Source organism: Calidris pugnax, unplaced genomic scaffold (genome assembly GCF_001431845.1).
Source record: "Calidris pugnax isolate Ruff unplaced genomic scaffold, ASM143184v1 scaffold24, whole genome shotgun sequence".
NCBI lineage: Eukaryota > Metazoa > Chordata > Aves > Charadriiformes > Scolopacidae > Calidris > Calidris pugnax.
Genome location: NW_015090922.1, coordinates 1062055 through 1165034, shown reverse-complemented (window position 1 = coordinate 1165034; position 102980 = coordinate 1062055). Strand labels below are relative to the sequence as shown.

The 102980-nt window shown below is 46.6% G+C and overlaps 2 protein-coding genes across 2 annotated transcripts; one reads left to right on the top strand and one right to left on the bottom strand.

Annotated features, from left to right (window-relative positions):
• Nucleotides 1–25387: 25387 nt before the first annotated feature.
• EHD3 (EH domain containing 3) lies at nucleotides 25388–55664 on the bottom strand. Its single transcript, XM_014950964.1, has 6 exons — nucleotides 55438–55664; nucleotides 48759–48935; nucleotides 43798–43895; nucleotides 30238–30650; nucleotides 28936–29100; nucleotides 25388–27461 (listed from the first exon to the last, which is right to left on the bottom strand). The coding sequence occupies exons 1-6, from the start codon at nucleotides 55662–55664 to the stop codon at nucleotides 26934–26936; spliced, it is 1608 nt and encodes a 535-aa protein (XP_014806450.1). The 3' UTR covers nucleotides 25388–26933.
• An 8077-nt stretch (nucleotides 55665–63741) lies between these two features.
• CAPN14 (calpain 14) lies at nucleotides 63742–88540 on the top strand. Its single transcript, XM_014950461.1, has 21 exons — nucleotides 63742–63972; nucleotides 66375–66444; nucleotides 67405–67523; nucleotides 68133–68269; nucleotides 69362–69536; nucleotides 70241–70306; nucleotides 71730–71815; nucleotides 73081–73155; nucleotides 74853–75016; nucleotides 75707–75870; nucleotides 76598–76609; nucleotides 78548–78756; nucleotides 79274–79310; nucleotides 80190–80252; nucleotides 81875–81932; nucleotides 83458–83522; nucleotides 83940–84008; nucleotides 84119–84197; nucleotides 85345–85461; nucleotides 86145–86200; nucleotides 87639–88540. The coding sequence occupies exons 1-21, from the start codon at nucleotides 63742–63744 to the stop codon at nucleotides 87663–87665; spliced, it is 2079 nt and encodes a 692-aa protein (XP_014805947.1). The 3' UTR covers nucleotides 87666–88540.
• Nucleotides 88541–102980: the final 14440 nt, after the last annotated feature.

Below are 102980 nucleotides of genomic sequence, written 5' to 3'. Positions count from 1 at the left end.
AAGTGCTGGAGCGTGTCCAGAGGAGAGCCACCAAGCTGGTGAGGGGTCTAGAGAACAAGTCAGACGAGGAGAAGCTGAGGGAACTAGGCATGTTTCGTTTGGAGAAGAGGAGGCTGAGGGGAGACCTCATTGCCCTCTACAACTACCTGAAAGGAGGGTGTAGAGAGGTGGGTGTTGACCTCTTCTCCCAAGGGAACAATGACAGGACCAGAAGAAATGGTCTGAAGTTGCGCCAAGGGGAGGTTTAGATTAGATATCAGGAAGAATTACTTTACTGAGAGGATGGTCAGGCACTGGAACAGCCTGCCCAGGGAGGTGGTGGAGTCACTATCCCTGGAGGGATTTAAGAAACGTGTAGACATAGCACTTCAGGGCATGCTCTAGTGCCCGGGATTGTTGGTTTGCCTCTGTCTGTGGTTGGGGTTTTTTTGGTTTGTTTTTTTTTTTTTGGTTGGACTCGATCTCAAAGGTCCCTTCCAACCATGAAGATTCTGTGTGATTCTGTGAAAACCTGCCTTTTACTCAATGTCTGGGCCGAACAAGTGAGTACAGGGGCCGTGGGTCCTGCCTCCGTGGCGCTGGTGGCTCTTTTAAGGTAGAGGCTGGGGCAGAGGAGGTGACGGGATGGGGCACATCCAGTGCCTTGTGGTGGGTCCGTGAGTAAGCAGGGGCTGGAAGCCCTGAACTGCTGTCTGTGCCCTTTTTTTGCCAAGGGCTGTTTAAAATTTGTGACTGCTTCTGTGAGACCCCAGGCAGAGCAGAGGCCCCATGGTACCAAAAAGGGGGGTGGACACGCTGCTCCTTCTCTTCTCCAAAGAGCCACAGCCTGACTGAGGAGTGTGACAACTGTGAGGAGCAAGGCAAAGGGAACCGCAGTGACGTGGGGACTGTGACCTGTTCCTGTCCAGCTCCATGGTTATCAGGTCTACAAAGACTTCAAAAGCAGGGTGTAATTATTTACAAATTGCTTTTTTGTGGTGAGAGTTGCCGCCTGGTGCCAGCAGCGTCCCTCCGGCAGCCAGGCCATGGGCAGGGACATGGTCTGGCTGAAAGAACCTGCAGCCACAAGGGGCTACGGTGGCCAAAGGAGAAGGGATGGTTGCCTTGAAGGGGGTTCAAGGTGCCTATGCAGGGGGGGGAGCAAGCAGCCATGCTGGGCACATAGATAGGGCTGTGTGGCATGGTAGCCTGCCATTGAAACAACCCTGTGCGGTGGAAACCCACCTCCCAGGAGGTCTTGACGGAGCCCATTCTTGTTGATGTGCTGCAGGTGGATTTGCTCTTGCTTGGACAACCATGGTTTTCCCACCAGAGGGTGCTCTGCACCCGAGGAACCTCTGCTGGCCCCAGGGCCAGGAGATGGAGTTGGGCTGGAGGCAAGCCTTTCCCACTGCGGTTTGAAGAACCGACTTTCACGGCCGTCGTGGCCAGTTTTGTAACTTTTAAAGTCTGGTGTGTCTCCTCCGAGCCTTGGGAAAGTTGCTGGGACTCTGGGAAAGGCTGCGAAATGCTTCCCATCTCTCTGCAGGAGGGATGTGTTTTGTCTGGGTGGTGGAATCCCCAGGCTGGGAGGTCCAGGTCTTGCAGCCAAGCCACCACTGCACGTGTCCCTGATCCCCCAAAATCCAGGAGAAGCAGGGTGCAGCCTGAGGTCAGGGTGCGCAAGAGGCAAGGGTGAGCGGCCACCCTTGGCTTCCCAATCCAGCAGAAGACACGGATTTTTCCTTGGAGCTGCAGTGTCGTGCTTCCTCCTCCCAGCACCACGGGTCCTAGGGCAGGAGGGTGCCTGAGTTAAAGCATAAATATTACCCCAAAATAAGTGTTTCTTATGCACTTCTCTGCAGCCCCCGAAGCTGCTCTTAGGCATCTGTGGCCTGGGCAGGAGAGCCCTGCAGGGGCTGCTGCAGGAGCCCATCAGGCCACCAATGGACCTGGCCTGAGGACGAGGAGGTTCCCTTTATTAAGGGTCTGCAGTAAGGTTAAGAAATAGAAGGGCAGGAGGAACTTTGCAAGTTCCCTTAGATACGCAGGTGGAGGCAGCACGTGCCTTCCTGCCTTAAAACACGACATTTCAGTGGGGACTGTCCCAACCGCAGCGCTGGTGGGAAAAAGTGCAGCTGAAACTGGTGGGGAGAAATGGCCTTTATTTTTATTTTACAGTCACACGGCGAAAGCAAAGAGGTGTTCTCTGTCTGAGGGGCAGAAAAAAAACCCACCCAAACCTTCGCACTGCATTGCAAGGAAACAACACTTGCAAAACTTTATCAGGAGGACACTGATAAACAGGACAAAACTGCTCCTGAGCTGCTTGGGGCTGGTTTTGGGGAGCTGCTGCTTCTTTGTCACAGCTGTTTCTGGGGGCAAGTGATGTTTTTCTCCAGGTTTTCTTTTTTTCTTTCTTTCTTTCTTTTCGTTTTTTTTTTTTTTTTTTCTGGGTTTTTTTGTGTGGGGTTTTTTTTTTTTTTTTGTGGTGGTGAAAAGTTTTCTCAAGTGTCTGTGGACACCCTTTAAGTTTAAAGTGACTGCCAGGCTTTCCCTGCTCGTCTTCCACGGATGCTTAGAAGCCGTGAGCAAGGCTGAGGCTGCAGTTCTTGGCAAGAAAGGCTTCCTGCTGGGTGCTAGAGGGAGGCAGCGCGCTTTTCGGGAGGAGAGGCTGAGCCAGGTGTTGGAAGCGCCCTCACATCCCACTGCTTAATCATAGAATGGTTAGGGTTGGAAGGGACCTCAAAGATCTTCGAGTTCCAACCCCCCTGCCCTGGGCAGAATGCAATTGCACAAGAGTATTAATTAGAGAATTCATTTGGAGCTTCACTTAATTTAGGAAAACTCTTAAGGCCACATGAGAAAAGTGGCTTTTTTTCCTTAAGCCAGCAGTAGGATTGCCTGAATACAGATTTCCAGATTTAGCCCCACTGATGGCTGGAGCTGGTTTGCCTCAGCCTCCCTTTATTTTTCCCCTCGTAGGACGCAAACCCTTTGGAGATATTCTTACATGTTAATAAACATCCTCGTCCTCAGCCTTCCCGCGTTCCTCCCACACTTCCAAATTTTGCAAAGTATTGTCTTGTGTGACCGTGACCCGCGGGCACTGGTGTGTGTCCCCCCCTCCCCTTGTTCCTCCTGGCGCCCGCCTGCGCTTGTGGGAATGTGAACTTTGAGAAGTGATGGCAAACGTTGGGTGAGGGATGTTTGTAGGCTGCCACGAAAGGATGGGAAACCTCCTCCTCCTCCTCCTGTTTCTTGTTTGGAAGCTGGGATGGGATGTCTACGTTCCTCATGCGAGGTTGGGCCCATCACTCAGCAGAAAGGTGGGAGCAGCTGGAGGAGGAAGGAGGTGCCTCGCTCCTGGAGCATCGTTTAACATGGGAAGAGCCTCTTGCCTTCAGGAAGGATGGTCCTGAGAGCAGGGCTGGGGGGCTGCTGCCTGGGGACACGTTGGGCACTGAATAGAGGGGGGGATTCCTTGAAATTGAACCAAAAAGTTGAGGGTGGGAATGGGTATTTGTGGATAAAACCCGTGGTGTTCCAAGTGGAGCGGGTGGCCTCTTCTCCGTCACATCTCCCCATTCCTTGAGCTCCTCTCTGTGTGCTCACGGAGAAGCTCAGCTGCCCAGCTTGTTTCAACCGGGATATGGACTTACCCCATCGCCCACCTCCAGATGATCTTAGTGGCAGGGGCTACTTGGGACAGGGTTTAGCACTTAATGCATGAACTGGAGCACATCTGTGAACATCAGCTCCTTTAGTCTCGTGGTCATTTTAAGACACTTGGATGAAAGTGTCCATTTTTGGCCGCTTCCTGGTGGGGAGGATCTGGGATTTTCTTCTGTCTAGCTCTGGCCAGATGTGGGCAGCTGTGGGGTGAGGGCAGCTGAGCAGTGAGGTGGTGATGGACACCCTGGACCCATCTCCACCTCCTCCAGCGTTGCTGCTGAGCTGCTAGTGCCAGCAGTGGGATAGAAAGGTGGGACATTTGTCCTTCTGCATTGGACAAAGAGGACCAGGCTGGTGGGGAGAGGCCAGAGGCTGCAGGGACTGGTCCTGTGCAGCACCATCCTGGGACTGACCAGTGCTGGACCAGAAATAGTTACGAAAGGAAAGGAAAGCAAGTTCACATTGCACCCAAGGAGAGGAGCAGGTAGGACAATGTTTGGAGTGGTTGTACAACTCCGGCGCTTCCTGTTTTCCCGCGGGCAGGAGCTGTGATTGTCACTTCTTATTCAGCTCCTCATCCTGGGAGGAAGACGGTATCGGGCTGTCCGGGGGCAGCAGGATGTTTATGTGGTAGGCTGAGTCAAGGTGCTGCTTTTAATACTCCCCGGAGCAGAGTCATTGGGGGAAATGTACCTTTTAGATTTTTATTCTTATTTTTAAAGAAGGCTCATCAGCATCCAGGGTGCTTTGCGATCGCCACGCGGGCTGTGTGGCCCGCTGCCAGCCCTGAGCATCATCTTTTCTTCTTTTTTTCTAAGGCTATTACACAAGGATTTTACAAGGTGCCATGAACTATTGGTAATTTAGGGAGGACTCGTGTAATTAGTGATGCTATATTGAGAGGCTTTGCTTAATTACTATGCAAGCTGTTAAACTTCACATTCATTCAGCTGGGCCCACACCAGCACGAACACCCAACCGTGGTGGAGAGAGCCTGAGGCAGATGTGCAACCTCCACTGTGTTCTCACCCAGAGGACCCCTCTCTCCCTCCTTTATTGTGGACAAGGCCATTTTCCTGTCAGAGGGAGACCAGGGGACTCAATGAACCTGAACTTCTTAAAAACTAAGTGGATTACAGCCACCATCTCTCTGCAGTAGCAGATGAGAATTTCATGGAGGGTGGAAAAAAATAGCGTAAGTTTGGATCCATGCATGCTGGAGAAGAGTGCTCATGGGACTAGTGGTCATGACCTCCGTCCCACCACCTGCCATGGGACCAGGAGCCAGCCATCCCATCTTCTTAAAAACTAAGTGGATTACAGCCACCATCTCTCTGCAGTAGCAGATGAGAATTTCATGGAGGGTGGAAAAAAATAGCGTAAGTTTGGATCCATGCATGCTGGAGAAGAACGCTCATGGGACTAGTGGCCATGACCTCCATCCCACCACCTCCCGTGGGACCAGGAGCCACCCATCCCATCACCTCCATCCCACCACCTGCCATGGGACCAGGAGCCATCCATCCCATCACCTCCATCCCACCACATGCCACAGGATGAGAAGCCATCACTTCCATCCCAGTAGCTCTTCACAGAGTTTCATGGTGCTGCCCAAACCTTTGACTGCTGAGCTTTTCTCTAACCAGATCCCAGTCTTGCTTTGCATCCCAAGCACCTCCCAGCTCCTCCTGGCTGCCTTCTCTCTTCCTCTGACTTTTAAGATGCAGTAGCATCACGGGGGCCTGGGAGAAACCTAAAGCATCACAGACAAACCAAGCAGCCTTATGAGTGTGTGGTAATTTGGAAGATTGAGTCCTTCACCTTTTCTTTCTCATTTATTTTTAATATGAAGCAAGTCTTGTCCTGGCTGTTATGTTCCTTAACAGCATGTGCTTTAGGGTGTGAGTGTTGGCCACCCTTTACATTTTATGGCCCTGACTGCAAGCAAATGCTTGTTCATTCCATCCAGACACTTCTCATCTTTGAGCCACTGCTCCTTTTGGGACCGAAATAAAAGGGGGATCCACAAGGCACCCTTGGGAGCCACTTCTCCACCCCACCAACATGGGGGCAAAGCCTGTGCTTGACTCTCCAGCTTCATGGAGATTTTCCACCCCCTTTTTTTTCTTTTCTTGATTGGCCACAGTGGCCCTGCTGGGGGCTGCACCGAGGAGATTTGGGTCTGAAATATCTCAGGACCTCCTGGAGAAGAGGTGGTGGTAGTGAAAAATGATGGGATGGTAAAAAGGAAACCTTGGATGTAAAACATCACTTGCTGGAGCCAGACTTTCATCTCTCTCCTGTGGTCCCTGAAGAGCAGGGGGGTGCCATCTCGGGTGGGCAGATGGGCAAAGCAAGACAGGATGTCACAGGATTTGGACTCATGTCTCCCATGGGTCCTCTTTTCCTGAGCCTTGGCTCCCTCCCTACAAAACAGGGACCCCTTCCCCGGGCTTCACACCCTGCACCTGCCCCGTTTTTGGGGGGGAGATACTTTTGTTTTATATTTACAGCAGCATTTTTCCCTTTTTGCTTGGTGTTTCTGCGCCTCTAGGCCAGGCAAGGACGGTGTCTGTTGCTGGACACGGCGGGGATGGTTTCCCAGGCAGATTTTCACCCAGGGACTGGCTTTTGGTGATGCTCCCCGAAAGCTGAGCTTGTTTGAAGGCACACCTAGACATCTGCCCGTCGCTCCTGGCCTCTCCCGAGGGAGTGCTACCAAGTTACGCTCCTGGCTATCACATTTTCTCGGTCGCTGGCTGTTTCTATTATTCATGTAGCCACTCTCCAACTATTCAGAGATCTCTGACTTCTTTTCTGAGGAGCTTTCAGAGGAGGCAGCAGCGCAGCACGCTGGGGGCCACCTCCACACCTGGCTTTGAGGGATGTTATTGCTGATGAGCGAGGCTTTTCGGGAACTCTGGAGTCTCTGGTCCCAACTGTTTTACTGTACCAGAAGTGGCAGGGGAAAAAAGGGTTTGAGGTCTGTTTGTTTTACTTTTTTTGTCCAGACAATAAGCCAGCAAATACTCCCAGCTTGTTTATATTTGGATAAGGCTGCTCCACGTCCTGTAAAAGGAAAATGACACATCTACTTCTCCTGGGGAGAGATGGTGTGGGACAAATGGACCTGGCTGCAAGCAGGCACGGCTACCAGAAACCTCTTGATGCCACTCGTGTGATGCCACGGGGTGGCCTGAAGGCTTTGGTGCAGCCAGGGAGGGCTCGGCAGTGGCACAAATGCCTGATTTGTCCCCCTTTGGTGGCATTAAGGCCAAGAGCAGATGCACAGAAAAGGCAGAGCTTGGCCCTCAATGCCAGCCCTACGCTAAAAGGCAGAGCTTGGCCCTCAATGCCAGCCCCATGCTGCTGCCTCCTCCTCCTCTCCCACCAGCTCCTGTGGGAAGTGGGCCTGTGGACACCGGGAGGTGGCTTCCTCAATCTTCCCATCCAACAAGTTGTCTTTTGGAGTCTCTGGGGTGTGAACCACAAGCTGAAATTCTGCTTTCCTGCATTTTTCCCCAAAGCATGGCCCCTTCTGGCATGACACCATGCAAGGAAAGGGCAGGAGGCATCACCTCGGTGATACCTTCCCAGGTCTCGTGGGTGTGGGAGCCTCTCACCTCCGTCCAGCTGCGGAGGGACGCTCTGCCCTCCTCTCCTGACATGCTCCTGCAAACCAAACAAGTTCCTGAGATGTTTTTTGTGGTAGCTGGGTATGTGGGCATCATGGTTAGGCACAAACAAGGCAGTTATAAAAGCAATCCCAAAACTCACCTCCGTCCAGCTGCGGAGGGACGCTCTGCCCTCCTCTCCTGACATGCTCCTGCAAACCAAACAAGTTCCTGAGATGTTTTTTGTGGTAGCTGGGTATGTGGGCATCATGGTTAGGCACAAACAAGGCAGTTATAAAAGCAATCCCAAAACATTTTTCTTTTTTTAATTTTTTTTTTTTTAAATTATTCTCAGAGAGTGCTAGATGCTTGCCCGACAGCGAAAGGTCAGGCAGAGAGGAAAAACTCATGACCCTGAGGCCCTACAGCACCACCAGCACTGGGAAATGTCAAGGGAGAGGAATTTTCTTGGCCAGGGGGATCAAGTGCCTGTTTTACCACCGTGGAGCCTCGGCAGCTCCTGGGGCAGCTTCACCCCAGGGCAGGAGCTTTGAGAAAGGAGCTTGCAGCTCCACTGCAGTCTGTACCTCCAACATCCTCCTTCTTGATCTCAAAATTGTTCACATTTTTTTTGTTGTTTTTTTTAAATTTCCTCATGGTTATTTTTATCCAAAAGTGAAGAAAAGAGAAACTTTGCTTCCTATTGTGCGTTGTTTTTTTTTTTTTCCCTGAGTTTTTGGAAGGAGGAAGAGGGGAAATGACTTTCCTCTCTCTTTCAAGGCTGGCAAACACAGACAGAAGCCGCCTCCTCCTTCCATTATTTTACTTGTATTAGTAAATTTCGCCTGACTGTATGTAAACTGGGCATTTCTGTGGATATTTTCATTCTGTGAAAAAGCCCACTCCCCCACCTCTCCTCTCTGAGGAGCCTACACAGGAGATGCAGAGTGAGGGAACTGCTCTCCATGAGCTCAGGGCTTTGATGGACCCATCTGGAGCTAAGAGTCTTGCAGTTCTGTCACTCCTGTTTATCCACATCTTCATCTCAGTTGACAAGAAGGCTTGACTCATTGCAAAACCTTCCATTGCCCCCCTACCTACCACACTCCCAGCCACCTCCACCGTGCCGTGAAGGACATGGGCTTTGGTGACCAGCCTTGCTGCTGGGGCAGTGGCACACAACCTCCTCCTTGGTGCTACCCCTTCCATTTTGGGGTGCAGTGATTGCAGCATGGCAACATAAAGTGTTAAATTACATTGATTTAAATATGATTTCCCCCCCCTCCCTTCAAATGGTTGTTCTCAAACAGTTGTGACAATATTACCCAGTGGGATCGCGTTTGTCCCCCAGCAGGTGCTGAGGTGCATTTGATTTAAATCTTTCCAAACAGGCTGGAGACAAGGGAAGCTGCTTCTTGTCACCTGCAGCACCACGTTTCTGCAGAAACAAACTCCCGAATGTTATGAACGAAAGGGTCTGGAAACACTGAAAAATCAGCTGAGAAGAAAAAATGATGCAAATGAGCAAATTTCTGTCCTTTCACCAGTGGCGGATCCTGGAGCTGAGGCAGTTTGGGTCTGAAAAAGCCCAAAGGATTTCAGCTGTGCTTCCCAGTGCAGGCCAGAAAATGTGGCAGCTGTTGAAAGTCATGCTCTGGTGATCCACCTGCCCTGTGGGCTGAATTCAAAAGCAGGCAATGAAACTCTTAACTCACAGGGCACAAAAGGCATGAAATGGAGGACTAGAAACCTCTGTGCCTGAAGGAAAAGTCCAGGAAGGGTCCCTCACCCCCACAGCTGCCTGTTTCTACGAGCTTTTGACTTTCCACAGAATGTGGTGCATGGGAACAAATCACATTTTGGAGCTCTTTGGAAGCAGTGATTTCAGATGCACCAGCTTGTGACCCCCAACTGGTGGCTGCACCCTGGTTGAGCACCCTCGGCTGATTCTCCTGCTGAAGGTGAAGGAGGCAAAGAAGATGGGTGATGGAGAGGGTGGGTCCCTGGGGAAAGACACCCACAAGCAGGCATCCATTGCTCGCTTCGGCCTCTGAGAGAGGACAAACCAGCAGGGAAGGGGTGGGTGGGAAGATGCTGTAGACCCCCATGCCAAAAGCAATGCTTTCCACAGCTCCTGAGTGGTGGGAACTGGCATCGATGTGAGAGTGCTGCCCTAACCCTTGGGGTTTAGCTGGAGCAGAGTATTGAAATACCCCTGAGACCTGGTTCTTGGGTCCTCCTGAGGCTTTTTTAGACCCTTGGCTGGTGGTTTGGTGTTGCTCCAGCACATTCCCGCTCTCTCACTCCTTCCCTTTGCGGAAGACCGTGCTGGTGTCCCAGGAGAGTTGCTGGTGCCAGCTGCCTCTATAAATACTCCTGCTATAAATTCCGAGAGCTTGGTGCCTGGCAGGCACAGCCCTGCCTCCCATCACCACGTTGTAGGGTGCTGGGCTGGAAACTCACAGGCTGTGAGCACTGCCACCAGAGAAACAGCCATTAACATCTTGTTAATGAAGAAGAATGTAATAAGAAGGCTTACATTTCAATTTTAAATCGATTAATAGAAGTGATGCAGTGGTGGCTCTCTGGTACTGCAGCATGGCCGTTCCCTTGGTCTTTTTTAAGTCTCTAAGACCAGGTCTTATTTGACAGGATGTTTTTTTCGCTGTCCTTGCCCAGATTGACTTTCTGAGCCTTCCCATGTGGGGAGAACGAGTTCCCGGGAATGGCCCCTGCAATATTGAAGGACATCTCAGGGATGGGCCACCACAGGAGCTGCTTTCAGCCCTGGAGGCCACATCATCTGCATCCACACCTCCGGCGCGAGAATTGAGGTGTATTCTTAAAAGGGAAAAAAAGAAAAAAAGAAAAAAAAAAAGAGGCCCTTTTTCTCTTCTCAGGGAAAACTCTCACTCCCTTTTAGCAGTTTGCCAGGGAGGAACAGGTTGCTGCTGGGGGTTGAGGAAAGCTTTTGCTTGAGACCTGGGAGAGGCGTGAATCCCTCTTCACATTCCTCTTGGCACATCTCCTTTTAGCACCTGGAGGATTTCTTCCCTGGTGGCAGGGAAAAGCAGGCCAGAAGAGTAGGAGCTTGTGGGCAGCAGAGCCCTTTACAGCATTTTCCTTTCATAAAATGATGCCAGTGACCTCGGTGGCTTTGGAATAAGGTCCTGGGGTGTGAGTATCCACCTGGGGCACTCATAGCTAAGAAGAGCGATGCTTTTGCGTTACAGAGGACTGAAAATCCTTGGCATTCAGGCTCAAAACAGCCTGTCCTGACATTGTGTGTCCTGGAAAGCATGGGCAGAGGTGGGGAGAAACACCAGCCCCTGAAGGCAGACCCATACATCCTGCTCCTCCCCACAGCTCTGGGAGCTGTGTCGGGGAGCGTGGGCTCCGTGCCATCAGGGAGTGGGAAGGGTGGGAGGAATGACTGTTCTCCCATTCTTATATTTATTTATCCCCCGGCCGATGACCAGGCTCAAAAGGCAGGATAAGCCTGAAAAACTTGCAAACATCTACCTGGGAAGGATGCAAACCCAAACCCCCCTACTAAAAATATTCGGGCAAACAAAGATTTTCCAAAACAGAGTTCCGGAAAGGCTAAATTTGGTGGCGATTCATCGAAGGGGTGGGGGGCACAACGGCTTTATTTTTATTTTTTTTCCCCCTAAGACAAAGAGGAACAATGTAAATCCCAAACACCATCCCTCCTGCCCCCTCGGTGGGGCTGCCCTGCCTTGAAGCGCCCATCGATAACCCCGTGGGCACCAGCTTCCCAAGAAGGCAGACCTGCTGGAGAAAAAAAACAGGAATCCCTTATCGGGCAGCAGGAAATTCTATTTTTACGTGAAGTTCAGATTAAAAATAAAAGGGGAAGGTACGCACTGCGGGTGCGGGCTAAAATTAAACCTCCAGCTTCTCCCCCGGTGGCTGGCTCCTGCTGCTCGCCTGGTTAAGAAACCGATGGTGAACGCCAAGAAGGAGCCCACTGTCACCGGCTGCTCGGGGTGGGATTTGCTCTGCTGCGGTGCTTTTTCTCCTCCCGGTGAGATTTATGAATGTGGCTGAAATAAACCACCTTGGACCACTGCTGTGGACCACCAAGGCTTGTGTCCTGGGCAAGTGGGAAGCGGCTCTTCTGCGTCATCTTCATGTGGTTCCTTGACATACTTCTGGGCCAGAAGCTTCAGCTTCTGGCTTCCCCAGGAGCTGCTCTGATGTCCACCCTAAGCCTTTCTCTGACCACAATTTCTGCACCAGCTTCCCCAGCTCTGTGGGCAGGGTGGCACTGGGGCAAGTCCCATGCTTCTGGCTTCCCCAGGAGCTGCTCTGATGTCCACCCTAAGCCTTTCTCTGACCACAATTTCTGCACCAGCTTCCCTGCCTTATGCGGTCAGGGTGGCACTGGGGCAAGTCCCACGGGGACAGTCGGTCGTGACGATGGCCCTGGTGGCACCTTGTCAGCAGTTCTCTCAGGGCACCTGGTTTCAGGCGTATCTGTATTGAACCTTGGACCAGGAGGCTTTTTGGCTTGGCTTGCAAAAAGCAGTTAAAACATATCCAGAAAAGTCACACGGTAAAATGAATGCATGAGGTGCACATGCAAAAAGCAGTTAAAACATATCCAGAAAAATCACGTGGTAAAACGAATGCATGAGGTGCACGTCTCCTGACTGACCACACTGATGTTTCTTTATGTGGGTGTATGTATATATATATAGATATGTATAGATATAATTATCTCCTGCCTGGGAAAAGTCCCTTTCACATGTCCATGAAAAGCAGGAGGGCTTCTGAGCTCAGGTGGCTCAGGCTCTTTGCACCATGACAGGTGTTTCCAGCTGGGTGAGAGATTCCCAGACCCCATGGAGGGCTATAACCCTCCGTTTGAGAGTGAAATTTCTTTCACCTGAGCTGGTCTCCGCCTACTTAATGCAATTATAGGTGGGTTTAAAAGGGCTGAGGAGAGAAGGGCTGTTTGCGTTGTTGCTGAGAATCAGGCTGTGTGAAGGAAAGAACAGTCTTTGGAGAGCAGGTAGGAAAGGGGGGTTATGGAGGGATGAATGATTGAGGCTCTTTGCACCATGACAGGTGTTTCCAGCTGGGTGAGAGATTCCCAGACCCCATGGAGGGCTATAACCCTCCCTTTGAGAGTGAAATTTCTTTCACCTGAGCTGGTCTCCTCCTACTTAATGCAATTATAGGTGGGTTTGAAAGGGCTGGGGAGAGAAGGGCTGTTTGGGTTGTTGCTGAGAACCAGGCTGCATGAAGGGAAGAACAGCCTTTGGAGAACAGGTAGGAAAGGGGGGTTATGGAGGGAGGATGAATGATTGATGAGAAAGCATTTGGTGCTGCTTTTGGGTGCTCTTTGTGTGAAGGGAGCTGCCAGGGTTGTTGGTTCAGCCACACTGTCGTTTTTGGAAGGTGGCTTTTTGTTTTTTGGGAGGTGGTGTGGTTGCAGCATCCATTCCTGCTCCTGGCCTGGTCAGCTGTGTGTGTTGAAACTTAAAGTTGTAGTGTCATTTGGGTGGGGAGAGCCACTATCAGCCTTGCAAGCGGGTGGGAGCAAGAAATTAAATGGTGTTGGGCAGCCCTGTGTGTGTGTGTGGCTGCACGTGGCTCACATGGACATCTGAAAGCCCGCAAAAATGCAAGTCTGGGATCTCTGCTGTGTTGTGCAAGTGCTTCTCACTTCCCTCCTTTACTGTAAGATGAAGTGGTGAAATTTGTCTTAAAGGAAAAGTGATGTGAAATGGTGAATTGGAAAAAAAACCAAAAAAAACCCCAAACGTTCAGAGCGCTGCTGTTCTTCTGCGGGGTGTCGTCTATTTTGAACTTCACCTTGTAAAACTATCTTCTTTATGAATAAAAAGTTTTGCTTTGCAAAACATCACTTGGCTGTTTTGCTCCCCTTGAAATCACTGTCATGACTGTGGCTCCAGCTGGAGGGGGGACTCTGCCCCTGCCTTCATCCTTCCTGGGGACAGGGACTGCATGCCAAGGGACAAATGCAGCACTTAAAGTTATTTTTACTTCAATTTCTGGAGTGGACTAAATTTCTAGCTGGCTATTTCTCTTTTAGTGAGAGGTGATTTGGAGGGCTAAATGTTAAAAAATCCTGTTTGGGAATCTGGTGCTCCTGGGGGATACTGTAGGTCTGTATTTGATGTTGAATCAAGTGTGTGCAATGTTTTATCTCTTATCTCTGAAGAATAGAGCCTTGTGGGGCCAGTGAAAATGCCATGTGAATACCTTTGGGCTGGGACCTGGGGGGGAGAATGGCAAATCCTTCAGCAAAACCCCCTTGGGCAGATTAGCACTTACAGGGAAAGGACAACTGAGAGGTACTCCTTTTTCTGATATAGCCTGTTTGGCCCAGGTATGGGACCTATGGTCTGGCCCCAGTAATCACAGAACTATATGCAGTTGGAAGGGACCCCTGGAGACCATCTAGTCCAACCCCCTGCCAGAGCAGGTCCACCCAGAGCAGGCTGTACAGGAACGTGTCCAGGTGGGTTTTGAACTCCACCACCTCTCTGGGCAGCCTGTTCCAGTGCTCTGCCACCCTCAAAGTAAAGAAGTTCCTCCTCATGTTTAGAAGGAACTTCCTATGTAAAGTTTGTGCCTGTTACCTCTTATCCTGTCATTGGGCATCACTGAAAAAAGACTGGCCCATTGGGAACAGTGGCTCCAGGAGGTACACTGAGGTGATGGTAAGGAGAGGGCTTCCCATGGAGGCCATCAGGATCCCTGGGTTGCTGTGAACACAGGGCGATCTACACAGGAGTGCTCATTGGTGATTTGGGGGTTTCTGATGAAAATCTGCCTCTGAGATCCCCCATGTGAACATAGGGCAGGTTGGCAGGAAGCAGAAATAGCTGCCCATCTGGTGGCTCTCCTCAAGCATGCCCAGATGTAACTGAGGTCACGCCACCCCCAGTAAGATTTCAGCTCTTTTTGGTGATTTAAACTTTTTTTTTGCCTGTGCTAGAAACCGCTATTGTTGCCAGAGGCAGTGCAAAATGCAAAGCTAGAGAGGAGAAAGGGCAAGCCAGGAGCCAAGGTGTGTGCTGAAGCTGATCCATCATCCCTAAAGGGTGGTAGACTCAACATGCTCCTCTCAGCTGATGCGCTCGGCTTTCTTGGACCTGGTCCCCACTTTGCATTCAGCAAAACAGAACATGTTTTGCAACACAACATGTTTGGGGGGAGGAAAAAATAAGATATCTGTCAATCCTTCCGTTCTGAGATGTTTGAGAGAGTCAATTTTTATCGGGGCGAAAGGAGGTCACGCCACCCCCAGTAAGATTTCAGCTCTTTTTGGTGATTTAAACTTTTTTTTTGCCTGTGCTAGAAACCGCTATTGTTGCCAGAGGCAGTGCAAAATGCAAAGCTAGAGAGGAGAAAGGGCAAGCCAGGAGCCAAGGTGTGTGCTGAAGCTGATCCATCATCCCTAAAGGGTGGTAGACTCAACATGCTCCTCTCAGCTGATGCGCTCGGCTTTCTTGGACCTGGTCCCCACTTTGCATTCAGCAAAACAGAACATGTTTTGCAACACAACATGTTTGGGGGGAGGAAAAAATAAGATATCTGTCAATCCTTCCGTTCTGAGATGTTTGAGAGAGTCAATTTTTATCGGGGCGAAAGGAAAAAAAAAAAAGAAAGCACAAAAACCCAACCCAAAACTCAAAACAGGAAACTCTTATCAGCTTGCCAGGAAGCTCTATTGCTTTGTGGAAGTGTTACCCTACGGTCATAGCTACTTTCAGTAGCTGTTTGTGAGTAATTTATGGCTTTGAGATGGGCGTCAATCTTCCATGAGCGCAGGGGAGAGGCCCTAAAGCTGGAAGGGGTAGTGGTAGGAGTGGAGGGTGGAGGGGAAATACCAAGGAACAGGATTTGTATTATCTTACTACATATATTTACAACGATAAGATTTTCATTGTCTTCTATGGTAAATTATGATCCTGTTTTTGTTCTGGATTGGGATCAGGAAACAACAAACCTATGTCTTCAAAAAAAAATGCACAAGCTCAGTCTTCAGTGACTGTTATTTGGCAGAATTAATTGAGGGACTTGAGGTGATTTGTAATTTCTTGGCAGGGGAATCTCTAAATTATTGCCTTAGAAAATTCTGTGTGATTGCATTCCAAATGTGCACAGGTGTCTCTGTAAAACTATATATAAAGTTGTGTATATATAAATGTAATATTAATAGCTTATATATAAAAAAAGCTATTAAAACTTGTCACGGTGGGCTGGCTGGCTCTTTTTCATGCCCCAGTTTTGGTGCGCCCATCTCCTACGTAGAGGGCTTGCTCGTGTCCAGAAGTAATTTCTTTAAAAGTAGTGTTCCGGTGCGCCCATCTCCTACGTAGAGGGCTTGCTCGTGTCCAGAAGTAATTTCTTTAAAAGTAATGTTCTTCCCAAGTGTCTTTGGATTTTTATTTAAAAAAAAAAAAAAGGTGGTATGCAATATAGTAAAACATAAACTCAGTGTGTGTGTGCTTTATCAACAGAGATGAGGAGCTTGCAACCCAAATCTGCCAGGTAGTTGTGTCAAGCAGCGCTGGCTCCTTGCCCAGTATTTCCTTTTGTTTTGCCTTTTTTTTTTTTTTTTTTTTGTTTGGTGGTTTGTTTTTTTGTGTGTGTGTCCCCTGGTGTACCTGTTGGAGTGCTCTGTGGGTTGCTGTCACCCCTGTGGTGGCCTGACGTTACAGCAGTCCCCACCACAGAGCTATCTGGTGTCCTGCGAGCGGTACGGGGCAGGCGCGATGCGAAGGAGGAAGCACAACGCTGCTGCCAGGTTATCGTGTTTGTCCCCTTGGCTGCTGACTAAAGGACTTGTTTATCTTTTAATTTGTGCTGGCAAATCTCTTTTGCTTAAAAATAAGAATTGAACTTTAGTCCGGAAAGCTGAACTCCTGGACCATGAAGGAAAAAGAGAATTTCTGAGTGCGTAACCCATGACCAGCTCCCTTAAAGGAATTTTTGGCAGCAGGGCCGTATGTGGAGGATTGGGGATGATGTCCTAGGTTAAGCTCGCTGAGAGCCACCAGCTGTGCAGAGCACATCTCCATGGCCTCCTGGACTCTGGCCTGGCACTTAGAAATACACCTTGGCATGACCAGGCTTTGGGAGTGTGGAGAGTGATGCTTTTTCTGGGCACGGTGCTTTTCTCAGCATGGCTTGGGGTCCCTCTTGGCTGGAGGAGATTCTGTGAAACCCACGCCAGAAAGGTTAAAGATCTCTGTCCTTCCATCTCATAACAGATAATCAGTGCACTTTGAAACCCATCTCCTTATTGGCTTCTGGTCTGATAGCCCTCTCTGAAATGGATCTTTAAATACAAAAATCAAATTTTTTCTTTAACCCCCGGTTTTTAAATTAAGGTCTTAAACCCAGAGTACCCTGTGCAAAGAGGTGAGTATGCTGATGTTCAGCACTTCTGGGAAACGGGGTCACTTCATGATTTCTGGAAGTCTTTGGCCCAGCATCATTGATACAGAGAGGTACAACGTAATAACTGCCCTCATTGTGAACCCTTTTTTATCTTTTAATAGGTACTTACCTTTCCAGTAGGGCATTTGGAGACATTTGGTCTGAAGCCTGGTAAACAGTGGCCTTTTTTTCTCCTTGGACTACATTCAGTGTTTGCACTTGCACTTTGTTCGGAAGCAAATAACTATTTGCTGGGGCTGTGAAAATCACTCTTCCTCTCCATGTACCTTATCTCATCTTCCTGGGCAGAAGTCAAGAGCCTCTCTCTTCTCCCCCCCCACCTCCCTGCTTCCCTCTTGGATATACAATGGAATACAAGTGATCCAAGGGGTGTAATATGCCAGGTACTTTGCACACTCATCTCTGGGGAGCTGATAACAGCCTGACTCTTGGAAACAGCCTCTTGGCCTGCTCTCTCCTGCTGGAGTCAGCAGTTTCTCATGGGGCTGGGAGGTGCTTGTCTCCCTGGCCTCTCTGGTGAAGGACATTTGAGGCAGGCAATGAGGCCACATCTGATTCTTTGAGGTGCCTCGACAATAATTAATGCTACAAGCTTATTGGCAGGCCCTGTGGTTTAATTGCAAACCTCCCTCCGGGGTGGTGGGGTCCTTGAAAGGCATTAGGTACAACGTAATAACTGCCCTCATTGTGAACCCTTTTTTATCTTTTAATAGGTACTTACCTTTCCAGTAGGGCATTTGGAGACATTTGGTCTGAAGCCTGGTAAACAGTGGCCTTTTTTTCTCCTTGGACTACATTCAGTGTTTGCACTTGCACTTTGTTCGGAAGCAAATAACTATTTGCTGGGGCTGTGAAAATCACTCTTCCTCTCCATGTACCTTATCTCGTCTTCCTGGGCAGAAGTCAAGAGCCTCTCTCTTCTCCCCCCCCACCTCCCTGCTTCCCTCTTGGATATACAATGGAATACAAGTGATCCAAGGGGTGTAATATGCCAGGTACTTTGCACACTCATCTCTGGGGAGCTGATAACAGCCTGACTCTTGGAAACAGCCTCTTGGCCTGCTCTCTCCTGCTGGAGTCAGCAGTTTCTCATGGGGCTGGGAGGTGCTTGTCTCCCAGGCCTCTCTGGTGAAGGACGTTTGAGGCAGGCGATGAGGCCACATCTGATGCTTTGAGGTGCCTCAACAATAATAAATGCTACAAGCTTATTGGCAGGCCCTGTGGTTTAATTGCAAACCTCCCTCCGGGGTGGTGGGATCCTTGAAAGGCATTTTCTTGGCTAGGGAGGGGGAAAAATAGGCTGTGAAGGGATCTGATCAGCCCTGGAGCTGGTGGGACACCAGGTTTGAGCATCCTCTTTCCCTGGGGGTCTCCAAGTGGCTGAGGTGAGCCTGCCCAGCCTGATGTTGTCCTGACTTTGGCAGCCTTTCCAGGTAAATCACAGCTCCAACACGTCTGTGTTGAAGCTGGACAAGTGAACCCCCTCTGGGGAATGGGGACGGGCTGCAGCCGGCGTGTGTCTCTTGGGCTGTGACAGTGGCCCGTGGCTCTCAGCGGGACCACGCCAGCTTTTGTTCCTAACTGTCCTCCCGAAAGGAAGCAGTGAAAGGCTGCCAGGCTGCCTTTATTTCTGTGAAATGAAGTGACATGAGTGAGGTGACCCGTCGGAAGCAGGTCGTTAGGAATACTTGTGACCCTGCGTGATCCCTACAGGGCTGGGATAGAGGCAGCTGGAAAGGCCAGCGTGTCCTCGTCTGTCACATTAGCAATTCATCATCTCTCACTCTGCAGAGCTCATTTCTCTTCCATTTATCTCTCTTCTGTGTTCCCTGCTGGGTGGAGAGTAGCTCTTCTGAGATGGCTGGACAGACACTCTGTGGAGGCATGACCTCTTTTCAACATGCTCTACTTGCACCAGCCTGCCCTGGTTACATGGATATGGCACCTTGGCCAACTTCCAGCAGCTTCCCTCCCATCCTCTGGTCCCACCTCTGAGACCATGGGGCTCCCGTTGTGCCTTTGGCAGCTTCTCCCTGAGGCCTGGGCTGGGAAGCCACCTCTGCTGTGTTTCTTTGGGACCTGGCAGGGACTTGCTTCCTCTATGTTGCTACAGGACAAGGGCCATCACTCTTCCTTACCTCAGAAGGTCTTTGGGGTGTCAGGATGAGCACTTTTCTTTCCCCCTCCCACTGCACAGGTTGGATGAAGATCGGTATTTCCCCAAAGCTCTAGTGGGAGGGGAGGAAGGACAGAGAGTAGCCTTGAGAAGAGGAATTGCTGTGAAAAACCACAAACAAAGCCCATAACTGCTCATTCAGGCTCTCATGAGAGGTCTGAAACTTTGACCTTGGGTCTGTACTGAAATGCTGCCAGGGCTGAGGTGATGTGGTGCTTCTGGGGTTTGACTGAGCTGTGTAGAGGACGGAGGGGGAGGGAAGAGCTGTTTAAGCCTAGACTTTGCCACTTCATAAGCAGCACCTGGTCTCTCCTTTGCACTGCTCTGCCCGAGTGCTATGCCTGAGGCCTGGCGGATCATCCTCCACAGCAATTTCTCCTCATAGGCATGGGGAATAGAGCTTGCAAGGCTGGGAGAGTACAGCAGGCAAAGGGCTGGAGCAACGGAATCAGCAGAGCTGAGAGGAAAGTACTGCAGCCAAACCTCAATGCCTTGTCAGTCACCACTCCTGCAAAGTCTTCACTGGGAAAAACCAAAGCCACCAAAAAACCCCACTGCTGTGAAGGTCACATGGTTGCACAGGCAACTTTGAGACCGTCAGAGGTCCATGGACTATGGTTTGGGTCTGGGTGTTTATGAGGCATTCAACCACTTCTGTTGCATTGCTATGCTTGATGTCTACAGCTGTCAAGGCAAAGTTGTGTAGGTCTGTCAGGAACTAATTTCTGGTTGTAGCATCTCCTGCCTGCCTTGGGCTGAAGCAGGTCTGAACCAGAGCTTAAAAACTAGATCCCAGTGTATCAGCAGTAGTTGACCCATTGTGTTTTTGGGGATTAAGGCTTGCTGTGAGACCTGGGGTTGGCATTCATGACTTGCATAACTCTCCTTCTGTAATTATCTCCAGCCGCTCCTGTGCACGTGAGACACTTCTGGGCAGTAAAACTTCTTTCTCAATTGCTCTCCCGGTTGCTGGATTATCTATTGCCCCTGAGCAGCCTACAAAGCTCCAAACTAGTGTCAAATAGCAATGGATTATCTATTGCCCCTGAGCAGCCTACAGAGCTCCACTAGATCATCTCCTTTTGCCTTTCAAGGCTGCTCGATTTCAGAGGGAAGAGTTAGGCCTTGCATAGATCTGAAGAAAGAAGGGATTTAGGTGTGCTCTTTTAATATATGTTGGTGGCTGCTGGTGGGACCCTTAGCAAGCATCCCATCATTTCTTTCTATGATTTACTGTGGTTTCTCAGCAGAGAGGATGATCGTTGGTCTGCTTCTACCCTTTGACAGGGTCAGTTGTTGAATGTGATGCTATTAATTAGAGAGCTGATTTTCCTTGTGGCAAATGGTGTGAGTTCCCTAGTTTGCCAAAGGTTGGCTCCATGCTAGAACTGCATTGATGGGTGCTATTATGGATCCTTAAGCTATTCGTGACCTTTCTGTGTATATAATTAAAATTCCTGGCTGGCATACAAAGGAACTCTTTATGGATTGATTGGGTCCTTCCATCCTAACCAGGAAGCTATTTTACTTTTAAGAATTTAACGTACCTGTTGTCTGGGACTGCAATTCGGTACAAACTGGAGACACCTGCGCTGTGTGACATGTAAATTTCAAAGATGGCTGGATGCAGATAATTCTCCATTATCCTTTTTGTGACTCACAGAATGGTTTGGGTTGGAAGGGACCTGAAAGATTATCCTCCAGTCCCAACCCACTGCCGTGGGCAGGGACACCTCCCACCAGACCAGGTTGCTCAAAGCCCCATCCAGCCTGGCCTTGAACCCCTCCAGGGATGGGGCAGCCACAGCTTCTCTGGGCAACCTGTTCCAGTGTCTCACCACCCTCACAGGGAAGAATTTCTTCCTGATATCTAATCTAAATCTCCCCTCTCTGTTAAAAACTGTTCCCCCTCGTCCTGTGATCAAGAGTCCCTCCCCATCTCTCCTGTAGCCCCCTTTAGGGACTGGAAGGGGCTCTAAGGTCTCCCTGGAGCCTTCTCTTCTCCAGGCTGAACAACCCCAACTCTCTCAGCCTGTCAAATGGCTTATACATAGTAAGCAGGCAGGCAGTGAGCTCATATTTTGATTCCTTTCCACTGTCTTTAAAGAGAAGAAAGGCAAAAAAAGCTGCTGTAATTCTGCCTAGAAAGCTGTTGGTTGGAGGAAGCAGGAGAACTGGCCAGGGAGCCTTTCCCTGGGGTTGCACTTCCTTCTGGCACATTATAAGGAGCTTCTGTGCTTCTCGTCTTGCTGATAACTGCGCAGGGGGGTAGACTGAGTGATGGGTAAAAGCTATTTAGAGAGAGTTTTTAGTTGGCATTTGCCTGCAGTGGTCTCATGAGGTGTAAGGAGAGGAATTCCACACGTAAACCCTCTGTTTGTCTACGCAACGGCTCAGGCAAGGGGGACAATATGATCCAAGGTCTATAAATATCTCCCACATTCACGTCTTCAGAAGACATTAATGGATCCCTCGCTGAGGGTTGTTTACACGACGTGTAACTAGCTGGAGAAGAGCCCATTTTAAACCCGGGCAACTCGTGCAGTGTTTGATGTGCTCCTGACCAGCAAAGAGCTCAGTGGAACGGGCCTGCTGTGGAGGATGTGCTCACCAGGGATTTCTCTCCCTTCGGGCAGAGAGGAATTGTTTCAAAGTGTGTTTCATCCTGCTTTAAATGCTGGCTTTGTTGCTCCATCTGCACTGCCCGAAGGAGCTGGAAAGCTACACAGTGATGGACTTGCCTGTGCTAGCCTTGAACTTCTCAGCACATCGAGTTTTCAAACTAAGCCTTGTTTTCCCCAACCCTTGCAGAGACTGGGAAGAGGGGGGAAAGGCTCGTAAGCAGAAGGAAGGAAAGGGAAAGACCAGAGAATAATAGATGCTGTGTTGTGAAAACTCCACAGAAATAACTTGGGTGCTGTAGGCAAGCTGCTCCTCTGGAATAACTCAATGATCTTCTCCATGAGTGTTTCCAAACACCCATCTGTCAATCTTTGAAGGACCCCTGAGCCTAGGAAGGGGTTAAATAGTCTATCATGTCCTCTGGTTTGCCCAAGCCTAACTGTAGAGTCACCTAATTCCTCTTCCCACAGCTTGTCCCAATAATAAGAGAAACATTGAAATAAACAATAGCAGAGGAGGAAGCTGTCAATGCAAGAGATATAGCATGTTCTGAGGTGAGCTCTGGAGAAGCTTGTCCCTGGTTCCTGCTGGGCGTGTAGGAACACTCTGTGTAAGGTCAAATCACCCGAAACTCCGTGTTCCACAACCAAAGTTTGCCGTCATACGGACAAAGCATTAAGGCATCATAAGGAGAGTGAGTTAAAGGAAGAGTTTCCATACTTAAATCTGAATTTCCTTGTTGTGTGCAGTCTATGTTGGAACCTAAGATGATGGAAAAAGTGATTCTAACCTTTTCTGTTTAATTAAAAATCCCTCTGAACTCCAGCATGCTGGATAAATTCCAGCTCCCAGTAATAATTGCCTTTTGCTAAACTACACACCCCATGTGAAATCTTATTTGGGGAACTTGGTGTAATTACTATCCTTCCCTTCAAGTAAATGGTTATATAGTGCTGTCGATCCAATCTGTCTGTCACGTTCCACAGTAGAGAGAACTTAATTTTCAAGAAGCCCATATATTAGCCCATACAGCACGTAGGTACAGATTTTTCTTCTCTAAATCCTTCCCAGAGAGGAACAGAAAGAGAGAAGACCGAATGCAGTTCCTACTCAGAGAAAGAGCCTTTTTGTTCTGACCTCGTGGAAACTCTTCTGTCTGAGGATGGGTAGAGAAAGGGTATGAAGGAGTGAGTGATACTGGTATGTTCATGTGATATGATCCCCCACCCACAGACGTGAGTAAATGAATAGGTTCCTCTGTGTAACTTCCTGGGGAAACCTCATTCAGTAATTGAGAAGTGTTTTTTGGAAAAAGGAAGCTCTGTTGGACGCAGATAATCACCTTTGGAAGCCTGGCTCTGAATAAGCACAGGCTGGAGAGCTGCTTCCACAGCCTGAGGTCCTGGTGGGCTGGGGCGGTCACATCCTTGTCACAGACATGGGACATAGAATCATAGAATGGTTCGGGTTGGAAGGGACCTTAAAGATCATCCAGTTCCTACCCCCTGCCCTGGGCAGGGACACCTCCCACCAGACCAGGTTGCTCAAAGCCCCATCCAGCCTGGCCTTGGACACCTCCAGGGATGGGGCAGCCACAGCTTCTCTGGGCAACCTGTTCCAGTGTCTCACCACACTCAGAGGAAAGAGTTTCTTCTTGAGATCTCATCTAAATCTCACCTCTTTCAGTTTAAAACTGTTCCTCCTTGTCCCATGGCTCCATTCCCTGATCACGAGTCCCTCCCCATCTTTCCTGTAGCCCCTTTAGGGACTGGAAGGGGCTCTAAAGTCCCCCCGGAGCCTTCTCTTCTCCAGGCTGAACACCCCCAGCTCTCTCAGCCTGCCCTCACAGCAGAGGAGCTCCAGCCCTCTGACCATTTTTTTTTGTTTGTTTACTTTATTAAATTTCCTGAAGAGCTTAGCAAGAGTGAAATGTGGTGGATAAAACTTACCTGAATGAGCAGGACTATTTGTCAACTTTTTTTCTGGAAACACAGGCCCTGTAAGAGGGTTGCCTTGTCTCCTGAACCATGGCGCAGTCATGTTAAGTAACTGTGTGTTGGTCACCGAAAGGCTTGCGTTGGGTTTTCCCCTCTGACGTGGCTGGGGAAGTTGCTCTCTGATGGTGCAAGTGGTGTCTGAGCAAGTGTTGGAAGGAAAAACCCCAAAGGGCTGTTTTGACCTGTGCTGGCAGAGCTTTCTGTGCCTCCCTCCCTCCCTCCCTGGTGAATCCTGAACCATCCTGGAGAGGCCAGTGTGGGGGTGCAAAGGGCAGGAAGCTCTGCACCATGTAGTGGTGGCATGTTCTTGCTGTGGTGTCTGTGGGGGTGACTGCTGCCACCAGCAACACAGAAAAGCTCTGTTTCCTGTTGAACACCAAGCCTTTTTTCTTTTTTTGAGATGGGTAAAGCACAACCACAGTTGATGCGATGAAAACTCGGCTATGATACACGTTCTACCAACAGGAGAGGGGTTTGGTTTGTCACCTCGTGTGCCCAAACAATGATGCACAAAAAAGGCATTGTTAGGCATTGTTCCCTGAAAGCTGTTTGATATCTGTTACAATGAATTTTTGGGCTTGCTGGTGTATACTTAGGAAAGGCTAATAGAGCCCAAACAATGATGCACAAAAAAGGCATTGTAAGGCATTGTTCCCTGAAAGCTGTTTGGTATCTGTTACAATGAATTTTTGGGCTACCCAAGCACCTTGTTGGTGTATACTGGGGAAAGGCTAATAGAATCAGAGAATGGTTTGGGTTAGAAGGGACCTTAAAGATCATCCAGTTCCAACCACAGCTTCTCTGGGAAACCTCTCCCAGTGCCTCACCACCCTCACAGGAAAGAATTTCTTCCTAAGATCTCATCTAAATCTCCCCTCTCTCAGTTTAAAACTGTTACCCCTCATCCTATGGCTCCCCTCCCTGATCCAGCCCGTCCCCATCTCTCCTGTAGCCCCTTGAGGGACTGGAAATAACAGACTCACCTTCTCCCATCCCCTTTGAGAGAACCAGTGATCTGCTTTTTAAGGAAGTGTTAAATTTCAGCACGACACCACTGGCACAACCAATGTGCTGTACAAGTGGCCATCAGAAAATCACACCCGCATAGAGGTAGGGCTGATTCGGGGTGCTCTGCTCAGCCTCAACCCGGAGTGAGATGGATGCAAATGTCACAGAAAGACCCAGAGAGCATTAGCAGATGTTCACGCTGTAGTGGCGGTTAAACTGGGGGTTACCGGGTAGATGAACTGGAATGACATAGATTCTGGTGAATTCTCTCTAAATTTGCATTTGCTGCTGCTTGCTCTCCACCATGCTTCCTCTCCTCTCTCTCTCACCCTGCACAAACGCTAAATGGAAACTCTGCCAACCCTTGCAGCTCACCCCCTCCTCATGAGTGACTCCCCAGTGCCATCCCGACTGCTCTCACTGCCCTGTTCTGGGGATAAATCACTGTATCGAACACATAAATAAAGGGCAATGAAGACAAGAAGTAAAATCAGAGCCAGCAAGATCTAAGGCTGAGGGGTTTTTTGTCTTCTTTCCAGATCTCCATAAATCTGTAGGGTTCTCATCTGTGACTGGCAGGAGGAAACTCTCAATATATTCCTTTTTCCTAATGAAGCATTTATTTGATTGTTACCTCTCCCCTACGTTGAACGGGGTGAATGGTGGGTACAATTTCACTTGCTTCAGCAAGTGGTGAGGTTGTGATTAAGGCTGCCAGAAGAGAAAGGAGAGATTGCAGATGTTAACCAGTCCTTCAGCCGCGCTCACATTTGGGAATAATTCCCTCATTCTGTTGCTTTTTTTTCCCTCTTCAGCTGCGTTTCATTTTCCTACGTAAAGAAATAGACAAATCTGGCCTTTCTTTTTTAATAATGTTTTAGGACCAGGGTACAAAAAAGGTTAATGCATTAATTTTTAAGACAAGTGATAAATGTACTGCAATAAGCACATCCTACATACACAGAATATATTTCTCTATATAATATGAACACAGAGATATAAAATAAGTTATACTTGTCTTGGTTTTTCATCACAGTAGGAGCTCAGCTTATATAAAGTGACAACAGGAATTGGAACAACACGCTGCTCCGAAGCAACAACAAAACCCAGAAGAGTGTGTGTGTGTGTTTGGGAAACGAAATAGGAAATAGAGGGGATTTCTGCCAAAATGGGGTTTAAAAACAAAAATTTCATAGGGTGTGAAAGGAGGGGAGGGGGAAGGTCTCTTGGCTCAGGGTAGAGGTTCTGGAGGGGATGAAGTGTTACCGTGTGGTGAGGAGGAAGGTGGGTGAAGGCTGTCAGCATCTTGGCTGTATTTGTTGGGGCATGGGGAGCAGAGCAAGCTCTGCCCACTACCCCGCTGTGTCTTCTGCTCTGGTGATGGAACTGATGGACCATCTACCCAACAGTAAGGGCTTCTTATCTTTATAGTAAGAAAGGAGCTTTTGCTGTGCAGGATGAGAGTACATGTTACCGCTTCATGGGGATGATGAACACCACCGTTGTTCAAAGAGAAAACACTATTCACTGGCTGTGAAATGTTTGGTGAGGCTGGGAGTGGTGTTCCTCCCTCCCAACCCACCTCATGTCTGCCTCTAGTGCCCCCTCCTTCCCTTTCCCTTGGTGGGGTGGTTCTCTTGGCCGTGCCTGCAAGAACAAATGTCCCTCAGGGATTGAACGGGAGGTAGAGGTGACTGGGAATTCTCAGTGGCTGTCCCACAGCGAACAATGAGGAACTCCAGCTGCCCAGTTCAGAGCTGTTCAGATTTCATTTTTATTTTTTTTTTCTTTAAGGACAGGGAAATGCTTGTAAAACTTGCATCTAACAGTGAACCAAGGTTCCTAAAATTCTTAACTTCGGGGCTTAGTATCTAGTTATTTTAGTGGGCTTATATTAATCAAGAAGTGCTCTTCAATTTGGCTAATAGCTTGGAAACCTTGTGGATTCCTTTTCACTATCAACATCTCAGTTCTCCTGAAGTTTGTGAGACCCATTTAACAGCAGAAGGTGCAGCCAAAGCTCAGGAGTGATGCTGGCAGTCAGCAGATCTCTATTAGTGCCTAGTCCACTCTCAAAAAGAAAAAAAATACGCAGCCCACTTCAGTTTTTCTTCTACTCTGCTTATCAGATTATCCTAGTCTCAACATCCTTTCTTTACCTTCATCTTTACAGACTACACATTAGAAAGCAGGGATATTACACTGGAAGAGTTAATTACATGTTATCATGAAGAAGGATTGGACTTTTTTGTTCTGCTTTAGATTTGTTTTCTTCATACAGCAAAATAGGTATAGATCCAAAGGTGATCTCACATCTAAAGGTATAACTTAAGTAAACATGTTTTTCTAGATCTTTTTGTCCCCCCTTCCCTTTCCCTGTCCCTTGCAAGCTTCCTTTCACTCTGTTATTTTCCTTTTGGATGGAGGGAGGAGATGGGAAGGGAGCTCATTTGGCAGCTCGTGACCCTCCAACTTGACTTTTATGAGATGATTCGCCAAGGCAAACTCCTCATCATCCAGCATGCCATCTTTGTCAATGTCAGCCAGTTTCCATATCTTGCCCAGCACCGTGTTGGGCAGCTTAGACCTTACCATCTCCTTCTTTGCATTGGCACCAGTTATTTTACCATCGACAGGCGACAGCGTGTAGAAGATCTCATCATACATGGGCTTGTCTCTGGCCACCACCCACTCGGCGTCGTCGATCCCTTCACCAGCGCCTTCGCCGTAGCCATGGCCAAATGGACCATGCAGGGTGCCCTCGAAGGCTCCTCCCTTCACCATCTGGGTTGGCCGCTGTGACTCTTCCTGGCGTACGAGCACCATGAGCTGAGCGATGTCGTTGGCCAGCATGTCTTCCACCGTCTCCAGCAGCTTGCTTTTCAGAGGCTGGAACTTGCTAAAATCCTGGGCTTGCAACTGATCCTTAAAGTGGGACAACACAGCAAGAGGTGAGCGACATGGCTGTGCACAGTGCACTAGCAGTGTAGACTGGGGTATCTGTCTGCTCAAAACAACGCTATTCAGCTCAAAAAAAAAAAACCCCTATTGTAGAGGAGTCTGAGCTCAGCATTCCCTCCTCTGATAGCCCTGCTCCCCAGCATGCAATGGGGTCTACTTGGTTGGCCTTGCTCTTACTTAAATCCTCTTTGAACCCTACAGAAAATGACCTTCTCAACTTACAAATGGGGGCTGATGCGGTACAGAGAGGGGAAGTGGTTTACTCAAATGGCCACGTGCAAATAAGACTTCTCCTTTCCAAGCCACATAGAAGCAATCTCCTTGAAGACCAAATCATTCAAGGCAAACTGGTTGCGCAGCTCTTGCTACATCCTCCAGCCAGTGCTCTGCATTCCCTCCCCCTCTGCAGGCTGGGAAGGAGGTGCCACTCTGGCAAAAGACTATTTTCACATGTCTTTACAGCATGGCTCAGTTCCTGTAATTTTCACAGCTAAGCAAAGGTGCTCTGAGCCAGGCCTGCAGATAACTCTCTTCTAAAAACTGCAAAATGACCTACAGCTTTATCCTTCACCCTCTGCTCGTTAAAACCACACTATTTGCTTCTACTGGGCTGGTACAGTTCTTTTTAAAAACTTAAACACGTGCATTAACAAGCAGGGAATGGGATCTTCTATTGGATACAGTCCATAGATCTCATTCCCAAGAACTCATGGAAAATATACTTTTTAAAAAGTAAAAAAAAAAAAAAAGAGCAGATGCTGTGTTTTCCATAGGGAGCTAGTAATGACTTCAACATCTAGCAACTCAGAACAGGTTTCTGCTTGGACCGAAGCCACGCACCAGTGTAGCTGTGTCCAGCATTGTTTGAATATACAATACAAGGCTCTGATCCAAGGTCCTCTAAAGTCTTTGACTTACACGAACACCAGGTCAGGTCTTAGCTCTGCAGAACAGAAAACCTGCTTCTCTGCTTAAAATAGAAATGGGACTTTAAGCTTTCACAGCCACAGAGTGAAGTAGAAGGCAAAAAAACCCCATAATACAGCTCTTAAGGAGCAGGGCATATGTAGGCTTTTCAGGATATAGCTTTCCTTGTATTATAAATTAGCAGGATTCTTATGCCTGAAAAATCTGCAAATGCAACCTAGAATTCAAAATAAAGAAAACCAGAAGAAAAAAAAAATTGCTGTGAAGTGCTACTTGGGTAAAGATTTGAGAAATGAGGGCAGCTGTAGCTTCACATGAGCTCTGTGTGCAAAAAGTGCTCATGCCCAAATATAGCCTACGCATATTTCAAGGCCCATTTCAACATCGCAACAGGCCCTTCCCACAAGCAACAACAACCAGTGTCTGAGTGGCTTCTGTTGTATTCCTGGTGGCCGCTCTCGTGCTCTTTCCTTGGATGCTTGGTTCTCTGGCTAAAGATGTCACTGCTTACCTGCATCTTTTTTAGATTAGGGAAGTCTCCTGGTGAGATCTGATGCTCCCGCTCAATCCGGGCATAAATCTCTCCCAAGTTGTTAACGAGCTCTTTCTTTTTATTGTCTTTCCCAAACATTGAGGGCATTTCCTTCTTGAGGGAACTGATGATGTAGGCATGGACCTGAAGGGCATTAAATGATACGTAATGAAGAAGATAAAGTGTTAAAGAGCACATCAGAATATGCTTCCCAGCAGAGAGTATCTGTACCTAGGAAGGGAACTGATGATGTAGGCATGGACCTGAAAGGCATTAAATGATATGTAATGAAGAAGATAAGTGTTAAAGAATATCAGAATGTTCTTCCCAGCAGAGAGTATCTGTACCTAGGTCTCAATCCCATCTTGTCCCACCCTGAAGAGCAAGCACAGCGCCTTAGCTTCCCTGTACCTGCTGGTTATTGCTCCAGTGCCACATGCTGCTCAGCTGTGTGCTCTGGCTGTGCTGAGACAAGGTGAACACAGTTCTGGGCATTTTATGTGCTTCCTGGAGGGAGTGGTGTAGTTTTTGTCTGTTGTGGGCTTTTTGGGGTTTTATTTCCACTGGGCATAGCCTTCCAGGGAAATAGTCTCTTTCCAGTCAAAACCAAACACTCAGGTTTGGGAGCTCTCTAGACTTTGTTTGATGCTTTAGTATGTATACTAGTCCTTAACTTGTGCGATGCTCTGATTTTTATTTTTTTTTTTTGAATGGTAGACCAAGTTTTTTTCCTTAGAAATTAAGACCCTTGCACAGAAAGCTTTTTAGTGATCTTTTGCTCTCTTTTCTCAACTGATACGGGATTATTTCCTATATTCTGAGGGGCTTCCTTCAGCTCACTTTAAATATTCAGAGATACGGCAGGCTTATTTGCCATTCTTGCAAGTCACCAAGTCCTCTGCATTTAAGCCAGGTATGTTTCTTGGCTAAGAAAGTTTAAGACCTAGAGCTTACCAGTTCCCTTGGTGTGTGATTCTAACTTACTGAATTGGTCCCAATTCTCGAGTTGCTACCACAGAGAGATTGCTTTCCAGATCCCTTTAAGTGCTACCTGCTTTGATCTGTGGCTGCCTTCCTCACCCTGGCCTGCTCTGATTGATGCACCAAGCAAAGGAGGTGCTTTCTTTCTTGACTAATATGTTGGGCCTGAGTGAAATGGGATGGAAAAAGAGTAGGATCCACCAGCTCTGCAAGCTGAACTGGCCAAACCCACTTTCCCATAGCTTGCATACTGCAGACAGTCCAAATTGAATGCTTGGGTTCTTCTATGCCAACACCTACCTTGGCTAGCCGTGCTCGCTTGATGAGATCATTCAGCTTCCTCAGGGCTGCGTTGCGGGGCAGGCTCTGGATATCCCTGAACAGGTCCTGCTCCTCTGCCTCAAACAACTTGCGGTTGTCGGGGATGAGCAAGGGATGGGACCAGAAGGAGCCAATGTAGACCCTGATGACCTCAGGAGTGTTGACGATCTTCCCCAGGGACCACATGAGGGCACCGTACACCCGCATCAGCTGTTGAGTCTCTATCTGGTCAGCCTTGTTGAGAACAACTCTCATCTTGTCCTCGTGGTTCTTCAGGGCCTTGATGACCTCAGAGAATTCATCAGAGATGTCCAGCTTGTGCGCATCAAAGAGGAGAATGATGCGGTCGACTCGCTCTGCAAACCACTCCAGCACAGCAGCAAAGTCATAACCTGCAAGGGGTGGAGGAGAAGCAGAGATGCACATGTATGGGAGTAGAGAAACCTACTTGCTGTATCTATCTAGGGTAAGCTTGCAAAGAGGAAGCTTCCCCAGTAGATCAGGTAGCCTGATAAAGGAAACATGAAACATCATTCCTTGTCTAAAAGAAGGTGGAGATGAGGCACCGTCCTTCACACTGAAGTGCCCAAGATGCCCACAGTTAAGGATAGCTCTCATGTTCTCCATATTAAGAGATCACTCAAAGAAGTACCGAACTTGGGCTAGACTTCATTCAAATACATATCATGGGGAAATGCTATATTCAAACAGCTACTGTCTTGCATGTGGCAAAAGGAGAGGCCTAGTTGCTGAGTTACTAGCCATCATCATAGCCCTCAAAGGCTCTAGAAAGCTGGATAATTGTGGTACTTGCAACTAGACTGGTTTGAGATGCGTATCTCTACTGCTTAATAACTCTCAGATCCTGTCTAGTTGTGTGAGACTAACTTTGTCCCACCCAATTCATGCTGCCATACCTGCTGCATGCGCACAAAGGAAATGATTTGTGTTTAAGTACTTGATGCTTAGAAGACAGCATTGCTGTGAACACCAGAGGTGACCTAAGCTACAAGCAGTGGGTTCAAATGTCACATGCCTCAGAACTAAGGATAATGGATGCACAGTGTTAGACTAGGGTCCATCCCTAGGCAATAGAGGGCATGATGTGTGTGAAGATGTTTCAAAAACAGCAGCAATGACAGCAACAAGATGACCTTTCCTAGCTCTGTGGTGTTTTTTCACCTTCCTTAAACCCTCACTGAGAGACTGGTGCTCTCCCTCTGCTCTGTCAGGCTCCGCTGTGTTGTGCAACGTTTGGGGTTATCAGTGGTGCCAGAGTGCTGCACGCTGTCAGGAGAAATCAGGGCTGAGCATGTGCTATTTGCATTCAGATCCTTTAACATGCTATTTAAATCTTGGCTTTCATGAATAAATGTATGATAATTAGTTCAGTGATTTCCTCCTCCCACTCTGCCTTTTCTTTCTGTCCTCTCTAAAACCTAGAGGGCAACCAGTGCATCCTAGTCTTTAGATCGGAGCTACAGAAGGCAGGACTGCTGAGCCCTGATGCTGATTTTTGCCACTGGCCTTTTCTTCCTTGTGACTAAGCAAATTGGGCTGAAATCCTGGCTCTTGACTCAGGAGCAGAGCCTGTGTGAACTTTCCCTTCAGCTGGAGAAACTGGTATTAACCGTTTGCCACGGAGAACTTTTATACAACTGTGAAGTATTATTACTGGGCAGTGTTTTGCTTTGGTTAATTATAGTTTGCTCCTTACAAGAAAAGACTGGGGGCGAAGTTCTGTTAGATGTGGAGGGTTTGCCTTGCTCTCTTCCATGGGATCTACAGAAATGGTAGACGGGGAGGACAGATGTCCCACCAGTGGCTTTCCGCTCACTCAAGGCACCAGTGCTGCCTTCCAGCAGCAAAAAAGTGATGCTGAGCCCTGGCTCTTTGCTCAGCTATGTTTGATGCTGAGAACTTCAGAGAATTCAGAAGTGGTATTATTTCTGTCAGAGACCTGCTGAGCATTCAATATATTGCATTGATATGTGTGTATATTGCCCAGTCTGTGTGTCTGACCTCAGTAACAACCATGAGTCAGACCCTCTTACAATTGAAATAACCTTGGTCCTGTCTCCTTTCAGATGTTAACAATTTTTGTGTGCACCCCTGCACCTAAAGTTCAGTTCTGCCTGGGCTGTACTGGAAATCATCTAGCAGAGCAGGATAGTTTATTCTTCATAAGCCGAGCTACACAGCTTGCTTTTTCACCAGGGAAGCAATGAGTCAGGATGACTTTGTTTGGAGATGCTTGTGCATTTAATCTTGTCAAATATCATTGACTAGGATGCCTTCTTGTCAAGCTGGCACGTGTTTGAATTGTATCATGACTATTTCTTCCAGCATTTTTCTTGTGGGCATCAAGGGGGGAAACAGTCACAGTCTCTGGGGCACCTTGTAATGCTACAGTGATGTCCCGTCCTAGAACATGGTCACAGCCACTGTTAGGCTCTCTGTTGTGTTAACATGGGTTGGGATGAGGTGGGGAAAGTGTCTGCACCTGACACTGCTCACCTTTTAGTGATTCAGTATAAGTGGGGACTAATTAACTGATTTTTATTTTTTTTTTTTTTAAAAAAAGGTATTGTAATTCTGGTATTAGCTGAGGATTTGTGAGACTGACTGTGAGACTTAGCCCTTTGATCTGCCTGGGTTTGTCCAAAAGTATCTTCAGTTCTTTAAACTACACTGCTGCCTTTAGGAATTTACCTCTTTCTTGCTGAATTTTAGTCACTAGGAACTTCTTGTCTTTTTAAAGCTGGTATTTTCCAGAGACTGAAAAATCACTAGATCATGGCCCTCTATAGGGCAGAGTTTTATGGCTGTGTCCCTATTTGTCAACTGATAGAGTGGTCTGTGTGTTTGAGGACAGCATCGTGTGTCGAGCCTGGATCCACAGCAGCACTTAGAGGGTATCTGCTGTGCGACCCTCTTTCCTATTCACAACCAAAAATGTTGCCCTACCCAACAAGAAAAGGGAATTAATACCTGCACAGACCTTTTGTACGTTCCCAACTGCTACAATAACATACAGTGTGTTTTGAATGTCCCTATGGACTTCATTAAATGTCTAGATTGATCAGCAGACCTTCTTTCCCAGCTTCTTTCCTTGTTCTGAGATATTCTCCTGGCAGCTGTCCTGCACATCTCCATTAAAGAGAAAACAAAGCCCTTGGGAAGGAGCTTTTGGTGATGTTTCAGAGCAGTCACAACAGCATGGATTCATGGTGGGACAAAAGCCCAATCTGTGTGTTCCTCCTGTATGTCCCACTTGGAATGTGTGAGACCTCTCTTCTTGGTGCCCAGCTAAGCAAGAAACTGCTCTTTGTCTGCAGCTCTTAACAAGGGCCAATCACATATGCATCCTCCTGTGTGGAGGTGTTTGGACCGAAAACCAAGGTGTATATGTATGTATCTTAAGTGACAGAATACTTTAGAGGAGGAAAGAAAGGCAAATCATCCTGAGTGTTGTATTGTTGCTTAATGCATAGCGTGACATGTGGAAAGGGCAGGGGGGACAGACACTTTCTACTTGGAGTCACTAAGTGTTGACTGTGTTTTCTCACCCAGACAGGTGCCTAATGAATTGCCACACAGGTGATTCATAGGGTTAACTTTCTAGTTTTGCTTTTAGCATATGAAAAAACTAGATAGCTACTAAAGCATTTGGATAGCAGGGTGACTGGGTAAAACTCTAAGGACAAGCTATTTGGAAAGATTAAAAACAAGCTCTTAAATTTGTATTTTAATGTATAGTTCAGGACTTTCATTTTCAGATGACTTTCCAACAGCATAGAGAACTTCAGACATACTGCCTGATTCCAGCCAGAGCTGGAGGTGCTCAACACCTGAAAACATACAAAACTCATTCTGTAACTAAATCTAAGCACACTCTCTCACTCTTTCTCTCTCTCTCTCTCTATATATATATATGTATCTATAATCTAAGCACTTCAATTCTCCTCCTGCCCCTTCTTTATTTCACAGATGCACAGAGCCTCACTCTACTTTCTTCTGGCATTTTATTACAGTGTGAGCTTAGACCAAGAACTGATCTTGATCTGCAGTCAAATTAGGAGTGTCCCCTTGCTCATTCCACCGCAAATGCGTTATGTCTCTGAGTGTTGTAGAGCGTTGCTAAGGCCTCTCTCAAAAGCAGCCAGTTTACTATCTCTGATTTGGCAGCGTTTCAGCAATGGGAGAAGCTATCCACATAAAGCACAGTTCTACTGCGAAGTTGCAGGACATTTGGGAAGCCATCTGCTTGCCCAAGCTGCATTATTGCAGGGATATTCAGACAGAAATGTAAAGGGGAGAATTTTCTGTTCAGTAATTCCTGGCTGTTTGTGGTTGCGCTTGCATTTCTGTTGAAAAATATGATGTGTATTTAAACATTCTCTAATATCACTGATGCAGCTTCTTCCACAACCTCCAGATTAGGCGAACATGAACAGAAAATGAATCCCAGCCACACGGTACTAGGAGGATAAGATGAACACGATGATAATTTTCTTCTATCAGATGTCTTTTCATGGGACAGATTTCCTTCTGACACCGTGAAAAGGACTCGACAGATTTAATACAAAGCTGACAAGTCAGCAGGGCTGTCAGTGGATTCAGCCTACAGAGGAAAAAAATCATCTTCTTGCAGACACCCTGCCACCTCGACTCCCATCAGGCAGACTGGTTTAATGACTACTTGCCTGTGCCCTACTGGAATACCTGGCAGCACGCGTTTCGCTAAGATCAGGCAGGATTATGCAATTACATTTCTGTCAAGTCACACCAGGCACGATACGCTCTTTATGCTGACTGTGGGAGGATGAATGATACCCGACCCAGCATAAAATCTGCCTGGCTGTAATGTTTCTAAGCCAATTCAAACCAGCAATGAGTCTGCATGTATTAGTTCAGTGTTTCTCACTGTGTAGCTACACTGGTAGTTGTTTTTTGGTTTGGCTGGGGTTTCTTTGGCTGATGGTAAGCTTGCTACTGGACTTCCTGTCTTGTGGAACTGTGGCTACAGCCCCTGTGGTGGTGGGCTTCAGGTGGGACAGAAGATGCATAGTAAAATCAAGAAATACTGGGGAAAAAAAACCCAAGATGCTGCTTTGCACCAGGCATCTTACAGCTTGCTTTAAGCGACGCTGCTACATCAGTAAAATCAAGAAATACTGGGGAAAAAAAATCCAAGATGCTGCTTTGCACCAGGTATCTTACAGCTTGCTTAAAGCTACGCTGCTACTTCTAGGAATTCACCTCTTTCTTGCTGAATTTTAGTCACTAGGAGCTCCCTTCTTGTCTTTTTAAACCTGGTATTATCCAGAGACTGAAAAATCACTAGATGATGGCTCTGTAAGGGCAGCATTTTATGGCTGTGTCCCTGAGCTGGTATTATCCAGAGACTGAAAAATCACTAGATGATGGCTCTGTAAGGGCAGAATTTTATGGCTGTGTCCCTATTTGTCAACTGATAGACCGGCTCAGTATGTCTGAGGACAGCACCAGAAGAAGATGGGATAGTTGGCATAGCAAACACTGACTACCTAGAGAGGGAACAGCTCTTAGAGATGAAATGAGAGCCCGTTCCAGAGAGCTAATGACTTAATCTAAATTTTTAAATTGAGTAAGAGGGTTTGGAGGCTTAGTCTCACTAGTCACAGTGATGTCCTGCCTTCAAAGCCCTTCAAAGTCCAGAGAAGAAGACTATATTACGGCAAAACAAGCAGGAAGGAGAGAATGTGCCAGCAGGGGCAGGTGTCACCTGAGTGTGACAGATGGCTGTAAGCAAAGGAGGAGGAAGGTGACAAGCTGGTCAGGGGAGGAAGGGAGGAGAAGTGACATATCCCTTTGAGGACACACAAATGAGTAGGAAGCAGGGTGGGTGGCTGTTGTAAGAGCCAGGGAGAGATGGCACAGCAAAAAGGGTGCTGGGGAAGCGTATAGGAGATGAAACGGTTCAGACTGGGTGAAAGAACAGTCATTTAGGCAAGTTTCTCTCAAGGGGAAGAGCTGGTAGTGCCAGCAAGGAGGGGACAGATGAAAAGCGAGGGATGAGTATTGGATGGACCGCACTGCTGCTCATCCTAAACCATCTTTGCAAAAATCCACCATACTCCTCCCTGGAAGTGGCTGCCTTCCAAGGGGATATAAAGAGATCCTTGCAATGTATATCTGTGGGTGTGCTGGGAAGTAGACCTTCAGGATGAAAAGACTTCTATGAATGTTACATGTCATAATTTTTACAGCAGGTCTCAGCTTGACAATTGCTTCTGTCTTTGCCTATACCTAAAGAAATACTCTGTCCTCGAGCAGGTAATTCACAGCACTAAGAGCTGCATCTTCCAGCCAGCCCTCTGCACTTCTTCCCCCTTGGTACCATAGAACTAACAGAAACATTACACGTTTTGGAGACGTAAAGGTTTCCAAAGCAAATGCAAAAGGACTCAGTAAAGCACAGTAAATCTGTCTATGTTTTCAGCTAGGAAAGATGGGCCGGTGTCAGCTTTCTAATGCTAACATTTACATTAACCAGTCCCTGGAGTGGCAGACTGTGGTGCTTTTGCTTTCAAGTTGTTTATTACAAGGGTTTAAGGGTTGGAAAAAGACAGGGCTTTTGCTTTATGTCAGTGGGAGCTGAGTGAAACCTCACTAGACAGGTTTAATTCGGGTGGAGTAAAACTGAGGAGAGCATTGTCCAGAGCAAAGTTTCCTTAGGACAGCCTTTTTAGCGTCTACGTGCATGCAGCAGAATTTGTCCCCTCTGCCCTTTACACATTTATTATCTTTGGGGTTTTGTGACAGATGGACTGAGCGTCTCCTGGTACTTGGGCCAATCCTTAAAACAGTTCCCAGCCAGATTTTGAGACCTCAGAAGACATCTGAATATAGGTCAAGCTTTCCAGAGAGGTCAATGCAGTGCTGATGCATAGCTTGAATTCCAAGGAAGTTTTTTTTTGTTTTGTTTTGTTTTTACTATGGTGTCTAAACACAAACTGAGTTTTCCCAATACAAATAGTTTAAATCTGGGAAGGAATCATGTTTGAAAACGTGGCCTGAAATGGCCATCAGTAACTGACACTTGTTCTTGGTGACCAGGAAACACAGTCTTTCTCCATTGTTACTCAGGATGATGAAAGAATATGTGATGAGTATAAATAATGCAAACTGATGCGCATGTCTATTTTTCCTTGATGAAATAGATACTTACGATATTTCTTAAGTACACACTGGACAATAAAATGGACAAATTGAACAGTTGATCTAAAAATCAGACTTGTTAGATCAACTGTTCAAAATCAGACAAAAAAAAGGACAGCCCTTTCTATCTGTGCAACTATTTAATCTTGGTCCTTTTGTGTTAATTTTTTTTCTCTTCTAGTTCTGGAAATGCGAACCATAACAGTATTTCCAACCCAAATAATGAGGACAGCACCTCTCCCCTCTATTCTCCTCATCCTGAACAAAATCATGGTTTGGTCTTCCCCAAACCCAAATATAATCTTGAGTTTTTGTTTGCATCCTGCTTTCAGGCCAGAAGAGTTAGGCTTGCGGCTTCACAAATTTCTATGAATAACAAAGGCCAGAACTGTGCAAATTTCATGCTCATTTTTTGCGTTGCTCTTAGAGGAAGTGCAGAACTGTGTGACTGCAGGAACCGAGCCTTTCAGTAGAACAGTATGTGTTTGTGAGACTGTGATAAAATCAGGCAAGTTGGCAGAGTGGCTGCTGCACTGCAGTAATGGAGGTGAACTGGAAAGTCAAAACTAACCAGTGCACTTTCACCCTCTTAGGCGGAGTGAAATACAGAATATAAGCAAACATCACCAGTGGGGAGTAGTATAGCAAATATTTGAAATGCTTTCCTTTTAGAGGCTTTCAGGGTGGATGCTTTCAGTTGTGTATTGCGCTGTTGCTAGCACACGTGACAAAACTCTTTGGGGAAAAAAAAAATAATATTTTCTTGTTGCCGTTGTCCCCTAAACGATGTTGCATGAAGTGGAAGAACATTAGTTCCCTTGGTTTCTGCCCTTCCCTTCCAAGCATGGATATCTGAAACACTGTCTGAGAACTCCACACTGCCTAAGACTGTTCTCCATTCACATTTTAATTCTTGCTGTCAGGCTGGTGAGGGACTAAATATATGGAATATACGAAATATACTAAATATGGGAATCCTGCCCTCCTTCCCAGGAGACAGCAAGGCTAGTAGGTGGTTTCCCTGGCTATGGGAAGCCTGGGCTGCACTGCAGCCAGCAGAATGGACCTGGAAGGCTGGAAAAAGGCTGGAATAGTGTGTATTGGAAAGAAAGGCGATGGGAATGATGCTGCCAGTCCTTACCCTCCTGGCTAGGACCTCGTGCTCACTGCTAACTGTAGGAAAGGGAGGGGTGGGGACATACATAGTGTGAAGATGAATTAAGCGTTCAGGATATATTCAGGAAGTACTAGCCTGAAACAGGGATCAAAAACAACTTGGCCAGGGCATGGCTGAACTTGGCAGGCTCAGATCTGCTTAGCTCAGGGCAGACTGATAGTTAGCAGAGTGTGGAAGGCTCAGCCCCCCCAGGGAAGGCACTGCTACTGAAGAGCATGAGTTGCTGTTACCAGGTGCCTCAAATAGCATGGCAGACTGCTCATGAAGATGAATTATGAGGAAGTCCTAACTCCTGCCCTGGCTCTACTCTGCTGCATGACCTGACCTGTGGGTCCTCTCCTTCGTCCTCATTTATTTCAGTACAGTCGTGCCTTTCTCATCTTCCCTCCCAGCAGGATGCCTGAGCTCATTATGTGACACCAGAATAGTGTTTTGCAAACGGATAGTATCCATATTATTATTGAATTGTCAAAGCAGTCAAAACTTTTGCTGCTCTGGTACAAATACCTCCCCTGTGGGCATCTCTGCAGCCTGCTGTTGTCTCATGCTCAGTTTGAAACAGGAGAAAGCTTAAAGAGTGAGGGACAAGGCAGTGCAATGACTAGTTGTTCATGTGTGGACAAAGACTCAAGCCCCAGTATGTGAAAAAGACCAGAAGAGAAATGGCTGATCTCTAGGGAAGAAGGATAATACAGAAACAGTGAAGGGCAGGATGCTTTGGGTCATGACATCTTGTGAGCACTTCCCACCAGGCCTGTAAATGAAACCTGTATATCCTACAGGGTCTAGCGACCACACCAATGACACCATGGATGCCCACCACAAAGAAGCAGATGAGTCACAGGAGCTCAGTAAGGCAAATCTCTGCAGGAAGGTGGAAAGCTGCCTGGCTGAAAAGGACCTGGGGGTGTTAGTCAACAGCTGGCTGAATATGAGCCAGCAGTGTGCCCAGGTGGCCAAGGTGGCCAGCAGCATCGTGGCCTGTATCAGGAACAGTGTGGCGAGTAGGACTAGCGAAATGATGGTCCCCCCATACTCGGCACTGGTGAGGCCTCACCTTGAGCGTTGCGTCCAGTTTCGGGCCCCTCATGACAAGAAAGACATTGAGGTGCTGGAGCGTGTCCAGAGAAGGGCAACAAAGGTGGTGAGGGCTCTGGAGCACAAGTCTTATGAGGAGAGGCTTAGGGAGCTGAGGTTGTTCAGCCTGGAGAAAGGGTGGTTCAGGGGAGACCTTATCGCTCTCTACAACTACCTGGAAGGAAGCTGTCAAGAGGTGGGGATCGGTCTCTTCTCCCAAGTAACAGGCAATAAGACAAGAGGAAACAGCCTCAAGTTGCACCAGGGGAGGTTTAGGATGGATATTAGGAAAAATGTTTATACTGAAAGGGTTATTAAGCATTGGAATGGGCCGCCCAAGGGAAGCGGTTGAGTCACCATTCCTGGAGGTATTTGAAAGACAGGTAGACGTGATGGTTTTTGTTAGTGTTAGGTTGATCATTGGACTCAATCTGAAAGGTCCTTTCCAACCTGGACAATTCTATAATTCCTACCACAGCCTGAGAGCAGCAGCAGCAGCAGCTATGTCAGAGCTGGTGATCTCGATCTCATTGGATGCCAAGGGGATGTGGACTTCAGCTATGACAGACTGCATCACCCTCAACCGCTTGACAGGCCTAAACCTGCAGGTCTGCTCCTGGGGAACTCCGTGGGCTGCTTTGTTGGGGGGGAAGGTGGCTTTTATCATTGTGCAGCAGTGTCCTGGAGGAGAACCAGCACAGAGCTCTGTTTCAGCAAGTTCGCTGATGATACCAAACTGGGAGGGCTGGCTGACACTACAGAGGGCTGTGCTGCCAACCAGCGTGACCTGGACAGGCTGGAGAACTAGGCAGAGAGGAACCTAATGAGGTTCAACAAGGCCAAGTGTAGGGTCCTGCGCCTGGGGAGGAAGAATACCAGGCACCAATATAGGTTAGGGGTGGATCTGCTGGAAAGCAGTTCTAAGGAGAAGGATCTGGGGGTCCTAGTGGATAGTAAACTATCCATGAGCCAGCAATGTGCCCTTGTTGCCAAGAGGCCAATGGGATCCTGGGCTGCATAGGGAAGAGTGTGGCCAGTAGGTTGAGGGAGATCATTCTCCCCCTCTATTCTGCACTGGTGATGCCACAACTGGAATACTGTGTCCAGTTCTGGGCTCCCCAGTTCAAGAGAGACAGGGAATGATTGGAGAGAGTCCAGCCTAGGGCAACCAAGATGATTCAGGAATTGGAGCATCTCCCTTATGAAGAAAGGCTGAGAGAGCTGGGACTCTTTAGCCTGGAGAAGAGAAGGCTGAAGGAAGACCTTATTAATGCTTCCAAGTACCTAAAGGGTGGGTTAAAAGAGGATGGAGCTGGACTCTTTTCAGTCATTCCCAGTGGCAGGACAAGGGGCAACGGGCACAAGCTGGAACATGGGAAGTTCCATTCAAATATAAGGAAAAACTTCTTTCTGGTGAGGGTGACAGAGCCCGGGAACAGGCTGCCCAGGGAGTTTCCAGAGTTCCCTTCTCTGGAGATTTTCAGGACCTGCCTGGATGCAGTCCTGAGTGATGTGCTCTAGACAGTCCTGCTTTAGCAGGGGAGTTGGACTAGATGATCTCTAGAGGTCCCTTCCGACTCTGACAATTCTGTGATTCTGAGGATTATACAGCATTCCTTGGAGAAAAGCTTGCCAGCCATTTGCAAAGCCCTGCTGCTGGCACTAACACTGGTGCTTTTGCACACTCCCTGTCCATTGGGGAAGGAATTGTGTTATCTGTCGTGTTAGTCTTTCCCACAGCAATGAGGCCGTGAATTTAATTCAGAGTTGAGTTCTGACAGATGAAAAGTTTCAGAACCTGATCTTGGCCCCTGAATTATTCCTTTAAACAGAGTTTCCTCACTCCTACTCCTTGAAACACAGATGCAATCACAGGAAAAGCTATTGCCTTAAAATTCAGGGGTATAAGGTGGCCCTGATGGATTGCTAAGCTCTGATACCATGGTATTCTGCTAAGCTGGCACTGTATAGATTAGCTAATGCTCTTGACGTCTAATGGGAAAGGGAGAGACTTGTGATGTTCCCAGTGAGAGGAATTTTCTATTTTTAGAAATGCTGCTGGTTCTCATGGGATGGGCAGGCTGGGAAAGCCTGCTACATCTTTTGCATCTTTACTTTTTCCCCTCATATTTATGACAGAAAGCTGTTTTACTGCTTACACTCCCTTCCCTGACCTTGCATCGCAAATAAACCCAGTCTGAGGGTCTTAAGATCTACTACTAGCAAACAACAGGAGTAAGAAGAGCTCCCTCGTTCCCCAGCACTTAAGAAACTCCTAAGTGTCTCTTGGGAAACCTCTGTAAGACTCCCTCAGGTCTTGTTTCATTCCCAACTGGACTCTGAGCAGGCTGGGAAGGTGTAGAAGGGCAGGAGTATTTGTTGCATCAGCAGTTTTTAGCACGGTCTTGTTTTCTGCCTAGAAAGCATATTATTGCTCTATCTGCCTCCAAAACCAACTTGTAAGGTTGGTGGCAAAGCTGCCACCCTCACTGCTTTTTCCTATGCTTTTTCCATGGAAGCCAGGAAGCGAGCACTCCCTTTCAAACACCAGCTTCCCTGAGATCAAAGCCAAAGCCTGGCAGAAGCTCTTCCTAAACATACGCACCTCAGCACTCTTTTGAGCTGCCTGGGCTGGATCCCCTGCAGACAGAAATTTCTGGAGTTGTGCCAGCCTCAATGAAGCTATGTTCATTTAAACCAGATGAGGATCTTGTCCCTGTAGCTATTGAAAGGCCATCTGATGTGAGCAGTGTCAGCCTATCCTGGATAGAAACGGTTACGTAGAGAGATCCCACCTATCCTGTACTTTTTAACTTGGGATGAAGTCAGTTGACAGCCAAGTTGTGACTGTCCCCTTGTCTGGCTGGAGATGTAGCAGAGCAAGTTCCTGGGATGTCAGGATGAGCAGGAAGTGGCTGTGCTCCATCTAGAGTCCTCACCTCCTGGCAAAAGGGTGGAGTGACCACGCACTGTAGTCACAGGGCCAATGCACAAGCACTTAATTGCACTAAGAGCAGAAAAGTTGTCCAGGAAGAACTTGCCCCACACAGGGCTCCAGTCCTACCAATAGGTCCAGCATGCAAAAGCTTACAGAACTGGGACTCCCCATTCCCCCAGATGTTCCCAGCTGTTTGGAGAGGCATTACTGGCTCGGGTTGAAGTGCACCACTGACTTTCCCAACAGCACACAGCTGTGCGTTGGCATGTTCTGGCACTGCTGGCATCTACTGGAGTAGCTGCAGGAATGGGACACCACGGCCCACTGGGAGGCTGGGAGAGAAATTTTGCGAAAGAAGCAGCAAGAAGTGCCAGTACATTTTGCAGGAGGGTATTTTTAGTACTGGTAATAACTGGAAAATGGGAACAATCTTGCAATATATGTCAGGATTTGAACTAGTGAGGAGATTGGGAAAGAAGGCTATGGAAACTTTTGGGGGGATTTGAAATGGGTCCATTTTGACTTGTATACAATTTTATTTTTTTTCCCCTTTAAGAACAAAAATATTTCCTCCTAGGGAAGTCTTCTTCACAACGATAGTTCCACAAGAGAACTGGTTGCTTCCAGTGGCATTTTTTGACTGAAAAATGTTTACACCATGTGATACACGTTTTTGTTAATGTCCACTTTTAAACAATTTCTGCTGAAGGGAGGAATGCTTGTACAGCATGTTTTTCAACCAGATTTAGGAAGCCTGGACAGTGCAAGAAACCTGCTAGGTCAACTGGAAAGAAACCAGGTTGATTACCATGGGAGCCTTGCCTGTGGCTCATCAATAAGTCACTGAAAGCAAGTGTTTTCTGCAAAGCAAGTAGGTATTAATTGACTCTTTCCGATGGAAATCTGTTCCACTGGGAAATACTGGACTGTGACACAGGTACTGCTAACTTTGTCAGCAACCTTCCCTGAAAAGCATTTAAATTCTCTATTCCATATTGCAAATCAAGTCCAAATGGACATTGGTAAAGTCATGCTGTATCTCTGAGAGGCTCCCACTAGCATTTCTGTATACACCTTGTATAGCTTAAGGTGAAACTCATATAAAGCCCTTTTGGTTTTCACTACTGTCATTTGGAAGACTTACCTCTGCTAATTCTCTGCTTTTCTCCAGAAAGGATTCCTGGTGTGTCAATGACGCTGATGCTCTCTAACACGGGATTAGGTAGCTGGGCACAAACAAACCTGTGTGAAAATAAACATGTTTAAAATAAAAGCAAAAGGTGTTTATGATGCATTGAAATTCAGAGGCGGTATGGGACAAGCCAAGCTCTGATCTCACTTATAAGTTGTTAGTTGAAGTTTGGAGCTACTTTTGATTTAAAAAAATAAGACAGAAGCAGAACTGAGTTCTTTCTCTGACTATTTTGCTGCTTCTGGAGCATGGATCTCAGTCATAACCTATGACAGGCTCTTTTTATGTGGCCCCCAAACTGTGAATTACTAATGAAAATGTGGAAATCTGAGTTTTTCACTGGATGTTTAGATTTTAGCAAGAAGTCGTATTTGTTTTTCTTCACTTAAATGTTCCCTTGCAGAATCCTCAACTCAAGTGAAGTAATCTGTTAAAAAACCCATAGGATTTTTGTTCTCTTTTAAATCTGGTCTTAGACAGAAAGTGTGCTATTCTTGCATCATAGGCAGCATGAGATCTCAAGAGGCTGCTTAGTCCATCCTCCTGCCTCAAGGCAGGATTGATCAGATGTTTGTCTAGAGCATTCTTCAAATCCATAACAATGCAGACTCATCAGCATTTGCTGGGAGTCTACTCCATTACTTAATTATCCTTACAGCAAAACCTCTTTTTCTTAACATCTAATCTAAATCTCCAATGCTACAATGCCTGTCAGTCTTGTCTCAAACATAGATGTGGAAAATGATTTATTTTTCCCTTCTGGTTGCTATGTATGCTGTTGTCATCCTGTCTCCCCCCAGTTTTTCCTCTAAAGAAAACAGTGTGAGGTTTTTTTCCCCCCTTATCTCTTTCAGTTCTCTCCAGCTGCCTTTCCAGCTCAAGACCCTTGCAGCTTTCCTTTGGGTCCTTTCAAGCTGCTCCACATATTTCTTCAGGCATGATGCCCCAAGCTGACGTGGTACTCCAGCTGTGACCTCGCCATTGGTGAACGGAGTGGATGGAATGCTCCTTATCTCTCACATATGACAGGTCGTGTTTACATATCTCAGTAAGATGTTTGCTTTTTTAACAGCTCTTTTTTATGACACTGTTGACTTACATTCAGTTTCCAATTCACTCCCCCTTCCTCTGCAGCTCCAATTCTGTGTAATTGTTCTTTAGCTGGTTGCTCCCCATCTTGCATCTATGCAAATCACTGCCTAAGAAGAGTAACTTGTGTGTGTTCTTAGTGGGTTGTAGCTCATCTATTTCAGTTGCTGGTAACAGCAAAGGACAGTAAAACCCCAGGCACTTACGTGGCTCTCAGCAGCATTTCATGGATAGCCTTTTTGTGATGGCATTTCAGGCAGCTATAAATATGTGTGTGTGTACATATGCATATTAATAGGGTGGTGTGACATCCAGGCATTAAAAAAAACCACGTTACTGTGGGAGGAAGCAGAACCACATAAAGGGTGGGGGTTGCTGCAAGGGCCACCACATGCAGTCAAGGCAGATAGAGTTCTGCAGGGCTCTGAGTGGCTGGTTCTGCTGAAGTCCCTGCAGCTACGCAACAACTTCACCCCAATTCTTCTATTTGTGTGACTCCAAGAAGGCGCTGACAAGAGTGAATCCTCACAGGTTAGATGAGTGCCTTCTCTCCTAAGCTGTCAGCTATTTCAGACCATTGTATTACAGCCTCTCTCTGACAGCCACAGTTTGGCAGGTGGCAACAGGGAGCATTTCTGAATGTGTTAACACCTCATGTTGAAGAGGGGGGGGCTGGCTTGATTCTCCTGTTGAGTTCCAGGCACAGCAGCAGAGAACAAAAGGCTCAGGAGGTCATGTTATTCCCCTGTCCTGCCAGTCCAGGTTTCCTCTCCATTGTTACAGCTTGAAACGTTCCTTGTGGTACAATACTAAATGGCTCAGGCAAGGGGATTTTCCACCAGTTTCTCTGGGGAACTGTCTCCACAGGAGACTTCAGATATAAGGTCAGAGGCCAGCATGAGTTGGTGAGGTTGTTAAGGCTGCTGCCTTCCTGCTGTCCCAGCAAAACCTAAGGTAACATGACCTAATTCTCTCCAGGGCCATACGAAGGGAAGAGCATGGTGCCAGACTAGACTTTCACTGCCTTTACAGGTAGAGCATGGGGCTGAAGGAGGAACCTCTTATCCATGATGTCTCCTGCTATTGACAACACAAAAGCAGGACTGACTCCACCTTACTTTCCCAAGACATATTTTGGGGGTGGGAAGAATCTTGCAATCAAGCCAATGAGATATGAAAGTAATGGCTGAGATTCCTGATTTTGCTCCAGGCCCTTGGTGCCAAACAAGTCCTCCTGATAATGAGGTGCAACCTGTAATCTCTCTGCTGGGATCCCTCCAGAGCTGGGGTACTGCCAGCAGAGTTGGAGGGAAGAAAACAAGCCCTTCTCTCAGGTTCTCCGGAACCACCTGGGGCAAGAAGAGGAGGACAAAAGACAGGGTGAGAGCATGGTACTGCAGAGCTGCCATCCCTTCAGCCCTGGGCAGCTTGTCAGCCTTATCTCTGCCCTTAGCCAGGAAGGTATGGGCAAGCACTCCGTCTCCTGGGAATGAAGGGAGGGAGGAGACAGGCTCTGAGCAGCACAATTAGCTGCTGTCTCTCAGCCAAATCCTGACTGTACCACTCTTCCCCTGCTTCCTGGAAGGCAGCAGATCAGTCTCTGCCGGGAAGGGAGTACCAGCTGAGGCTGGATGTTCACTCCTCCACTTAGCTTCCCCAGAGCAGCAGGCTCTGCACCCCACAGGACACAGTTTGGTGGGCTGCCACCTCTCAGCCAAGACCACCATGGTCTGTGTGAATGCTACTGCCTGGGGCTGCTCTGCTCCTTTCTAGTGGTGCCTATAGCCAGTTGTTATCTTTAACCACCCAGGATAAAGCAGACTTGCCCATGGTCATTCTCTTATCTCAGCTTAGAGGGGTTGCTCCTGGAGATTACCTCCCTTCTTTAAATTTCCTGCTTACAGCCTCCTAGCTGAGGCTGGTGCCTTAGTAAACACAAAATAGCAGCAAGGTATGTGCAAGGCAGAGATGGCTCTGCACTGTCTCCTGCCAAAAGCCAGGCCCACAACAGGGGTAAGCATGGGTAGCTCGATCCAGTCCAGTGGGTGCACCGACTTACATCTGCTAAATTTCTGGCCCTCTGAGTCAATTCTTGCATGTGTTTAAATTTCTAATTAGTTGGGTATTACCATCTGCGTTTTCAGCACTGTGATGCTCAAAATGCTGAGTTAGTCCCCTTTAGCGTGTCGTCTTCTGCCAATCTAGAAATCATTTACATACACCCCACCCTTTCTTTAGCTGTCAGCAGAAAAAGGGTTAATTGGCTGTTGTGGCTACTCCTTCCACTGCTAGTAGAGCTGCACTGCTGCTGCTGAATCACTGCTGTGCCTCTCTGTCCTGCTGTCCTTACAGGCACATACTTGACTCCTTCCTCAGAGGAGAAGGAAGAGTAGCAGGAGAGTAAGAAGAAGACAGCGTGATACAGTGAACTAGGCTAATGGATGCGGAGATCCCTTGCTGTATTAGGAGCAAACTGCATTCAGGACACATCTATCAGTCCAGTTCAGGAGTGTTTGCTTTTTTGCCCTCTGTGCCTGGCCTCCTTACTCCTGACATTCCTTCTTCTCTGCAGTGAATTGTCTGCCCGCTGTGGCTGTTCTTGGCTATCAGCAGAGCTGCTCTGGGTGATGCTCTCTTCATTTACTATCTCTGCACTCCAGGCACGAGGCCTGTTATTTTCTTAGGGCAAACCACCTTCCTCCTCTGGTGTAGGGAGTTGGCACTCGCCTGACCTAACTGTTGGCCAAGTGCAGATATTCTGGGCCCTATAAAATATTGAAGTCTCAAAGTCTCTCTGGTGCAGGATGACATTGATGTATTTGAAGGACGAGCCCGTGTAGTGATCAGATATTGCTTCCTGAAGCACTGTGAGGTTCACCACGTAGTAGTGACCCACAGCGAGGTCCCTCTTCTCTCATCAAGCTTCTCTGTAGGTCCCTTCCCTGTTTCACTGCAGCCTACACCAGCACTCCCGTGGTCAGTGCTGGTAGAAGATGCTGCGCTCTCTGGATAGACACTCTCTAAGCTCGGAAGTTGAAGAGGGAGCCAAAGCCCAGCTTTCCTGGTTGTTTGGCCGAGCAGCTGCCATGTTTCCAACGTCTCCCACCCTGTGTTAGCAGGGAAGGCACCGATGATGGGCGTAGTCGGACAGTTTGTTCCCATCTGCCTGCTGTAACGCAGTTTGTGCTCATCTAGGATATGGGTGTGTGCTGCAGGCTTCCTGCAAGGCCTAGATCCAAAATTCAGTAGGGCTGGCCTGGGTCTAGGAGATGGAAAGGTTACGTTCCTTATGTCACAGAGCCACTGTCCAAACCCTGTACTACAGTTGTTTTTTTTTTTATATAGGGAAGACATTAGAGCTGTCACCAATTTGCATCTGAGATTGTATGTGGAAGGCAACAGAATGGAAGAAGAAAGCAAAGGTGTGCACACTGTGCCAGTTCTACTTCTTTACTACTTCAGTGGCTACGTCTGGTTGGACTATTTAATTTCAGGGAACTGAACTGATGGCAGAACGGGAGCAGCTAGGGATATAAAAGCAAGGCAGAGCAAAGTGTAATAAACAGATTTACCTCTAGAGTCCTACAGGATGAGTTTGACAGGCTGTGATTTGGTTTTGGTTTGTTTGTTCAAGTAAAATGAAGGTTTGTCCCACGTTTGACTGATGTGCACCTGATATGACTGGAATGGCTTTGCATCACCCACGTGGATGGGGGGAAAAAAAGGAAGAATAGTGTAATGCCTCATCACTTTAAATTGCTAGCTATACTGCTCATTAGGTTCTAGCTTTACTCTCCAGAGCAACTAAGTTCTTGAGTACTGACCTGTTCAAAAAGGCATTGCCAAAGGCGTTGAGTTTCCTGAATGGTTTTTTGGGATCCACCACCAATGCGTTTCCAGGAACGATTCCTTCCACATCTCCTTGCATAACTGCTATAAAGGAGTCAGTTGTAGGCTCTGGTCCAATCCTCATCCCTGGGAAATCCTGCTCCAGCAGGTACCTGTAGGCAAAAAACAGGGTGTGGGCATGAGGCATGAGCTGTCTAAGTCCGAAATGAGTTGTACTGAAGATTGCAGTGTAATTACGAAGCTCAAGAGTATGGATCCTTCTGAAACTATTTTTAGCACTGTCACTGAATCGCTTTGATAAATGTCGTGGTAGCTTTTCTACTCAGGATCCCCACATTTAAAGCCTTCTTATTGCAGGTGGATTAAGAATTTGAGAAGATTACAGCTGCTGGGAAGAGATTTTCATCATGTTTGATCATTTTGTGTATTTTAATCCTCAAGACGTTTGGAGCAGACTTAGCACAGCAAAGTAAAAACAGCAGTTCACTGCAATTACAGAGTTAATCCCGAAACCTTACTGGCCTTTGGTGCCAATATCAATTACTTCACTGCTGCTCATTTCAGCAGACTCATCCAACTAATGTGCTTAGCCCCCAGTCCAAATCAGTCGCTCAAATGCCAGCTTCTCCTGTACTTGACTGTTGAAGCCTCAAGTCTCCCTTCTTGTGTGCTTCTGCAATGCAGCTACGGGTCTGCATTACAAACTGCTCAGGCATATTGAGCACTAAGCATGTGGGTGGCAGAGTACATCCCAGTATTTGTTATCAAGCTAAATAGCACAGTAAGCACAACATCCCTTATTATTTCCTAAGCCTCTGGCAGCCTTTCTGAAGGTACCATGTGGCAAATTTCAGAGAAAGACAGTCACCCACCAGGCTGAATTAGGACCCTGGCAGCACATCCTGACTTAACCCTGCCAAATTCAGGGTAGGTCAATGGTGTGCATGGGACAGTTCCTCATGGCAGAGCCGAATGCCATCACTAAAGTCCGGTCTGTGTTTGTGTGTGCAGCAAATATCCCATTTGCTGATCCTGTGCTGAAAACTAAGACCATTATGTCCATGTGGTTTGCAAATGGGAGCTAGACCTGGTTTAGCGCTCAGTATGGGATGGTGTTGAACCTCCTGACCTGGTGATAAGCTCTGAATCGTCACATAAGGAACATAACTGCCAGGTTATACAAGTTAGTATAATACTGTGTTGCTTGTTGCTAGTAGCAGGTGCTTCCTCTTCCATTGCTTTGACCTAATCTTTAGTAGGTAGAAAGTAGAAAGATAAATATAGGATTGCTGTGATGTTAAAAGTAGATTCAGGGGATGGGGAAAAAGGAAAAGGGAGAAGGGCTGAAGATTGTTCATGATTGAGACCAGCATGTTTAACAACTAGCACTGGTTCACTCAGGTGAGTTTTATCAGAGAGGTAAGTTCCTATATGAGGGACTATAGGACCATTGATGAAGGCTTGTAATAACTTTTTGGGGGTTCCTGCTTTCACCATCATTTTAATAGAGGTAATCACCATCCAGTGTTTTAGGTACAACAAAAAAATATGTGCTTGTTTGGCAGGGCTATTTACTGGCACCACGTCAGCAAATGCATCTTCAGTTGCCAATGGATAAGGCCAAATTAACTGAACCTAAAGGTTAAAAAAGGAAGAACCCAGCCAGGATATACTGCAAATCACTGCTACTTAATCTGGCTTTGTATACATTAATGAAAATAGCTACAGCAAGAACTCCAGAAACAATACCCAGAATTCCCTTAAGAGCTGACCATCTCCCTTATTGGTATTTTATCATTGATTTTCTTGTATCTTTCACCCAAAGAGATTTCCAAGTCCTGTGTTCACCAGACTGTCACCAGAAGTGACTTCTCTTCATGGGAGCAACACTGAGGTTAAGCAGCAGCTGTTTAGCTGTTCCCAAAAAATTTAAACAATCCAGACAGGGCACAGCCCTCTGACCTCATATACTAGGGTGGGCATATCCTACCTATCTAAAGCCTATGCAGGGGTTCCTCAACCATTTGCTAGGTTAGAAGCCACTTGGTTAGACTTGGGAAACCAGGCTTGGAACTCCTCAATGGCAATGCAAAAATGTTAGCCCCTGATGGACATGGCTGCAGTAGCTACTCACTGCTACTGGCTTTCCCTCTGCTCCCACTTTGTATTTTGCTTTTGGTCTGACATAGCATTTTTTAAGAGTGATATGCAGATGAGCATTCACTGAATCCATGGAAGGAGATCTTTGAGTTCACCCTTTGCAAATACTGGAGAGAAAAGAAACAGGTAGGGACAACAATTGTCAAATACAAGTTAAGTGCTTTTGAGAAAAACTTCTTGCTGCCAATGCCAGGTTGCAGCCTTGCAGTAACAATAACCTGCTTGTTTTTTATGGGTTTGAAATGCACATGTAATACAATAGCTTTTGAGCAACAGGCGAAAAAAGCACCTGGGGGGTTTGTTTGTCATTTATAGATAAAGCTCCCAAGAAAGCCTAAGCAAGAGTCCTGTATATAATAGCAACACTCCTCCTCAAGCCAGGCTGCTCAAAAGAATTTTATCACAGCTCCATTCAGCTAATCTTTCAAAGCGTTTCTATGTTTATTTCTTGTATAAGACTTGAAAACAAAACAAAAAAATAATCCCCACAAAAGCACTCTCACACAGAAGGAGCTACAAGAGAATGTTCATTGACTTAATGTGCAACAAGTGATAGGAAATCAGATGAAAACTTGCAGTGCCTAGTATCGTAGCATCTATTTTAAGTAAGTCTTCTCTGTGAGACTCGGGCCCATTGTGCAGCAGGGTGTCTGCAGCACAAGAATCCCATTGTAGGCAGGACAAATACAAGGGGATTTATTGACGGTGTCCGATGGGGGAAAGGCACTTCTGCGAGGCAGGGACACAGGCTGCCTTTGCTAACAGCAGCGAGCGAGAGAACACATGCAATTGTCACATTTGTGGGGATTTCTGGGAGGGAAGAGCAAACAATGACTGTGGAAAACACTGACTGACAGTGAGCAATTTCCCCTGCCAGTGCAGCTATACCTTATTGTGAGCTGCTGAACACCTCCAAGGGTCTGGGGGAGTGACCTCCAGCCAGTTGGGGGGACAGTGCCAGCCAAGAGGTGAACGGTTGGTTTGTTGTTTTGGTTTTTTTTATGGCCAATCTGCTTTTAGGAGAAGTGTCTGGAGTTGGTATGTGGCTGGGAGCATCAAGCTGCTTGCCTCATTTCAGGCCTGTTGCTGCTTCTGGTGAGGGAGGAGGGTGGGAAAGCTGCATTAATGCCAGCTTGGCTCGGGGTAGTCTTTCCCAGGCAGGTCTGGAGAAGCATTAGAGGCTAGGCAAGGAGATCCCAGGCTCTCCGGGCAGGAATGCTGCAGGATGTGGGGGCAGGGGCCGTTTGCTGGTGATGAGTCATGCAGCAGCCCTGCAGGATGCTGCTGTGTGTGGCAGCAGAGGTGATGCAGAGCAGGAAAGGGAAGAAGGGCAGAGCGGGGAGGAAATGTGACAACTGCCTGGTGCAGGCAGCGATGAAAAGGTTCAGGGCCACACGGGGAGGTCACACCAGAGCTCTGCGTGAAGCCTGTGACAAACAGTCTGGAGAGGCCAGGACGTGTAAATGATTAGCTGTAGAAGGAAGGGGTGGCTACACCAGAAAAGCAAGCCATGTTGACAGTTAGTAGGGTTCTGGCAGGCTTGTTTATTTTATTAGCAGGATGGCTGGACAGAAGCCAGGATTATTTTTAGAAAAGACCACAGAATCTAAGTTAATTAGAAGAGTAATGTTCTGTCCTGCACTCCCACCCTCTTACAGGAAACATAAAAAGCAATAACATTGCAGAGGCAGACTCCAGTGGCATCCTGCTGTGGCTGCCAACTATTCCCAGGTAGGGGTGTTGCCTTGCCCTTGCCACCACAGCCTTTCAGACCCGAGCCCTGTGGAAACATCCTCAGCCAAATGTATGCCAAGGAGAGAAACAGGAGTGAGTGAGAGGAGAGAATACAGCAGGAAGCAGGAATGGAAAAGCTGCAGTTAGCAATGCTGTATCTTTCACATAAAAAAATATGGCTCAGTTCTCTGCATCCCTGAAAGCAGGGGAGAGCACAGCCTGGTTCCACTGAAAACAAGCCAGTGCTTTGGTCTCACTACACTGGCTTTGACCCACAGGACTTGCCTCCCTCCTCCCCGCCTCAGCCTCTAGGAATGTTTCTCACTGCTGACCTTCACTGCCTTCTTTCTGCCACCAGCTCCTGACAATAAAGCAGCCTCCCTGCAAGATGCTGCAAGATTCTGCAGTTCGGGCGCTTCAGAGCCTTGCGTTTCTTCCTTGCTTCACCTCAGATTCCAAAAGAACAAGGAGAGATGTTTGGGAGATGAACTCACCTCAGGTAGGTGACTAAGGTCCTTTGTCCTTTTTTTTTTAAATGGTATACTGGGATCCAGGTGAACTGGGACTGAGTTCATTCCACATGAATGATTAGTGACACTACGTCATCTCCCTAAATTACATGCCCATACAAGCAGGATACAGATCAAGAGTGTAGTGGATATAGAGGGATAACACTAATTATACCCCATCCCGACAAGATTATGGAAGAGAGGTCCAGAGGGTGTTTCTTGCTTCACTCTAATACTAAGACATAATGGTTGTTTCCCCTCCCACTTCCTCCCCCAGTCCCCTTTAACTCCTCCCTGCTCTCAGTTTTAGCTCCCACTCGCTTTCCCACAATAACTCTGGATGCTAATCTGGTGTTTATCCCAGCTCTCTAATGACCAGTGCCTGCAAACTCACACTGGAAGCCTACCACGAGCAACACTGGGTTTTCTGCCACCTAATGCCTTTGTTGGGTTGGGATCATACTGGAATACCAGACCTTCACACTCCCTCCTACTATAAGGGGCCCTGAGTTCTCCAACAGCTACCAATTTTCACCTTCTTATCCACTATTTTACCCAGAGAAAACTCTGCCTTCCTGAAAGGCCTTCTCAGGTCTGTTTTGCACACCTGTGAAGCAGAAGCTCCTGGTCGCTTCTGCTTGACCATAATCCCTAGGTAGCAAAATGAGTCTTCTCCTTTTGTCTGGAACATGCTTTAGACACCCAAACTTCTTGCAGAAGGAACTCGGGCATAGAGAAAGAGGACTTTACAGAGAGAGGCAAAGGCAGGAAGGCTCTGCTAACAGCAGCATGCAGGTGAGACTGTAGGGAAAAGCTGATGCTGGCAATCTAGAGAGAAACATTAGGAAGAGATGTTCTAGTTACACAGCCAGCAACCTCAGGAAAAGGATATTCTGCAACCTCCTTGTGTTCAGGGGAAGTTCTGCTCCGAGGTGTCAGTAACCCAGAGGACAGAAAAAGCCTTTCAAATAGGTTTGGTACCAAGTCACAGAACAAAGATCTGGGGTGGAACTAGGCAACTATGTTATCCAAGCTAGCCTCTCTGGTTTTCAGAGGAGCAAATTCCTTTCCAACCACGTGCTAAATGCTTCTCAGGGTCATTCATGCCCCTTCACCATCTACTTGACCGGCTCACATGAGAAAAGCCTTCTCACTCAAACTTTGCCAGGTGCATAACAAGGTAGCAGAAATGCATTCTGTTCTTGGCTCCTGGCCGGGGCTTAAAGTAGCAGGAATATTAAAGCACACGAAAAAACACCCTGCATTTCTCAAGGTCACTCCTGAAGAAGTACAGTCAATTTGATTTACCTCTCTCTACTCCCCACAGCTCCCTCCTCCACCAAGAAATACTGGTAGAACAAAGGGCTGGCTGCTTGTGGCTTGTGTCCAGATTTACACTGGGGTAATTCCACAGATTTCAACACAGCCACACCAGAAAAAGGCTGGAATCTAACGCTAAGCTCATGAATCACATAGGAAATGCAGAGAGCGGAGCTTCAGCGCTGATCCCAAGAGAAAGGCTGCTGCAAGTTGAACTAGCAGTGTGACTAAACAGAGATCCCTGCAACCAAGTCCAGCTGGAAAAGTTTAACCCTTGCTTTGACAGTTTTACATCAAGCCTGCTAATGGCAGCTGCCCTTTCCTTACAGTTTGGAGCTAAGTTGCTGCTCCCAGGACACAGTTAACTCGGGGCTTACTTTAGGGCTTACTGGGCACAGTGGACAGAAAGACAGATACAAAGGTGAGACACAGCTCATTACAAACCCAAGCACCCACCTGAAGGTTCCCTAGACCACAGGTTGCCCCACCACTCAAAAGCAACACCAAGTTGGTAAGAATGGCTGTTGGAGGGGCTTCCCTGACCTGGGCAGTCACGGGGAAACCCTGTGCAAGGCTTCCATCAGCCTTTGCACTTTGAACGGCCAAGGGTGCCCCGAGTGACTCAACCTCTCCATGCCAATGCCCTGCCTGCACTCCTCAGCCCTGCCCTGGGCTACTTTTTGCCACGTCGGTGTTCCATGGGACATCTCCCTCGCCCTCTCCTTGCACAGGAACACCCTCACAGTTTGAGCGGAGGTGGCTTTTCAATTGAAAGCAGCTTCTGTGCACCAGGGGCATAGAAGAGGGAAGAGAAAAGGGATGGAGGTGTAGTACAAGTAGCAGAAACATCCCCTCTGCCCCACCACAGCCCACGGGCGTCGAGGGTGAGGGCACACCCGAGAAGAAGGGAGGGAGGGAGCTGGGTTTTTACCTGATGAAGGTGGTCTTGCCAGTGGAGTACTGGCCCACGAGGAGCACCATGGGCTTGTTGTCGAAGTCGGCATCCTCCAGCGCCGGCGAGTGGAACTCGTGGAACTTGTAGTGCTCTTCCAGGGGCAGCAGCTTGGTTTTGTAGAGCTTCTTCAGGCCGTCGCTCACCGTCTGAAACACCTCGGGGTCTTTCCTCCGGCGGTCGTCGGTGCCCAGCCAGCTGAACATCTTGGGGCCGCCTGAAGCCAGCTCCGCAGCGACCACCGAGGCTGGGCTTGGGGCGAGCGGGCGTTAGGGGAGGAGAGGCTGGCTGGCGAGCTGGCTGCCGGGGCGGGCTACCCCCGCATACCCCCTCAGGCCGGGCCCCGGGGGACGGCCTGGCAAGGCCTCGCTCCCCACCAGCGCCCACCCGGCGAGGGCCGCCTTGTTCCGCGGCCCGCGACCGGCGGTTTCAGTCAGAAAAACGGTCCCCGCGGCGGGTTGGAAAAAAACCGTTTCTCCTCGCAGCCTCGGCGCCGGTGGACGCCGCCTCCCTTCACGCCGCCGGCTCCCGGCGTGGGCATGCCGCGGAGGCTGGGCGGGAGGGGCGGGCGGCGGCGGCAGCGCCCTGTGAGGGCGGCAGGCGGCGTTTAAGGGCGGCCCTCCAGGAAATGGGCCGGCGGCGGAAGTCGGCGGCTCCTGGCAGGCGCCGCCCATTCTCCCCGGCGGGTGAAGCCGGACCGGGCGCCGCCATGTTGAGGCTGGGCGCGGCGCGGCGGAGGCTGGGACGCAGCGCCCCCTGGAGGCCGCGGCCGGGATTGGCAGCCCGGCCGCCATTTTATTCCCCTTCTCACCTCACTTTAAAACAAACCCCGTGCGGGTGTGAAGTTGGCGGGGAGTCGGCTGTTTCTGAGCGCTGCCACCCCAAGGTATGTCCCCAGCCCTTCCCCCAAGCCAATAAGCGGCTGCACCTCTGCCGCTCCTCACTTCTCGGGACCCCGCAGAGATGAGGTTGGCTCCAGAGAGTTCCCCAATTTAAGCAGGCGAGACAGGTAAATTAGCTGCCATCTCTGCGCCTTTATTCCTCCAGCAATTAGGGCTGACAGGAGCAGAGGCTGCGGCGCTCAGGCCAAAGTTTACATGGGTTTTCAAGTGACGGCCTGTGGCTAAACGTGTCCCCAGGGCCAGCCATCGGCCCTAACACCCCACTGCCGGGCTTGCCTCATCCCTGCTGAGCAGCTGGGACAGAGCAGGGAATTCTTCCTAAAATCCCTCTAAAAGGCTTTTTCATTTGAGTCGATCCGGCGGGTCCGAGAGATGTGGCAAGAGGGGGTTTTGGAAGCCGTCCCGCTGTGTAGCAGGCTCCTGCCCTGTCCCAGCCATTTGCAGACAGGAGCCCTGGGCCTTGTGTAAACGGGGGCGGTGGTGCCTTAAAAGTGGTTATTTTTCACAGGGGAGACAGGACACCTGGAGACAACATGTTCAGACAACGATCGAGGTCCCTTTCTGTGCCGTTTTCCTGGCTGGTCCCGTTGTGTGATCCCGTCATGCTTCTACGCTCTGACCCGCGAGGTGTGAGCCACGACTCCAGGGACCAGTTTTCTTTTTCTGGAAGAAAATAGCAAGCTGACTGTATTTTCTGAAGGTCAGGCTTCTCTGCTTTGCTGCCAATGCCTAAAGCTAGTCTGAAAGTCGAATTAATGTTTTGAAACCTCCTCAAGACTAATTTCCCCCGTTTCTTTAGTTTTATAAATAGAGGCTCTTGGCTTTAAGAATTTGATGACTCCTTTCCAGTGGAAACTCCTGAAAATGCAAGGCCCTGTAGAAATCAACATGTTTTGGCAAGAATTCCTCATTTTGTAGGAAAAGAATCGCTTTCATCTTCTAGATAGTTCTGCCATTTAAGGGCTGCGCTCCTCCGATGCTGTTCTGGTATTTCTACGGCTATATATGGAGTCTCTTTGGTGCTTACTTGTGATATCCTCAGAGCTGAGTAAAGGTCAGGCCAGGAAGCCTTTGATTGTAAATCTCCCCAGGCCACCTTGATGCCCTTCCTGAAAGCAATGAATGGGGGAGGAAAGCCAGGTTTCTGTTGTGTGAGCTGCTGGAGCTGCTGGCTACAGGTAGGGCAGAGGCAGCTTCTCCCACGTTTACAAGAAGAGGATAGATATTAATCATTAAGCTGCGCTGATCATAAATATGCATACCTGATGGCCAAATAGCCAAAAAACTGTTTCCTTGTCTTGTCTGAACAGAGTCCCCTTCCTTTGGACTCATTATCGCCCAGGCAGATCACAACCCTGCTTGACAGTTTCTATAGACTTTCTTTAGGTGACTCACAAACATTGCACAATTTTATTTATTTTTCAGTCTGTTTTCTTAGCCATTTTTCTCTGGAAGACTGACTTCCTCAAGGCCTTTCTTTACCTTGAAATACGGAGCTTGTTGAAAACAAAGGGAAGTAAAATTAGGAAAGGAAGTTTAGAATATAATTAGGCTTTTCTTTTTCCCAGAGTCCAAGCTGAAAATTTTACCCTGTGTTCATTGTTTATTCCTTTTCATTTCACGAACAGAGATATTTTAATGGGTCGTTTAATGGTCTCATGGTGCGATCTTTAGGCAATTTTTTAAAAGTATAATTTACTTTTTTTAAACTTTGAAAGCAGAAAAAGAGCAAAACCAATTAAATATTTTTTCTGAACAATGATTTTTCATTTAAAATGTCACTGATGGAAGAAGTGCCTTTTTTCTTGAAATTTCTGAGCCGTTCAAATTGCAAAAACGTTCTCTTAAGTGCCCTGCACAGAAACTACTGTACTGCAGCGTTCTAGAGATACTTGTATTTGATACTGATGGGGCTCTGCTATTGCCCTCTACTACAAAATTTATTTTTTTATCTCAAGCTGTGATGAATTAAGCTTTTAGCTCTGTAGCCTCTCAGTTGTGTGCCTACTGTTGGTAACGTGGCAGGCAGTCACTAAGCTGAACCCTTGCCTTGACTGGGAGAAAGAGACTTTTCTGGAGAAAATTCACTTGCACTTTGCTGGAAGCGAATGGGGCTGTACTAAGTCACGTAGTATTTGTGTTCGAAATGAAACCTAACTTTTGGGGGCGAAACGCGATGTTGTATAACTGCAACCAGTTTCATGTGAAATCAAGTCACGGTGACGTGTGTGTTTGCATATCTCCTGCCTTAGGTTGCCCAGGTTTGCTCCCTACAAGGGATCATACGAGGATGGGGACATTAGCAAGTCACCAAGCTTGCAAAGAGGTGGTGACTCAGTCGTTACCGTAACACTTTGACACTTTGAAGAAGCTTGTGGGAGCAGCGTAGTTCACTAAAACTCCCTTCCTGCCAGTGCAGTTACTGTCACTGTTCATTACCAAGTAAGGAACCCAAACAGACAGTGTCAAAAGTTCAGGTAGTGACGGGCTCAACAGGGAATAGCAGGGTTTGTGGGGAAGGGATAAGGGGAGAGGAAGGCACAGCAGGACCCCAGAATTAAAGTAAATACACTTATTTGATAAGTAAGGGAAGGATGTTGTTCTCTGGTGGCTTGGTATGTGCACGCTGTCCGTTTCCTTACCCCCTCAGTGCTGTTCTTACCTGCTCATTGCCTAGGATGGAACAAGGTGCTAGCACCCAGAAGTACCATCAGAAATGAAGAATGTAGGGTTGGATAATGCGCATACAGTGAGTGGGAAGGATGCTTGCTTCCAGAGGGTCTACTCCTTAAAATTTTATGGCAAAGAAAGCATGTTGTATTGCATATAGGGGAATTCACCTACATAGTATCTATAGTAGTGCTGGAAAGACAAATCCTCTGAGCCCTTAAGCATTTGTGCAGTGCAGAAGCTTGGAGGTTTCTCCTATAACTCCTGGATGGGTTTGACTGTCTCTGTCACAGTATGTATACTTCCCTCAAACGTTCTTTTTAGCAGTTGTTCTGATTTAGTGATTGACAAAGTGGAGAGACCTGTCTGTTCTGGGAAAATGTGGGATCTTTGAGAGTACTTCCTTTCTGAACGTTTTCTTACCTGAAAGCAAAAATGCTGTTAAAATGTATTAAGAGGCAATTGAACACATCTTCCTTATATCACCTTATATCACCTTATATACCTTATATCACCTCCAGTGACATATGGAGAGACGTGGAGTTTTGTGCTTTGAATAATCAAATGGCTAACTAAACAAGGAAGCTGCCGTCCACTGAAGTGATGGGTGAGTCAAACAGTTGTCTGCATGACGGGCTGACCTGTTCTTTCATGTCTTCTGTGGAATATGTTGTATTGGCCTCTTCAGAAATTTTCTGGCATTACTCAATATGCTTTTTTTTCCCCGCCTCCTGCTTCTATCACGGTGCTTGATAGGTGAGATCTGGCTCTCAGGGTTACGTAGGCAAGACTTATATATACACGCGTGCATATGAATACATAAATAGGTAGAGATAACATATGTACTGTTTATAAGCAGTAGGGCATCACTGCCTGTGGAACAATTATCCTTCGCTGTGAGGACACACCTGAAGAAGGTAGGACCTCAAACGCTATGTGCTCTGTAGCAGGATTTGGTGCTGGCATTCAGCAGTCTGTGGATTTGTGTAGGGGTTTGAAAGGTGTCTAACTGTCACCACTTCTTGGAGGCACGGTGCTGAGATGAAGCTGTACTCTAGGGTAGAATGGGTGTATTAGTTACACGAGGCTGCTGGCCATGCTGCACACAGCAGCTGCTGCTGTACTTTTCTCTGGAAGCAGTGAAGGGAAAGGCAAAGAGTTTGTATCAGCAAACATGCGAAGAAAGGGTGTGATGTAAAGCAACTAGATGAGCAACTGGTGTCAGCTGCCCTATGTGTTACAGCTCCAGAGCATCTGCCTGCCAAATGGTTGGGAACACAGGCTGGCATTTTAGCTAACCCAGATTTTGTGCACCCTTCTTCTCTTAGTTTTGCGGTTTCGGGGCAGTTTAGTTGATATTTCATCCCAAAGTTACTTTGCAGAGATTGAAAGTTTCACCTGATCTCAGTGGGAGTTGTGGGCAGTCAGAATCTCTAATTATTAGCATGATTATGAATAGGATGTTGTAACCTTAAGTGCTAAAGGACAGATCTTGAATAAGTGGGATTTTCGTATTGTCACTGATTTCAGTGTAGCTTGAACAATTTACATAGCAAAGAATATGTATTTTAAATTCTCAATCGGAGTCTTTAAAAGTGAATCTTTGCTCAGAGAGGTATTGTTTGACATTTTGAAAGCCATCCAGGCATTTTTGCTACAAACCCTTTGTTAACATCAGTGGGAGGCTCTGGGGCAGGTTCAGTGCTTGGCCTTGAAAAGCACCAAAAGGCGTTCCTCAACTTTTGTGCCAATAATCTAAGCAGAGGAAATTCAGGGCAAGGTCCTTCACCTGTCTGTACATTTATTCATTTTGTGAGAAAACACAGTTCAGTGCTTCTTCCCAGGATATTTCTATTTGCTAAAAAGCCCACAGGAAGAGTGTGAGTCAGCTTTTATTTTATTTCTGAAATACACCATTATGTTTAATCAAAGACTTGAGGTTGTACCTGCAAGTGCTGTTTTCACACTGTGTATTTAGAGACTAATAAAGATTAACAAAGCTTAATACAGCCACATTTCCATTTTGACTAATGACTGCTAATTTCTGTAGCTAATGTTCTGCTGTATTACAAGAATGGCTGTAGAAGATGGCCCTGCATCATTTGTTCTGCTCACCCTAAAATTTATTATTTTGTATGCAAACATTTGCTCTGTTCCACAGAGTCAGGAGCGGCTCCTCAGCCCAAATGCAGATTGTCTTCACGAAATCAAAGCTGGGTTGAGCTCTGTCAGCTCCAGGTTATGAAGGATTTTCTGTGGATTCTTTAGATTCTGATTTTAAAACTTAGGAACGAGGCCACTTCATGGCACCTGAGATGCTGAGAAAGATCTGGGGAGATCGTAGGATGCTAATGTACTGGAAGGACTTAGATCAGATGGCAAACATACTAGCTAGGGGAATGTGCAAAGAATAGAAAATCAAATCCATCCAACCTACTGGTTCATGGCTTCCATTTGAAGCTTTTAACCTCTGCCTGGTACACTTGGCTGCTTTCCCTTAGAAATTACTAATTGCTGGAAGAGAGGTGCACACATTCTGCTCCACCCATGCTGGAGGACACGGTGGGACACTCTGATTCAATTTGGTTCAGTAACGCTGCTGAGTGTAATACAAGTGATTTCCAGGTATACTTTGGCTAATTGTATACAGCTCTGTCTCGTGCCTGTTCATACACATGACTGCAGCCAGACAGCAGGCAGGAGGTTATGAGGTGGAACACCTTGTAGCTGTTCTAGGCGGTGACTGTTCGTGACACATAAAATGCTTCGTTGCATCTTTTGTTCAAAAATTTCCAGGTAATTTGGAAAAGAGTTCAAAACAATACACCTACAGGCAGGTTCAGCTGGGAGGTTTTCAAAACATTTAAAGTAGCTGCTTCATTGGCTCTCAACACACGCTGTTACAGCTGGGGCTGCTGGCTCAGTTTCTTGAAAAAAAAAAAAAAAGGCTATGTATTCAGGTGATTTAAACCTCCATTTTTTAAAGCATTGGGTTTTTTGTACTGTCGCTGGGTTTCAAGGCCTATCTATAAAGTTTAGTTATTTTTCAAATAAATGCCAGATGGAGGTGAGAACTGGTGAAGGGTTGCAATGATTTTATCAGGCATTGTGGATGCTCTGCACACCCAAAAATCAAGTCTCAAGTATTTGCTCTTCAGTGTAACTCAAAGTATGTCAGTTGCTCACCACTTCTTTTCCTGGAGAGCAGCAAAATGAGAAATTCCTCTTCATACATGTTTTGTCTGTCTATATAAAGTGCAGCCAGTCTCCAGCCTGTTTTCTTCTTCTTGTTTTTCTCTTAAGTCTATCTTTCTGTCTGTTGCTCATGTTGTTGTAGCCCTGAAGGTCAATGGCTGTAAAAAGGCAAGGTTTGCAGGGAGAGACAGTATTTTTCATCTGGAGAAAAAGTCGGCAAGTTCTTAGGCACTTAAATCTTTTTTTTTTTCAAGAACTGAAATGTCTATTGTACAATAGAAAATTGAATTTTTGTTTCCAGGGTTGTATTTTGAAGATTTTTCTCTTGGTTGCCCTTGAGGATCAAGCCTTGTGGATCAGTTGTAGAGTGGTCTTACAACAAATGAGGGCTCTGTGTGGGAGGACGGTGCACTCTGCGTTTGTTTGGTTTCTTCATCTTCACCGGGAGTAGCAATCAACTTATTCCTAACTCAGACCAGTTTCCCAGGGTGCCTGGGGCAGTGATTTTGACTCTCAGAGACCCTCCTCTGCAGGGAAGCCTTCCAAATACTGTATGATTATGGCATGTGAACCATCTATTAAACTTTGTAGCCTGATCCGTTTTTTCAGTCCATGCTGTAACGAGAAGGCTATGATTATGATCATCTTGTTATCACTGATGGGCGTGATTCGCCTGCTGAGATTTTAATCATCATTTCTCCCAGGAGCCCACCACTTGCAGCAAAAGGTGATGGCTGCTAATGTTTAGCATAGCTGCTATTATTAAAAAAAGGGCTATGAAATCACTCTGCTATTTTCAGTGGGAGGATGAGAAACATCTGTCTTGAGTGTTACAAGTAAAAAAAAATAATATCTCGGCATGCAATTTCATGTGTGAATCTGTGGTAATCAGCAAGATGGAATGTGATCTCTTGGGGGAGATTGTATTTGCCTTATTCTCCAAAATGAGGCAAAAAGGGCAAAATAACCATTGGGGGCTTTTGAGTAATGTCTTTGTAACACCTAATGTATTCCATTTTTCTATTAGCCTTTGGTTTATTTTGCTAGGTTTTTTTTGGGGGGGGGGAAATAACCACATGCCAGAATGTGATTGAATAAAGACTGTCATTCATGTTGCAGCATGTAATGAAAATATCCTGGAGAGCCTAAAATAGTTCAGAGGGAGGCTGAGAATAGCCATGTCTATGGCTTCAAAGCCTGAGTAAAAGTCAATGGGGTCACTCATTTTGCTTTCACACAGATCCACAGTGAGTGTAAAGCCTGGAAAATGCAGGAATAGGTGCTAGATCCCCCATTTCTCCTGGGAATGCCACCCCTAATCCCCTTAGCTAAAGAGAAAATTTTAAAAATAATTATTAAATTGACTTTTTACGCTTGTTTTAATGATCAGGAATTCTTCTAGAGAAGACACACCTCATCCCAAGAAAGAAGGAGTTTCCAGCAGGGCTGTGCAGGGTGAGATCCCTGCTGGCTCCTCAGTGGAAAAAATTATCCAGGCTTTATTGTGGACATCGCCATGCCTTTTCTGCCGTGCTGGAAAAAAAAGAAGTCCCCTGTGCCTTTAGGCAGGAGTATCTTTCAAAAACACACCCCACCCATCCAGCAGAACTACCAGGCCTTGCTGGAGACGTGCTTGAGGAACAAAAGCTTGTTCACAGATGACAGCTTCCCTGCTCACATCAGCTCTATTGGAACGGGAGCACTGCTGAAGAAACTGCCTCGAAATTTACAGTGGAAGAGACCACATGTAAGTGACTTTCAGTGAATACTCTAATTTAAGAGGAGGATTACAGCTGATAGTCAGCAAATAGTGTTAGCATTGAGCAGACTGCTCTTAGGCTTTAATTTAGATGTGACTTAATGCCTCCATAGATTACACTTGCTGTATGAGCTGTCTTTTTGGAAGCTGGGGTTACATGGAGTGACATAATTGCCTTTGAAGCATTTGTTGCCCACAATCATAACCAGACTCGCTCAGTTTATACCCAATAATGCTTGGAGCAGGCAGGGAGAGCAGGTGAAGGGAGTGAGGGGAGCTGATATCCTTGGAGCTCACAACACGGATGATCCCACCTTCATACCATGATAACAGTTCTCATGGTGATGATCCCTCTCCCTAGAATTCAAGATTGTGACCTTTTAGTAGATTTCTGAGTTTCTAGACAGTTTGTAAGCTTTGACCCCTTTCCCATGGCCCACATACCGTTGTGATGCTGGAGGCTGCTACTTTCACTGTCAGTGGCAGGTGCCTTATCATCTTGCTGGGCTGTTTTTTTCCTGCTTAACTGTTAAGTCTATTCTTTATTGTACTCAGAAGCAGTCTCTTCCCAGCTCTCAAGGTTGAGCTGCTGCCACGATCAGTAATTGACCATCAATCAGCGAGTTGTTTTTAATTCTGGGACCTGTTTTTTCTGCTTGTGTCTGTATTTCCAAGGCCTTTGCTGGTGCTTAAACTGAACATCACAACAAGAGACACCTGGTTCTGAGCACTGGTCCCAGGGCAGGTTCTCATAACAAATGGATAACAAGTCTAGGAGGCCAGGACAGGCAACTGGCCCAGTTAGATAAGGCCTGTTAGCTCTGGCCTGTTACTGGCAATGCCAGTTCTGTCCTTACTGAGCCACTGAGCAACATATTGACAATCAGGTCTTCCTGAAAGCAATGTATAGAATTATCTGACAATTTCAGTAGCACTGATCGCTTACGTTACCACGTCTGTTAGGGAATTCTGCCAAATAATAGCAGATAACATCTCCTAACAAAGTTTTTTTTTTCTAGCTGTCATATTTTGTCAGATTTAACCGAATTCTTAGAATGGCTGAGTTTATGGAAAACTCATGAAAATCACTGGGAAAATAAAGGCACCTTTGCAAATTGTGCAGTAGAGCTTGGGAATAGCAGCCCTGGTTCTCAGAGTTTTACATGCAATTTGGTCTTGCAGGTGGTTTGCATTAAGTCAGGATCTGCAGATGGAGGAAGACCCCAGTCCTCAGGAGCTTGAGCTGGGTTGTGCTGGGCACTGCTGTATCAGCATTTGGGAGGGAAGGGTCAACATGAGTTGTGGCCTCTACAAAGCCCTTCAGGTGTCCCTCCATCCCAGAGATCTTGGAATGGACTTGAAACCTATGTCTCTCAGTCCACCCTAGTGCTGCTCTAGAACTGCCTGGTGAAGAAGGCTGCCATTAGCCCAGCAAAGGCTCTCTGAGGATGGATGCTGTGCATCCTGCAGTCCCTGTGCTGCAGAGGAAACTCTGATATTCTGCCATTCAGCCTGCAGGCTTGTGGCGTGCTGCATCTATGACTGATGGCCTGCAAACTGAACACCCAAATTCACCAAGGATAGAAGTTGGTGTCTAATTGCTGTAACTGCCTTCTGAGGGTTTGCTGTTTCTCTGCTATTGCCTGAAGGGGAAGCCAACAGTGCGAAAATTAGCTGGAGCAATTTGTGGGTCATTAGAGTGAAACGTAAGTTTGACACTTAGGTTATTAATTTGACCCTAGAGGCACTTGAGAGAGGAAAAAATAACATTGTAATTTCTCTCTGAGCAATTATTCACAGACCTAGTCCTGTCACAGCAACAGGAGCTTGGTGTAGCAGCCATCACTTAGTCTGTAGCTTGATTGTCAATCAAATCATGGAGGCATCAGCCAGGTTACCTGGAAGTTTGACCAGTCCTGCTGTGCTATTGTAGCCTCTTTTGGCTGAAACTTGTCAGTAATTGCAGATGAGCAGGTCTGACAGGTCTGAAGGGTTGTCTTCTCAGCGAGATGTTTGTGGAGACCCATGGTGATGCATCTGAGCACCAGTGGCTTTTGTAGGAGACCAAATTCAGTGTAGAGCAAGCACAAATTTGTGCCCAGACTTGTGTCAGGTTACCCAGAGCACGTGATAATAACAGTTATACCTGAACCAGAACAATGTCTGCTGAGACAAAGGGACCCTAAGTTTTTTGAAAGGCTTTGATCAGGCAGAAGTAGTGTTTTCTGTCACACATCCATGAGGTTTTTGACATCCCAGACTAGGAACTTGCTGGATTTCCCATCTTACGAGATTGCAGCTCTGCATTCAGTCCTTGACTTCAAGCTAAACCAGCTCATGTCACTGACTTGACTGTATCACCTTTTTCTTTTTGGTTGTGTGCTTTGCAGGCTTTGCACAGAAGTCCAGTATTTTATGCTGCAAACAGAAGGCAACTTGATCTCTGCCAAGGATTGGTGGGTAAGGAACCTCCTTTATATAAATATCTAAGTATTCTTATGCAAGATAACATTTTGTGTGGAATTTGACTGCATAAAACTTGGCATAGAAGTAGAAGGTGTGCATATCCTTATCTCTTGACTTGGTGTGGTATGGATGAAGCAATCATTAAGATGGGATAGACGCAGTAAAAAAAGCAGGCAAGCTTTAACGTGGGTTTTGAGGGGTTTGAGGTGTCTCCACAAGCTGAAATTGCCACTTTTTGTGTTGTTTCTGTGCATGCTAATACCACCATAGGAAGTAATCCTGTGCTCTTACTGGTCTGTAACGTTGCTGCTTGACAATTGAACAGGGACCACAGAAGCACAAGAATCTGAGACTTTTGCTATCTTTTTACCTAAGGCTTAGTGTGTGTTCTCTTCCCAGCTTTGCAGTTGGAAAAATAATTGTTATGCCCGTGTTACCTAAAGTAAAAGGATATATTGTCATCTGCAAAACAAGCAGGGGCAGGACTACATTAATTTTTAAATGCTTTAAGCCCTTAATCACAAAGACTGATAAGTACAGTCTTGAGTGTGAGATGCATTGGAAATTTTGTTTCTCTTCTGAAAAGTTAATGTTTTTGAAGTAAAAGGGAAAAGTGTTTTTTTTTTAAGTGTGCCTTTACAGAGAACAGAGAAACTCCCACACAACGTCAGTAAAAAAACAGAATGTTTCCATTGAGAGCTATTTCTTGCTAAATTTCTTATTTAACCAAAGAGTATCCAAATGAAAAGATCATGAGCGAATAATTATAAACCAATCATGGCTTGGTTAAGTAAAGCACATGTCTGGATCGTCTTATTTTCTGTGTATAATTTGTTATAATTGTAAAGACATCAGCACAACAGCTCTTCTGCTAGGATTTTGGTGGAGTTCCTGAACTTGGCTAACAACTTTCGCTTTTCTGCCAACTGCATGTGTCCGTTTGTCTTGGCGCAGAGAACTGCTGGTTCCTGGCGGCCCTGGAAGCCCTGACGTTCCACCAGGACATCTTGGCTGCAGTTGTGCCACAGAACCAGAGCTTTGAGAAGAAATATGCTGGCATTTTCCACTTCCGGGTACATCTGCTCCCCCCGAGCACAGGAGGTCTTCAGAAACCCTTGTCATGTTTTGTGTCACACCCTTAGATATTTTGTATGTCCTTTGGCCAGGACCAAGTGGCCAGAGGGTGTCCTAGCCTGGAGAGCAACCCATCAACCCTCCCACAAAGCAGTGCAGGCAGTGGATCAATTTCAAGCCAATCTGAGGATATACCTCCTCTTGCCCCTTCTCTCTATCTGTACTACCCATATTTTAATCTAGACAAAAGTCTTCTTCCATGGTGGCAACAGTCAGCAGGACCTGGGCACATCTGCTTCAACCTTCTACCCCTTTGCCCAGCTCTTGATGGGACTCTGCTACCCTGAATTTAGGAACTTCTTCCCCAGAAGCCCAGCTGTGCCTAATTTCCCTGCTTAATAACCTTTTACACCTGATACACGCTTTGTTTTCCCCTCTGGCAGGGTGAGGCTGAAGGAATTGGGTCTGTGGGTGAGTCAGTCCATTCCACTGACCTCCCCCCAGGGCAGCTCCTCCTGTGCCCACAGCTAAGCTATCTTGTCTTTCCTGTTATTTCAAGGGGAGGTCCCTTCTAAGCAAAACTTCAGCTCATTCCTTTCCTCTGACAGTTCTGGCAGTTCGGTGAATGGGTTGATGTGGTGGTTGATGATCGCCTGCCGGTGAACGAGGCGGGGGAGCTGGTCTTTGTTTCCTCGGTCTATAAGAACGTGTTCTGGGGAGCCCTTCTGGAGAAGGCATATGCTAAGTAAGTGACTCATTCCAAGTTATGCAAATAGTCTCTCTAAAATATGTTGGTTGGTGCCTACACAGTTTGTTCTTGTTTATAAATGCATCTCTCAGACCTTGCCACACTGGGAGTGTAGTAAATGCTTCTCATCTTTCTATTATTAGACAGTAAAAGCTGCCACTGCAGTAGCTGTTATCAATCCAGGCCCTTGAGTTTAAATCTAAGAGTTAAGGAGTAGGCCTGAAAACGGGTGTTTTCTCTGAATGTTATCACTGCTTGGAGTGTATTGTCTAGGGTGATGCCTTCCCTGTAAATACTGCAGAGGAATGGAAGGCCACAGATAGGGATTTTCAAAGGTGAATGATTTCTGTTACCTCCTTTGATGTATTATCAGTTTGAGAAACCTCCAAGGAGTTTCAAAGCATTGTACTTTGGTTTTGCTAGAAGTTCCTGCTCTTGGGTTCCCCAAAGCGAGGCATTTAACAAGTCACATGGCATGGTGAGAATAGGGGCTTTATCCAGGATGTTTTGTCTAGAGGTTTTATCAGGACTAAGAAGAAAACAACGAGGCAGAAGTGGTGGAGTTTGTTAATATTGAGCTGAAATAATCTCTGCAGAGCATGGAAAAATTCTAGTTAACATTGAGAGAAAGATCACAGCAGAGGAGAGAAAGTTCAGTTATTTTCATTTGGTGTCAGCGTTAGAACAAAAAGATCAGAGAAAGTTGCACTGCAAAAGAAAATCAGATTGGAGACTAAGCTCTCAAGACAGTTTGCCTCTGAAGGCACTATATCTTAGATACAGCACAGTGTCTGGGGATAAATTTAGGCAACGTTTGCTAAGGCAGAGTTCTCAAAGTAGTGAAGGGTATGTTCTCACTACTGTGCTGGCGGAGATGTCTGAGTGAAGAGTCCCTTTCAGACTATGACCAATCTTGGAGGCAATTTGCTAGATTCCCCTCTTCCTAAATGCCAAAGATTCCCCTAAAATTAAACATCAGTTACAGCTTTCCTTTTGCAAACCTTTATTGTATGTTTCTATTGGCATGCTGTTCTCAATCTGTCCTCTGTGACTATAACCCCAAGAATATATCGATGTATTTTTTGCTAGACTCTATGGCTCCTATGAAGATCTGCAGATTGGACAAGTTTCAGAAGCCTTGGTGGATTTTACAGGTGGTGTTAATATAAGGATCAAGCTTGCAGCAGCTCCTCCAGATCTGTGGGACATCCTGACCAGAGCAACCTACAGCAGATCTCTCATGGGCTGTCAGACACATTTAGGGGTGAGACTTGGAGTGACATCAAATGGCTTCCACAGCTAAAAGCCTTTCCAGACCTGTTTCCCTCTGCTCAGCTAGTCATTGTGACTCAAAAAGTATTGAAGCTGCCACACATGACTTTCTGTAGAGATTATGTTCTTCATGTTAAACTTTTCATGTGGATTGATTCTGTGCTGCTCTCAGTTCTCTGTTGAGACGTTTAGGAGCTGGTTTATCTATGCAAAAACCTCTATTAAATAAGGAGCTACTGCATTTTCCCATTTTTACTAAATAAGTTTTCCATTTTTACAGATGGTGCAGCGAGTCACAGAGACTCATGGAAGTTTATAACTAAGATAGAGAGGTGTGTAGTTTAGAACAGGAATTCAAGTCTTGGCTTCCAAGCCTTATGCTAAGACTTCAGCTGTTGGGAATACCTACTATTCTGAAAATCAAAACCTAACCTCCTGGACTTTTTAAAAGTGAAATGATCTCTAGCCAAAGATCCCCAGTTTAGGAAGGGACCTTTCCAATCAACCTTCCAATTGCAAGTGTACTGCAAAACGTGGCTGTTAGGAGCTTAGACTTTGGTTTTTTGGCCAGTTCAAACCATTCCATCTTTGAGAGTCATTGCTTATACAGGTCTCTGGTATTGGTATGAGTCTACTGTGTAAGTATGGAGAGAATAAAAGGTTTATTTTCCTTCTGTTTCTCTTCCTTGTATACAGGCAACAAAGGTGCTGAAGAATGGGCTTGTTGCTGGCCATGCCTACACAGTAACTGGTATTAGAAAGGTAAGATTAGCCCTAATGTCCTGGGTCCGGGTTTGTTTGGGTGTCAGCAATTTTTATTGCAGATATAGGTTCAACCCTTAATGTTACATGAAACATAGTTAATGTTAATGAAACATAGTGGTTGAACCACTATGTTTCTCCTCCCCCAATACTCTTTTCTTAGTCTAAGGCTAAAAGGGACTGTGTGCTTTGTAAAGATTCACTTTCAAGCATGTCCATTTTAGTATTGTGACCTCGATGTAAAGGACAATGGTTATAAATCAGCATAGCTCTAAGGTGGGAATGATTCATAGGGCTCTGCTGAGAGTATCGCCTGCAAACACATCTTAGCTGTTAAGGAGGAAAGGACTGGCCTTTGGGCATGCTGGAAGGATGAGCTGGACCCTGCTTGGGGTAAAAAGCCTTCCTCTGACTTCAGAGGAGAGGCCACAGAGTAGTAAACATTATTGAATACAAGGGCCAAACCACAAAAAACTGCCTATGGAAATGTGAGTCAAGGCTAAAGCAGGAGAAACAAACTTGTCTTCTGTGCAGAGAATACCAGGTGCACCCTGTTGACCTGTGGAAGTATCATTAGGAATTCCCTAAAGATATATCTAGAGGTATGGGACAGTAAAATAGTAGGAGAGCCGGAGAAAACTCAAACTTTCTCCTCCTGGACTGATGGATCACTATCTTTGCCATCCTTGTCAACCTCCTTTTTGAGGTTGGACAAGGACTTTGTGGAGCTTTGGGTGTGTGATATAGATGTAGGTGAAAGCACATTCAGTACCTCTGCAAGAGATAGTAGGAAAGTTGAAGGAGATACTATGAGCAGGATGATGCATGTCTGTGTCTCCCACACACAGCAGGAGGGTTTGAGGTATGGACTTTATCAGCGAGATGTCTGTCAGCCTGGCTCCTCTGATGGGATGAAGAGCCAGGCAGGAGAAGGGGGCTGACTGAGCACATGGAGCCAATGTGAAGGAAGCTCTTCTGCTGTATTCTGCCAACAAAGCCCCTGGTCAGCCTGGCTCCCTTTTCTCCAACCATGGCATCCCAGTTCAGGAGGCACTAATCTACGTGGTCACCCCATGGGCTGCATTGTGCTGTGCCATCACACTGGGGTAGGACTTAGCTTTTGCAGTAACACAGACCTGCCCGACATAAGCACAAAATGAACAGATGTTGGAAAGGAGGAGGAATTTATGGTCAAGCCTCCAAATTAGGAACCTGTGAGGTCTCTGGTTTCAATCATAGAAAGATAAAGCATCTTAATCTCTGTGCTGGCATTTGGAGTTGCACGTTCATAGGTATTTATCATCATACTTGCTGGAATTTGTGAGAACAATCAAAATCTTTATACAGATGATATAAACAGATGTATTTCTCCAGATGAGAAACGCTGAGACCTTGGTAAGCACAGTGTGAGTGTTTTTTGCAGGTGACCTGTCAATATGGGCCAGAAAACCTAGTGAGACTGAGAAATCCATGGGGAAAAATTGAATGGAAAGGAGACTGGAGTGACAGGTGAGTTTAAAAATCGGAAGAGCTGATGCTAAGTGCGAGGAGAGGTTTCTTGGAGGAAAGATGCTGCCACCTTCAGGCACAAATTAGCACTGAGAGCAGCATTAAGGTAAGTAACAGTTGCTTGAACAGACCCTCTGGTGCCAAAGCAAGACTGGAGAGATTTGTATTTGTCCAGCAGATAGTGCTCATGCAGTTGGGCTCCCTTCACACATAGATTCAAGATGCTCAATTCTGCTTTTCCCTTCACTGAATGTCAGAGGAAACGGGGTATCAACATCAGACACTGACCACGTGGCTGTGATCTGGATGCAAAGTGACAGATAGCTGTGCAGGAGGCTCTAAACAAACAGCATGTTTCGGGGCACGCAGCCCTTTATCGCAGGAGGGACCATGCAAAGTCACCCATGGGCTGCAAAGCATTGGGAGTTGGGGGGCTGCGAAGGAGTCCTCCCTCCTGTCTGTTTGGGGAAATACAGTTGGGTGTGAGATCAGAGGAAGCAACTAATGAGGTAAATGGGACCTATATTTGCATCTGCCTGAATGTTTTGATTGGAATCCATGGAAGACAGTGGTTTGCATTCTAGACCACGTGCAACCGTAGACTTGTGTCCTGTTCCTCTTTGAACTGGAGCATGTTCCTTCCTTCCAAACGTCACTTCATTCCCTGCACAGACCCTGTTTGCTGAGGCCTGGGGATAGGGAGGCAGGAAGAGCACAGGGAGGTGTTTGGAATGAGTGACTTTCACCTTGTCTGCAGAGCAGTAACTTCTCTGATGCGTGTCTGTCACATAATGACAACATACCAGCTGTTCCTGTTGAAGAGCATAATGAGCACCATACTGTAGGGCTGCCTTTTAAACGACTCCCAGCTGCCTCTTGTGCTGTCCTCGTCATTCATTCATTATGCCGAACACTCTTCCTATTATGTCTCCTTTGACAGAAAATTAACCAACAAAACAGGTCTAGAGTTTTATATTTTAAGTACTTAAAGCTGTGTGTGCAAGTGAATGGACTGGCTGATGGAAATGGAGCATTTCTAGCTTCTGCTGGAGAAAACTGGTGCTGTTTAGCTACATCTCATGGGACCCAGAGTGCTTCTGGAGAGTCTTCTGTGGCTGAAGGATAGAGGACCTGTGTTTAGTAGGCGATGAATGTGGAGATATGTGGGGGACAGGGATTTGGCCTGTTTTTATAAAGGAAAGCTATGTACTCTGCTTTGAATTTGAGACTACGTTTGGTTGGTCACCTTGTGTTTTTGCCCTCAGCTCTTACAAATGGGAGCTGCTGAGCCCGAAGGAGAAGATTTTGCTGAGGAAAAAGAAGGAGGATGGAGAATTCTGGTAATGGTATAGTCTTGCCTCTCCCCTCTCTGCCACTAGCTCTGGGGCTGGAGATGAAGCAGCACATTGCCACATAAGTCATAGATTGAGGCCTGTGTGATCTGCCTTATAACAGGTCACGCTTATAGAATATAACTTCTCTGATGCGTGTCTGTCACATAATGACAACATACCAGCTGTTCCTGTTGAAGAGCATAATGAGCACCATACTGTAGGGCTGCCTTTTAAACGACTCCCAGCTGCCTCTTGTGCTGTCCTCGTCATTCATTCATTATGCCGAACACTCTTCCTATTATGTCTCCTTTGACAGAAAATTAACCAACAAAACAGGTCTAGAGTTTTATATTTTAAGTACTTAAAGCTGTGTGTGCAAGTGAATGGACTGGCTGATGGAAATGGAGCATTTCTAGCTTCTGCTGGAGAAAACTGGTGCTGTTTAGCTACATCTCATGGGACCCAGAGTGCTTCTGGAGAGTCTTCTGTGGCTGAAGGATAGAGGACCTGTGTTTAGTAGGCGATGAATGTGGAGATATGTGGGGGACAGGGATTTGGCCTGTTTTTATAAAGGAAAGCTATGTACTCTGCTTTGAATTTGAGACTACGTTTGGTTGGTCACCTTGTGTTTTTGCCCTCAGCTCTTACAAATGGGAGCTGCTGAGCCCGAAGGAGAAGATTTTGCTGAGGAAAAAGAAGGAGGATGGAGAATTCTGGTAATGGTATAGTCTTGCCTCTCCCCTCTCTGCCACTAGCTCTGGGGCTGGAGATGAAGCAGCACATTGCCACATAAGTCATAGATTGAGGCCTGTGTGATCTGCCTTATAACAGGTCACGCTTATAGAATAGTTAGAGTTAGAAGGGACCTTAAAGATCATCCAGTTCCAACCCCCCTGCCATGGGCAGGGACACCTCCCACCAGACCAGGTTGCTCAAAGCCCCATCCAGCCTGGCCTTGAACCCCTCCAGGGATGGGGCAGCCACAGCTTCTCTGGGCAACCTGGGCCAGAGTCTCACCACCCTCACAGGAAAGAATTTATTTCTGATATTCAATCTAAATCTCCCCTCTTTCAGTTTAAAACCATTACCCTCATCCTATGGCTCCACTCCCTGATCAAGAGTCCCTCCCCATCTCTCCTGTAGCCCCTTTTAGGTACTGGGGTTTGCTTTCTTGCTCCTCTTCTCTGTTTGATGATGTGAGAAGCAGTAGCAGTGCTGACACGGAAGAGATGCCCTGTTCTTCATTGGCAGGAGTGAGGAAGAAGCAGGACACTGCCGGGTCTTGCAGGGCTGCTGGAGACGTGGGCAGCTTTCAGGAGCTTTTGTCCTGCCTTTTTATTTTTAAGATAGCTTTGGGAAGCTCTTGCTTGGCTTGTTTGTTCACGGGTTCTCCACAGCTTCTGCCACGAGGTGGCAATGTTGTCGCCCGTCTCATTTCACTGTGGTCCTTTGGGTGGCAATATTATTTTAATCTCTGTGCTGCTACCCTTTGCTGAAATTTTCGTCGTGCGTTTGCTACTGCTAGATGCTGCTGGTGGAGCAGACGCTCTCTTCTTTACTGCCTAATAAAATATGAGCATTACCATATGTAACGCAGAATGGTGCGGCTTCGAAGTTCCCTGCTCCCTTTCCTTTTCATTTTATAAGCCATATGGACTAAACTCAACTGCTGACGAGATGTCTCTTGGCACTCTTTTTCCCAGGATGTCTCTGGAAGATTTTAAGCTTCATTTTGTAGATCTGATGATCTGTAAATTAACTCCAGACCTGATGAGCCAGGAAGATGGGAAGAAATGGATGTACTCCTTGAAGAGTGGGAGATGGGTTAAAGGAAGTACAGCAAGAGGAAGCCTGGGATTCTGCAATGGTGAGGGGGGTTCTTTTAGATGACTCTGGGGTAACAATGCTCTACAGACGCAGTTACCAGCACCTTATACCTGTTAACACAAAACTGACAACAGAAACGTGCTCTTCCTGCTTAGCCCTCTTCACAAACACCAGAAATAAGCAGCTGAAAGACTTTGACTGGCTTCTGCTATCACAGAAGCTGCATCACTTGCAAACGTAGGGCAGTGGGCTGGTTATGGCATGTAATGAGCTGCAAGGTCCTAGGGTCAGTTGCCAACACTGAGCTTCTTTGAGGCATTAAACTTGTTTAAAGTTTGTGTCCTCGGCACCTCCAGGTAGTGGTGTTTGAAGTGAAGTGAATGAGAAATGCAGGGGCTCAACCCTTCTGGAAGCAGAGCAGGTGGGGTGTGAAGTCCAGCTCCATACACTGGAGGTGGTAGAGGAATAGTGATACATTTATAAACAAAATGAACTCTTATTTACAGGTTAGCAGAAAGGTAGTTCCCTATTCCTGGGTTTTCCTTCTGTCTCACCTAGTGATTGCACTGCTAAACTTGTAAACTGCATCCTGCAATCAAGTCCCCGTGGGGTCTGGAGGGTCCAGACAACCTGTGGCCTGTTCAGTCCAATGCCAAGGCATCACGTGGGAATCTGGCAACTAATTTTGTGATGGAAAATGACATCAAAATGTCTTTCTCGTTTTGCTTAGGCACCTTTTGGATGAACCCTCAATACTGGCTGAATGTTTTACCAGTTGAAGACAGTAAGAAAAGCTTGGGTTCCTGCAATGTGGTTATATCCCTGATGCAGAAACACAGCAGCAAACACCGGAACCGAGCTCCTCACCTCTTCATTGGATTTTCACTCTACAAGGTGTGAAGGATTTCTTTACCTTTCTTGCTTTCACCAAATAGGAAAAAAAATCAGTGTCTGTAAATTGTAGAGTTTAGCAGACCAAGAGTTCTGCTGTGCGAGGGGTGATCTGCGCTCTTTTCTCCTTGTCTGTGCCCAGTCTCCTCAGGCTCTGTGCTCCACTCACTGCCTCTCTGACATGCTGTGTGTCAGCCTGCAGAGCAGTGAGAAATGCTTCTTGCTTCAGAGCACACCAGGCTTTATTTAGCCCTCTCTGAGACTATGTACAAGAGCTGGGAGGGTGTCAGGAGTCCCTTTACTTCGGGGCAGGGTGAGCACTGCCCTCAAGTTATTTCCAACCATGGTAAAATTGTGCTTGAGAAATGTTCTTAAACATGGCAGCTCCCTATGTGTAAATCCTGCTAGTTCCCTGTGTATCCAGGGGTAAGTGGATATCACTAGAAGGAGCGAGAGTTCCCCTCTTTGCCCCTTTTTTCTACTTATCTGAGTGCCTTGCAGAGCTACTCTCCTCCCTTGAGCAGAGGCACAGCTCTTGTTGCTGCTGTGAGTTTGCACAATTACGGGGAGATTTCTGTGGGGAAGGGTTTTCAGGTGGAGGGGCTGAGGTTTCTGAAGGTGAAGACCTTAGCTGAACATACATAGCCGCTTCCCAGCGATGATATGGCCATGGTGTGTGAGACCCACAGGTCCCTGTCTGACAGACGCTCTGTTTCTGTTCTTCCTGCAGGTGGACCTACAGGTGAGTCCCTTGTCACGGCTGCTGGCTGTCTGCTTGGGGGACCTGGGCTGCTGCAGCTGTTTTGACAACATGGAAGGTGTTGTGTTTGCCTTTGTTCCTTGGCTGACAGTTAATAACTGTGTATTTGAGTTCAGTGAGGCACCACGGTAAGTCACTACTAATGCAGGCCTATCTACTGACTCTTCTGAAGATCAGCTGTATCAAGAGGGCTCAGTGGCCTTAAAAAGGGGCTTCTGCACTGGGTCTTCAAAGATGTTAGAAGTGCATTTAGCACATTGTCCCTACTACAATTGTGGGATGGTGCCCACTTCTTGGCTGTGTCTGAGCTGGACTTGCTGCAGCAGTCAGGGGAGCCAGAGCCACCTTTTTGCTACCTCCCAGTCTTGGGATGACGTAGGAGCAGAGCTGGTGTCCCATGCAAGTCAGGGATCTCCTGGGGAGCTCAGGTGCCTTCCTGGCTGGGGATGCTCTGGAGCTGATGCTACGGGTGTTTTCAGCTTCCTCAGACCAGCTGTATTTTTAGTGTTTTCTTTAGCCAGGAGCCTTTGGGACCTGAGAAAGGGCCCTGGCAGTTAAACCCTGATGTAAGTCTCAATTTTGGCCCTGACCTCAGAGGGCTATTTAAAATGGGAAAGTTTAGCTCCTTTTATATTTAAAGGGCATATCTTCCATTCTGTTACTACTCAGAACACCTCTTAAATGAGGTGAATTTGAATTTGGGCTGGCAAAGAACCATTTTGGATGTATTGTCAGGGCAGTGCGCTTGTGTTCCCAGTTTCTATATTTCCAGCATGGTAACCATGAACTGAGATGCCACTTCTTCCTGACTTAAATATTTTGGGCACTATCAGAGTTACAAGTGAGTTAAAATTCCTGGCAGCAGAGGTCTGAGTGTGACCCTAGCACACTGCTGTGCCGTACCCAAGGGGGAATGGTGGCAGCCAGGACTTTAATTTCAGGTTTGTAGCGGTTGCTGAGATCAATACAGAGAGATGACAAGCCGAGAGCGTCTAAGGTATTCCAACTACAATCAACAAAGTATTGACTGGAATATAAAAACTTTGAATTTAACATAAGGGGCATGAGGAGGAGTAACCCTGAACCCTTCAGAAGAAAGATTGCTCTATTAGTAAGAAAAATACTGGCGAAGGAAGAAGAATAGCATCTCCACTACGAGGCTGCAGAGTAAAATGGCTAAATGTTTTGAGGAACAGCCAAGATCAGGAGGTGACAGTGGTCTTAGCTAGCAGGATTATTTATTTGGCTTGTGTGCTGGGCACTCGGTGGCATTAAAAACGACCTCAGTGTTGCCTGGATCAACACTTTATCCATCCTCCTATTGCAGAAAAGTGCCTGCAGAGCAAAACATCTGTAAGAGCCAAGAGTGCCAGGCAGATCAAGGACACGTGCAGGGAGTCAGAGCTAGGGATTAGGCTGCTCCTGCAGTATGCTCAGATCACGGCTGCTCTGAAAAACCCTCTGCTGCCAGGTTCTCTGTGCAAAGGACAAGCTGGGAACAAAGTGCATGGTCCCCATGGGACAGGAGGGGTGTTCTGGCTCATGAAGAGGGGTCTCTAGAGCTGTTCCCACCTGCGGTCATTTCTGCCAGTATAGAAGTTACTTCTGCAGTAGCTTAGGTTGACAGAAGCCACTTCTCCTTCCAGCCCTTGCTGCTGTTCCTCGCAAGTGCTATTATATTATTGATGATGTTGCAGGAAGCCCTGTTCTTTGTCATTTTAGTACTGGGCAGGCACAGTGAGAACAACCATGTCCTTGGAGGAGACTGAGTCTTTTGGGTCCTGTTATCTGCTTGTGCTGTAAAAAAAATGTGAGGTGTGAAGGCAGGCTGTCTATGCCATGCTTGTGAATTCTCTGCATGCTTTTTGTCCATTTGTTCAGCTGCTGCAGAACTCATTTCTTTTCTGTGTCTTCCCTTAGCAGTACCAGGAAAGCAACAGAAAGCTGCCCCCAGCTTTCTTCACCCGACATCAGCCTGTGAACAAGCACCAGGTCTTCCTTGACGAACGAGAAGTGACTCATGACTTCCATCTGGAGCCTGGTGTCTATGTGATTGTCCCATCCACCCTGGAGCCTCAGCAGGAGTCTGAATTCATCCTGCGTGTCTTCTCCAGGAAGCATGTTCTTCGGTGAGATGTTGCCAGCCCTCTCCCAGCACCTAATTCTTTGGGATGGTGGGATGGCCTGGTCTTTCTAGTCTAAGGGGGGAAGCACAAACACTTCACTCTGCAAAAAGGAGAGGCTGGTTATGGGGTTCTCCCACCTTAGGGCGCTCAGTGGCTGAAGCGCTACTTTTGACCTTATCCTTTCAAAAAGTGTTGAGCTACACACAAGGGATTCTTGCAGCACGCTCGTGTTTGAGACCTGTGGAGAAGAGCAACAGTTTTTAATGCACCATCAGTTTGCCAGGAGACCCTGGTTGATTGTGCAGAAATGGTGCTTTGGGGACTACAGAAGCCAGCAGCCCCTGGGGAGCTGTATGGACACGAGGGCTTCCCTGATTGCAGCTGTAACACTAGGGGGGGAACATATACTGCAACAGGGGGTTGGGGCTCTTTCTGGGGGTGGGGAGTGCTACCTGTGATGAGACAAACACACAACTCTGGGCTATCTCTCCTTAATGTGACTGCTTTTCTTCATCTCTAGGGAAATGGGCGGGAACACCAGTTTCACCCTCTCTAAGGTAAGTCAGTACGAGGGCAACGGGAGATCTGGGGTTCAGTCTTCAGCTCTGGGTGTTGGGTTTTTCCTGTTGCTCTGCCCTAGGGAGAGGCTGACTGAGAACGTGAGTGTTTGCATCGACAGCACTTTTGAAAGGGCAGCTTGAGTTTACAGGCAGAGTTCTTTGGACTGCGCAGACAGATGCAGTCAGGTGTGGGGAACGAGCAAATTTTTAGATGCCTTTGTTAGTTGCCTTTTTGCAAACTTCTTTTAGTGACACCATCTCACTTGTTCTGCAGTTCTTTCCTATTCGTGGCTTTTTGGAGACTCCTGGTCTTTTCTTGTACTTCTCCCCACTCCTTTCATGCCTTGAAAGTTCTGAAGACGTCATGGGACCTGAGCAGTACTGTTCCTATGAGCTGTCTATAGGTTATTTTCAAAATAATTGAGCTCAATGGCAGTGCCTGCACGTCTGCAACTTGTGCCACAGAGTTTATAGCATAGTCTGTTCCCTGCCCTAAACATTCTTTCATCTCCTCTATTCTCCTGTGTAAAGGAGGACAGAGAGACTTCTCTTTCTTTTATGGGCATGGAGTGAGTCCCATCCTTGGTTTCTTGCACAGCTTGGCAGAGGGGAAATGTTTCTCCCAACTGAGTGCTATCTGAGTATTTCTTTCCAAGAAATAGCATTTCTGTGAGGTTTGGAGCTCTCTTAAGAGTGGGCTGTGTTAGTGATGTAGCACTGATTGCAGTGGTGGGGAGAAGGTGGAAGGGCGCAGGGGATGAGAGTGCAGTTCTGGGAAAGCATCTTGAGTAACTCTGTCTTGAATAGTGATATTTATTTTTTTCCCCTCGAGTCAATGATTTTTTTAAATTTTTTTTTAATTTTCCTTTCTTAAAGGAAATTGTTGATAGGTATGAAGGCAAGATTTGGGAGGATTTCTTCACAAAGCATTTTGAACAGGTAAGTGTGTGTATAAGCTGCCAGGGTAAACTCCTCCAGGCCTGTTCTGTAGCTCTGTGAAAGTAAGAGCATGTGGATGTTGAAGGGGAGGCCTGGAGGTGGAAGTGTGGGGAACAGAGAGGGGCCACGGGAGGTTGGGCTGTGTGTACAGTGATTCCATGCAGCAGTTTTAACCACACAGTTTAGGAATATGTTAGGATTGAGACAGGCAGACTTCTCTACGCAACAGTGTGTGAATGCCTGGAACTTAATGCCACAGGACATTGTGACAGCATCAACAGGCTCAAAAGGTATTAACGAACTGATGAGCAGGAGGTCCATAAACAGATACTAAATGACTAGGCAGGGATGGACCCTTTAAGATCCCTTTTCCAACAGGTGTGGGTGCCAGGGAAACAGGAGAATGGGCTGCAGAAGCTGACCAGGCTCATGTTCTCTCCCTAAACATGAATCCCTGTTCTTTTATTGGGGACAAAGTGGTGGGCTGTGTGGATCTGTCTCACCCTTTAGGGTGTTCATACACTCATTAGGGAAAAATGCCTATTAGAGAACCCCCCTGAAATATTGACGCTTGTCTTATACATCCTTCACCACAGTTTGGTGACAGCTAACTTGCTTTGAGTGGTGAAGTAAGTACCAGGGGTCCCATCATCTCCTTTTTTTTTCCACTAATTTTCCTAGTGAAATATGATCCTTATCACGAAAGATTCTTTCTAATGATCTCTCTGGCCTGATTTGGGATAGAGTTGACCTTCAGGGATCCCACTAAACTATGGTGAGGGATGCAAGTGTTTCACTTTTTAGCAAAGGTGGCTGCATTTATTTAGCAGCATACCCTGTATTTGGCAAACACATTTTCACAAAAAACACATTTGAAAGCAATATTTTGATGGAAGCTGTTACTAAAAACAAGCAATGCTTTTACTTTTTGCTTTTACTTGGTTAAGATTTTGATTTTGAGAGTCATGTGTCATTCAGGTGTGCTAGAAATTGTGGGGTGCTGGTCCTTTGCTGTCAGGAGGCCCAAGCATACAAAGAGGCGAGCAATACTGCCATTTCTCAGTGCATTACCTTGGCACGCCTCAATGATCTGAAAACAGGCTTTTATTTTTGAAGAGTGACATTTAAAAAAAAATCCTCTAAACAAACAAATGTCACAGTTTCTAAGAAACCTGTAAACTTTAGTATCACAAGGAGGAGGGGAAGATTCTGCTTTGAAAAGTTTGGGGAGAAAGTATTCCAAAGTTTCCAGCTTTTTTTTTGTTTGTTTGTAAATGGTAAAAGGGAAATATTTGAAGCAGGTCTCTTGACAGTGTGCTTGATGGGACAGATGGCACCAGGGCTGAAAGGTTAACGGTCTGGATCCTCACTCAGTGTAAATCTGCACCACTGCATTGATCTGTGTGGAGACCTGAAACTTAGCCCAGAGCAGACTGAGACTCTTGCAGGCTGAGAATCTTGTCATATTCAAAGGGAGCCTTTTCTATTGATTTTCACAGTGGCTGGAGTGGGGCCAGAAAAGCAGAGAATGAAGATGGGACATGCTGGGAAAACAAAAGAGGGAGAAAAGTGATTTAATACTTTAAAAAAATAAAAAATAAAAATTCTCTTCTTTATCACAGAATCCTGAAATAAATGCTGTTCAGCTCCAGAGAATCCTGAATAATATATCTTGGAGAAGTAAGTGTTGAGAAATAACGTTTCTGTAAAATAAACCCTTAGAGAAAAGCCTCAGCTCCTGTATCTGTTTCTTGAATTCTGGGAGGAGAAGCTGACTTGAATCTGACTGTTCTGATGCCATGTTTGATTTCCAGAGAGAAAGGATTTGCAGGGGTATAAATCAACCTGGTAGAAATTTTATAAGTGAAACTACTCTACTTTGAATTTCAACAACTGAAAGAATGAAGAGCAAGTGTAGATACTGTGTGTGGATGCAGACTCTGAATTTGACCTCCAAACCCAGCTTGACTTCAGCCTTGACTCTGAAACTGTCTTTCATTTCACCCTGTGCCACTACCACAGTCTCAGCAGCACCAGCACTGGAAGGTGTAGAGAGTTAGGTCTGTTAGGCAGCTATGTGGTGACAAAGGGGTCTTGGACTAGATGATCTCCAGAGGTCCCTTCCAACCCTGTATCATTCTGTGATTGCGGTGGCTGTTTTCTCTGAACAGCAGCAGTGAAGTCACAGATAGAATGATGAATCCAGTTTTCTTTCCCAGTTTCTTCACTGGTAACAATTGATGTGCAATGCAGAAAATACACCATCCAGCCATTGTGGGCAACAAAGAAGATGAACATAAGACTGATGTGGTGACTTTTCCACTTAATCTGCATTTGACATTGCTCCCTTTCTTACAAAGGTGGACAAGGATAGCTCTTCTGTCTTTGCAAAGTGACCCACCAGGCACTGTCTTATCTGCGAGAAGACTATATTGAATAGAGAGTCTTTATTTTTCATAAGTGATCAATTTTAAGACATTAATTTAAAAATGTTACAGTACTTGATTCATATTTACTAAACAGGGCTATTACAAGATTAAAAAATCTTCACTTTGTGCAGAGAAGGGAGTGGTGAGTTATGGTTCTGTCCCTTGCTCAGTGAAAGTCAACAGACGCTCTATAATCGTGATTTGCAGTAAGATTAGAATCTGTTTCTGTTACTCTTCATGTAACTTATGTATGAACAAGGAATGCTAAGTTCTGATGCAGCATCATGTTTTCAGTGATGCCTGTACTTTTAATTATATTAACAGACCTGGCAGAGTGTCTGTGAAAGAGAGAGAGAGATGCTTAGCACAAGGGTTTCAATTAATCTTCGGCGCTGCTCCCCAAAGCTCTTCAGGTCAAGTGACTTTGCTCAAGGTCATGCAGTAAATTCTGTTTGGGATTACAGCTTTGGATGTCCTTTTCCTTCCATTTTCTCTAATAGCTGGAGATAGTGCACCATATTTCATTCCGTATTACATGCCTGCAGGGAGCTCATATTGGATTTTCTGAGACTAGTAGAATCCATCCTGTTGCCTCATATTTTTATCATCATAAATGATACATCTTCTCAAGTGGGTGTAACGTTTCACAGAGAGTTTGGGGCCTCGGCCCTCTCAAGGGAGGGGGAATTTTGTGAGAGTTAATTTTTCTGAGATGTTCAATAACTCCTCAAAGCAATTTCTTTTTCTTTTTTTTTTTTTTTTCCTCCTCTCTCCAGATTTCCAGAATTTTCGCCTGAGTTTCAGTCTGGATGCCTGCCAGGGTATCTTGGCGCTCCTGGATGTATCCTACTTCACATGAGTGATACTTCTGACTCATATCATACTTCACTGAAGCATTATTTCTTAGGGCAGACAGAGTGTTACTGTGATTTTCTTTACCACCGGGACATGGCCCTGCTTATTGAACTTCTCACCCTCCATAATAACAGTTCAGTTGTGACAGAACGGAATTGGTTTGGGGAAGGGTTGATTCCTGCTGCCTCTGAAATCAGCAGCAAGGTTTCCATTAACTTCAGTGGGAGGAGGATCAAGCCTATAGATAGGCTTGTGGGCTCAGAAATCATTATCCTCATGTTATAATTGTGTGAATGTTAGAGTGTCGATGAGTTTTTGGTTTGTTTGAGGGTTTTTCTTTTAATGTAACGAGGTGCTCTCTGACGTTTAATTGAGATGTTCTAACCTTAATTCTCTGACAAAGCTGAACGCTTCTGGCACGCTGAGTATCCAGGAATTCAGAGTCCTGTGGAAAAGGCTGCTTTTCTATTTGGTATAACAATAATTTCTGTGTCCCCTTGTGTTATCTTCCTGCTCACAAGAATTTTGATGTCATCTGTTGATTTGGGGGGTTTTAACAACTTTTTTTTTTCCCCTCCCCAGGAAGTTTTCCAGAAAAAAGACACTAGCAGATCAGGAAAACTTGACCTTGTGGAACTGCATGCAGCCGTACGGGAGACAGGTGAGCCCACAGCACATCTTGGCAAGTCTCATCCTCCTCCTCAGAAAGGCTGGAAAAAGCCCAGGGCTGGGAAACATCTTGAGAACTGTAGATAGAGCCCAGGAGAAGCAGAAAACATCATAGGCTGCATGGACTTGGCCATCTCTGCTTCCCTCTTTAGCTGGGTGAAATTATCTAAAAATTATTTTGCTGTATGATGGGCCACTTAATCTTTGCCCCATTGTGGTCTTGTACTGATAGTTCTCTGTCTGTTTTAGACCCAGTTTTTAAATCCCTTCCTATTTGTTGCTAATTTCATTGTAAAAGACTGTGTGGGGTTGTGCAGATACATGTGGGAGGCCAGATCTAGCTTCTATTAAATTGCTGCCTCTGCTGGAGATGACAGCTCAGGGACTGAACCTGGAAGCATGGGACTTGCGCAGAGGCAATACCAACACCAGCTTCACTAATACAATGTCTGAAGCTTGGTCTAGAAATGGAAGACTGTACCCGTGGGTCCAAATACTGGACCAAGCCCTGTTACTGGGCTTTGATTGGGAGCTGGTGCTGAGACTTGCAGCTTCTTTTGCAGGTTTACATCTTAAATATCTCTTTTTGCCGTGCGGTTCACCCTGTTCATCTGAGCCAGTGAAAGCACAATGAGAAACAGGCAGACCTCTGCTAAAGCAAACTAAAATCCCAGGCCATGAATGGAAAATACTTTTATTCCGTGCAAATGCTGCTTGACATAGGGACTGATGCTTTCTGTATGAGCTCCCTGTGGGTTTCCTTTTTCTTCTCCTTTCCTACCCTCTTGTGGAATATTGCTCTTAAACATAGCTGCTGCTATTACCGTCATGCCCCATGTGTAAATGGTGCCCATGTGTATTTTATTCCAACTATGGCAGGACTGAGTTAGGGGAACACGTCTGAACCCTTTTAAGTTTGGAGGAGATATCTCCATGTAGTAGTCTGTTTTGGGCTGGCTGATATTTGATAATCTTAGGGGGGACGTTTGAAGAACCAAGCTGCTGGAGAAGGTCTACAGGCCACTCAGTTGTGCGTGCTCACAGCTCTGTGCACACCCTGTGTGCTTTCAGCTGTGTACAGCTGGGAGTTGCCATCTTATTCTTATTTCCCCCTTTTTTTAATTTTTCCTTTAATGAAGGCATTTCACTCAGCAATGAAGTCTGTAATTTGATGGCGATCAGATACGGTGACCCTGACTTGAAGATCAGCTTTGAGAGCTTCGTGTGCTTCATGCTTCGAGTGGAGATCATGGGAGGTGAGGCTGGTGCTACGTGGCTGGCCAGGGAAGCTGGGCTGCCCACCTAAACCTTGGCCCTTCTGACGCTGCTCCCGCTGGCAGCAGCAAGGTCAAAATTAGAAGGATTGAGTTTCTGAATAGACCAAGAGTCATCCATTTTCAGCAAGGGACAGATATAGAGGAAATCAAGCTCTTTACCTTTCCACCAGCCCCTTTCTACAGACATCCAGGTTGTACATATCAGAGTGATTTAGCTCCCTGCAGGTTCGCACCAGCCTTCTGTTGGAGGAGGTAGGCAAATTACAGGTAGAGACTGCTCATTTTCCAGGAGGAAGAGAGCCTTGGAATATACCTTTTCCGGGTATATTCTGCCTTCACTATACCTTTGGTGGGACTGCAGTTGTGATGATGAGACTCATCACAACTGATACTCAGCCTATGAGCTCATGCTGTAGACACTTTGTGCATCTCAGAACTGTAGTGGGTGAGGTGGGGACTGCCTGAATTTTGAGGTGTCACAGCTGGAGGGACAGACAGTAACATACCTGTCTTTATTCAGCTGCTCCAGAACAGAGAAGCTCACACACACTTCTGAATAGCCTACAAACTCTGCCTTTGAGGTTTTTCCTGGGACAGGGTGTCTTGGCTGGTGTTGATCTCTGTGCTATCAAGTTAATACTTCTCATTTATTTCTTTCCCAGAGGCCTTTCGCAACTTAACCCAAGATGGCAAAGGGATATATCTTCGGGAATCTGAGGTAAAGCCCATTCCCTGAGTGACAAATGCAGGCTCCTTAATTGCAAGTGACGTCACGTGTGTTGTTCTGTAGCCTTAAAAAAGACATCTTTACCTGATCACTTACAGAGTAGGTTAGACAACAAGGAGTCTTGTGCTTTAATATAGTGTCTAGGATTTTGATACTGTCCGTCACAGCATCCTTTTGAACAAATTGTTCAGCTGTGGGATGAGTGGGTTCACAGTGTGCTGGGTAAAGAACTGGCTGAAGAGCAGAGCTCAAAGGGTTAGAATTGTAGAGTTGTCTAGGTTGGAAGGGACCTTTCAGATCATCTAGTCCAGCTGTCAACCTAACACTGACAAAACCCATCATTAAACCATATCTCTAAGTACTACATCTACCTGTCTCTTAAAATTTGTAGTGAATGGGGCTACATCTGGCTGGCAACTGGTCACCAGCAGTGTTCTCTTGAGGGACAGGAAGCTTTGCAGAGGCGTCTGGATAGATCAGAGCCCTGAGCTATGATTAATGGGATGAAATTTAACAAGTCAAAATTCTGGGTACAAGTATAAATTGGGAGAGGAATGGCTGGAAAGCAGCCCTGCAGAAAGGGATCTGGAGGTGCTGGTTGACAACAGGCTCAATATGGGTCAGGAGTGAGCCCTGGCAGCCAAGAGGGCAAACCCCATCCTGGGGTGCATCAAACAGCATAACCAGCTGGTCAAAAGAGGGGATTATCCCACTGTATCTAGCACTGGTGCGGCCTCACCTTGAGTACTATGTGCAGTTCTGGGGTCCAGAATTTAAGAAGGATGTGAAGGTCCTTGAATGTGTCCAGATGAGAGCAGCAAAGCTGGTGAAAGAGCTGGAAGGCATGTCCTATGAGGAGGGGCTGAGGTTTTGGGGCTTGTCTAGTTTGGGCAAAAGGGCTGAGGGGTGACCTCATTCTTCTCTACAGCTTCTCTACAGGGTGCTGAGCTCTTCTCCCTGGTATCCAGTGACAGAACACGTGTGAAAGGTTCAAAGCTGCATCAGGGGAGGTTTAGACTGGACATTAGGAAGTATTTTTTTACAGAGAGGGTGGTCAAACACTGGAGCAGGCTTCCTAGAGAGCTGGTCGATACCCCAAGCCTGTCAGTGTTTAAGAGACATTCAGACAATGCCTTAACAACATGCTTTAATTTTGGGTCGGGCAGTGTTTAAGAGACATTTAGACAATGCCCTTGACAACATGCTTTAATTTTGGGTCAGGTAGTTGGACTAGATGATCATCATAGGTCTCTTCCAACTGAAATAGTCTGTTCCTATTTCTTTCAGAGTCTGATCCTATTCTGTTCCAACTTCTGCTCCTTCTGGACACAGTATATCTCCAATGCCCCATAGTCCAGTTCAGTTGTGATGATTGCAGGGTACTGTCAGGGATGGATGAGTTCAACCTACTTTCCCCATTATTTTACAGTGGATGATGATGACACTGTATTCCTGAAGCAGTGCTGCAGAAGAAGGGACAACCAGACCTGTACCAGGATGAGGAAGGCTGCCTTGTACCAACTTCCTGTGCGTGCTGGACTCTCTGGGCTCAGCCCTGCAATTTACCTCATATGAGAAGTCTTCTCCTCAAACAGATTTGGCCTAATGACAACGGACTTAGTGAACTGAAGTTTTGCCATTAATGTATTTCTTTGGAGTCCTATTTCACTTTAGACAACGTTTCTGAGAAGAAACTGCTGGATGGCAAGCACTATGGGCACACAGTGTGACAACCATGGGGCTGAGTAATTGGGGGTCACCTACTTAATGCTGACATGGTGCTGTTATTGTTATGGGATGGCATCTGTTGTGGTGGTGCACACAGGCTGTCCTTGGTGATGGGAGGGAAGTGGTCCCTGCCCTGAGTTGCCTCTCACCTAACAGAGAGGAGCCCCCAGTTCTGCAGCTTCCAGGCCCATGGTAGAGGGCAGGAGTCTGTGTGCTTGTAGGGCAGAAAGGGTGGGGACTCTGAATGAAACCTCTGCCCTAGCCATGACTTGGAAAGGTGATTTGCAAGCATTCCAACCATCTGTTTTGCTTCTATAAGTCAGCATTTGCTTCTACAAGTCAGTGAACCTACCTTCATTTCACCAAGTAATGATCTGGGCCTCCAGCTTGTTGTTGTGGATGGAGGCTGTGATGTTTGCGTATTTGTTTCAGAAAGACAGTGGGTTTTCTCTGCAGATTGTATAGTCCAGTGAGAAGGAAACTGATCCCACATTGTCTTTAAGTCACTGGAGATTGGCAGGAAATAGATGTTCTCTGCAGCATGATACAGGAGCAGTCTGGTAAAACATTTCTCTATTTGTCGGTTACTTTTTATAAAGCAGATTGAGAGAGAGCATGTGTTGCAAGCATTCCAACCATCTGTTTTGCTTCTATAAGTCAGCATTTGCTTCTACAAGTCAGTGAACCTACCTTCATTTCACCAAGTAATGATCTGGGCCTCCAGCTTGTTGTTGTGGATGGAGGCTGTGATGTTTGCGTATTTGTTTCAGAAAGACAGTGGGTTTTCTCTGCAGATTGTATAGTCCAGTGAGAAGGAAACTGATCCCACATTGTCTTTAAGTCACTGGAGATTGGCAGGAAATAGATGTTCTCTGCAGCATGATACAGGAGCAGTCTGGTAAAACATTTCTCTATTTGTCGGTTAATTTTTATAAAGCAGACTGAGAGAGAGCATGTGTGTCAGCTTTTAAATGATCTGTAGGATACTTTTTTACTCTTGCCATTTACTTATTTGGGCTGAAAATTTCCACACTAAGTGCCTGTTACAGGTCACTGCTTTGATTTTTTTATTATTTTTTTTTCTATTCCTATGGACAGCACAATTGTGTCTCTTTGTGTGTGCTTTTAAATGATCTGTAGGATACTTTTTTACTCTCTTACCATTTACTTATTTGGGCTGAAAATTTCCACACTAAGTGCCTGTTACAGGTCGCTGCTTTGATGTTTTGTTTTTTTTTTTATTTTATTTCTATGGACAGCACAATTGTGTCTCTTCTCCAGTGCAGAGCCTGGTTTGGGTGCTGAATGAAACAGAGCTCCAATGGGAATGAACATCTAATCAAAGACCATACTCTATTCTTTGTAGGAGGAAGTTATATTAAGCTTGCTTAGGCAGCCTGCCCTCTGGCTTTTTGTGACTTCTTAGGTGCTTAATCTCATAAATATCCTTTTAGACTGCGTATCAGAATTGGGAATGAGGTGGATTGTGGATAAGAATGTAAACAGGAGTAAAAGACTGAGCTCAGGTATGTGCTTACCACTGCATTGAAGCCTGTGCAACAGCAAAAGCATATTTAGAGAGAAACCCCATCGCGTATAAATGTTGCCAGTCAGGAGGCATTAAACAGTAAAAACAACAGTGCACTTTATTCCCCAGAACAGTCTGTTTCTAAACAGTATCATTTTCATACTGTTTTTATGAGAAAACTGTTAGAACCAGATAAATAGAGAGCGATGTTTGCACTTGTTTATTACAGATGATAGATCTATCATCTATTGTGAGTGGGCCTGCTGTGGTGTCACTGGAGCCGCAGGGCTGGGAGCTGCAAAGCAGGGCAGGATGGAGGGAGCAGGGACATCCAGGGCCCTGGAGCTGCAGTGTCACAGCGCTGCTGGGCTCCTGAAGAGCCTCTCCCAGCACCTCCCGTCACAAAGCACGTCCCCTCTCCCCACCGTCCTACCTCCGGTTCCTTTTGGGGCTGGCAGCCAAACACGATGGTGCAAACTAAATTAGCCTGATTTAATTTGCACTCAGCTCAGCGGGGGATGTTATAAACACTGATTTACTGCGTGCGGGAGCAGCGCTGGAAGAACCAGAGAGGTTGATTGAGAAGTGTAGGTCTTGCTTTTTCAGCACACTCCAAAAAAAAGATGGACCCTGGTACCCACGGGGGTGGCCAGGGAGGTCTGTGTGGAGTATTCCCAGCAGGACTCTGTTGGACACGATGGGATGAAAATCTTTGAGTCCCAACTGGGTGTAACGAGCTGAGCAAGAGTCATTTAAGGCTAGGAGTATGCTGGACATAGCTCTGCCCTGTGCAAAACCGTGGTGCAGGACACCCACTTTCAAATTGCAGTTCATTTGAATGTTGTACACATTGTTTTTTTTATATCAGATTTTGTACTTATTTACCTCACACCTCTTTAATGCAGAGCAATGTAATTGCGGGGAGATTATTTTGCTATTGATTACTCGATGCAGGAAAGAAACAGAATTCATCCATGCTATGAATCACTAAGTATTTGCAGCAATAAACTTTATTGAGCCATGTGACTTGCTGTTACAGAATTGTAAAGAATGCTTTACTGGAATGATTATACCAAACCGTGTACAATTCAAACTGAATTATCTGGCTCACAATAAAATGTTTTTGGCAAGGGCACCTACTCGGACACTGTGAGGCTTTTATATTGCTAACAGAATAACGTTTTCTGGGCAATTCTGAAGATCTATTACTCCTCATTTACAATGTGCATTGTGGAAAAAAACGGTCTAAAAGGCTGCTGAAGGATGCATTCGTTTGTAACCACAGCATTTATAGAGATGCTGAGCTCTGCAGTGGGTGGTATTGCTTAGCAGAAATGAAAGAGAAGTGGGGCTGCGGCTTAAGACTTGTATTGCTAATAAAGGTCCTTTTTGGAAAAGGCAGGTGCAAGTACCAAGAATAGCAAAGAATAGCTGGAACGCGAAGAAGAGCTGGATGATGAGGTGTACTGTAACAGTAAGAGTGAGATGAAATTGAAAGGAACTAATCGACCCTGTGCAAACAAAGTATTCAGCTAGAGCTTCTTGCTGCAAGACACACACACACACACAACTGTAAGTATTTCATGTTTCCTGGATATAGCTGGTGCCGGCGTTTAGTGTGCAGTTGGGGTACAGCACATACCTGTCAGCTTCCCTGCCTGCAATCTGCACGGGCAGGGCTTCTGTCCAGATGGCAACAGGAGAGGGGCTGCTAGGTTTTTTTTAATTCTAACAGGATTCAAAAAGGGGCTAAGGCTTACAGGAACAACAAGCATGGCTGGAGCGGTCATAGCCTCAGTGAAGAGCTGGGGCAGAGGCCAGACATCTGGCTTCAGGCAAAAGGGTAAGAGCTGTCCTCTGGGAACAAATCCAAGACAAATCACCTCAAGATTGTGGGCCTCTTGGCCTTGGACAGCTAGTGATGGCCACATTTGGAGAGATACCAAGCTAGTCAGGGTTTAAGATGGAGTATTTCTGCCTATTGGGTGTATTTCTTTCTGGGCAATCAATTAAAATTTGAAGGTCTACATGCTGTTGAGACACTGCAGTGTAGTTCTCTGTCTGGGGTCGTGTTTTCACCAATTTTACAGTGAGGCCAACAAGACTTTTGCCCTACCTAAAAGCACATTACAGTCCTTTGCTGGGAGGTATTATATTAATATAAATGGCCACTGGACAAACCACCATCGTGACTGGCCAAGCTGTGCCCGGTGGACTTTGACCATACCACGAGATCCTCCGGTGTGGAATGAATAATGTTGCTTTGCTTTTAATGATTAAGTGGTACATGTAATGCTAACTCTGTGACCCACAAAAGGGACAACTTGTCATTGCCCTGGAGCTGTGAAAATGAGGACTTTGGAGCTTTTGGAAGGGAAAGCCTATTTCCTGGGTCAGGCAGTGCCCAAAGGCTGGCCACTCAGCAGACTGGGGACAAGGTGTCCCAATAGCACAGACCCTTGCACAGGGTGGTGAGGAGTCCAACATGGGACAATGGAGTCAAAGCCACTGCCAAATCCAAGTGTCCACCAGTCCTTGCTCACCTCTTATCCAGTTCTGCAACCCCACCAGGAGACTCAACCCAAAACACTGGGATTTCAAAATTTGCAAACCTGAAGTCTTTTTTTATTTCCATTGTGAGCTTTTCAGGCCAATGTTTCAAGCTTTCTGTGTTGGGAGACTTTTCTCCTAGTATTAATCCTGCTGGACTCTGGCTGAATTCAGCCCTTTGCTCCAATGTGAAAAGCTGGAGTGTCCGGCACGTGTGACACTTACATCCAAATTGAGAAAAGGGCAAAAATCCTCTTTGTTGTTATTTACAGTGCTGAAAGGAGGAAGATGAGGTCCCCATGGTGCTGGCTGCTGTGTGACCTGGAGAGCAGGACTTGTGGTCTACTAAGAAAAAGAAGTACTTCTGCAGTGCCTGCGGGTGAGTGAACTGGGGTTGTTCATCCTAGAGAAAAGGAGACTGAAGGGAGACCTTATTGCTTTCTATAACTCCCTGAAAGGAGGATGTAGCAAGGGTCAGTCTCTAGCAGGTGATAGGACAGGAGGAAATGGCCTCAAGTTGCACCAGGGGAGGTTTACATTGGATATTAGGAAAAAATTTTACACTGAAGGAGTTATTAAGCATTGGAACAGGCCTCCCAGGGAAGTGGTGGAGTCACCATCCCTGGTGGTATTTAAAAGACCGGTAAAAATAGTGCTTAGAGATATGGTTTAGTCATGGGTTTTGTCAGTGTTAGATTGATGATTGATAGTTAGATGATCTGAAAGGTCCATTCCAACCCAGGCAATTCTATGATTCTCTCTGTCTGTGTTCAACCTGGGGCTCTGTAGTCAAGACCTGACTGAACCTCAGCCTCCTGAAGCCCAGCCCTCCAGCTCCTCTTCCCTTCACCTTCCAAGAGCAGCGCTGCTTATTAATCCCCACACTGCTGTAAGCCAGGTTTTTCCTGTAAGCAACTCTTCTGTCTCACTTGGCACCCAGGAGCTCGAGTTATGATCCCATCCCAAGATTTGGGGCTTGGCCAGAAGCCAGCGATCGCTGGGCTGTTCTTCTTGCACCCCACTATCTGCACTCATGCCTCTGCACGTACCCACGCACACCATGTCACCTTCCTCGAAAAATAGTTGCAATACTGTGCTGAAAGAGAAGGGAAAATAAGAAGACCTTTATTTTATTTTTTTTTCCCTCTCCTGCTCAGGGAGCAGCTCCTTGCAGAATGAAATGCTAACGAGCGCCTGTGCCTTTCCTTCCTGCTGTGTCTTACACTGGATTAGACCTGAAAAGCAGTATCACCAAGCTTGAAGTTCAATTTATCAGTGCAGTCAGGATTGATTTGTTACACTACCTATTCTGGGGAAATGAATGTCTCCATTGCGCTCCCTTCCAATGCAGGCAGACCTTTGTTTTGCTCAGATCAGCTATGTAATGTAGGAAGCTGACTTTCCGCAGATAAAGGGAAAAAAACCTACACAATCCTGACTAATTCTCCCCAGCCTGGCGGTGCTGAGACTGATGCCACTTGCAAAGCACCCACCTGGCGTCATGGTGGCTGCAGATACCAGGCAGAAGAAGTCCTCTCTGCCTGAGTTTATATCCTGTTTTTTTTTTGTTGTTGAAGAAGTGATGAAAAGTTCCACAGAAAACTATGTTTGGATGAATTACACATTCCCTTTATCACTATGAATGTTATAGCTGGGCGGTCGGGTTGGTCCTTGGAGCTCAAATTTTTGTAGCAAGAATCAGGTTGAAAACAAAATTGGATTTTGTACAAATTTTCAGCTGGTTTGTGAGACAATGGAGAAGGACTTCGCTGCTGCTGCTGAGGAGGATAATTTTCACTTGTAATCTAGCACAGGGTATCTCCATTAAGAAAGCAGGCAATTAAAAATCCAGTTTTCTCCTGAAGCCCATTTTGATGGAATATTTAATAGAGTCATAGAATGGTCTGGGTTGAAAGGGACCTTAAAGATCATCAAGTTCCAAACCCCCTGCTGTTTACAGTGAACCATGTACAAATATGAGAATTACGTTTTCAGATTCAAAAGACCTAGAATGTGGATTGCTACTTAGAGACATATTTTTAGAAGGCCTTATTTTTTTTTCCTTACAGTTCATGTACGTGTCTTACGTGGAGAGAAGGGTTAAAAGCCTGGCACCCTGCAGAAACATGTGGAGATCCTCACGTTCCTGCAAACGTGGTAATGAGAAGGATGTCTATAGCTGGTGCTCATTAAGCGAGACGAAATGAAAGAGGTAGTTGCTCTAAAGTATCTTTTTTTTCCTCAGGTAAAAGCAGGATTTCTTTCTCATAAATACACTGCAGTGAGACATAAACCACTTATTGCTTGAAAGCAGCTCTGTGCTGCTGAAGAGCTGGAGCTCCTGAGTGAGAAATTGGGTCTTCAAAAACCCCTTCAAAGCCAAAGTGGTAGCTAGGAATATTGCTCCAGAAGCTGGGGCCGTAACTGTTCTGCAAGTGTTTAGATCCAGCCTCTTATTAATATGTTTCCCCTGAAAACAGAGCAGGCAATGTAGAGTTTTGGAGCACACAGTGAGCACCCCACCTTCCAGAGAAAGGGTGGTGGAAATGGCCATGGGCTGTTTTGGATGCAGGGAATTATCCTGAAGGGCTGCACATCCGTGGGTATGAGATTTCATGGTGCCCATTCTCTGTGACTTGGGTGTTTAATGTCAGTTATTGTGTTTCCTTATAAAAGGAAAAATAAAACAACATCACACGCTCTTCCTACTTGCTTCTTCCAACCTTCCACACAGGTAGGAAACCCCTAGTTTTAAAAACTGCTTAAAGTCTTAAACCCACCTGCTTTAAGTCTTAAACTGTGGGTGCCCGTCTGTCAACAGATTAAAGCTGAAGGGCTGAGATGTTTCCCCCCTGTTCCCTTGGTCAATGTCAGCTCCAGTTGGTCATTAGCTCCAGCTCTGATCATAGATGTCCAAAGTTACTCAGGAACTGGCTCCTGTCAGACCATGGGATCTGACCACATCCATGAGAGGGGTGAGACTGGAGATCTTTGTTTTAGCTTGGAGCAGTGTTTGTCACAGACCCCTCTTCTGAAACCCAGGGTGCAGGAACAAGGCTTTGGCCCTTCACAGCCTCCACCCGCTGGATCAATATTTTCCAACGTGCACAGGTTTCCGAGAGTTTAAACCGCTGAGTTTTGCAGAACTTTAATTGTATCAAATGCGAAAAAAAAAAGAAAGGGATACTCTATCACACTAACACATAGCTAAGCACATAAAGAATTAGGGGATAAATTAACAGCAAATAATTCATATGCTGCAAGAATAAATTGCTGAGTCCAGTAGAAGGAACCACTATTTCTTTTTTTTTTCTTTTCTTTTTTTGTGTGTAATGGTGCACAAATACTTGACAATAAAAAATTGCAGGAGAAATTCGGTCCAAAGGCCATGTGGGGGTGCCATTCCTCAACACTACTCTTCAAATTATATAAAACGTTGCAATAAATTTCAAGGCCATCAAAGAACTTCTATCAACTCCAACAACCTGAAAACAGCTGAAGCAAGCTGAGAAGTCCACATGCCCTCGCTGAATTACTGGTGACATCAAGGATGCCAAAACCTGAGCTACAAACACAGCTGTTGCTGGAGAGCTTACTGTGACAGGAAATCAAGCCTTTCCCCTGTGAGGGAAACATTCATCCTTTCTCAAAGTATTTAAAGCAACTGGAGGCACCAGATCCTCAGGTGGCCCAGAGTGTTGCATATGTATGAAAGTTAGGGTGAGCTGAGAGTGTTTCTCCTCAATGACTTGGCATTCAGAATCATAGAAGAGTTTATGTTGGAAGGGACCTTTCAAGGTCATCCAATCCAACCCACCTGCAATGAGCAGGGACATCTTCAACTAGATGAGGTTGCTCAGAGCCCCTTCCAACCTTACTTTGAATGTTTCCAGGGATGGGGCATCTACCATCTCTCTAGGCAATCTGTTCCAGTGTTTCACCACCCTTAGCATAAAATATTTCTTCCTTATATCTAGTCTAAATCATTTGTCTTTTAGTTTAAAACCATTATCCCTTGTTCTGTCACAACAGGCCCTGCTAAAAAGTTTGTCCCCATCTGTCTTATAAGCCCCCTTTAAGTACTGAAAGGCTGCTATAAGGTTTCCCAAGAGCCTTTTCTTTTCCAGGCTGAAAAACCCCAACTCCCTCAGCTTGTCTTCATAGGAGACGTGTTCCAGCCCTCTGAGCATCCTCGTGGCCCTCCTCTGGACCCGCTCCAACAGGTCCATGCCCTTATGGTGGGGGCTTCAGAGCTGGACACAATACTCCGGGTGGGGTCTCACCAAAGCCAAGCAGAGGAGCAGAATCCTCTCCCCCAACCTTACTTTGAATGTTTCCAGGGATGGGGCATCTACCATCTCTCTAGGCAATCTGTTCCAGTGTTTCACCACCCTTAGCATAAAATATTTCTTCCTTATATCTAGTCTAAATCATTTGTCTTTTAGTTTAAAACCATTATCCCTTGTTCTGTCACAACAGGCCCTGCTAAAAAGTTTGTCCCCATCTGTCTTATAAGCCCCCTTTAAGTACTGAAAGGCTGCTATAAGGTTTCCCAAGAGCCTTTTCTTTTCCAGGCTGAAAAACCCCAACTCCCTCAGCTTGTCTTCATAGGAGACGTGTTCCAGCCCTCTGAGCATCCTCGTGGCCCTCCTCTGGACCCGCTCCAACAGGTCCATGCCCTTATGGTGGGGGCTTCAGAGCTGGACGCAATACTCCGGGTGGGGTCTCACCAAAGCCAAGCAGAGGAGCAGAATCCTCTCCCCCGACCTGCTGGCCACGCTTCTTTTGATGCAGCCCAGGGTACTGTTGGCCATATAAGAAGAGGTGCCTCTAGTTAGCATGTTCTTGAGGGCAAACCTTAGCAAGAAGGTCTCCTGGTTGTTGGTAAAGCTGCTTTGCTAAGAGCCTGTGATAGGTACTTGTGCCTTTCTCAGCAGGGTGAAGGTGAGGGTGATGGAGCACTGGAACAGGTTGCCCGGGGAGGTTGTTGAGGCCCCATCCCTGGAGATATTCAAGGTGAGGCTTGGTGAAGCCCTGGGCAACCTGGTCTAGTTGGGAGTGTCCCTGCTGAGTGCGGGGAGGTCGGACTAGATGACCTTTGGAGGTCCCTTCCGGCCTGGACCATTCTATGATTCTGTGATTCTGTGATTGTATAAGGTCCTGCAGTATCATCTAAGGCTGCCTTTCTGCTTTTTGTCTTGTCGGTATCTTGCCAAATAACCCTGGGCTTGGGATTTTTGTGGTTAGGGATGGGGCTTCCTGATGTTAACAGGAGGTGGTTGCAATGGGATCAACCCCTGCTGCATTGCTTGGGTAGCGGGGTGAAAGCACCCCAAGGGTGAGCATGCCGTGGGGTAACACAGATGGTTGGAGGTTGGCACACAGTGTCTTCATCAGTAGCCCAGCTCTGGGGGCCTGCAAAGCTACACTAGCCCACCCTGACATAATATTCCTCCCCTAAACTGAGGATACTCTTGGCTGCATCTGGACTTTGAAAGGCAGAGCCAGCCTGGGACCTCCCGTTGCCTCCAGCACACGGAGGAAGAAGATAAAAGGATCCATCCTCCAAAGTCGGGCTTTTTGTGCAGCTCTTCACATCTAGAAACAGCTCCTCTTCCTCCTGCTGCTAGGCTCAGCTTGCTGTAACGAAGATTAAAAGTCTGAATTCCTGTACAGGTACTTCAATGGCAGCCAAAACAGGCTTCCTGGAGAAGATTAACTATCCCTGGGACCGAGGGGAGTTTGAGCTTCAGCAAAACGGACTGATGAGGAAAACATAGCTAGTCCTGCAAAGGTGAATTTGATAGAGATGGCCACAGCACAGCAAAGGTTTGGGACACTGGTTAAGGGTTAGCTTTTACGTAGAGCTGAGTTCTAGGTCTTTAGACAAGACTTAATCTTTTCTATAAACAAATAACACATTCATTTACATGAATAATCCACATTTCTTATGCAAATCATTTCCCCGCTGCTGTTTCTACTGAGAATAATATTCAGTATAATTACCACATTTATTTAGTGAATCTATTTACACAGGGTAGCTCCCTGTCCGTGAGCGCTCTTCACCAGAGAAGCCCGGAGAGCAACAGGGGAGCCCAAGCTGCCAGTCATGTGTGCCCTCCGCGTTCTATTTTCGTTCCGATAAAGCATTTTGGGACTCTTTGAGACGTCTCGGCAAGAGCAGAAGGATGTCAGCATCCTGCCTCTGTCCCGGGGAGAGCACCTGCTGCTAATGGAAGGCAGCTCTCCCCTGCTGGCCAGCCCGCTGTGCCAGCTCCAGCTAACTATAATGAGGCAAGGCACTTTGAATAATAACTTTCCTTTGGGTATAAGGCTATCTTAATTTTTTTGTGTGTGTGTGTGTTTAAGTTGGTAATTGCCATGGAGTTTGAAAATCTTCCAGGTTTTACCACTCTTAATTATGTCCTCATGCATATGCATCATCTGCTTGCGCGCTCATTACTGCCAGGAGATCAGAACCCGAAACGTTGGAGCGGTTTCCTCCAATTATCTCCCACGCACAGAATTTCCTGCGAAATACCCCATCCTGCGTGGGGTAGCCCAAGCTGTTTGGAGCACGTCTTGCTGCCCAGAGTGTGTTTTTAAATCAAGATGTGTCTCTTCCCTCGTGTGTCTCGCCCGGGTTGCTTCTTCCCGGGATGTCCCCTTGCTCCTAGCACCAGCTGTTGAAACGCTTGTTCAGGGGAAGTTATTATGTGTGTCCTAATGGAAAATATTTCAACTTTCTAGGACCCTGATTACCTCTTTACCTGCTCTGTTTGCATCTATTGATCGTTCTGTTTCAACAAGAGCCTCTGGGACTAACAAATTCTAACAGGTTTGAATGCATTAATGAGGTGTTCTGTGGGGAAGGAAAAATAATGCTGTTGGGCTTCTAACTTGTTCCTGCTCAATAACAGCAAAACAAATGTGCGCGATTAAACATTGCTTTGTTTTCCAAACAGCAGCCTTGAAATTTTGTCCTGCTGGTGGGGAAATCAAGCCGCTGCTTTGCTTTCTAACCAACAGCAGAGCTTTGCTGATGGGAAAGGAGATGTTAACCCACCTGAGCACGTTCAGGGTAGAACATTGTTCCCTTGTAGGTAGGCAGGATTTGTGGCACCAAGTGTGTTTTCCTGTGGATCCCATGAAAAGATCGACATGGAGCAAGGATAGACCTTGACATTATGCACTCTTTTTGCACAGAGTAACTGCTTGCTTTTAACTATTTTTCAAGGAGATGCGGGGTTACTTGTTAGCCCCTTGGAGCTTTTGCATTGAAAGCAGGAGATTGCCTGATAAAGTATAAAGCACTCTGTCTTTATGCTTAAAATGTTCGATTGTATATGGAACAGATGGTTATTCCTAAACACTTCCCCTAAATAATGGGATTGAAATCTGAAGAAGTTAGGTGGTGTGTGGCTCACTCCCCGTTTTTTGGATCCCTCAGGAAAGCGGACGGATGAACAGTCGAGAATTTTTTTCTGTGAAAAATTTTCTAGGAGGAAGACAAGGGTAAAACTTTTCATCCAGCTGTGAAAATGCTCCTTCCCACAAAACGCCTGGTGCAGTATTACATATTGCCAGCTGTGTTAATAGCTGCCTAAATCCCAGTTGGCATCGGGCCACACTTACACATCACAGAAGTAGAGCTTTGGCTCCAAAAGTCTGCTTAACACCTGCACACAAAAGGACAGAGGCATTAAAGGTGCTTTAAGGACAAAGCTTTATATTTGGCTAATGTGTTCTCTCACCCACCACCTGACTTGTTCTTTATTTTGTTGAGTGTCACCTGTCCAAACTGCAATTAAGGGCTTGAATGTGTCTGAAGGACAAGGTCCTGCAGCTGGCTGAAAGGACTGATTTAGCATATTCAAGTAACAAAAGGCTTTGCTCTGAATCCTGGCAGGGTTCTCTGCTTTCTTAGAGATGGATGGGGTTGTGTGTGCGTGTGCACACATGTATGAATGCACACAGGAGCACATCTCCCTGGGAGGCAGCAGAGCCTGGGGTCCCCCAGGAGCGTGGGTGCCTTCCAGAGCTGTGCTGAGAACCACAGGGTGCCCAGGACCTTACAGGGTCAGGTGCTGCTGGTCAAACTCATCTGCCCTGTGCTATGTTTGCATATTGATCAATTCACTTGTCCCATAAAATCATCTGCCGCCTTTTGTCTCAAATGCTCTTTTTTGCCCTTTTGCAGTGGCTGCCACTGGTTGCTGATGTAAGGACATGGCGGTAGACAGCTTTCCCCTGGCCTCAACACTGAAAAAACAGGTTGTTGGATCAGCAGCCATCACTCAGCCCTGGACTTCTCCCAGAAAATGCCTGTGTTGGGAAGCGTCAGGAGAGACTACCAACCACCGGAGACATCTGGAGACAGACAGGACCTAGAAGATTTAACTCAGTTGTGGAAAGAAGCCACACGAAACTTGGAACTGCAGGGGAGTGTCTGGATGTGTGCTGGTGCCCATCTACTCAGGCAAGAGCTTGTGTTCCAGCAGCTGACTTGATGAGAACTTCAATTAAATGCTATTAAAGTAGCTCTCCTCTTTATTTTATTCTTTTTATGCATAGCATTTCCTGACAGCTTAAACCTTTAATTAACTGAAGATGCCATCGTGGAAAGTTTGCTGAAGAAGAACGTTTGTGGTTTAATTAAAAAGGGAAAAAAAAATCCTCTACAGTTACTGAAACAGATCTGCTTGCGACTCCAATAGTGGCAAAAAGCCCGCAGGAATTCCTGCATGTCCCTTTTGGATTGCAGCAGTGGGTGAGGAGATGTAAAGTGATACCATCACCCAAGTGGAGAAGGTGAGTGCTTCACAGCTTCACATTTGACCCTCCAGTTTAGGCTGCAGATGTAGGACAAGCTACAGTTCTGTTATCTCAGTGAGGGAAAGGAGATGGCCAACTATGAAGCTCTTACATTTTTAAAGAGCTTTAACTTACAGTTCTCCTGGTGGAGATGCCAGAGATGTCTCTAACATTTGTAGTCTTCTCTAAGGGCACACAGGGAGGACATTGCTCAGCATAGGCACTGGTGGGTTTTTTTGGCTCCCATTACAGCACAAAAGCAAAGGCTTTTGTGGGATAATGTTCACAGTATCTTCAACAGCCTATATGGAAGCTGCTTTTTGGGATGGTGGGGTACTGCCTAATGCAGCAGGGAGTCAGCTCCGGGGGCTGCGTGTGATGGTAGCTGTGGCTAGGATGAACGTGGCTGAATATGAGCCAGCAGTGTGCCCAGGTGGCCAAGGTGGCCAGCAGCATCCTGGCCTGTATCAGAAACAGCAGGCCAGCAGGACATGGGAAGTGATAGTCCCCCTGTCCTCGGCACTAGTGAGGCCCCACCTTGAGTGCTGTGTCCAGTTTTGGGCCCCTCATGACAAGAAGGATGTCGAGGTGCTGGAGCGAGCCCAGAGAATGGCAACAAAGATTCTGGAGAACAAGTGTTAGTAGAAGCAGCTGAGGGAGCTGGGGTTATTCAGCCTGGAGAAGAACAGGCTGAGGGGAGACCTCCTCGCTCTCTACAACTACCTGAGAGGAGGATGTAGTGAGGTGGGAGTCGATCTCCCAAGTAACAGGTGATAGGACAAGAGGAAATGGCCCCAAGTTGCACCAGGGGAGGTTTACATTGGATATCAGGAAAAGTTTTTACACTGAAAGGGTTATTAAGCATTGGAACAGGCCTCCCAGGGAAGTGGTGGAGTCACCATCCCTGGTGGTATTAAAGACTGGTAGATGTAGAGCTTAGAGATATGGTTTAGTGGTGAATTTTGTCAGTGTGAGGTTGACGGTTGGAATAGATTATTTGAAAGGTCCCTTCCAGCCCAGGCAATTCTATGACTCTAGGAACCACCAGCTCAGTACATGCTTGCACCCTTGCAGTAACGTGCCATGGGGCCAAGGCAGTGGTGACAAGTGCTGCAGAGCTGGTGGACCCCCATGACCACGCAACAACCTCACCTTCCTCCTGTGCAAAGGACTTAACTGGCTTCTCCCCTTCCTCTGCCCACGTTGACTGGATTTGGAACAGACCGAGTGCCCTGGAGGCTTTTTGAACAGCTGCAGATCCCAAAAGGGATTTTTGTTCCTGTATTAAATATAAACCTGGAAGAGCCACTGGCATGACTGTTTGCATTCGAAGCACAGCTCCACCCCTAGACGTGCAGCAAATGGTTTCTGAATCATCCCCTGGGAGCAGGTCAGGGCTGTCGGGGTGGTGCCTGGGCCAGGGGCATGTGGTGGCTTGCTCTCCTGGAGGCCCACACGCTCAGGCTGGTACCTCAGCTGCTGGGTGACTGGGGACAGCTGGGCTTCTTGTGAAACATGCCAATGCTCAGCACTTGCCAAAACAGCTATTTGGGAGCAGCTTCGTGTGCTCTCCCTCCTCTCCTGGCCCTGTCCTCAGCGTGGTTAAATTCATTAAGTACAGCACTCCCTTTTCCAGGGGTGGAAGAGGAACTTTTCAGCCAGAGCTTGGTGGGGTTGCTCCATCTTACAGTAATCCATGATGTTCAGCTGAGACTCCTCGGCATCCCCACTTGGGGATAGATGATGATCCTTTCCTCTGATTGCTTCTTGAGTGTATCTGTTTAAGCCCCTTCCAACTTTCCCAGAAGAAACTGTAAATTATTTGTGATCTTATTGGAAAAGAAATGTGGTTTTTTTTTTTTTCTCTGTGGATGGGATCTCAGATATGAACCAAACTCAAACCCAGGAGTATTCCTCGTGTATGGGATCTCAGATATGAACCAAACTCAAACCCAGGAGTATTCTTCCTAAAAACTGCACTGAAGCAGTGTGCCCGGGGAAGTTGTGGATGCCCCATCCCTGGAAGTGTTCAAGGCCAGGCTGGATGGGGCCTTGAACAACCTGCTCTAGTGGGAGGTGTCCCTGCCCATGGCAGGGGGTTGGAACTGGATGATCTTTAAGGTCCCTTCCAACCCTAACCATTCTATGAGT

Bases quoted from the DNA above. Each gene is read 5' to 3' on its own strand.
- CAPN14 (XM_014950461.1), top strand. From the start codon at position 63,742: ATGCCTTTTCTGCCGTGCTGGAAAAAAAAGAAGTCCCCTGTGCCTTTA. The intron at 67,524-68,132 runs GTACATCTGCTC...TTCCTCTGACAG, and splicing joins CTGGCATTTTCCACTTCCGG to TTCTGGCAGTTCGGTGAATG. The intron at 68,270-69,361 runs GTAAGTGACTCA...ATTTTTTGCTAG, and splicing joins CTGGAGAAGGCATATGCTAA to ACTCTATGGCTCCTATGAAG.
- EHD3 (XM_014950964.1), bottom strand. From the start codon at position 55,664: ATGTTCAGCTGGCTGGGCACCGACGACCGCCGGAGGAAAGACCCCGAG. The intron at 30,651-43,797 runs GTAAGTCTTCCA...CACCCCTTGCAG, and splicing joins AAAGCAGAGAATTAGCAGAG to GTTATGACTTTGCTGCTGTG. The intron at 27,462-28,935 runs GTAAGCAGTGAC...TCCCACTTTAAG, and splicing joins CTAATCTAAAAAAGATGCAG to GATCAGTTGCAAGCCCAGGA.